At 42.3% G+C, this 144,179-nt stretch overlaps 1 protein-coding gene across 1 annotated transcript; it reads left to right on the top strand.

The window, feature by feature from the left end:
• Positions 1-16,479: 16,479 nt before the first annotated feature.
• Positions 16,480-114,398, top strand: LOC126198577 (sialin-like). Its single transcript, XM_049935014.1, has 9 exons — positions 16,480-16,576; positions 58,137-58,321; positions 61,523-61,756; positions 61,836-61,923; positions 67,704-67,948; positions 85,833-85,988; positions 86,077-86,206; positions 96,087-96,328; positions 113,603-114,398. The coding sequence occupies exons 1-9, from the start codon at positions 16,543-16,545 to the stop codon at positions 113,756-113,758; spliced, it is 1,470 nt and encodes a 489-aa protein (XP_049790971.1). The 5' UTR covers positions 16,480-16,542; the 3' UTR covers positions 113,759-114,398.
• The last annotated feature ends 29,781 nt before the right edge of the window (positions 114,399-144,179 follow it).

Below are 144,179 nucleotides of genomic sequence, written 5' to 3' on the forward strand. Positions count from 1 at the left end.
AGGGCCATCAATAGCTGGTGCAATGAGGAATGCCATGGGTTTGAAATCAACATAATTAACGACATTATATGTTCATTTTATATCGAAGGTGTGCTTTCTTTTAAGCTACTGACCTTACTTTTCCTCAGTTCCTTGCTTAACAAGGTTTATAAACCGCGGTTTCAGAATTCTCTCGTAATTGTTTCTACAAAAATGTTAGTGAGGTGGCATTTTCTAAACTCCACTGAGTTTTGGCAAAAGAAGTAAATTTTAACATAGCGGCAAGAGAAATCTGTCTGTTTTACTAAAAATTTGTCACTCATGAAGCTTCTCTGAAAGTTAAAAATGGTTAACAAAGCAGGTGAAAATAAATCGCTGCATTTTCAGCGGAATTCTTTTTCGATACTAACCAAAGCAGAGGTAACAGATTTTTTTTGAATTGTTACTATACACACCTGGGCGTGGAGGGGCTCCACTTAACATTTACAAACAATATGAACTCAGTTTAGAACGGCACTTCCCCTCCAGCACTCGACATTTCCCCTACTACGCCTGCCCTTAATCCCCACCACTGCCTCTCTCCCCATGCGTGCCCTGAAACTGCGCATCTACCGTCCGCGGTGTTTTACATAGACTCTAATTGCTGTTCTTGACAAAGATGGTTGCGTCACAGGCTTATTTTTAGATATTTCTAAGGGTTTTGATACTGTAGACCATAATATTCCACCAAATAAGCTAGAAGCATTAGGAACAAGAGTTGCAGCTAATGACTGGTTCCATTCATACCTAGCAGATAGGGTACAAAGCAGACATAACACATACCCCACATGAGTATAAACTTGTAATAAAATACTAATCAGAACCGAAGAACGTTACTATAGGAGTTCCTCAGGTTAGCGTATTATGTACCTTACTGTACCAGATATACATTGATGAATTTTCCAATACTGTTAGCCATAGGGAACCAATTCTCTTTGCTAATGACAGCAATATTATAGTCACTAAGGAAACAAGAATACTCTCGGCAGAAAAAACCATGAAACTCTCAAGGAATTTAGCAGCTGGTCAGTATGCAATAATCTGACATTGGACATAAAGAGAACAAATGGAATTACTTTCAGTTTGAGGAGGGAAAATGACACTGTTAAATTCAACGTAAATGGCACATCAATAGATTGCGTAAGAAAGACGAAATTTCTAGAATTGAATATTAATTCTGAGTCGAAGTCATGTGACCACACAAAGATACTTGCAAACAGAATATCATCAACATCTTCTGTCCTTAATGTCCTGTCATCAGTTTGTAACAGCAATGTCTTTTCATAACATAGTATATACAGGGTGAGTCACCTAACGTTACCGCTGGATACATTTCATAAACCACATCAAATACTGACGAACCGATTCCACAGACCGAACGTGACGAGAAGGGCTCGTGTAATTGTTTAATACAAACCACAAAAAGATGCACGGAAGTATGTTTTTAACACAAACCTACGTTTTTTTAGATGGAACCACGTTAGTTTTGTTAGCACATTTGAACATATAAACAAATACGTAATCAGTGCCGTTTGTTGCATTGTAAAATGTTAATTACATCCGGAGATATTGTAAGCTAAAGTTGACGCTTGAGTACCACTCCTCCGCTGTTCGATCGTGTGTATCGGAGAGCATCGAATTACGTAGGGATCGGAAGGGAACGGTGATGGACCTTAGGTACAGAAGAGACTGGAACAGCACAATACGTCCACATGCTAACACCTTTTTATTGGTCTTTTTCACTGACGCACTTGTACATTACCATGACGTGGATCTTACACCTCTGGACTTCTTTCTGTGGGGTACGTTAAAGGAGAATGTGTACCGTGATGTGCCTACAACCCCAGAGGATATGAAACAACGTATTGTGGCAGCCTGCGGCGACATTACACCAGATGTACTGCGGCGTGTACGACATTAATTACGCCAGAGATTGCAATTGTGTGCAGCAAATGATGGCCACCACATTGAACATCTATTGGCCTAACATGTCGGGACACACTCTATTCCACTCCGTAATTGAAAACGGAAACCACGTGTGTCCGTGTACCTCACCCCTCATGGTAATGTACATGTGCGTCAGTGAAAAAGACCAATAAAAAGGTGTTAGCATGTGGACGTAATGTGCTGTTCCAGTCTCTTCTGTACCTAAGGTCCATCACCGTTCCCTTTCGATCGCTACGTAATTCGGTGCTCTCCGATACACACGATCGAACAGCGGAGGAGTGGTACTCAAGCGTCAACTTTAGCTTACAATACCTTCGGATATAATTAACATTTTACAATGCAACAAACGGCACTGATTACGTATTTGTTTATATGTTCAGATGTGCTAACAAAACTAACGGGTATCCATTTAAAAAAACGTAGGTTTGTGTTAAAAACATACTTCCGTGCATTTTTTTATGGTTTGTATTAACCAATTACACTAGCCCCTCTCCTCACGTTCGGTCTGTGGAATCGATTCGTCAGTATTTGATGTGGTTTACGAAATATATCCAGCGGTAATGTTAGGTGACTCTAGATATGGCATCATTTTCTGGGGAACAAATGCAGAAAATAAGGACAAGGATATCAAACTATAGAAAGGGGCCATAAGAATAATAACCAGAAATAATAGTCAAGCTTATTGTAAAAATCCGTTCAAAACTCTGGGAATTTTTGTTACATTGTGTAAGTACATTTACCACTCAGTTGCACAAATCAAAAGTAACACTGATAATCACTACACAAATAGTTCTATCCATGACCGTGGCATAAGGGCTGCACTGAACTTACATTTAATAAGGCAGAATAAGCACAACACTCAAAACAGCACTTTCTACCAAGGAATAAAACTGTGCAATGAAGTGCCTGAGGACATTAAAGAGATTACTAAAACAAACATATTTAAAATTGCTGTTTGAAGTACCTGGTAACCAATACGTTCTATACACTGAAGGATTACTTAGATAATACAGAGTAGGTGTTTGGTTAGAAAATATAACACATATAAAAAATAAAGATGACAAAACATATTATATCATTTCACACAACACTTTCATACTGTTGTTCCTCCTCCTTTTAATTTCTGGAAAAATTTACTCCCAAACCTATGCAGTGCTTAGTACAAACGCATTTTCGTCTTTCTGAGCTCAACATATCACTCGTTATAGAGGGATGCTGACTCAGTTTTCAGACGAGAAATAAGACATCGTCGCTATGGTTCTGACGTCAGTCGATATTGTATTTTGTGTTACATTATGAAGCAATGTGTGTATAATGTGCTTAATGTATTCTGTGACTGAGAGAAATCGATGAACAGTGTAGTACTAGCCTTTATGTTATTAAATAACTTATCTGTAAAACAGTATAGTACACTAGCGATAAACCGAATGAGGAAGCACTGTTTTAAATAGACTGGCCTTTTTTTCGGGAGGGTGGAGGCTCCAACCTTCAGCTGGTCATCTTGATATAGGTTTTCTGAGGTTTCCCTAAATTATTTGAGGCTAATGCCGGGATGGTTCTTGCTACAAATTGCAACAGTAAGAATGTAAATACATACACAGGAATTACTTTTTTTTCGTTCTCAAATTGTAATACCAAGACATGTACAAATCTTTGTAAAAGTGATCTACAGCTGAATAAAACTGCTGCTACTATGCTACATAGTGGAGGAAGGGCTGATCTGCAGAGGAATGGAACATAAATGAAATTTCTCTGGATACCACCACATCAAGGCATCCAACAAAATAAGTGCCTGGAACATTTGAACACCTCGCAAAGGCCGCCACGCACAATGGACAGTAACTCATCAAGAATTTGTAACATTCTATGAGTCGGAGCGTGGAATATCAGAAGTTTGAACTTCTGAAGGGAAGCTAGAAAATCTGAAAAGGAACATGGAAAGGCTTAATCTAGATATAGTGAAATGGAAATAAGACAAGTATTTCTCTGCAGATGGGTGCAGGATAATATCAACAGCAGCCCAAAATGATGTAACGGAAGTAGGATTCGTTATGAACAGGAAAGTTGGGAAGAGAGTGTGTTACTGTGAACAGTTCAGTGGTAGGGTTGTTCTCATCAGAATCGATAGCAAACTAAGACCGACAACGATAGTTCAGGTATACATACCAACATCGCAAGCTGAAGACGAAGAGATATAGAAAGTATACGAGAATACTGAACGGATAATCCAGTACGTAATGGGATATGAAAATCTAATAGCCATGGGGGACTGGAATGCAGTTGTAGGGGAAGGAGTAGAAGAAGGTTTAGAGGAGAGTAATAGCGATTACTCTGTTCAAGAATCACAAGAGGAGAAGGTATACTTGGGAACGGCCAGGTGATACTGGAAGATTTCAGTTAGATTACATCATGGTCAGACAGAGATTCCGAAATCATATACCGGCTTGTAGAGCACACACAGGAGCAGATATATACTTGGATCACAATGTAGTAGTGATGAAGAGTACGCTGAAGTTGAAGAGACTAGCCAGGAAGAATCATTCTGCAAAGAAGTGGGATACGGAAGTTCTCTGAGGCTATAGATACTGCGATAAGGAATAGCTCAGTAGACAGCTCAGTTGAAGAGGTACGGACGTCTCTAAAAAGGGCAGTCACATAAGTTGGACAGAAAAACATGGGTACAAAGAAAGTAACTGCGAAGAAACCATGGGTAACAGAATGAATACTTCAGCTGCCCAATGAAAGAAGGAAGTACCAAAATACACAGGGAAATTCAGGAATAAAGAAATACAAGTCGCCTATGAATGAAATACACTCCTGGAAATTGAAATAAGAACACCGTGAATTCATTGTCCCAGGAAGGGGAAACTTTATTGACACATTCCTGGGGTCAGATACATCACATGATCACACTGACAGAACCACAGGCACATAGACACAGGCAACAGAGCATGCACAATGTCGGCACTAGTACAGTGTATATCCACCTTTCGCAGCAATGCAGGCTGCTATTCTCCCATGGAGACGATCGTAGAGATGCTGGATGTAGTCCTGTGGAACGGCTTGCCATGCCATTTCCACCTGGCGCCTCAGTTGGACCAGCGTTCGTGCTGGACGTGCAGACCGCGTGAGACGACGCTTCATCCAGTCCCAAACATGCTCAATGGGGGACAGATCCGGAGATCTTGCTGGCCAGGGTAGTTGACTTACACCTTCTAGAGCACGTTGGGTGGCACGGGATACATGCGGACGTGCATTGTCCTGTTGGAACAGCAAGTTCCCTTGCCGGTCTAGGAATGGTAGAACGATGGGTTCGATGACGGTTTGGATGTACCGTGCACTATTCAGTGTCCCCTCGACGATCACCAGTGGTGTACGGCCAGTGTAGGAGATCGCTCCCCACACCATGATGCCGGGTGTTGGCCCTGTGTGCCTCGGTCGTATGCAGTCCTGATTGTGGCGCTCACCTGCACGGCGCCAAACAACACGCATACGACCATCATTGGCACCAAGGCAGAAGCGACTCTCATCGCTGAAGACGACACGTCTCCATTCGTCCCTCCATTCACGCCTGTCGCGACACCACTGGAGGCGGGCTGCACGATGTTGGGGCGTGAGCGGAAGACGGCCTAACGGTGTGCGGGACCGTAGCCCAGCTTCATGGAGACGGTTGCGAATGGTCCTCGCCGATACCCCAGGAGCAACAGTGTCCCTAATTTGCTGGGAAGTGGCGGTGCGGTCCCCTACGGCACTGCGTAGGATCCTACGGTCTTGGCGTGCATCCGTGCGTCGCTGCAGTCCGGTCGCAGGTCGACGGGCACGTGCACCTTCCACCGACCACTGGCGACAACATCGATGTACTGTGGAGACCTCACGCCCCACGTGTTGAGCAATTCGGCGGTACGTCCACCCGGCCTCCCGCATGCCCACTATACGCCCTCGCTCAAAGTCCGTCAACTGCACATACGGTTCACGTCCACGCTGTCGCGGCATGCTACCAGTGTTAAAGGCTGCGATGGAGCTCCGTATGCCACGGCAAACTGGCTGACACTGACGGTGGCGGTGCACAAATGCTGCGCAGCTAGCGCCATTCGACGGCCGACACCGCGGTTCCTGGTGTGTCCGCTGTGCCGTGCGTGTGATCATTGCTTGTACAGCCCTCTCGCAGTGTCCGGAGCAAGTATGGTGGGTCTGACACACCGGTGTCAATGTGTTTTTTCCATTTCCAGGAGTGTAAATAGGAAGTTCAGGAAAGCTAAGATGAAATGGCTGCATGAAAAATGCGAAGAAATCGAAAAAGAAGTGACTGTCGGAAGGACTGACTCTGCATACAGAAAAATCGAAACGACCTTTGGTGAAATTAAAAGCAAGGGTGATAGCATTAAGAGAGCAATGGGGATTCCACTGTTAAATATAGAGGAGAGTGCGGATGGATGGAAAAAGTACGGTAAAGGCCTCTATGAGGGGCAGATTTGTCTGACGTGAAAAAAGAAGAAACAGGAATCAATGTAGGAGAGAAAAGGGACCCAGTATTAGAATTAGAATTTAAAAATGGTTTAGAGGACTTAAGACACAATAAGGGGGAAGGGATAGATGACATTACATCCGAATTCCTAAATTAATCATTGCGGAAAGTGGCAACAAAACGATTATTCACGTTGGTGTGTGAAATATATGAGACTGGCGATATAGCATCTGACTTTTTGAAAAATATGATCCACACAATTCCGAAGACTGCAAGAGCCGACGAGTGCGAGAATTAACGCACAATTAGCTTAACAGTTCATGCATCCACGTAGGTGACAATAATAATACATGGAAGAATGCAAAAGAAAATTGTGGATGTGTTAAATTATAATCGGTTTGGTTTTAGGAAAGATAAAAGCACCAGAGAGGCTGTTCTGACATTGCGGTTAATAATGGAAGCAAGACCAAATAAAAATCAAGACACGTTCATTCGATCTATCGACCTGTAAAAAACGTTTGACCATGTCAAATATGGCAAGATGTTCGAAATTCTGAGGAAAATTGCGGTAAGCTATAAGGAGAGTCGGCTAATATACAACATGTACAAGAGCGAAGAAGGAATAATAAGAGTGGAAGACCAAGAACGAAGTGCTCGGATTAAAAAGGGTGTAAGACAGGGATGCGGTCTTTCGCTCCTACTTTTTAACCTATACATCGAAGAAGCAATGATTGAATAAAATAAAGATTTAAGAAATGAATTAAAATTCAAGGTGAAAGGACATCTACGGTAAGGTTCGCTGATGACATTGCCATCCTCAGTGACAGCGGAAAAGAATTTCAGGATCTGCTGAAGGGAATGACCAGTGTAATGAGTACAGAATATGGGTTGAGAGTAAATCGATGAAAGACGAAAGTAATGAGAAGTATCAGAAGTGAGAACAGCATCTGCTGAAGGGAATGACCAGTGTAATGAGTACAGAATATGGATTGAGAGTAAATCGATGAAAGACGAAAGTAATGAGAAGTAGCAGAAGTGAGAACAGCAAGAAACTTAATATCAGCACTGATGGTTCACGAAGTTGATGAAGTTAAGGAATTCTGCTACCAAGGCAGCAAAATAACCGACGATGCACGGAGCAGGCAGGACATCAAAAGCAGACTAACACTGGAAAAGAGGGCTTTTCTGGCCAAGAAAAGTCTACTAGTATGAAACATAGGCCTTAATTTGAGGAAGAAACTTCTCAGAATGTGCGTTTGGAGCACAACATTGTACGGTAGTGAAACATGGACTGTGACGAAGTCAGAAAAGAATCGAAGCATATGAGATGTGGTGCTACAGACGACAGTTGAAAGTTAGATGGACTGATATGAGGGGGTTAAAGCCAAAGTGGTGTAAGTCATATTTCATGCATTTTGAGAAACAGAAGGTTTCGTGAGAAGCATTATAATAAATTCCACAAGAAATCAATACCACTTTTTTGTGTTTTACAACACAGGAAGGTGTCATTGTTTCAACGTGTTCATAATTGAAAACCGTTTAACACAAAATTATGTGCCTTTGAAGGAGCCAAATGACTTACACAATTTTGCCTTTAACCAATCTTGTATTTGCAGTAAATTTAAATAAAACCAAAAGGTATTTTTAATGACAAATGATATATTTCAGAAATAACTAAGAGCAGTACAAAGAAATATCCTTTATTAGCTATGACAATGTTCAGTCACGTTCAGTATCAACAACATCCAGCGGGCCTGCTTCATCTACTGTTGCTTCAGCTGTTGTAAGTCCCTGGAACTAAGCATGGTTGATGGGTGGAATGTATGGTAGAAGATCTAGCATGTCCCTTTTCTTTTCCTTGGTTACAGGTCTTGGTCCATGGTATAGGTTTTCCATAGCAATACGTCCAAGTGAAACTGGCCTTCCTGGTTTGGCTGGCTTTAGACATAGAGCGTGTAACATTATGTGATTGCCTTATCATTTTAAATCATTCACTAATCGAGCAGTCGCTCGGCAACAGCTACAGTTAGCAAATAATGTTGCGAGAATGTAAAAGGTGAACGACCTGTGACGTAACTTGTTTATTGTCGAAGCGCCGTCAGAGATGCAGTGAGTTATTGACTTTGAAAACCGCGGCGCGAAAAGCGGACAGAAGAAGAACACTTTTACACATTTTTTTGGATGCACGAAATATTCTCGATGAACAGTTACTCATTTTTCTCTTGTCTCTTGTAACTTGTGTCGGACGCGCATGTCTTGCCGCTGTATTATTATCGTTAAAAATAATATTATTTTAGTGTAAAGTAAAAGTGCAATACTAAAAGTGCAATACTGCATAGCAGTAGATTTATTGTGCGACGTGTATGTGAAAACGTGAAAGGAATTATTTTTATTACGAGAAGAGAAGTGCCAGTCAAAACGGCATCCATGTTAAATCTTTCATTGCAGTGTAAGTTCATCTATTAATTGCCATAAATTCAGATTTAAATGGAATTGGTGTATGGACTATTTATTTAATATAGAATCTATGTCTCACTCCTTCATGAAGTTATTTAATTTTCTTTATTTTCTGCCAAATAGAGAGTTCACAGTCACGAATTCTTTCGTCGAAATCGGACGGAAGTTGTATGCGGCGAAATATTTTCTCCGCGCCATATTCTACTGGTAAATGCATGATAAACTACTGTCCCTTAGGAAATTCATGTTGAGCTGTCCAAAAATAATTATATTTTGAATAGGCATTTACTCTTCTCTGCAATGCAACTTCCGACTGATCAGACGATCCAACAAGAAACAGCCGCACACGGCCGGCGTTCGCAAATATATTTCCACCGCTGATTATAGGTATATGTTATAGCACAAAAGTAAACATATTGTTATAATTAGCGACTACGAACGGGGACATTTATAACTGTATGTTTATGTATACACATTACGTAAACATATCATTATAAGCGGAGAATGGAAAATCCTCATTAAGAGTCTCCTTGTAATAGAGCATAAAAGGTTCGTTCTTCAGTAAACGAATCCACTGCATATTAAGCCACGACAATGGTTTTTTAGCGACATTTTGTTTTCTCCTTGTAATAGCTTGGTCAAGATTCTTCGTAGATTTGAAGTCTTCACGTGACATTTGCGTAGCAATAAAAGCTTTCTTTCTTCTTGATTTTGCGATTATGGGGCACCAATCAGTAGGAACATAAACTGTTTTACCTCTTGCATAGTGTTCTATAGATCCAAAATCTGAATCATTAGGGATATAGGAGTGGCCACTAACCATAAATTTATGGTCCATAATGTCGATGTCAACACTGGTGTGAAGCAATTTCATGAGACACAATGCAAATTTGAAGTTCCTATTTTGTCCCGTGCAAGTGTCACTATACATGACAACATGTTTTGAAGCTGAAGCTCTTGTAGTAATATGTTTTGTAACACAAGAACCTATTTCTTGTGACCCACGTGAGGCTATTGTCTCATCCCATGTGTACATAAAGCCAATATCAGTTGACAGCTCATGACAGCCAAGATTGTATAAGTACATGTTTCTTTTATAATAGGCCACAGAAGTGGTCAGTTTGCGAAATGGTAGAGCTTTCTGCAAGTCAAAAGTGAAGGCATAATACAATTTATCTTTCTGTGACTTTTCTTTAACTACGTAATTTCATGGATGTTTTAGCAGCCTCCGCCTTCCGAAGATGAAGTTCGTGTTGTACTTCCACGTTCTTTCTTTCTATTGCATCTTCTAAAGTGGACATCTGTATTTTGTACTTGTCACACTTCACACAGGTATCTTCACGTGGAGCATGAAAGCGCAAGTTGAAGTCATGACTGAAACACCTGTGATAAATGGGCTCTTTAACAGGTAAGATTTTTTTCTCTTTGCAGTACTCTCTGTATAAGTTATACATAAGACGTACATTAAGGTCAGGGGATAAATATTTTCTGTTTGGATTTTGAGCTCTTTTATAATGAGACTGGTCTGAGGGGAATGATGAAATATGCTTCCGGACAGTATCCATTCTTTCATCAGAGATTTTGTTCACGGGTATCCCACTTCCTCGTTTGTCTGCTCTCCCATTTTCAACTTTTGTACAGCTCTTGTCATCCGCCCATCTGATATTTGGAATGTTTGAAGGAAATATTTTTTGCATACTTTAACACTAGTTCCATCACCTTGAATATAAAACTGATTGCTGGTTGACTTTGGCAATCTTGACACATCTCTAGGACGCATGTGTTGAGGACTTATTTGCTTAATTAACCCATGCAGAAAAGCATTCTGACAGGAAAAAGAACCTAAATTCCAAAATGTTTCGAATGCACTTCTGCGTGCCACTTCTGATATCTTATCTACACATTTTAATCTGCAGTTACAATTTATGTTTGAGAACGTCTTTTCAGGAACCTTTCTCCCTTCCTTAGTTTCATATACCTGACCCAAATTTCTTTTTTTTCTTTCTTTCCTGCTTCGTACTCCCCCTTTTTTTCCTCTTTCTACTTCGATTTGGTAATTCATGTTGTGTTATTTCCACTTCTTCCTCTGCAACCAAACAAACACGCATAATTATTTTCCTAATGTTATGCTACGACGTTTTGAGGTTGTGTATCAAGACTGTTATTATTTTTACGAATTGTTTTGCAGAAATTATGCTACATCGTTTAGCTCGCGCACCACGTTTGCTATTATTTTCAGTGAAATTACGTTTATAGGCTAGTCATTGTTAAACTTCAAAGACATGGTAATGTGTTGCTAACGTAATTGCATTTTGCAATATACTGGGTTCACTACTTGTATCTTCATCAAATTGAGGATCCATCTTCACCAAAACACGTAAACTACACAGTACGAAAGCACACCTTAGAAGCACTTAGAGGAATAATGGCGTAAGTCAGAATTGCACCGCAATGCCTGTAAACAAAGCGGCCGTTTTATTCACAAGTGAAACTGCTAACGCCGTCTATGGGGGTAAGAACAAAACTGTGAGTTACACCATTCTCCCATTTAACAGATCTATATTTCAAAATTGTATTGCAGCACTTAAGTCAATAATTTTAAAAACGTGACTTACATCACTTCAGCCTTAACCCCGTCATATGGTAAGAAATAAGGTTCTGCGCAGAATCGAAGAGTGTTCCGGCGTAACGACAAGCGCCGGGGCGAAGATCAAGAACGGAAGAGCAGAGAGAGCTGTGAGGCGACGTCAGCCAATTGGTACGCTGACGAATATCTCTCTAGGACGACACCAAGACAGGACCGATGTCTACACGGAGAGAATATAATCGGCGCGCCGCCTAGCCGCGACGGGGTGGAAGACGAGCCGCCATACAAACGCTACAGCAGCGACTTACGAACTGTATTGTTTTGCTTGCGTTGAAATTGCATATACCGAAGGACATTGATTATTTGCATGTCGCCATCGAATACGCAAAATTAAATATTGTAAATTTTACTTACTGTAATAAACGTCATTAACACGGTTTGCTTGAATTGTTGTCTAGCGCTCCAAGAAATCAGCTTCCTAGGCACCCTATACTAGACGAGACGGATGAACATAAAAAAGGGGAAAAGTAATGGAAAACATTGATAAGAAGACAGGACATGATGATAGAACGTCTGTCAAGACATCGGGGAATAAGTCCCATGGTATTAGAGGAAGCTGTTGAAGGCAAAAACTGTACAGGGAGACAGAGATTGGAAAATATCCAGCAATGAATTGCCGACGTAGGTTGCAAGTGCATATATTCCATGAAAGAACGGTGGGGACCAACAGAAGAAGAACCTCATGTGCTACATACGCAACCGGCTCCCATCAGAATATCGTGATTTACGGATTGGACACACATCATGCGATCCCTACTTTCATTATAGGACGTGTGCTTCCCCAGTCACCGCCATAGGATACGCATAAGAGATAACTCAGTGCAAGATGGCGAATTGAAACACACATTTGTTACTTCGATCGCCGGCCACTGTGGCCAAGCGGTTCTAGGCGCTTCAGTCCGGAACCGCGCTCCTGCTACGGTCGCAGGTCCAATCCTGCCTCGGGCATGGATGTGTGTGATGTCCTTAGGTTAGTTAGGTTTAAGTAGTTCTAAGTCTAGGAGACTGATGACCTCATATGTTAAGTCCCACAGTGCTTAGAGCCATTTGAACCATTTTTGTTCCTCCAATCAGCAAATTACTGTTTGCAAGAGACTGAGCAAGGTGAATTACCAATTTTGCACATGTATTAACACTATACTCCCATCACCAAAATCTAACAACTTACACAATTGTGGACTTTTTAGGAGATTGTTATTTGCGCATATAATTTTGTCTATTCTCTTGGAGACTCCTGTACCCCCTAAGTGACTGTCAGTACATATACTTGACTTTTATCTCATGGAAAATATCGAGTATCTGGAAGATGTTGCAGTATGACTTCAGAAAAAAGTTTGTGTGTTTATACTATTCATTAACTTTTTTCCTTGTTTATCCATAAGACTGCTTTGTATTGAGAACTATAATTATATATGATCTATTACCATCTACTAGGCGATATGTATGTCATTATCGTTCCTTTTAGTTATCGTATATGCTGCCTATGGAAGAGGAAATTGACGTTTGGTGTGTATACGATGCAACTGTGGGAATGTGTGTGAGCACTCACATCAACATCTAATAAGAGTTTCCGTTGTTCTCGTTCTTTTCTAGGTCTCACCAGTGTGTGCTTAATGGTTTATACTCGAATACAGTTCTAAAGACAGACAGTGAAACCATCCGATCACCTCTCGTGAGTCGGGGCCCAGTGCTGCCAATTACTTGTGTATCGCATCCGATTAAGAGATTTCTTATCAATAATAAGAAAAAAATATGGGAAGAAAAGATATATCTGTAATCAATGAACACGTGGCAATGAAAACAAACCTGCACTGCACCGATAAGTTTCGGTCTTACGACTTGCATATTTCCCCAATATTTTTCAAAAAAGTTCGTTTCAGATTTTCATATCATTGTCATCAATATACACTTAGTATCAAAGCTATAAAATAATATTACAAAGTGCACCCCGCTATGGTGTTGAGAAGATATGTGATGTTAATTCAGTGACCTCTATGTTGAGTCAAATTTCCGAAGAACTTTTTATTGTAGCACTTATGAGTGTGACGTGGCAACGCCGCTGGCATATCCTGATTCGGTTGGAAAAATTGTCGAAAACCGATTTTATCTTCTCCTGAGGCAAGTGTCCCATAATTGTTGTAATAGGACCTTAATATCATCTATACTGGCTCTAGGACGGAGTTGACGTCTGAGATAGTCACACGCATGTTCCATCGGGGACAGATCTGGATATCTTACTGATCTTGGGAGTGCCTCAACATCACTCACACAGTTCACATACGTGTCATGTGTGAACGAGTACTGTCCTTTTCAAAAATGACACCACGATACTGTCCCAGGAGAGGTAACACACCGTGGCCGTGCGGTAGCGTTCTCGCTTCCCACGCCCGGGTTCCCGGGTTCGATTCCCGGCGGGGTCAGGGATTTTCTCTGCCTCGTGATGGCTGGGTGTTGTGTGCTGTCCTTAGGTTAGTTAGGTTTAAGTAGTTCTAAGTTCTAGGGGACTTATGACCACAGCAGTTGAGTCCCATAGTGCTCAGAGCCATTTGAACCATTTGAGGTAACACACGAGGACGCAGGATGTCCTTGAAAGACCATTGTGCCAACAGAGTTCCCTCAGTCGCTACCAACCTGTGAGCTGAAGTTGTACCTGATGGATCCCCGTCCCATGACTCCAGAAGGAACACGGCTATGTCTCTCGAAAACAATGGAAGACTGGAACCTCTCTAGGTCGCTTCCCTACTCGTCAACGATGGTCATCTGGACTAGTGCAGAACCGCGATTCCTCGCTGAATCCAGTATGACGTCATTCAGCAACAGTCCGTGCTTCCCAGTCATGGCGGAACTCAAAACGCAGACGTTCTGTGTGGTGTTCAGCGGCAGTCTACCCATGGCACAGTGTCCAGTCTGCGAATACATAGAAAGAAGGCTCCTTTATTGTATGATTATATGATAGCGGAACAAATACTGGTAGCAGTTACTTCTGTAAAATATCTGGGAGTATGCGTGCGGAACGATTTGAAGTGGAATGATCATATAAAATTAATTGTTGGTAAGGCGGGTGCCAGGTTGAGATTCATTGGGAGAGTCCTTAGAAAATGTAGTCCATCAGCGAAGCAGGTGGCTTACAAAACACTCGTTCGACCTATACTTGAGTATTGCTCATCAGTGTGGGATCCGTATCAGGTCGGGTTGACAGAGGAGATAGGGAAGATCCAAAGAAGAGCGGCGCGTTTCGTCACAGGGTTATTTGGTAAGCGTGATAGCGTTACGGAGATGTTTAGCAAACTCCAAGTGGCAGACTCTGCAAGAGAGGCGCTCTGAATCGTGGTGTAGCTTGCTGTCCAGGTTTCGAGAGGGTGCGTTTCTGGATGAGGTATCGAATATATTGCTTCCCCCTACTTATACCTCCCGAGGAGATCACGAATGTAAAATTAGAGAGATTCGAGCGCGCACGTAGGCTTTCCGGCAGTCGTTCTTCCCGCGAACCATACGCGACTGGAACAGGAAAGGGAGGTAATGACAGTGGCACCAGTGCTGATGACCTCGATGTTGAGCACCCATAAGCCCCAACACACACACACACACACACACACACACACACACACACACACACACACGACAGTGGCACGTGAAGTGCCCTCCGCCACACACCGTTGGGTGACTTGCGGAGTATAAATGTAGATGTAGATGTAGGTTGGTGATAGTCCCCGATAGTGCGGAATGCCAAAGGATGTTGTAGGGAGTCCATTACTTGTTCTACGTCACAGTCGCAGGTGTGAAGGGACTTGGACGTGGTTGGTACACAATACAACGATCGTGCGTCGTGGTCGTCACACGTGGTCGACTGAAATTTTGACAACGAGTATACCTGCCCTCACGATTCCTTAGAGTCCAATATCGGCCTTTGCCACGTACGAATGCCGCTCAAATCTGGATATTGCGTGATGCGACCAGCTGGCTGAATGAAGACCCACAGCGAGGTGCCTTTCAAACTCTGTTAGGTGCTGATAACGCTTTCTCACATGAGTATGCGGTGTCTCCATGTCCTTAACAGTGGCCAATCAACATCTGATACTGTTCATGCCTCTGATATAGTCTACCAGGCCGGGTAAAACTAAAAGCTGACAACACTAATGCACTCTGGGGTCCGTTCTGCCAGCAACTCTAAGCATTTACGTACCCACCGAAGATAAAAATATGAACGATACACCAAAATATTTACTGCTTTGCGGACGTCCACTTGATCAACAGCATGTGTCGGCATCTTGATCAGTTTACAGTGAAGAAGTCACTAGTGAGATGGTCATAGGCGGATACGGCATGAAGCCTTGTCCAGGTATGAAAAGAAAGACTAGGTTTTAACAACACGCCGAGAACTAGGTCATTAGAGGCAGTCTTGCCCAGAATAAACGCTGTCGTGGAGCAAAGTCGATACCATTCTCGAGATAGTTTTGAATATTTCACACATCTCACTAAAACGGAACATCCCTGCCATCATGCAGTTACTGAAAGTTGCTACGGTGATTTCATGGCATTACAACGCTTTTTCACGTTGCCTTTTTTCACGAAACCAAAGCATTGAGAGAATGGTAGTAGTATTATGGGTCTGAATCTGGGGCGCTGTTCCAAGAAGTTCAAGCCAGGACGTTCACGTCAAAATCGTTAAATAAGATGAGAATCCCCACTGAAAGTGATATACTATCGGAATTTTACAAATTCAAGTGGATTAGTGATCGCATTAATACATAATACAGATAACACCTGAAGAGGCTGACTGTGAGCCGTTCACTGTAAGGAATGGGAATTCTGAACAACCAAGAAGTGGCTTGCAGATGAGACGATAAGCTACCGGCATTGTCAGCAAGAGATCTGATGCGAAGATTAGTTTCGATAGTCGTGCTTCCATATGGTGCATCTTAACTGGTTACTCGTGGCAGATAGTGCTGTACATTAAAGAACGGCTGCTGCCAGAGGTTTCAGGCAGTTTCTCTACGTGTGCGCCAACATGTCATCACCTTCTGTTTGCCACTGGACATTTAGTGAGTACTTTCAAGCAGCAGTTTCGCTATTTAGTTACTTGTCTCTAGGTATTGTGAAGGAGATCAAATGTACTAAAAGAGCATCCCTATATAAACGAGCGGTGAGAACTTCTAGTTTCCATCTAAATATAAATAAATGATTAACATAATATATCCTTCGTAATATAGACACACAGGGTACAAGTCTATTATTAACTGACAAAAATATTCCGTTACCTTTGACTTCCTAACGAGTCGCAGGATTAAATGGAAATATCTAATCACTTTCAAATTATAATTCCTTTACAAATTGAAACCTTTGTAGTCATTTAGCTTGGATAAATGTAAGCCGGCCGCGGTGGTCTCGCGGTTCTAGGCGCGCAGTTCGGAACCGTGCGACTGCTACGGTCGCAGGTTCGAATCCTGCCTCGGGCATGGATGTTTGTGATGTTCTTAGGTTGGTTAGGTTTAAGTAGTTCTAAGTTCTAGGGGACTTATGACCACAGCAGTTGAGTCCCATAGTGCTCAGAGCCATTTGAACCATTTTTGATAAATGTAAAGCTTTGTGACTCAAGCAGTGGAAAATACCGAAAACGTAAAAATGCAAGTGAAACTGGTTCTTTGTAAGTATTGGTTTTGGCGCGGTAAACATATACGAAAAAATTATTGTTGGTAGAAACGTTTTTTTCTCAGTGAGTAGTTAACTAGTACTTCCTAGCACGTTGATGATGCGGTATTCAGTACGAAGACTGGTTTTATGCAGCACTCCACTCTGTCAACCGATCCCTTCTTCTAGTCAGGTTGTGCCACAAATTTCTTTCATTCCCGATTCGATCAGTACTTTCTCATAGTTACGCGATGTAACCATCTAATTTTCAGCACTCTCCTGTAGCACTACATTTCAGAAGGTTGTAGTCTCGTATCGTCTTAACTGCTTATCGTCCATGTTTCACTTACGTACAAAGCTACAATCTAAACAAATACCTTCTATAAAACCTTCCTGACAAATTTGTATTAGAAATTAATAAATTTCTCTTTTTCAGAAATGCTTTCCTTGCTATAGCCTGTCTGCATTTTATATCCTCTATACTTCGGCCATCACCAGTTATTTTGTCGTCCCAATAGAACAACTCATCTGCTATTATTAAATTCTGATTTCCTAATCTACTTCCCCAATCATCGCCTGATTTATATCGACTATATTCATTACACTTTTGTTTTTGTTGATGCTCATTCTATAATCTCATTTCAAGACACCACCTAGTCTGTTCAACTGTCCTTCCAAGGCCTTTGCTGTCTCTGACAGAATTATAATGTGAATAACACTCGACACTCAATATCCATTCAGATTATCATAAAAATTACAACAATTAGAAAGTCAAGAACGATGCAGTGTTTCCAAAAGCTGCAAAGCTGTATAAAGGGGCTTTATTCGGAACTACCAGTTTCGCGTCAATTTAGACGCATCTTCGGGTTTATAAAAGTTGTCTTTCTATAATGCAGATGAACAATTACGGAGTTCCACCGTTCGGGAAGGTATCCATGTTACGACTCAAACCACACCAGTGGGCTGTCATAATAAAATTGAGTATACCCAAAAGGGGCTTGTTAAAATGTACGAAGCATGTCTCTTGGCTGAGTGGATGAGCCAGGTCGGATAACACCCCGTCGGATATACTATAAGATCGGGTAGATACCAGTTTTATAAACCCAATGATGTAAAATTTAAGATCCTGTGTAATGTGCGTACTTCCACCGTATTGCTAATAGGCACATGTAGTGGAAGCAGCCCATGGAGGCTATCAATACAATAGGAAGCGGACGCTCACGGTGCCAAAGTGGAAAACAAAGTAAATACACGAACAGTTGGGAAGAGGAAATCAAAACTAGGACTGTATACCCTCTTGTCTGCTTCATTTTCTGCATGTCTATATTTTCTCCTTTCATTAGTTTGATTCAGTATCTCCTGTAATATGCAATGCTTTCTACTAGGCCTTGTCCTTTTACTTCTTTGGTCCTCTACTGCCTTCAATACTTTGTTTCAAGATATAACAGCAATGAGGTAATAGAGTTAATGTAAGCAAAGTAGACAAGCCTTCGCGTTTGCGTCAAAGACAGTGTAGATTGTTCTTGTGGTGAAATATCGTCAGTAGCACTCAGTCTACATTAGATCTTGAATGTCATACTTCCGAGAAAGCTTTCCGACTACCCTCAGTCCTAAGAATTTAAAATGGTTGACATTACTAACTGTTGATCCACTTGGGACAGTAAAATTTCACTTTTACGAGAGTTCCGTGTCAGAAACTATATGCATGGCAATTCCATTCTCGCTGCTACCTCTTAGTTTTCCATATGCCAGTCTGCAAGCGGATGGCATGTGCTTAGAAATACATACAGTTGGAAGCAGGATCTTTAACAGGAAATTTAGTTGCATCAGCTGCATTTTTTGTTATAGTTTATTTGCAGTCAGTTTCGGAGAAAAGACATCTTCAACTTCGCCGGCTTTAAAATAAAAGAAATGAAATGGTGTGTTGTGATGGTGTGTTGGCCTTTAATTACGTATCCTCCGATTCAGAGTTGAAATAGTGAAGGTTTTGGCTGACTTCATTGCCTAGGGGCTGGGATACGTAGTTGCCGCATTACAAGCCAAATACTGTTGACTCTACAGTATACAATATGAATATACACAAGAGTCGAATGGTCGAAGCTTCCTATCACTCGGCAATTGAGAATTTTGAACGTAACATAAACATTTATATATGAAAGATTGCAATTAAATAAATTCTGTAGGTACTATTTTAACGACTTCAGATGATGAGTATGATAGCAGAAGTACCTTTAAGAATGCCCTTTTTTACTGTAAAACACTTATTGATGTCGATGGTCCAGCAATTAAATAAAATATAAGTTGAATAACTGGGAAACAATAGATTCTTACTTCACGTAAATAGTTATGAGCAATATCATAGACGCGAGATATTCACTTCTAAACGCAAACTACAGAAGCCACGGAAATCTCACAAGGGCACAAGTCGGCACTGCGAAATATTTCTATCTCTCGGGACCACGTGCAAACTGCTCCACTCTCCAAGTCTTTCCCGCTACTGTGCGTCCGTCGCGCCGTCCTGTCCAGGACTGTCCCGTGTTCCCTCACGTATTGTCGCTCGCGCCACCCTGTCCAGAACTAACTGTCCTCTCTCGAAACGATCCTCCTCCCCCACTTCCATACCATCTCTCCACGTGTCCTTTTCGGAACGATCGCTGTGATTGGCTAGGGAACTCTCGTCCTGTCTCCAAGCCAACGCACACTTACGAACATAATGAAACACATTCGAAATAATGGATTTACATTTAAATCACTTGAAATTAAATAAATATCCCTATGGATGTACCATAAACACGCTCTAACATACATTATTAAATATATAAACAAATTAAATAATCATATATCAAAGGAATAGAACAAAAGGTAGATCAGTAGCCTAATGTCCCTGTGCTTTCTAAAATACAGTAAATATTTAACCAATTTCTTCATGAACAGTATATATCGGATATAAACAAAGATATTGATGAATAAATATATTTATAACCATGCTGTTACCGTTTTTTCGTGTCACTGTGGAGTACATATGACCTGACGCGATCGAAAGTATTGGCCACTTTGACCTCCAATAACTCATGTGCTATTGAAGTTATATGCCTGTAATTTATAACAATTTTAGTTTACACTAATAGCTTTCTAAAGACACGTCAATCGACAAACTAACCGTTTAGATTTTTCAAATTCGTTGCTGAGTGTTACTTGCATAATTTATCGTCAGAAACTAACTTTAAACTAATAAAGATATTGAAAATCTGTTTACACCATCAGAATCGTCGTGCTCGTAATGTTAATGTACATGTTTCTTTTTGAGGTATCATGATTCATCTGGCTGCTATTAATTTCTATATGAACTGTGAAATGTCTGCCATTAAGGTTTCACAAAGTCCGCCATCTTTGGTACTCCCGGCATGTCTCCTTCATCGACACAGTGTCACCATGGAATTCTCAGCCACACGGTAGGCCCACTGCGCGCCCCGTGCGGTGCCCACCAACTCCGAACTTTGAATATTTTCAGGGCGCCACAACTCGCCCGTTACCTCACAACTTCATGCAGTTTAGGAAAAGAACAAGAACTGTTTGATGAATTTTCTGATACAGTCATCTCAGCTAAAACAACACAAAATACCGAATGAAGTTTAGGATACTGCACTTTGAATGTAATCGCTAAGAGCATTGAAATGCAGAGAGTTTGTGTACAACATAAATACTGTTTGTTACTAATCTGTATTAAGCATGGCGTCCACTGTTCTCTACTCGTTTTTATTTTATTATTTTATGAATGTGGAGGTAAAGCGTGGGACATCGAAGTCTCACAATTACCATCAGAGCGGTTTTCTGGGACCCAACTTCATTTTTGTCGTTATTTTTGTTCGATTCTTGTTTAATAATGTTCAACATCGTTTTTGCTCTGTTCTTGGCAGTTTTACTTTTTTACGCTGGTGCATAAGGTGAAACGTGAGTATAACTGCTTATATGATTTTCTACGAGTGTTTTATGTGATACAGTCTGTGAGGAATCTATGTTTTCAGTAGATACTAAGTGACTGTATGTGAAAGATTTAATTTAGGTTATTCAGCATTTTCGTTAGGTTAGGTTAGGGTAGTGTTTAACGTCCCGTCGACAACGAGGTCATTAGAGACGGAGCGCAAGCTCGGGTTAGGGAAGGATTGGGAAGGAAATCGGCCGTGCCCTTTCAAAGGAACCATCCCGGCATTTGCCTGGAACGATTTAGGGAAATCACGGAAAACCTAAATCAGGATGGCTGGAGACGAGCATTTTCGTTAGTCTATTCAAACAAACTTGCTGCGTGTTTCTCAGTATACACGCAGGTGTGCTCAGACAAACCTAACGGTGAAGGCGACTGCTCGTGATAAACCGGAAATACAGCTTCATAATTTCAAGTGTCACCATACACTGAGGTGACAAAAGTCTTAGGATACCTCCTAATATTGTATCGGACCTCCTTTTGCTCGGCGTAGTGCAGTAATTCGACGTGGCATGGATTCAACAAGTCGTTGGAAGCCTGCCACGGAAGAGCCATGCTGCATCTATAGCCGTCCATGATTGCAAATGTGTTACCAGTGCAGGAGTTTGTGCACGAACTAAACCCTCGATGATGTCCCACCAACATTCAGCGGGATACACGCAGGTCGATCTGGTTGAGCATATTATTCGCTTGAACTGTCAAGAATGTTCTTCAAACCAGTCACGAACAACCGTGGCTTGGTGACATGACGCATTGTTATCCATAAAAGTGCCGTCTCTATTTGGGAACATGAAATTCACGAATGGCTGCAAATGGTCGCCAAGTAGCGGAACATAGCCATTTCCAGTCAATGATCGGTTCAGTTGGACCAGAGGACCCAGTTCACCTTCACGTAAACACGGCCCACACCATTATGGAGCCAGCACCAGATTGCACAGAGCCTTGCTAACAAACTGGGTCAATGGCTTCGCGGGGTCTGCGCCAGACTCGAAGCCTACCATCAGCTCTTAGCAAATGAAATCGGGATGCATCTGACCAGGCCACAGTTTTCCAGTCGTCTAGGATCCAACCAATATGTTCACGAGCCAATGAGAAGCGCTGCGGGCACTGTCGTGCTGTTAGCAAAGACACTCGGACGTTTGTGTGCTGCCACAGCCCATTAACTACTGACCTAATGGAACGTTCGTCGTACGTCACACATTGATTTCTGCTGTTATTACACGCTGTTTAACGCTGTCGTGCCAACCATCCGACAAATGTTCGTCACTGCGGCGCAGAACAGTCGGTCGGAACTTACGGAGGCTCCACAAGAGATTGTTAGGTCGGTCGGATGACTTCGTTGCACCTCCTGTAGGTCAGTTTCTCTGCAGCAGGTGGTGATTTTTGGGCAAGAAGTTTCCTCTCCGTGGTTGCACTTCAACGTCTGTATTCGCGCCGCTTCTCCCTTCTCTTAAAAACCTTCAACATCTTTTTTAAGAGAGTTCGCATTTGAAAAGTAAATATATAAACATCTGTTCAAATTAACACAACATAATCACTTACCATTTGTCTGTAACCGAGGCCGTGCGACAGTTTTTCTAGTGACAACGCTCTACTTTGGACCGTCACAATTGCTCTTATAGACGAATAAACAACGATGAACTGTGTGCTCAAGTGCTGCTATATTATCATGATGTGAGTTTTAATTGCTGTAATTTAAACTGATTTACAACGAAATATGCGATATGGTGGACAAGACATTCACTTTTTCCTGCAAAGATAACGCATTACGTGGTGTAATCGTGATTGCTCAGTCTGAATGACTGAGTTCTGGAGTAATACGTTAGAAAGAGCTGCAGCTCCTTCACTATGTTTTCTGATAAATTTAACAGTTTCCTATATAAAACCAGGGTTCACAGATATTCCATAGGGTGTAAACCTTGTTGTAAACATGTTTCCATTAATGTTAGAATATTCATAGGTAATTGCTTATCTCGGTGAGAGGTACACTTAGACATGCCCTTCGCTGTTCAAAAATGTTCAAATGTGTGTGAAATCTTAGGGGACTTAACTGCTAAGGTCATCAGCCCCTAAGCTTACACACAACTTAACCTAAATTATCCTAAGGACAAACACAAACACCCATGCCCGAGGGAGGACTCGAACCTCCGCCGGGATCAGCCGCACGGTCCCTGACTGCAGCGCCTAGACCGCTCGGCTAATCCCGCGCGGCCCTTAGCTGTTCTCACGGCCAACATATTGAGGATGAATATTACAAACAACCGACCAGTTGCAAAGGATAAAGTAATCTTTACCTAGGTTTCAATAGATATAAATCTATCTTCTTCAGAAGACGGCCTGGGGACAATGAACATCATAATTTATATCCAAGGTAAGATACATGAGTCAAGTTTTTTTTTTTTTTCTTTATTGTGATTTCATTCCCCGGCCCCATACGGGCAGGGGAGGGCTGTCAGCAGCACAATCCGCCGCTCTTCAGCCGAGTGATATGACAATTAAAACAAGAATAAAATAATACATACATAAGGAGGTAAAAAGGGGGAACATAAAACAGAGTAAGGGGAGAAAATGGAGGTAAAAATACACTGATATGTAGACGTTCATTGGGGACAGTTAAAAAAGTCACCAGAAAGTTAAAAAAACACAATTGGTGATTCTTAAAACACATGGAAGTCACTAGATGCACAGGCACAGGTTAAAAGTCGGCCACAGTATTAAAAACACTCCGAAACAACACACTTAAAACCCACTCGGAGCACACACGACGAAGAATAAAACTACCAGGTGGGACCTGCCGAGGGAAAGGGCAGAGAGGATGGAAAAGGAGGGGAGAGCATGGGGCAGCTGGGGAAGCGGCGGGAGGAAGGGAGGAGGGGAACCGTGGGTTCACGAAGAGGCAGGAGACACATGGGGCGGGAGAGGAAAAGGGAAGACAGGGCAGGAGGGAGCGCAGAGACACTGAAAGAAGGCACAAGAGATGGAGGGGGAGGGGAAATCCGCTCAGAAGGAGGGAGGGGGAGGAGAGGGAGCCCTGAGGAGGAGGCAGGAAGAGGGGGTTAGAGTTGGTAGGAAGGGTAGATGAGTCAAGAATAAAGTATAACATATATTAGGAAAATCTTGTATTACAACATGTGAGAAGGATTGCTGATACTTACAATATTACAGTAACATGGAGTGAAGTATCTTAGTCATTTTTGCAAACATTTAAACTCCAAATAAAACATAGCCCTGAGAACAGGGTTTGTCAGGCATATAGAAATTAAGAACATAGTAGTTGAAGAGCGCATGGGCGACTGAGTAAAATCGGCCAGCGTAGTAGCACTGCGGCCAGGGCAGGTGGCGCTCAGGTCGCAAACTATTTGCCGATTGGCGTACTGAAGTAACATGTGAGGTATCAATATTAAATGCATCCTTAGATAGAGTTACAAAAATAAATAAAATCATTTACCACTCCCGTTGTGACAAACTGGGAGTTATAGGCGCAATCACGTAGAACATTCATCAAAAACAGGGCAGGTGGCGCTTTCGCCGTGAGTAATATGTAGTGGCATATACAGCCAGAATATAACGGTTATATTGCCATAATAGTGAAACACATAGGATGTATATAAGTAACAAATTTTAGAAAATCGTAATGGCTCTTAAGTCATAATTATGAAACCTGGGCTATAATCCAGTTAATACATATGTTAGAATGAAAAAATTATTACATGAAGGCCCGTATATTGGCAGCCATACATCGTGAGAAAAATATATTACATAACAGGCAGTGAGCTAAGAGATAAGAAAGTGCATTATAGCTTCCTGAGGAAATGGAGTACTGAGGTTACTAGCATTTATGTTATATATTAAACAGTACGGGTTTGAAGCCTTCGAAAAATTGTCTACAGGCAAGGTTCAGCTGATCATTAAGTATATTGCCGTCTTTGAGCTCAAGATGTTTGAAAATAAATAGCTCTTCCCACAGATCTAGTCTCCGTCCTTTGACTTGTCTGTGTAGGATAACCGTGTCTTCTAACTGTTTAGGCGTATGGCCGGCTATCAAGAGGTGTTCAGCAAAAGTAGAGTTGCGAAAATTTATTCCTTTTTTACCTAATAGATGCTCTTTATATCGTGTTTTCACGGCTCTGCCTGTTTGACCAATGTAATATGAGGGGCAGTTATTACAGGTTAGTTTGTAAATACCTGAATTAGAAAACCAATCCCTGGCAATCTCTACTGACTGTACAAGATTTCTTTTTAAACTGTTGTTTGTAGAGAAAGAGACGTTAAAGTTATATTTTTTATTTAGAAGACGTTTGATCCTATACGATATGTTACCCAAGAAGGGGATGGAAATAAATTTTTTAGTTTCTATGGTATCTGTGGGGAGGTTATTTCTCAAAGTCGAGCAATTTTGGGAAATTTTCTTATTAAGCAGGTAATCGATCATATTCTGGTTGTACCCATTATTGACCGCAATAGCTTTAATGACATTCAATTCCTTTTTTTGGGCCGCTGGTGATAAAGGAGTGGTTACCATTCGATGAATGGCGGAATGAAAAAATGCCAGTTTATGAACTTTTGGATGAGTTGAGTCAGCAGGAATAATGCTATCTGAATATGTTTCTTTGCGAAAGATATTGAAATGGAAGGTATTATCTTGTATAGAAATTGTTAAATCTAGAAAATTAAGTTCGCGTTTATCATTTTGAAGTTCTTTAGTGAAGGAAATTTTTTCATGTAAACCGTTGAAAGTGTTAAAGAGAAGCTCTAAATCATAATCTGTGCCGTCAAAAGCAATGAAAAGACGGCAGTATACTTAATGATCAGCTGAACCTTGCCTGTAGACAATTTTTCGAAGGCTTCAAACCCGTACTGTTTAATATATAACATAAATGCTAGTAATCTCAGTACTCCATTTCCTCAGGAAGCTATAATGCACTTTCTTATCTCTTAGCTCACTGCCTGTTATGTAATATATTTTTCTCACGATGTATGGCTGCCAATATACGGGCCTTCATGTAATAATTTTTTCATTCTAACATATGTATTAACTGGATTATAGCCCAGGTTTCATAATTATGACTTAAGAGCCATTACGATTTTCTAAAATTTGTTACTTATATACATCCTATGTGTTTCACTATTATGGTAATATAACCGTTATATTCTGGCTGTATATGCCACTACATATTACTCACGGCGAAAGCGCCACCTGCCCTGTTTTTGATGAATGTTCTACGTGATTGCGCCTATAACTCCCAGTTTGTCACAACGGGAGTGGTAAATGATTTTATTTATTTTTGTAACTCTATCTAAGGATGCATTTAATATTGATACCTCACATGTTACTTCAGTACGCCAATCGGCAAATAGTTTGCGACCTGAGCGCCACCTGCCCTGGCCGCAGTGCTACTACGCTGGCCGATTTTACTCAGTCGCCCATGCGCTCTTCAACTACTATGTTCTTAATTTCTATATGTCTGACAAACCCTGTTCTCAGGGCTATGTTTTATTTGGAGTTTAAATGTTTGCAAAAATGACTAAGATACTTCACTCCATGTTACTGTAATATTGTAAGTATCAGCAATCCTTCTCACATGTTGTAATACAAGATTTTCCTAATATATGTTATACTTTATTCTTGACTCATCCTACCGTCACCTCAAGGAATCCCCTCCATCCTTCCTGTCTGTCCTTGCTACCCTGTACAATGTCCTCCTCTCCACTGGATTTTACCCTGACCTGTGGAAGACTTCCCGTGTCCTGCTGTTCCCTAAGCCTAACAAACCCCCCTCTGCTACCTCTTCCTATCGTCCCATCTGCCTCACCTCCGTGTTCAGTAAGGTCTTTGAGGCCATCCTCTCTCGCCGTATCCACTGCCACCTTAACCAGCACCGCCTCCTTCCTCTTACCCAATGTGGCTTCCGGCCTTCCTTCTCTGCTGACGACCAGCTCCTTAACCTTACCCATCTTCTTTCCCTCCAACTTAACTCCCGTCGCTCTGCTATCTTTGTTTCCCTTGACCTCCAGAACGCCTATGACCGTGTCTGGCATCCCGGGCTCCTTTTCAAACTCCAGACCTATGCTCTCCCCATCAACTTCGTCCGTCTCGTTGCTTCCTTCCTCTCCCATCGTCCCTCCTATGTGACTATCCACAATTCCAACTCCCGTACTTTCTACCCCTCTGCCGGCGTGCCCCAAGGTTCTGTCCTTTCCCCTCTCCTCTATCTCCTGTACACTGCTGATATGCCCAAACCTCCCCCTCCTGTTCATCTTCTCCAGTTCGCTGATGACACCGCCTTCCTAGCCCTTTATCCTACCCTTCAATGGTCCCAACGTACTCTCCAAACCCACCTTGACCAATTCACCGCTTGGTGCAACCAGTGGTTCCTCCGTGTTAATCCCTCCAAGACCCAGGCGATCATCATAGGCCGCACCACCCGTTCCTTCCGCCTCCATGATTTCTACCTCACCATTTATGGCCGTCCTATCCACCTCACTCCTACCCTCAAATACCTTGGCCTCACCCTCGACCGCCACCTCACCTGGACTCCCCATCTCCTTACCATCCAAAACAAAGCTCACAACCGCCTCCGCCTCCTGAAACTCCTGTCCGGCCGGACATGGGGTCTGCATCCTTCTACCATCCTCCACACCTACAAATCCATGATCCGCCCCATCCTTTGTTATGCCAGCATCGCTTGGATTTCCGCCCCTCCCCGGTTCTATAACGCCCTCCAAATCCTCGAACGCCATGCGCTCCGCCTCGCCTTCCGCATCCGCCTTCCGTCCCCCACGCGCATCCTCTATGACCTCATCCCCTTCCCCCACCTTCTCCTTTTCCTTGAACACATCCGCACACTCTATGTTGTCCGTCGCCTTGATCCCCCTCACCCCCTGGTGTCTCCCATCCTCTCCACTCCCGACCAGTTGCCGCGCCTTTACCGTTGTGTCCCTCCCTCTCTCCATCTCCACACCCTCCATCTCCTTTCCCAACACAACTTCCACCGTCTCCCGCTCCCGGATGATGAGCTTCGCCCTGACATCTACCCTTCCTACCAACTCTAACCCCCTCTTCCTGCCTCCTCCTCAGGGCTCCCTCTCCTCCCCCTCCCTCCTTCTGAGCGGATTTCCCCTCCCCCTCCATCTCTTGTGCCTTCTTTCAGTGTCTCTGCGCTCCCTCCTGCCCTGTCTTCCCTTTTCCTCTCCCGCCCCATGTGTCTCCTGCCTCTTCGTGAACCCACGGTTACCCCTCCTCCCTTCCTCCCGCCGCTTCCCCAGCTGCCCCATGCTCTCCCCTCCTTTTCCATCCTCTCTGCCCTTTCCCTCGGCAGGTCCCACCTGGTAGTTTTATTCTTCGTCGTGTGTGCTCCGAGTGGGTTTTAAATGTGTTGTTTCGGAGTGTTTTTAATACTGTGGCCGACTTTTAACCTGTGCCTGTGCATCTAGTGACTTCCATGTGTTTTAAGAATCACCAATTGTGTTTTTTAACTTTCTGGTGACTTTTTTAACTGTCCCCAATGAACGTCTACATATCAGTGTATTTTTACCTCCATTTTCTCCCCTTACTCTGTTTTATGTTCCCCCTTTTTACCTCCTTATGTATGTATTATTTTATTCTTGTTTTAATTGTCATATCACTCGGCTGAAGAGCGGCGGATTGTGCTGCTGACAGCCCTCCCCTGCCCATATGGGGCAGGGGAATGAAATCACAATAAAGAAAAAAAAAAAAAAAAAAAAAAAAAAAACTTGACTCATGTATCTTACCTTGGATATAAATTATGATGTTCATTGTCCCCAGGCCGTCTTCTGAAGAAGATAGATTTATATCTATTGAAACCTAGGTAAAGAATACTTTATCCTTTGCAACTGGTCGGCTGTTTTTTAATATTTTGACGTGGAACCGTTGCTGTATCGCAGCTATGTTTAAAATACTGAAATTCCTGCCCGCCGAGGTATCAAAAGCTGCATCCAGGTATATGGACATCAAATTAAAAATTGTGAAAGCAGGTATGGCTATTGACTTTAATCACCAGTGCCTAGAGAAAGACATTATTCCTGATTATGTGAAAGCGTACGTAAACCTTAAACAGTGTAACAGAGTTCCTTCTATTAAAAAGAAGCTAGTGCATTTAACTATTTCGGAGAGCACAGTAAATTTGTATAAGAAAAAAGATGTTCTTAATAGTGAAGCCTACTGTATACATCTGTTTTTAACTAAAGCCTTTAAAGATCTTTGTAATTTTCAAATTGACCACCTGTGGAATAGTATTAACGAATGGCTCTTTAATCGTAAAGAAGTAATCAAAGCTAGACATGAAAAAAAGCTTTTGAAGTTTAGTAATAGGACCACAAGTAAAAGTGTTAAGACAGCAGATAATAGTGTCAAGCGCCTATTTTACGACAGAGTACTAAATAAAACCAATATTACTTTTACGCAGGCTGAAAATGACTTGTTGTGCAAAGGCCTTAAATATAACTTGCCTACTAAACTCAATAAATATCCTGCTGTTTGTAATCTCATTGTAGACCTAAAAATCGGTTTAGAATCTCTGAAATTAGAGAAAACTGAGCAAGTCAAATGTGCCTATGAATGTAACAACATAATAGAAAAAGAAATTAAATTATCTCCTAATATGCAGTCGGACGAATTTAGTATTGTAAAAAGCATTAATCATAAACTTAGAGAGCACGATGCCTTAGTCACTAAGAGTGAGAAAGGGAACACCACCGTCGTGGCATATAAAAATGAATATATAGAAAAGACTGTAAAGTTTTTTGAGGAAAACGATATCACTGAGGTTACTGTAGATCCTACTGCTGAACTGCAAAATGAAATCCGGCGTACTTTAACTAATTCCGTCAGCCTATTCAATAAGTTTCAAAAGAAAGAGCTTATAAACATGAACCCAAAACCACCCGTGCTCAGAAGCCAGTTTAAACTGCATAAACGAAATCACCCTATCCGCCCTATAGTGAATGGTATAGGTAGTCCACATCATACGCTCGATAGGCGCCTTCATTTTAAAATTAAAGATGTTTTCACATTTGAAAATAATTTTTCCATAAAAAACAGTAAGGAATTAATTAATAACATTCAGTCTATACTTTGTACACCTGACACTAGACTGGTGTCCTTTGATATCGTCAGCCTTTACACAAATATCCCGGTCAATGATACCATAGACCTTGTAAAAGAGAATCTTCTCAAGCATAAAAAATTAAGTGAAACACAGATTGCGGAACTCATTAATTTGCTTAAGGTCGTTTTAAAATACAATTATTTCACATTTAATAGGAAAATGTATGTACAGCCAGATGGTCTAGCAATGGGTAGCCCACTTGCCGGTATTCTAGCAGAGATTTTCATCAACGCCCTGGAAACAAAATTCTTCAATTCTAGTTCAGAATTACGCCAAAAAATTCGCTATTATGCACGTTATGTTGATGATATTTTCATTGCTTTTGACGGCACAGATTATGATTTAGAGCTTCTCTTTAACACTTTCAACGGTTTACATGAAAAAATTTCCTTCACTAAAGAACTTCAAAATGATAAACGCGAACTTAATTTTCTAGATTTAACAATTTCTATACAAGATAATACCTTCCATTTCAATATCTTTCGCAAAGAAACATATTCAGATAATATTATTCCTGCTGACTCAACTCATCCAAAAGCTCATAAACTGGCATTTTTTCATTCCGCCATTCATCGAATGGTAACCACTCCTTTATCACCAGCGGCCCAAAAAAAGGAATTGAATGTCATTAAAGCTATTGCGGTCAATAATGGGTACAACCAGAATATGATCGATTACCTGCTTAATAAGAAAATTTCCCAAAATTGCTCGACTTTGAGAAATAACCTCCCCACAGATACCATAGAAACTAAAAAATTTATTTCCATCCCCTTCTTGGGTAACATATCGTATAGGATCAAACGTCTTCTAAATAAAAAATATAACTTTAACGTCTCTTTCTCTACAAACAACAGTTTAAAAAGAAATCTTGTACAGTCAGTAGAGATTGCCAGGGATTGGTTTTCTAATTCAGGTATTTACAAACTAACCTGTAATAACTGCCCCTCATATTACATTGGTCAAACAGGCAGAGCCGTGAAAACACGATATAAAGAGCATCTATTAGGTAAAAAAGGAATAAATTTTCGCAACTCTACTTTTGCTGAACACCTCTTGATAGCCGGCCATACGCCTAAACAGTTAGAAGACACGGTTATCCTACACAGACAAGTCAAAGGACGGAGACTAGATCTGTGGGAAGAGCTATTTATTTTCAAACATCTTGAGCTCAAAGACGGCAATATACTTAATGATCAGCTGAACCTTGCCTGTAGACAATTTTTCGAAGGCTTCAAACCCGTACTGTTTAATATATAACATAAATGCTAGTAACCTCAGTACTCCATTTCCTCAGGAAGCTATAATGCACTTTCTTATCTCTTAGCTCACTGCCTGTTATGTAATATATTTTTCTCACGATGTATGGCTGCCAATATACGGGCCTTCATGTAATAATTTTTTCATTCTAACATATGTATTAACTGGATTATAGCCCAGGTTTCATAATTATGACTTAAGAGCCATTACGATTTTCTAAAATTTGTTACTTATATACATCCTATGTGTTTCACTATTATGGTAATATAACCGTTATATTCTGGCTGTATATGCCACTACATATTACTCACGGCGAAAGCGCCACCTGCCCTGTTTTTGATGAATGTTCTACGTGATTGCGCCTATAACTCCCAGTTTGTCACAACGGGAGTGGTAAATGATTTTATTTATTTTTGTAACTCTATCTAAGGATGCATTTAATATTGATACCTCACATGTTACTTCAGTACGCCAATCGGCAAATAGTTTGCGACCTGAGCGCCACCTGCCCTGGCAGCAGTGCTACTACGCTGGCCGATTTTACTCAGTCGCCCATGCGCTCTTCAACTACTATGTTCTTAATTTCTATATGTCTGACAAACCCTGTTCTCAGGGCTATGTTTTATTTGGAGTTTAAATGTTTGCAAAAATGACTAAGATACTTCACTCCATGTTAATGTAATATTGTAAGTATCAGCAATCCTTCTCACATGTTGTAATACAAGATTTTCCTAATATATGTTATACTTTATTCTTGACTCATGCATCTAGAGGGTTGGATCCCCTCCTTCGAAAGCGTCAGATTGCAAAGCCTGGGCTACTCTCAGGGTGGAATCTCCGTCTTCGAAGATTGTGTGTGTTTGTCTGTGTGCCCGCCGCTTGTTGCTGTCGCTGTTCGTTCGTTCGTTCGTTCGTTCGTTCGTCCGTCCGTCCGCCTGCCTGCCTGCCTGCTCGCTGTCCATCGCCGTCGTCGTAACCGCTGCCGCCGCTGCCGCCGCCGCCACCGCCGCCTGCTGTTCGCCGCCGACCATCGCCGACGCCGACGCCGACGCCGACGCCGACGCCGACGCCGACGCCGACGCCGACGCCGACGCTGACGCTGACGCCGCCGCTGCCTGCTGCACGTCCGTTTGTCCGTCGCCGTTCGTCTGCAATGAGTACTCCCACCTCCACCGTCATCTACACCTCCCCCTCCCCTTCTCCCACAGTCACTTCCTGGCGTGCCGCCCCTGGCCTCCCTCCTTCCGCCTCCCCTTCCCTTCCCCCGCTCACACATCCCCCTATATCCTCCCCTGCTGTATACCCACACCTCTACACCCTTCCTCCAGCTTCCACGCCCTCAACAGCTCCCACTCCTACCCCCGCCCTCACGTACGCCTCTGTTGCCGCCTCTGCTGCCGCCCCTCAGGTCGTTGGCTTCCCCTCTCTCACCGACCCCGTCGCTTCGTCTTCTGCATCTCCCGCACGCATCACGTCGCGCCGAGCCACCATCGCCACCACTGAACCAGCTGCTTCTCCCGGTGCCTCCGCTACGCCACAGGGATCTGCCACCCGCCACCTCCCTCTCCTCCCCGTCCCTCTCCCCTCCTCCCAGCCTCCAGTCTCCAAAAAACCCCAAAAGCGCGTCCTTACCGACTCTGCTCCCGAGACTTCCCACAAAAAATCAACACCACCTCCCCCTCCCCCTCCCCCTGCCGTCACCATGGACACCACCCCTCCTCCTGCCACCCATACCTTGGCCCCCACCCTCCACACCTTCGTCCTGTCAACTCCCGATCCTAAGTTCCTCGACGCTCGTACCCTCACCAAGGAAATACGAAAGTACTTACCTGGTGCTCCCATTTCCCAACTCATTCCCCGCAGGGACTCAGTCCTTATCAAGTCCCCGTCCCCATCCTTTCACACAGACCTCCTGCGAAAACTCCCACGAGTTATGTTTGGCCCCCACACCTCTCTGACACCCTTCCTTTCCACTTCCACTCCTCGTCAGCCCCAGCCTCCCCGTCGCCCCCCCCACCTACACCGCTGTGATCACCAAGCTCAGCCCGGTGATCACAGAGGATGAAGTGTTGGTAGAACTGAACTCCCACCCGGACTTGGAAATCCGCTCTGCCCGCCATATCCACAATGCCTCTGGTCCCACCTACCTCATGCGGGTATTCTCTGAATCCGCCCCATCCATAGACCATCTCCTCACCCAGGGTGCCTGATATACCACCGTCGCCACCCTGTTGAATCCTCCAAATCCCCTCCCCAATCCTACCGTTGCCAGCGGTGCCTGATGTACAATGACCACCTGACTCCCAACTGCAAAAACCCCCCCACCTGTCCCCATTGCAAGGCCTCCCACTTTCTTAAAAACTGCCCCAACCTCGCTGCTCCTCCTTCCTGTAATACCTGCAATGGCCCCCATCCCACATACTCCCACAAATGTAAAGCTAAACCCCCTCCAGCCACCCCTGAACTTAAGGTCCCAGTTCGTCCCGTCGATCCCCCTGTCCATCCCAACAATTCCCTCCGTCCACCCCCCACGGCCGAGGACATCATCCGGTTCATTACCGTTGTCTTCCAAAACATTCACCCTTTTCAGCGCCCCCACACCTTCCAACAAATATCCCTTGCTGCTCGCTCTGTTTTCCACCTGAACGCCTTCGCCACTTACTCCCACAACCAAGTCCACTTCACCTTCACCCGCCTCGACACCCTAGTTTAAGTCTCTTCCCTTCCCTCTCTTCCCCCCCTCCTTCCCGTCATGGCGCGGCACGAGTCTCGCATCCTCTTCCAGAACATTCGCTCCTTCCGCTCCAACAAATACCTCCTCATGCACACCCTCTCCCACCACCAGGTCGACACCTTCCTCTTGAACGAAACCTTTCTCCAGCCCCACCATTCTATCCGCACCTCCCCCTATATCCTCCACCGCACTGACGCTCCTGGTCCTCGTGCGCAGGGTGGAGTCGCGATTGGCCACCTTAAGCATATCCCTGTCTGGCCACAACCTCTCCTCAATGACCCCACTGAACACCTTATCCTTAGCGTCTTCTTCCCCTCCCTCACCATTACCTGTGCCACCATCTATGTCCGCCCCACTGCTCCTCTTCCTTATGACTTCATCTCACACATTGACCACACCTTCTCCACCTATGTGATTGCCGCCGACCTCACCATCCATAGCCGCACTCCTGCTGCCCTTCGGCGGTGGCATCAGTTCTTCTCCACACTTCAAGGTGACCTTGTTCCTCTTCCCCAGCACACCCGACCTGAAAGTAACACCACCCCCGATGTTGTCATTGCCTCCGCCAACCTCCTTGGGCGTAATACTGTCGCGTCCTTGACCCCACAGGTAGCGATCACCTCCCTGTCCTCCTCACCATCACATCTGCAAACCGCCCCCCTCCGGCTCCGCACCCTGCACCCCCTCCCAAAGTCGTCCATGACTATCGCCGTGCCAACTGGGATGCCTACCGGGACTCCATCTCCGCCCAGGTCGAAAGCCACCCTCTTACCTATCACCATCCTGACGACATCAACCACGCCTCGTCCTTCCTTCAGCAGGTAATTACTGACGCCGTGGAGGCCCATGTTCCTACTAAAACCATCCACCCACACCGTCCCACTCTCCCTCCGCGGGCTGTCCTCCTCCTCCGTGAATCCCACCGCCTCTATCGCTCCTTCCTGCGCACTCGTGACAGGGATACACTCCAACGCCACCGGCAAATACAGCGACACGTACGGAACCTTATTACAGCAACGAAACGCCGAGACTGGCGCCAGACCTGCACACGACTCAACGCCACCCTCCCTATCAACTCCTCCAAGTACTGGTCCGCCTTCCATCGTCTTACTGGTTCCCTTTCCGCTCCCCACTACCCCCTTCTCCATAACGATCGCCCACTTCCTGACAACCTCAGTAAGGCCAACCACTTCGCTTCCCACCTTTCCGAGGTCTTCTCCATCCCCGATGATCCCCACTTTGATTATTCTCTTTTCCCCACGGTCATGGAACGTGCCGATACCTCGGTCGCTCCTCTTGCTCCTAGTCTCCAGTACTTGGGGCAGTTGCCCCCCTCCGACATAAACACTCCCATCACAGCACAAGACATTAAACTTATCCTCCGGTCCAAACGCAACACGGCCCCTGGTCACGACTGTGTCACCTACCGTCACCTTCGCGAAAGCCCCTATTCCTTCCTGACTGTCCTCGCCCATCTCTATAATGTCGTCCCCTCTACTGGCTTCTACCCTGACCTGTGGAAGACCTCCCGCGTCCTCTTATTCCTCAAACCCAACAAACCCCCTTCTGCCGCCTCTTCCTATCGTCCCATCTGCCTCACCTCCGTCTTCAGTAAGGTCTTTGAATCCGTCCTCTCCCGCCGTATCCATCAGGACCTTGCTCAACACCACCTCCTCCCCCTTACCCAGTGTGGCTTCCGACCCTCCTTCTCTGCTGACGACCAACTCCTCAACCTTGTTCACCTTCTGTCCCTCCAGCTCAACTCCCGTCGCTCCGCCATTTTTGTTTCCCTTGACCTCCAAAATGCCTATGACCGTGTATGGCATCCCAGTCTCCTCTTTAAACTCCAAACCTACGCCCTGCCTATCAATTTTGTCCGTCTGATCGCTTCCTGCCTCTCGCACCGTCCTTCCTATGTCACCCTCCACAACACCAACTCCCGTATCTTTTATCCCACGGCTGGCGTCCCCCAGGGTTCTGTCCTCTCCCCTCTCCTCTATCTCTTGTATACAGCTGATATGCCCAAGCCACCCCCACCAGTCCACCTTCTCCAGTATGCTGATGACACCGCCTTCCTGGCTCTCTATCCTACCCTTCAACGGTCTCAACGTACCCACCTTAACCAGTTCACCACTTGGTGTAACCAGTGGTTCCTCCGTCTCAACCCCTCCAAAACCCAGGCAATCATCATAGGCCGCACCACTCGCTCCTTCCGCCTCCATGATTTCTACCTCACCCTTTATGGTCGTCCTATCCAACTCACCCCCACCCTGAAATACCTTGGCCTCACCCTTGACCGCCACCTCACCTGGACCCCTAATCTCCTGACCATCCAGCAGAAAGCCCATTCCCGCCTCCGCCTTCTGAAACTCCTGTCTGGCCGGACATGGGGCTTGCATCCTTCTACCATCCTCCACACCTACAAATCCCTCATCCGTCCTATCCTCTGTTATGCCAGCGTTGCCTGGATCTCCGCCCCCACCCGCTTTTACAAGGCCCTCCAAATCCTTGAACGCCATGCGCTCCGCCTTGCCTTCCGTATCCGCCTTCCTTCCCCCACACGGCTCCTGTATGAACTGATCCCCTTCCCCCACCTCCTCCTGTTCCTCCAACATCTCCGCATCCTTTACATTGTTCGCAGGCTTGATCCCCCCCACCCTCTGGTTTCCTCCTTCCTCTCCACCCCCCGCCCGTTGCCGCGCCTCTATCGCTGTATCCCTCCCTCTCTCCACCTCCACACCCTCCATCTCCTTCGTCAGGGCAATTTCCAACGCCTCCCCCTCCCGGATGACGAACTTCGCCGTGACATCTACCCTTCCTTCCAACTATAACCTGGCCTTGTTCCCCCCCCCCCACTCCCCAGGGCCCCTTTCCCTCTTTCCTCCTTCTCCCAGAGCGGATTTTCCTCAGTCCCCCCCTCCCCTGAGACCCTGCACCCCATACTTGCCTCTCTCCTTCCCACATCCCTCCCTCCCTGGCCCTCCTCCACGCGCCCCCCAGTCACCTCCCCCATCTCTTCCCCTCCCTCCCTTCTTCAGGTCTCCCTCATCTCCTAGCGCCTGGCAGATCCTCTGTGTTGCTCTTCATCAGTGTGCCACATCAGTGTTGTTTAGTGCTGTTTCTCGTGTGCGTCAAGAGGTGTGATTTTAATTGTGTCCTGCCTTGAGGTTCGCCGTCAGTGTTACATTATGTGCTATGCCATACGTCGCTACCTTTATGCTCCAGTCATACTGTGCCTCGTGTTCTTTTGACCGTCACAGTGTGTGGCTTTTTGTGTGTGCTACTTTTAAACAGTTTTTTATCTCCATTTTACAGTCACCCCGTTTTTTGTCTATTGCCTTCCATGATGTTCCCCTTTTTTATATCTATGTTCACCTTATTCTCTCCTTTGCTGTTTTTAAATGTCTTCTATTGTTTTGTTCTATGTCTTTCGGCTGAAGAGCAGCGCCTATGCTGCTGCCAGCCCGCCCCGATGGGGAATTGAAATACAATAAAGGAAAAAAAAAAAAACTTGACTCATGTATCTTACCTTGGATATAAATTATGATGTTCATTGTCCCCAGGCCGTCTTCTGAAGAAGATAGATTTATATCTATTGAAACCTAGGTAAAGATTACTTTATCCTTTGCAACTGGTCGGCTGTTTTTTATTATTTTGACGTGGAACCGTTGCTGTATCGCAGCTATGTTTAAAATACTGATATTCAGGATGACTTTCTAGTGACTTGCGATGGACAAGTGCAAGCGGTCCGCGTATTTGGTATAAACAGCGAAAATTTCTTAACCCGTTTAACAGATAATGTCCTTTAATGGTGTCCTCCGAAATGCTGTATATTAAAGTCTTGGTTACAAATCACGCGAGGCAAATTATGCGACGTATCACATAACTGATTAACAAGGAAAGATTTGTCGGAGCATTTTGGTCAGTTCTCTCAACAGCTGCACTTTTAAAATCTTCTTAAAGGTCACTAGGCATGTTTTTACTACTGCTGATCGCGGAATGAGTCCAATAACGCAGACTGGACCGGACGCCATTCCAATACTTTCCACACATGCTAACCTGGAAAAAGTTCGTGACGCTGCTGACGAGAATTTTGGTGAAAACCTTGGGTAATGCAAGAAGAGTGTACACGGACATTGACTCTATGGAGCAGCAGTACCTTCTCACATTGCAACAGAATGGACTGGATGATATATTGGAGTGCGTTGTTCAATACTCCCTCAACAACATAACGGACAATATCTCGCCACTCCAGCGACATGGAGACTCGAAAAGAGGCTGCGATATTAATTGTACGGCGGTAAGTCCCGCCTTTGGCAGACAGTATCACCACCAAAAAGTGACTTGGGGATGGACGTTGGCCGCCTAGAGGAAATAAATACGCTACGGACGGGTCGCACTTCGTATTTCTATACGCCGATTCTAGAATACTGCTGATATTTTGTTTTTCTAGAAATGGACTTTTGATGTGTGACTCCGGCGTAACTTTTTTAAATCTGTACTAAATGTGAAACGTCAGTATTTAAAGTACCTACGTGCATTATTACGTACATTATAAGCAATCCTCATGAATACAAAGCACTTGACCTACCGCAGGTATATATTATACAGTCGTATAAACTTTGCACGTAATCTCAGTACTTGAATTTCCATTGCAAAACCCACAACCACTGAACTAAATACTATCAGAATGTATGTCTATCCAATGATTGTTTTACTGAATGTAATCTGAAAAGATTACCCCATGAACCATGGACCTTGCCGTTGGTGGGGAGGCTTGCGTGCCTCATCGATACAGATAGCCGTACCGTAGGTACAACCACAACGGAGGGGTATCTGTTGAGAGGCCAGACAAACGTGTGGTTCCTGAAGAGGGGCAGCAGCCTTTTCAGTAGTTGCAAGGGCAACAGTCTGGATTATTGACTGATCTGGCCTTGTAACAATAACCAAAACGGCCTTGCTGTGCTGGTACTGCGAACGGCTGAAAGCAAGGGGAAACTACGGCCGTAATTTTTCCCGAGGGCATGCAGCTTTACTGTATGATTAAATGATGATGGCGTCCTCTTGGGTAAAATATTCCGGAGGTAAAATAGTCCCCCATTCGGATCTCCGGGCGGGGACTACTCAGGAGGATGTCGTTATCAGGAGAAAGAAAACTGGCGTTCTACGGATCGGAGCGTGGAATGTCAGGTCCCTTAATCGGGCAGGTAGGTTAGAAAATTTGAAAAGGGAAATGGATAGGTTAAAGTTAGATATAGTGGGAATTAGTGAAGTTCGGTGGCAGGAGGAACAAGACTTCTGGTCAGGTGACTACAGGGTTATAAACACAAAGTCAAATAGGGGTAATGCAGGAGTAGGTTTAATAATGAATAGGAAAATAGGAACGCGGGTAAGCTACTACAAACAGCTTAGTGAACGCATTATTGTGGCCAAGATAGATACGAAGCCCACACCTACTACAGTAGTACAAGTTTATATGCCAACTAGCTCTGCAGATGACGAAGAAATTGAAGAAATGTATGATGAAATAAAAGAAATTATTCAGATAGTGAAGGGAGACGAAAATTTAATAGTTATGGGTGACTGGAATTCGAGTGTAGGAAAAGGGAGAGAAGGAAACGTAGTAGGTGAATATGGATTGGGGCTAAGAAATGAAAGAGGAAGCCGCCTGGTAGAATTTTGCACAGAGCACAATTTAATCATAGCTAACACTTGGTTTAAGAATCATGATAGAAGGTTGTATACATGGAAGAACCCTGGAGATACTAAAAGGTATCAGATTGATTATATAATGGTAAGACAGAGATTTAGGAACCAGGTTTTAAATTGTAAGACATTTCCAGGGGCAGATGTGGACTCTGACCACAATCTATTGGTTATGACCTGTAGATTAAAACTGAAGAAACTGCAAAAAGGTGGGAATTTAAGGAGATGGGACCTGGATAAACTGAAAGAACCAGAGGTTGTAGAGAGTTTCAGGGAGAGCATAAGGGAACAATTGACAGGAATGGGGGAAAGAAATACAGTAGAAGAAGAATGGGTAGCTTTGAGGGATGAAGTAGTGAAGGCAGCAGAGGATCAAGTAGGTAAGAAGACGAGGGCTAGTAGAAATCCTTGGGTAACAGAAGAAATATTGAATTTAATTGATGAAAGGAGAAAATATAAAAATGCAGTAAATGAAGCAGGCAAAAAGGAATACAAACGTCTCAAAAATGAGATCGACAGGAAGTGCAAAATGGCTAAGCAGGGATGGCTAGAGGACAAATGTAAGGATGTAGAGGCTTATCTTACTAGGGGTAAGATAGATACTGCCTACAGGAAAATTAAAGAGACCTTTGGAGATAAGAGAACCACTTGTATGAACATCAAGAGCTCAGATGGAAACCCAGTTCTAAGCAAAGAAGGGAAAGCAGAAAGGTGGAAGGAGTATATAGAGGGTCTATACAAGGGCGATGTACTTGAGGACAATATTATGGAAATGGAAGAGGATGTAGATGAAGATGAAATGGGAGATACGATACTGCGTGAAGAGTTTGACAGAGCACTGAAAGACCTGAGTCGAAACAAGGCCCCCGGAGTAGACAACATTCCATTGGAACTACTGACGGCATTGGGAGAGCCAGTCCTGACAAAACTCCACCATCTGGTGAGCAAGATGTATGAAACAGGCGAAATACCCTCAGACTTCAAGAAGAATATAATAATTCCAATCCCAAAGAAAGCAGGTGTTGACAGATGTGAGAATTACCGAACAATCAGTTTAATAAGCCACAGCTGCAAAATACTAACACGAATTCTTTACAGACGACTGGAAAAACTAGTAGAAGCCGACCTCGGGGAAGATCAGTTTGGATTCCGTAGAAATACTGGGACACGTGAGGCAATACTGACCTTACGACTTATCTTGGAAGAAAGATTAAGGAAAGGCAAACCTACGTTTCTAGCATTTGTAGACTTAGAGAAAGTTTTTGACAATGTTGACTGGAATACTCTCTTTCAAATTCTAAAGGTGGCAGGGATAAAATACAGGGAGCGAAAGGCTATTTACAATTTGTACAGAAACCAGATGGCAGTTATAAGAGTCGAGGGGCATGAAAGGGAAGCAGTGGTTGGGAAGGGAGTAAGACAGGGTTGTAGCCTCTCCCCGATGTTATTCAATCTGTATATTGAGCAAGCAGTAAAGGAAACAAAAGAAAAATTCGGAGTAGGTATTAAAATCCATGGAGAAGAAATAAAAACTTTGAGGTTCGCCGATGACATTGTAATTCTGTCAGAGACAGCAAAGGACTTGGAAGAGCAGTTGAATGGAATGGATGGTGTCTTGAAGGGAGGATATAAGATGAACATCAACAAAAGCAAAACGAGGATAATGGAATGTAGTCGAATTAAGTCGGGTGATGTTGAGGGTATTAGATTAGGAAATGAGACACTTAAAGTAGTAAAGGAGTTTTGCTATTTAGGGAGTAAAATAACTGATGATGGTCGAAGTAGAGAGGATATAAAATGTAGACTAGCAATGGCAAGGAAAGCGTTTCTCAAGAAGAGAAATTTGTTAACATCGAGTATAGATTTAAGTGTCAGGAAGTCGTTCCTGAAAGTATTTGTATGGAGTGTAGCCATGTATGGAAGTGAAACATGGACGATAACTAGTTTGGACAAGAAGAGAATAGAAGCTTTCGAAATGTGGTGCTACAGAAGAATGCTGAAGATTAGATGGGTAGATCACATAACTAATGAGGAGGTACTGAACAGGATTGGGGAGAAGAGGAGTTTGTGGCACAACTTGACCAGAAGAAGGGATCGGTTGGTAGGACATGTTCTGAGGCATCAAGGGATCACCAATTTAGTATTGGAGGGCAGCGTGGAGGGTAAAAATCGTAGGGGGAGACCAAGAGATGCATACACTAAGCAGATTCAGAAGGATGTAGGTTGCAGTAGGTACTGGGAGATGAAGAAGCTTGCACAGGATAGAGTAGCATGGAGAGCTGCATCAAACCAGTCTCAGGACTGAAGACCACAACAACAACACAATCTGAAAAGACAATCACTATTCCCTAAGTTCATAAAACAATATTAAATTTCAGTATTTTAAACATAGCTGCGCAACAGCAACGGTTCCACGTAATAAGATTAAAAAACAGCCGACCAGTTGACCATAATAGTCACTTGGCTTACCTGTGCGACAGCGGATAGCTGAGCTATGCTTTGCAACCGCCCTGTACTGCTGTTTTACAGTTACTAAAATGTTGCCACGTGCATTGCAAGTGTGTTACGTTCCAGCATGATGCACAGTTGACAGTCGGATCTCGGAGCAGCGATGCGAGTCCGAAATAGCCGTTTTAAAACTTTTAAATAGCAAGTGGGATATTGGTGCTTAATATCGATTAATATAAAGTCATTAAATTTGCTTTCCTGTATTCTTAGATCAGATTAGAAAATGTAAACAGGTATACATTGCCAAACAATGGAAAATTCAGGATGGAATGTAACAGCATTATGAAAGGAATAGTTGGTACTAGCCATACAGCGGAGATGCTGAGACGCAAATAAGCACAACAAAATGACTGCCGGAAGGTGAGCTTTCGACCAACAAGGCCTTCGTCGAAAATCGGCACACACACACACACACACACACACACACACACACACACACACACACTCACACTCGTAAACGTATATATTGTTATAGACAAGTTCAATGCCTTTGAATACTGAACATGAATTTCGAAATATTATAATTAGAAATGTTGTTTCACGACGATTACCTTAAAAGAAAAAGCGCTTGCGAATGATATGGTTTTTTCCTGAGTCCACACACATTCTGTATTCTTAAACATTTTTAAACACTTTTAGATATTAGTTTTTATTCCTGTGAGATTTCTGTTTGACGAGAGCACTTTTGTTCAGAAGTTTTTAACCATGGTGTGATTACAGGTGTTCCATGTAATTTTTTATTCCGATGAAGATTGTCCTAGAGCAATCGAAACCATGGTAAATTGACAAAAAAATTGTGCAACCGATGTGACTGTATATGCATCTTATATTATGTATTACTTGAAACAATAGTACTGAATAGTTATACAATGCGAGTTACAAAATGTACAAAGCAAAACAAGAAATATTCCCTAAATATGACATCCAATTTTTTCCAAACTTAGTGCATGCTGTTGGGTATTAACCATTTTAATAGAAAAGACGTTGCGGCAACAGCATTCCGAAATCAGGCCCCCTCACCAGTACACTCATCCACCTCAGCCAATGCTCGACACCCGTGTAGCTTTCACGCCGACTGAATAGTTGAGAGGCATACAAACTTTGGAAACCAGAGTGTCTCCTTTACACCTTACTGGGGCCAATATCCCAAACAAAACTGCCACTTCTCATACTGTCACAACCTTTCACGTGTATTTTTGCGTTTTTTTAGACGATTCTTCCTTCTTCATCCTTACTGATTTGGGCTCACGTTGTTCCAGTCGAAAAGTGTGGGAAGCGCCTGTGAGCTGCCTAGTTACAGTCAGTCTACGACACAAATTTATTGTAAGCTAAGACTTCCTCAGCAGTATGCCTGGACTGTTGTTGTTCACTGATACTTTGATCAACTCAGTATTGGCAAATTACCGTCAGTGATGTCTAGGAGGCTGCAGTAACTGTGCAGAGGTGATGATGCGTGCACGGGATAGATTAGTGCGGAGAGCTGCATAAAAAACAGTCTTAGGAAAAGACCACAATATGAACGATCTACGTTTGATATAACTGATAGCGAAAAAAAAGACTCAGCTGAAAGTATACGATTACTGAAATCGTAGTTTCGCCTGCGAACTATTTGCGCAGCAATTGCCGACACTGACTTCAGCATAAAATGTTTTCCTGGTGGATACGGATGTATTTGAAATTTCAAGTTCCCGATTAAGTACCCATCTAACTGGCTCAAACTTCATCAGTAGTACATGTATGACGAACAACGGCTTATTTTTCTGCTACTTTAAGACAAACGCAATAACGTGCTCGAAGGTAGACAAGTCACCTCACCTCAGTTCTCAAGAATTTTTCTGTCTGGGTTATCTAAAGTGTACAGCACTCCAGTTGCTGCAGTTGAAGAATTGGAACAGCCAGTTGTACACTTTTTCCGAGTTTTACGAGGTGATCCAAGTATGTTTGTAAGAATTTGCAATTCACTCCAGAGACGGGAGCAGTACTCTAGCCAAATGCCACAACGGCACGTGGAACATCTGCTTTAACAATAAACTCCAACATAAAACGTGCTGAAGAGTACTGTATTTCTTGTTAAGGTACATCACGTGTAAAATTTGAGGTCAATTAGATGGTAACTTACTCTTAAAGATTATATTTCAAATTCATTTGTACTATTAGGAAATTTTTTTCATATTCAATTCAGTGGCGGCTCGTAACAATACGTTTGCAATTATCTCGTTGTCACTTGTATAATGGAACGTTTTTGCTCCTATTACAGTATTTTTTCGCACATGTCGGTTTTCGCTAATAGTTGTGAAAAAGAAAAAAAAAAAAACAGAACTGATCGCTTGGCAGTATTAGCCGGGAGACTCCCGTCTGGAGTTGCGCACTTGTGAGTCGATGAAGATGAGACGAAATGATTAGGACAACACAAACACCCAGTCCATGAGCGAAGAAAATCTCTGATCCGCCCGGTAATCGAACCTGGGGACTCGCAATCTGGATGCAGCGAAGCTTAGCACTAAGACCACGATTTGTGAGTGCTACAATAATAGACCTTGTGAACCGCCGCATCTTATTTCGGTACGCATAGCGCAGTTATAAAATGTTATTCAGTTGTCTGTTTGAGACGAAGGTTCAGGGGAATAGTTATCTAATTTGGATGTCATTACACGGATTTTACAGGGGGTAATCAGGAACTAAGATTACAAAGCCTGCAATGAAAAGTGTACATATACAACCAATATTTTTCGACATAGCCTCCATATCATTCAAGGTACTTGTCGCTTCGTGGGATGAATTTGAGTATACCTTCCTTGTAAAATTCCTGCCCTTGCGCATCCAGCCACGTTGTCGTTAAGTGTCTCACATTCTCGTCTGAAGCGAATCGTCGGCCTCCTAGGTGCTCCTTCAAGTGAGAAAAAAAGTGAAAGTCGCTTGGAGTGGAGGGATGGTGGTCCATGACGTTCCAACGAATCTGCTTCAACACCGTGGTGGACTTCGTGAAAGTATGAGGTCGCGCGTTGTCGTAAAGGAAGCTGACGCCCTCGGTAAGAAGTCCTGGAGGTTTCCTCATGACTGTTACGCGCAATCGTGTCAGGGCCTCGTGCAGTATCGGTTAGTGGTCATGGCCTCCCCCTTTCCAAAAACCCCATGAATATGACACCCACACTGTGCCATAACATTGAGGCCATCTCCCTCCCAGCGGATGGAGTCACCTTAAGCTTCTTTGTCTCTGGAGAGGATGGCTGTACCCACTCCATTGACAACTGCAGGCAGTGTAGTGGTGGATCAGTGTTTCGTCATCCGTGACAGGGCGGTGTAGAAAACCGTTCCCGTCCGCGGAGAACCGCTGCAAAATTTGTAGATTCCAGCCTATGCGCTTCTCTTAGTGTTGGTTTGTCAGTTTTCGTGGAACTTTCCGCTACGACAGGATATTGTGAACAATGTGACGAACTCTTCCGAACGACAATTCCAGTTCGGCCATAACGGGATCGACGTGCTGCCCTGAATAAGCTCGGCCAGCCGCAGTGGCCGAGCGGTTCTAGGCGCCTCAGTCTAGAACCGCGCCATTGCTGCGGTCGCAGGTTCGAATCCTGCCTCGTGCATGGATGTGTGTGATGTCCTTAGGTTAGTTAGGTTTAAGTAGTTCTAAGTTCTAGGGGACTGATGACCTCAGATTTTAAGTCCCATAGTGCTCAGAGCCATTTGAACAGTATCGTGGACTAGTCCTGGATATCACCAGAGCAGCAAGTCTATCAGGGACATTTCAACCCTTTTAAAGGTAGGCAGTTGCGACCTTCGGTGACGATTTCCTACTGGCCGCAAACGTCCGACACCATTCTGCCACATACTGATGAGACATGAAACCTCTATTCGCTGCCTGTGAATTTTAGCCACGGTTACAGGTTTCATCCACAGAAATAGAATACCGGAGCGGATTTTTCAGCGCGATAAGTTTACCAAACAACTCGCTATTTGTGTTTAGCTACAACTAGCGCAGTTGATGCTGGCTGGCTGAAACTCAGCACAGTTGCTATCCGAATGTATGACGATTACTGCACACTGCTAATTTCTCTGTAACAGACGGAACTCAAGGAATATTGGTCTTGTAACGTTAGTTTCTGATCAGTCCTCGTATTTTCTTTTGCGTCTGATCCAATAAACGGTCAGGTTGTTGGGTCGTATCTTGGCGCTTTCTAAAGAAAGACCTGGCATTTAGTATCTTTGGTTTCATCTGTCTACCTGGTGTCGATGCGTTGATTTTTTCCACATTTTCTAAAGCGAGGCACAAAATTTATGCTGAGGTTTCTGGACGCAGCCTAATATTTTGGCATAAGGTCTAGAGGATGACTGTCCCATGATGTTACGTTGTTTTCAATGTCTTTTAAGTTGTAAAGTTGAGAAGCAGCCCTTTGCAGAAGAGTGGTTAGCAGGAGAAAGGTAAGTCGAATGAGAATGCTTCCACTCTACTTTTGTTGCTGATTGTCTAAACGACTAGAAGTTTAAACAATTTAGGTAGTGTTGGATGAGTCGGATAGGACTTATCTCGGTCATGTAGACGGTACGGCGTGGACTCTTTGGGGCGAAGGTGCTTTTTGTTTGATACCGTTTCTAGTGATTCATATGTAACGAGAAAGGTACCCTGGCACCACAGAAAGCTTTTGTGATTTTGAAAGTACGCTCTGTGGGCGTTCTTGTAAATCTGACCATTTTTTCCTGGTGTTTGCAGGTGATTATTGTAGCTTATTTTATTATGTAAACGGAGATGAGAATCTAATATTCATGGGGGATAGGAATGTGGTTGTAAGGGAAGTAGGAGAAAGGATTGTGGGAAAATTTGGGCTTGGTTCTACGAATGAGAAAGGAGAAACCCTAATTGAGTTTAGCTAGTAATAAAAAACACTCTATTCAAGAAGCACAAGAGGAGGAGGTATACGTAGAAAAGGTAAGGAGATACAGGAGGATATCATTTAGATTACATCGTTGTCAATCAGAGATTCGGAAATCAGATACTGGATTGTAAGACGTACCAACAAGAAGATGCAGACCGAAATCAAAATTTAGTAGTGATGAAGAGTCGGGTGAAGTTTAAGAGACTAGCTAGGAAGAATCAGTATGCAAAAAGCTGGATACGGAAATACTAAGGAATGAAGAGATACGTTTGAAACTCTCTGAGGCTATGGATACTTCGGTAATGAGAGGTCAGTAGGCAGTTTAGTTGAAGAGGACTGGACATCTCTAAAAAGAGCAATGACAGAAGCTGGAAAGAAAAACATTGGTACAAAAAAGGTAACTGCGAAGAAACCAAGGGTAACAACAGAAATACTTCAGCTGATCGATGAAGAAAGAAGTACACAAATACTCAAGAAAATTTAGGAATAGAGAAATACAAGTGACTTAGAAATGAAATAAAAAGTAAGTGCAGAGAAGATAAGGCATAATGGCTCCCTGATAAATGCGAAGAAATCGAAAAAGAAAGCACTGACTCAATGCATGGAAAAGTCAAACAACCTTCGGATAAATTAAGAGCAAGGGTAGTAACATTAAAAGTGCAATGTAAATTCCGCTGGTAAATGCAGAGCAGATAGCAGATAGGTGGAAAGAGTACCTTGAAGGCCCCTATGAGGGGAAGACTTGTCTAATAACTTGATAGAAGAAATAACAGTAGCCGACAGGGAAGAAAAAGTATATGGAGATGGTATCCGTTCTTTCGGACATGTTCGAAAGAGCAGATACAATCTCAATATATAATTGAGGCTAACCGACAATTGACCTTCTTCTTTTGTGTGGATACACACGCATTGCTCGAACTCTTACGGGACTGGGTAAGATTGTCTGCCGCGAGTAATGAATGTAGTGGGCAGGGAATTACGAGTGTAGCGTGCGGGCATTAAGTTGGGAATGTGGGTCTCGCGGGGAGCGTGCAAGGGATAAATCCCTGCAGTTGTACTATCCTCTGTGCCCTCGGTGGCTCATTATCATTTCAGGAAAAAAAGGGTATCTAGTATTAGGATCAGAATTTAGCATAGCTTTGGAAGATTTAAAGCCAAATAAGGCAGAAGTGATAGTTAACATTCTATCAGAATTTCTAAAATCACTGGGGGAAGTGGCAACAAATGACTATTCACATTGGTGTGCAGAGTGTATGAATCTGGGGATATACCGTCAGACTTTTGGAGAAACATCATCCACACAATAATGAAGAAAGCAAGAGCCAACAAGTGCGGGAACTATCGCACAATCAGCATAACAGCCCATGATCCATGTTATTGACAACAATAATATACAAAACAATGAAAAAAAAATTTAGGATGTGTTGCATGACGATTACTTTGGCTTTAGGGAAGGCAAAGGCACCAGAGAGGCAATTCTGACGTTGATTATGGAAACAAGACTAAAGAAAAACCATGACTCGCTCATATGGTTTGCCGACCTGGACTAAGTGTTTGACAAGGTCAAATTCTGAGAAAAGTCGGGGTAAGCTACAAGGAAAGACAGGTAATATAAAATTTGTACAAGAGCCAAGAGGGAAGAGTAAGATGGAAGACCAAGAACGAAGTGCTTGGATTAAAAAGGCTGTAAAATAGGCTTGTAGTGCTTCGCCATTACTGTTCAATCTGTATATCGAAAAAGCAACGACGGACATGAAAGAAAGCTTCAAGAGAACAGTCAAAATTCAAGGTGAAGGGTGTTAATGATAAGATTCGCTATCTTCAGTAAAAGTGAAGAAGAATAACAAGATGTGTTGAACGGAATGAACAGTCAAATGGTTATGGGACACGGACTGACAGTATATCGAAAAAAGAGGAAAGTAATGAGAAGTAGCAGAAATGAGATCAGTGACTAACTTAGGGTTAATGGTCACGAAGTGTTTGATGAAGTTAAGGAATTCTGCTACCTAGGCAGCAAAATAACGCGATGAACTTAACAAAGAGGTAATAAAAAGCAGACTATCACTGGTAAAAAGGGCATTCCAGGCCAAGGCAAGTGTGCTAGTATCAAACATAGACCGTAATTTGAGGTAGAAATTTCTGATAACGTGCGTTTAGAGCACAACATTATATGTTAGTGAAACATGAGCTATGGGAAAACCAGTTAAGAAGAGAATGGAAGCATCTGAGGTGTGGTGCTGTAGAAGAATGTTGAAAGTTGGGTGGACTGATACGGTAAGGAATGAGGAGGGTCTCCGGAGAATCGTCGGGAAAGGACCATATTGAAAGCACTGACAAGAAGAAGAGACAGGATGATAGGACATCTGTTAAGACATCACGGGATGACTTCCATGGCAACAGAGGGAGCTGCATAGGGTAAAAACTGTAGAAGAAGACGGAGACTGGAATAAATCCAGCAAATAATTGAGGACGCAGGTTACAAGCGCTACTCTAATATAAACAGGTTGGCACAGGATAGGAATTCGTGGCGGGCCGCATCAAACCAGTCAGAAGACTGATGATTCGGAGGAAATTAAAGTTTGTAGCTTAATGAGTGCGTACGTGTTTTGTAGGCAAAATAATCTTATTAAATTGTAAAGGTTTAACATCCGAGCTTTGATGCACTGTTATTTTCGCAATCGCGCACGTAAGACAGAGCAATGAAAGAGGTTCACTCCCCCCCCCCCCCCCCACCTTCCCACCCCCCTCCATCATACTTAGTTAAATTCACGAAACGACGCAACACAGCAAAATACTTAGTATGAAGTTCAATTAAAAAGATTAATGAAGAAGGTAGCTGTATATGAAGAAAGACTACATAACATACTATCTGATCAAAAGTATGTTGATATACCTGTGTAGGAAAGGAGGCGAGCAGTATTGCGTTATCAGTAGAGATACAATTAACAGCATAATGGCTTGATCAGGAGAGCTCAGTGACTCCGAACATGGACTAGTCATTGGAAGTCACCTGACAAGGCAAACTCCTCGTCGCACATCCCCCTACCCCCCTTCCGCCCCCGCCCACCCTCAGATTTAGTGGCAAGGTGGCGCAGTGGATAGCCCATCAAAAAAACTGTACACAGATCAAGCATGAAAACAGGAAGTAGGTGTACTGAACCGTAAAACAAAGAAGCAAAATCGGCACGGTGGATAGTCCAAGTTAAAAAAAAAAAGTTCAAATGGCTCTGAGCACTATGGGGCTTAACATCTGAGGTCATCGGTCCCCTGGAACTTAGAACTACTTAAACCTAACTAACGTAAGGACATCAGACACATCCATGGCGGAGGCAGGATTCGAACCTGCGACCGCAGCGGTGGCGCGGTTCCGGACTGAAGCGCCTAGAACCACTCGGCCACAGCGGCCGGCCAAGATGTGCAAACTGTCGCGGTATTGGACTACGAAGAAGGAGAGCCTTGTTCAAAGCTCTCCCCTGCTTCTTATCTTTTCTTCCGCAAACTTATAAACTGTTCGTCTGGTCATTGACGTATTTAAATTTGCGTCTGTCTGGTAGTGTAAGGTCTGATTGCAACAGCAAGATGTAAGGAAGTGACCTCCAGACGTACGTACCTCCTATTTGTCCTACACAAGGACAACACGTTATGGTGTTGCGTTCAGTTTTGGTAGTTTTGACTCTTGAATTCCTTTGTCGTAAGTTCACACCCGTTTATTTGTTGTTATCATTTCTGTGAGAGTTCTGTGTGGCATCTCGCCTGCTCTCACTATTCATTACATTTACTTGCGACGGTAATATGGTAATATATGACTCATGTTCTATAGCCAATATATCGTGTGACAATTGCCCAGACTACACAAGGAGAACAGATACGTCAATGACAGCACGGAAAGTTCACAATTATGTGGAAAAAAATGGAGCACGAGGGAAACTTAAACACGGATCTTCCGCTCTGCCGTCGAACACCGTGATAACACAACCACGACCCCGTGCCTCTTGCAACTCCCTCGATGTTGCACATCTTGAGCTTGGTCGTTCACTGTTTTTGTTTTGCTTCTTTTCTCACAGTTCAGTACACCTTACTTCTATTTTCATGCTTGTCCTGTGTTCTGCTTTTGACGGGCTATCCACTGGGTCAGTTTACCACTAAATCTGAGGGGGGTGCGATGGGAAGTTCCCTTTGTGACTAACAGATCCATCGGGGACATTTCAACTCTTCTACAGCTGCCCGAATCGACTGATGGTCATTTGATGTTCCAATGTGGAAACACGAAGGAACTACCACAGCTATACCAGGGTCAGTCTGACCTCAGGCACTGACGGTCAGCGAACATCGAGAATAGGAGAGATTATTTGAAAAAAAGGTGCTTTAAACAAGCGGAAGGAGTCACTCGTGTGTTCCAAAGTGCTGCCAACAGGCTAGCAAGCGCAATGACTCGGCGTAGGGAGTTAACAAGAATGGGATACAACAGCCGAGCAGCCCCTCTTAACCCACACTTTTCTCTAGGTAATACTCAGCGACGCTGGAGGCGGTATGAAGAGTGGATCAGTGGAAACAAGTGATTTAGAGTGAAGAATCACGCTACACCCTGTGAAAATCCCATGGAAGCGTTTTGGTTTGGCGAATGCCTGAAGAACGTTACATCAGGTACTGTGCCAACAGTTAAGTGCAGAGTAGATGGTGTAAAGGTGTGGAAGTGTTTTTCGTGGTTGGGGTGTGGTACCCTTACTGCGCTTGGGAAAACACAAGATGCGGAAAGATATGAACACGTTTTACAGCGCAGCTGTTTGGAGCGTTGTCCATGAAAGACAAGGACATGCGTTACAGCGCTGATCACGTACTTGATTTGAACCTATCAGAACGTTCCACATACTGGGAAGTTTAGATTTTAGGTACTTAACGGTGAAGTGGTTTTAATTCTCGCATTATATGTAGTTGAAACAATATTTCTCGGTATTCAGGCGCTGATGAAGCAACTGCTTGTCAATAACTAGCTCTTCATATCAAGAGATATTGTACCTCAGTTCTAGCTCGTCAACAAAGAGATGGTTATAAATTAAAAATATTACACATGTAATGGACATATGTTTTTATTCTAACAACCTCTTTACATTTCCGTATGCCTGTATCACACTAAGACTGTGCATGAAATATTGCTGTAAATTAACTGTCACAAAGTAGAAACAGAGCCTGTAAGTTAGTCTCGATTCATCTAATAGTAACCGCCACCTATTTGTTCTACATCTCCGTGTCAAAGCAAACCTCTTAGGAAATTATTCCTAAGAGAGATGTTCTTCAAATTCGGAAGGCGATACTTTATGAGGAGTGATTGACAAACCAACGACATTAAAATGATAAATTGAATAAAGATTCTTCCAAGCTTTTTAGGCCCAGAATGACAATTGTCAATTCTTATAAGTAAGAAATGGTTGATTGAATTATAATTCCGTTTCTGAAGCTTATAGCTTAATCATAAGGTGCCACCAGCTGATTTATTAATTTGTGGCTGGGTGACAGATTGGCCAGTCAATCATAAAAGAAAAAGCACACGGCTGTACGACTCACTCGGTGCAGTGAACGGGGAGCCCTCGCTTTCCCAAGTCATATTGATTTCTACAGAGGAGATTTACGCTCTCCGGAAATGTGATAATACGTTAGCAGAAAACATGTTCCAAAATTCCGCAACAGAGAGACGTCAGAGATATAGGCAAACAGTTCTGTTCGTCTGTTCGACGACCATTCTTGAATACGGGACTTATCTGTGTTGTTTCCCATCCATTAGGAACGCTTCGCTGCTTCAGAGATAACATCACCTTGATAACATGGCTTTCGAACCGTAGCGGAGCTTTTCCATTCGTCACTACTTGGCTCGACACATACCTGTCTAAAATTATAATTTAAGGTCAGTTCCGAGCTGCTGGAGTAAAATTAAGTTGGAAAGAGGGGAACACACAAATGGGTGCTATACTAGTTATGGCACGCATGGATGAACTGAGATAAATCTCATAGTGTAATATACACTACAAAAATATAAAACGATGCACCATGAAGGAATTAGCTGAATGGGGCAAAAATCGGGAGATATGGAGTACATTTACAGGCAAACAACTCATTAATATTTCAGAAAATTTCGATGACTTGTTCAAGAGAAAGAGCTTCGCAAATTGAACAAGTGAATAATGTGTTGGTCCACCTCTGCTCCATATGCAAGTTATTATTCGGCTTGGAACTGATTGACAGTGTTATTGGATGTGCTCCTGGGGGATATCATGTCAAATTCTATCCACTTGGTGGGTTAGATCGTCAAAATACCGAAATGGCTGAAGGGCCCTGCCCATAATGCTCCAAACGTTCTTAATTGGGGAAAGATCCGGTAAGCACGATGACAAGCAGCAGAAACTCTCGCAGTGTGCCGGGCATTATCTTGCTGAAATGTAAGCTCAGGATGACTTGTCATGAAGGGCAACAAAACGGGGCGTAGAACAGCGTGTCATGGATCACATCCAAAGGGGTCCTGCTATAAAAAGAAAAGGCACCCTAGACCATCACTCCCGGCTGTCGGGTCGTATGGCAGGTGACATTCCGGTTGGTATCCCACCGCTGTCCAGGACATCTCCAGACACGTCTTCGGCCTGGAACCTCATTGACTTTAGCAGAACTGTCTTTAGAGATGAGTCCCGCTTCGAAATGAGTCCCGATGAGCAGTTACTTTTCGTTTTGTCTTAGAGTATACATACAGTTGAAAGTGCCGGTATTGCTAAAATCATTAGGTGATAAGTCAGCAGAATGTACTACCAAAGGAAACGAAACTATTGGTTCATATTAATTCCAGTTATATAATACTTCTCATGGGTATACAAATTAATTAAGTAATTTATGTAAAATTCACATGCGAATAAAACAAAACAAGATCACTCATCAATCTCATTAAGGGGACAGTAAGACAATACATTCTACTCTCGTGAATCGGGGCCACAGGAAGTCAAGCAAAAGATGCATCGTATGTAATAATATAATTTTTTTAAATCAATATGAATATGCAATACAGACTGCCTTTTATGTTTTTATTAAATATCGTTTGCAGATCGCTGATATTTCAAAGTATGATTGCAAAAATAAAGATAATTGAATGTAATTACAGAAATTGATCTGAATCAACAATGCCTAAACGAATCGAACATCTCATCTCACATTGCAGCGCTTACCAAAGCAGGCTCAGAGCCACATCTGAAATCAGTGCTATCACCCATAGAAGCCTATTTCCTCCTAGTACAGCACCAGAAGTCGGAAGGCTGCTAACGTCAGAAACTCGCATCTGCCTCCCTCGGGGCGTAGCACTAGAATCTTTCATCTCCTTCCGTCCGAAACTAACTCCAGAATGATCTTCATACTTCACAACTGAGCTCTCATCAAGCTTCGGGTAAGAAAACCGCTCCGGCTTGTTTCTGGCGAGTCATCTTCTTGCAAGAACTGAACGACCACTCACCACTCATATCCTCCTAAATGAATTTTTGAAACTGGCCAATGGAACAGTGGGAGGTTGACTTGTTAACATACCCTCCTAAGAAAATATAACATTAGTCGAGCGGGATTTTCCACGTAAGGGGATAGAGGGAGCCAAAGAGCAAGCGAGGCAGCAATTGTTTGTTCAACAAATTGTTCCAGTACCACCTCGTCGTAGGACTTGAGTCCTTTGAAAATTTTCTGTTGACTAACTTTGGGCTATACTACAAAAGGTTGCTCCTCGTTTCACTACTTAAAGGAAAGACGCATAATTACACAAGAGAAGAGGCGTGGCTGAAATCTGAAGAACGATTTTGTTTTCCAAATCACCTCACACCACCGAATTTGAAGAAGCAACGAGCGCCATACTGTAGAAGGACAATCTTCCATGGCATGGCCGCGGCCCAGAGTGGCTTGGCCAAGCGAGCATTCAGTTACTAGAAAAAAAATTATTATTTAATAGCGAGTATTAAGAATGGACCATACTCTGCCTACAACAAGAGATTAAACTATTACTGTCGGAAAATGGGATGAGGTACGGTTGACATATTGAACTTCTGCTGTTGTTTCTGCTAATTATTACTACTTTGCCCACTTCCTTCTTGTTCTAGAGGCAGAAATTAATCAAGGAACAGAGGTAGAGGCTGATCTCAATGAAAAAACCCAGCCAAGAAATGGTGGGATCGTTTTACAATGCTACCGAAGTTTGTCCACTGATACTCGACATTGTTTGTGCTGGAGATGAAGTTTTCATGCTGACCACGCAGGTGATCAGAAATGTGTTTCTAATCGCTCTTCCAAAGCAGAAAGATATTCCTAAGTTCCTTTGTATTCCTATTTACAGCCGTATTCGGTGATGTTGTAACGACCTTACGATCACTGATTCGCTGTTCTACACTGGGTCAAAAAGTTAGGATCTGTTTGTCACCAGCAGATCAAGGATGTTATCTACACTAGTCACTCCTCTGATTGAATGCGAAAGGTAATTTCCGGAAAAGGTATTTGGAACAATTTTACACGACTCCCTGTCCCCACTATCCGCTCTAATCACTTGAGTTTCCTAGCGTGCAGCTGGTACGTTGAAATCTCCACCTGATACTGAAACATGACCGGGAAATTTACGAAATATTCTCGAAGTTTCATCTAAAAGGTTCCGCCATTACTGGTCTTGAGGTGCTACACCTCTCTTTGTCGACAAGAAATTCAGAAATAAAAAAAAAATATTTTCACCTAAAATGAAATAAACACTGGACGGGTAGCTTATCCTTCTAAATCTATACTTTTGTTATGTAGTTCAATATGGTACAAACAGAGAAAACACCAGACGCCTCCTCCATGCAAGATTTTTCTTCTGGAATGTCTAGAGAGAGACCAGGCTCACAAGTTGAGATGGAGGCTGATCAGAAGAGATTTCTTAGTCTTGAACCAATGCTAACACACCATATTTCAAGACCAGCTCGTCCCCTGATTCAATGTCACAGTGCGATTATGATCCCCACTAATCTCTCCACGCAACAAAGCAGAAATTGCAATTCCCGCAATTATCGATATCTACAAATACACTCCTGGAAATTGAAATAAGAACACCGTGAATTCATTGTCCCAGGAAGGGGAAACTTTATTGACACATTCCTGGGGTCAGATACATCACATGATCACACTGACAGAACCACAGGCACATAGACACAGGCAACAGAGCATGCACAATGTCGGCACTAGTACAGTGTATATCCACCTTTCGCAGCAATGCAGGCTGCTATTCTCCCATGGAGACGATCGTAGAGATGCTGGATGTAGTCCTGTGGAACGGCTTGCCATGCCATTTCCACCTGGCGCCTCAGTTGGACCAGCGTTCGTGCTGGACGTGCAGACCGCGTGAGACGACGCTTCATCCAGTCCCAAACATGCTCAATGGGGGACAGATCCGGAGATCTTGCTGGCCAGGGTAGTTGACTTACACCTTCTAGAGCACGTTGGGTGGCACGGGATACATGCGGACGTGCATTGTCCTGTTGGAACAGCAAGTTCCCTTGCCGGTCTAGGAATGGTAGAACGATGGGTTCGATGACGGTTTGGATGTACCGTGCACTATTCAGTGTCCTCTCGACGATCACCAGTGGTGTACGGCCAGTGTAGGAGATCGCTCCCCACACCATGATGCCGGGTGTTGGCCCTGTGTGCCTCGGTCGTATGCAGTCCTGATTGTGGCGCTCACCTGCACGGCGCCAAACACGCATACGACCATCATTGGCACCAAGGCAGAAGCGACTCTCATCGCTGAAGACGACACGTCTCCATTCATCCCTCCATTCACGCCTGTCGCGACACCACTGGAGGCGGGCTGCACGATGTTGGGGCGTGAGCGGAAGACGGCGTAACGGTGTGCGGGACCGTAGCCCAGCTTCATGGAGACGGTTGCGAATGGTCCTCGCCGATACCCCAGGAGCAACAGTGTCCCTAATTTGCTGGGAAGTGGCGGTGCGGTCCCCTACGGCACTGCGTAGGATCCTACGGTCTTGGCGTGCATCCGTGCGTCGCTGCGGTCCGGACCCAGGTCGACGGGCACGTGCACCTTCCGCCGACCACTGGCGACAGCATCGATGTACTGTGGAGACCTCACGCCCCACGTGTTGAGCAATTCGGCGGTACGTCCACCCGGCCTCCCGCATGCCCACTATACGCCCTCGCTCAAAGTCCGTCAACTGCACATACGGTTCACGTCCACGCTGTCGCGGCATGCTACCAGTGTTAAAGACTGCGATGGAGCTCCGTATGCCACGGCAAACTGGCTGACACTGACGGCGGCGGTGCACAAATGCTGCGCAGCTAGCGCCATTCGACGGCCAACACCGCGGTTCCTGGTGTGTCCGCTGTGCCGTGCGTGTGATCATTGCTTGTACAGCCCTCTCGCAGTGTCCGGAGCAAGTATGGTGGGTCTGACACACCGGTGTCAATGTGTTCTTTTTTCCATTTCCACGAGTGTAGAATACAAAATTCTTCCGTATCCTCATACTGATCCGTTGCAAATATAATTAATAATTTCTTTTTATTATTATGTAGTCTTATAAAAATGTATTACTATAGTGAAAACCAATTCGAAAAATGAGAAAAAAGTTTGAAATTTTTTACGATGGTACAGAGTACTTATGTTATACATTTTGGAAATATTAAAAATAATGACGATGTTAGAATTCTGTTTTCAGAATAAACAATACAAAAGATGATTGCATCGTGAAATATTGCTGACAACTTTATCCTTAGACGTGCACATGTTATATTTTGCAGCTCTCTTTCCACTTCGGTATGCCATAGCAGCGATGGGTATACTGGCAATCCTCTCCCAGTATATATTGAAGGTGACTCTGTCGGTGGCTATTGGTGGAATGGTCAAGCAAGTAGCTCAGGAAACCTCGGCGGATGAAACTTGTCCCCTGCCAGACACTGCAAGTATTAACTCGACAGACAATGAGGTATGTGCAACTGCAGTAACCATAAAGTACCAAGAGTAGTGTCATCGATCATAATTTATCGAATATCACTGAGGTGACAAAAGTCATGTGATACATCGTAATATCGTGCCTTGCCTCCTTTTGCCGGCATAGTGCGGGAACTCTAAGTGACGTGGACTCACAAAATCGTTGGAAGTCCCCTACAGAAGTACTGAGCCATGCCACCTCTACAGCCGTCCATAATTGCTAAAGTGTTGCCGGTGAAAGATTTTTTGCACGAACTGACCTCTCGGTTATGTCCGATAAATGTTCGACCGGATTCATGTCGGGCGATCAGCGTGGCGATCTGCTGGCTCGAAAGATCCAGATCGTTCTTCAAACCAATCGCGAATAGTTGTGGCCCAGTCACTTTGGGAACATGAAGTCCATGAATGGCTGCAGATGTTCTCCAAGCAGCCGAAAAGACTATTTCCAGTCAATTATCGGTTCAGTTGGACCAGAGGATCAAGTCCATTCCATGAAATCACAGCCCACACCATTATGCAGCCACCACCATCTTGCACAGTGCCTTGTTGACAACTTGGGTCCATGGCTTCGTGGGACTGCGTCACACTCGAACAGTACCATCAGCTCTTACTAACTGAAATCGGGTCACACCAGACGTGGCCTCGGTTTTCCGGTCGTCTGGAGCCCAACCGATATGGTCACGTGTCCAGGAGAGGCGCTGCAGGCGATGTCGTGCTGTTAGCGAAACCCCTCGCGTCGGTCGCCTGCTGCCATAGCACGCTAATGCCCAATGTCGCCGCACTGCCTAACTGATACATTTATCAAACGTCCCACATTGATTTCTGCGGATATTTCAAGCAATTTTTCTTGTCTGTTAGCGCTGACTACGCTACGCAAACGCCGCTGCTCTCGGTCGTTAAGTGAAGGCTGCTGGCCACTACATTGACCGTGGTGAGAGGGAATGCTTGAAATTTGGTATTCTGGGCACATTGTGGGCACTGTGGATCTCGGAGTAGTAACCTCCCTAACAATTTCCGAGACGGAATGTCCCATGTGTCTAGCTCCAACAACCATTCCGCGTCAGTCTTGTTAATTCCCGTTGTACGCTATACTACCTTCATCTGTATATGTGTGATCGCTATCCCGCGGCTTGTGTCACCTCAGTGCATTAAATAGTACAAATAAAAGAATATTTGAAATGAAAACAAAACTGTCTTGATTAAAATGAGTGGACGCCAGATGTTATTTTTTTCCCACATGATAAGTACTTCTTTTCTCCGTTTTTACACGTATCTGATTGTTTATTCGATTAATACGAAATCAATCAGCCACATGTTCCTGATACACGAAGGTACCTTTGTTCGGCTTGAATTTCATATACTCACTGTACGTTTCAAAGAAATATAGTTTCAAAATTTGATGTTTTGTATGTCTCACAATAAAGGACGAAATGAGCGTAAGACTAAATTGGAGATATTGACTGCAGAGTTATATGTTATCTATCCCACAGGTTTAATCACGTTTACCACCCCTTTTGTGGATGGAATAGTTGCAGTGGTGGGTTAAGATAATAGATAGTTGCTTTATCCCTTATTCTGAAGTGTACAGCACATCTTTACAGCACAATATTTCTAGAAACAAAGGGAACAGTGAGCTTTACATAGCTCAGAATGGTGGTTCTACTGAGAGTCCACTAACAGTAAATAAAAACAAGGCAATACGGGGAAACATTGTGCTTCGTATTAATGAGAGCTTCGAAAAGAAAGAATTAATCCTGACAAAAACGATTTTAGTGTGACACACGATTTCTGGCACGACGATGTTAATGAAAAGATATTTGCTGATAACATTATCAGCAACCCGTGCCCTCTGTTTTTATTTTTTACGATGTTGCCGCTAGTCGTTTCCATAATGGCGTGTGGTGCATGTTACTGGTAATAGTTAACTAGTCACATATTACTGTGGGTCGATGAAAATGTAAGAAAACGACATGTAGGGGACCGCGTTGCATAACGTAGGGGTGTGTGGACTGAGTACTGGAGCTTGAGAAATGGATATTACGATAGTTTTGTCGTGTGAGTTAGTACCTGGCGCCTACAGAGCGGAAGCAAGATTCAGGAATGGACAAGGGAAAGGAAACGGGAAAGTAAACGCTATTACCGGTTGGGAAGAGTTCTACTGCATAAAGATCTGAGAAAGAACACATGCGGAACCTACTTTTTGGACGGGTACAAAGCATTGAGAGCTGAAGCACTGATATGACTTGCTACAAATGGAAAAATGATTAAGCGATGATGAGCAGCAAGGGGCGAGGGAAACTTTTAGACTATCTTCTGAGCGGAACAGAGGTTATACACATATTCAAAGACACAGTGAACTGACTTCGGTTAAGACAAGGGGTAGCAGGTGAATGAGATTATATAATTGCTCGTCGGTGGAATATTTGGAATGAGAACTACGTCGCTAGCAAGAATTCATCGGTAAGAAGAAGGAGCTGTTCAGTGTGTGTGTCGATGTAGAATGGATTCAGGGGCACTGGTGAATACAGATCAGGAGGATGTTGCACTAGGACATTTGGAATAAAAGAATGTATGATGTAGACAATTTCTATAGCCCTGGGTAGAAGCTAATGACTACAGTGGTGTTTTATATTTATATTAATCACATTAATATCCCATTGTAGCACAGACGCAAGTACTGACAGGCCTGACAGTGTATTACTTGGGAAATGGTTGGCGTTGTGTAGTCAAAAGCCAAAACTGAGCTCCTCAACACTTAATTACTTTTGTTTTGGTGCTGACGAGCAAGATATTCAGCACCCGAAATAAAATTGTCATCAAAAGTTGGAGGAGTGCGATTTCCATCCTCGCATGAACATCCTGATTCAGTTTAGTTAGGTTAAATCAAGTGAAGTAAATACTGAGAGAGTTCCTTCAACACTGTCGCTGACCATTTCTTATGATTTGAGTGGACACTACTTTACTAAGGAATGCTACATCGCCACGGACAGAATGTTGACGTATAAACCGTAAGTTTTCTTCTCTTTTTGTTTCATCGAATTTGCGTCATTTTAACTCATTATCAAGCTGTCATCGTTGGTGGTAAGACGACACTGGGATGGGACGTTATGTCACTACAAAAAGATATGTTAGAGCTGAGGCTCGTATCTTTCCCCTGTAGCTGCTGAAAGATTGTGTGTCATATTTTGTGTTTCAGGGAGGACAATTTGAATGGGATGAGGACATGCAAGGTTACATACTGTCCTCCTACTACTACGGGTACGCAGCTGTGAACATAATCGCTGGTTACCTGGCTGCCCGGTACAGCGCCCGTTGGGTTTTCATCACAGGGCTGCTCGCTGCCGGTGTTTTCACGGTCGTGGGTCCTATCTGTGCCGATGCTGGCCCCGTGGTCTTCATGATAACACGCTTACTCGTAGGCACATTCTCAGTAAGTATTGTCCGGATGCGACTCCTATTCTGGAAATCGTGATTTCTAAAGTGCTAAACCTATTACAATATCTTTTCAGGGTGTTATCATACCAGCAATGCACGTGCTACTTGGCAAATGGTTCCCTGAAAACGAGCGACAAAGACTGGGAGGACCCATTTTCTCAGGTAATGTCCGCTGTCAGTTAAGTCTGGGCAATATTCATAATTTTTTGTTAGGGCTGGGGAAGAAAATTTTTCTTTAAATTTTGATTTTGTAAACGCACAGGAGTTATTCTTCAATCAAGGCTTTCTTTCACGAGATAACAAGACACAACATTGAGGAGCTGTGCATAGGTAATTACATCACTTTGTCTCATTGTTGTCAGAGAAGTTAGAAAGAGCCCCGAACGAATTCCGTTTGAGCTAATGCATTTTATCTAAAGAAAATGCTGTCATTATATATATTGCTGTAGTTTAAAATGGTGACATACTTTTTTGCGGTCCCATATGACATCACTCACTCAGAGAACTGCCATAATGATGATGGACGCTGGCAATAGAAATAAATCACACGCAAACCTCAAAAAATGTTCAAAACGAGCAACCCAATATACACGTAGAAAAACGTGTAACAGAAGTTAAATTGTCTCCTCATTAGTATTCCTGTTAAATGTCATCCACTAGCACAGTTAATTTAATTAATTTGAACGAAGTATGTTGGAAAATAATTGTCACTACTAATCATCAATTGTTAAATAGCTTAAGGGTTGCCACCTCAAAATGTGAAAATATAATTTCGGTTTTAAATACTCACCTACTTACTACTTATGATTTTTGTCAGCATGCTAACACTGTTCGAGACAGTTACCACAGCTACAGGGCGACACACTCACAGTTTGGCCCTATGACCAAGAAAACTTACAGAATTTCTCGGCCAACTAAAGAGCATACATAACAACGTTATGTTCACTATGGAAGTGGAAGAAAACGGATGCCTGCCACTCATAGACATTCTGATAAAGAAGAACCTTGTTGATACCCAGGTACATTCCGTCTACATCAAGGAGACATACATCGTCGTGTACCTAAACGCCAATAACTACCAATATCCAGGACAATGCAAATCTGTGCTCATCATTCCAGTACACTGACCGCGAGCTGTATGCATCAGGGAAAGTCTGCTTACCGAGTCACAGCACCTGCTACAGCTGAGCAAGAGGAAGAAAGAAAACATCCAGAAGAAGAAACAAAGCCCTTGGCGTTCTTTCGGTACGCAGGGACATCAACAGCCAAGATTGCCAGGATAAAGGAGAAGCACAATATGACAGCATTTACCTCTCAACGATTAAAATCAGGAAGATGTTTGGAGTAGTCCAAGAACAGTTAGGGGTACGGGAACTTGACGTTACAGCTTCAGTTGCGAATGTGACATGCAGTACCCAGGCTAGACGCAGCGATGCGGCTCGCAGTGAAGTTCAGAACACATCGGGAGAGTTCGGCTCGGCCAAATCGGTGGCAGAGTACGGCATCACATGTTTGTTTTTGAACAGAATAACATACTGTGCCGTGCCAGAGGGTTCTCGGATTCGATTATCAAAGAGACAGTAGAAATAGGAGTACACTATGATCTTTTCAACTGGGACATAGATGTAGCGGGGCAACAGGCAGGAAGCACCAAGACTCGATGTCCAGAACCAGCACCACCCGCGAGGGGACAGGGGGACGGGGGGAAGGGGGGGGGGGTGAGTGGCACCACACCACTGGCAGCGACGTCTATTCCGGAGGCACATGATTGGCCCACCTGTTGGCCGCTCGGCAGAGGTGTCTGCAGCCCAGCTACTATACACGAAACCGACACTTCGCCTGATGATGACGAGTAGAAAACTCGTTGAGTCGCTGCGACAACACGATACCGCGACTCAGCTGGTAACCCGAGAAAATTTTTTTAACGGTCTGTCATATCAACATTGGTGACGCATCTTCAATAAAGAATACACAATCAACTGTGAGGTGTCTACTGTGGACTTTACCATTGTTTACATTTTAGGACGAGTTGTTGAAGGAGTACCGTTATTTGTTTCAGCAAATTACGAACATACTTATTATACTTACTTTATAATTGAGCAGGATGTAATGTGTGGAAAACCGAATGAGTATACAGAGAAGTGTTTGGCAACTAACGTCATCTTAATGGAAAGATATTCTATCACCACAGATACAAACACACGAGAGACTCAGTCGAGAAAACCACAGACAGCCTGCCAAGATTGCCGAATAAAAATTATTTGAATAATAGAATTCGAGGAAATAAAGTAGATTCTTTCTTTCTTGGGGGCTTTGTCGCGCTCCAACGCGGGGTCGGCTTTGTTATTATGGAGTTGGCAGTGTTAATTGCAGAGGGTGGCCGGCTGCCCTTCCAGACGCCACCCTGACCCCCCGGGACGGAAGCAGTGTACCCTAGCTGTTTGCATCTAGGGTAAGTCATGAAATAGTGCGAACGTTTTCAAATGTCTGTGAGTCGTGCAACTGAGGCGGAACTTGGGGACCAGCCTGGTATTCACGTAGCGGGATGTGGAAAACCGCCTAAAACCACATCCAGGCTGCCCGGCATGCCGGCCCTCGTCATTAATCCGCCAGGCGGATTCGATCCTGGGCCGGCGCACCTACCCGAGTCCACGAAGCAGCGCATTAGCGTTCTCATCTACCCTGGCGGTTAAGACATAAGGTAGATTATTTGGGAGAAAATTCTCTATGAAGCACCTGTCACCTTGTTGCCAATGAAATGTGTACCTCGAAGGATGCTACCATTGTTATATCTGTAACCATTCTGATCCACAGTTCAAGTTTTTGTTTCTGGTCAGCGGCACAATCGTCGCACTGCAGTCGCTGGTGGCGGCGTAAAATTCAAAAATGCAAGATGATGAAAAAAATAAAAATTTATAATTTAAAAAATCCATATTATTCTGAAATATCACGTACGCCAAGATAGCTTGTAAATCTTTTTACTGATTACCAGTTTCGACAGATCTGTGCTGTCATCATGAGATGTTTAACACATTAACAAAAGTGCATGATTTTTACAAAATTGAAAGTCGCATAGTGATGTTGCGTCATTTTGCAATAAAAGGAAGCAAGGAACGTCAACAAGCCAAACATAAAAACCCGACAAATACAAAACATACATCGTGTTGTGCTGATGTCCTAGCATACTTGTCCACTTAATGGCCACTATAGTGTTAACTGGATGAGTGTGCTAGAATATCAGTACAACACGATGTATGTTTTATATTTGTGGTCTTTTTATGTTACGATAGATAAGGAGGACTTGGCTTGTTATGTTACAGATAAGGGCGTTGATGCCGTCATCTGGGATGGTGACATCATGGGTAGGTCACTGACCTCATGAATGTAAAGAAATTAATACTTGTTGACATGTAAACGAAGCGAGTTAGAATGTTTGTAGATATACTTCTGCCGTGTGGAGTGAACTGGTGGAATAGAAGTTACCCCTCGCCCCCCTTCCTCCCCACTCTTTACAAAAAATGAGAAAAAGTGCCCAACGAATGGAGCGAAATTTTGAATCCAGAATTGATATGAATCAGTATATTATGCTATAACAGACCATACATGCACTGAGACTGAAGATCGCCACGTTTAACAGTTGCTATGATTTTAGGTTATTGCTAAGGAATGTAAGTTGTTTATGCAAATAAAGAACTGAATATTCATTTCGACGATTAGTCATTTGTCTCAAACTACTCCGTTTAACATCTTATACTATTTTTCAACAGTTCAGTGCGTGAAACAATTGAGGACACATTTCTATATACTTGCTACGAGCTTCGCGCTTACGAACAGTGATGAACACATCAGGTTACAATGTGTATGCGAATGCAGTGGTTTAAAGGACTCATGAGCAGAAGAGGAAGGATAGTAAGTAGGAATAAAATTTAACATCTTATCGAGACTTGGACCATGAAAAGGCAGAGCACTATTGGCAATGGAGAACAACGGCGAAAAGAACTGGCTGTCACTTCATAAAAGGATCGATCCCTGCACTTCCACTCCATCTTCAGACAGAGAGTTCGGGAAAACAGAGGAAGGTGGCTTCGGAGGAACTGTGAACCATTTCCTCTCAAATATGTGTTCATGGTCACCGATCATATGTGCATTAGTTTAGATGATTGTCTGAACTTCGGAGTTCTTTGCGAGAAAAGATGGAATACATAATTTTTATATGTGAATCCTAGATTACTACAAAGTGTGACTACTTAAAATAGCAACTGCTGTGTTTGGGGAATGTGAAACGTTTCGCTCTAGAATTTATAGTACAAGAGGAGGGGGTGGGATATTACTGTTATGAAAACTTTTCCCAATTGATTACTATGCAATTCCATGACGGGCGAGGGAAACCTTTAAAGATGGGAAACTTAGAAAAAAAATGGTAAACGAAATTAATGATTACTGTCAAAAGGTATAAATTACGTTTTCACGCAGTTATCAGGTTACTGCCTGTTAATATCAAGCCACTGAAGCGACCGCGGACGTCATTGTTCGAAGGTAATTGACCGACCAGCCTAACGTGATTCTTACGTAAAAAAATTACGTAAAGAATGAAAAGATATGATCGGCAACTCGATTTCAGGGGGTTCTGCTTTATGGTGTTGAATGAGTAACGAGAGAAAATGTAATGTGTTTTGTCGTTCTACCCACGAATAATTCGTTACCAGTCCTTTCTTTGTGGCTTCTAAAAAGAAAGATGGAAATGTTCATACAAAGTTATGCTTATTATCGTGGGATACGATACTGCAATTATTAAATTCCATTTACACATTTCCAAAATAATCTTCTATTTTATCTAAAGTGTACGGTTTCATTTATTTTACAGCAAAAATATACAGAGCTCGTTTCCGTTTGGCGTCTTCAGTGAAACACTCCGAGCAAACGCTTTTACTATGATTTTAGTTACGAAACTTGTTTTACATAGAGAAAGAAAAACAGGAATTTACTGTGTATACAGCATTAATATATTACTATTGGTATATTTTCATCTCACACTTAAGACGGTTATGAAGCTACGCAGCGGCGATGCATATGTGTGTTTCATTGTTAGCACATATAACGCTGTACGTGTTAGAGTGGAAGGCGATACTCCTCATTCGACATTCTCCTTAGCACATTTTTCAACATGATAACATCATTATTATCACTTACAGCCTTGAATGTATGGGCCACCTTCACAGTACAAAAAATAGTTCCTATCCCGTCTTGGCTGTTGATCAATGTCGCCTAACGTGATGGGTAGAGTCTCTTCACAATTAACACTCGCCTGAAGATGGCTGTAAGGTTGTCAGCCGAAATATCGTGGAAAGAAGTCGATGAGATCCGGCTGCAATCCCGAAATCTTATGGAAACTTTAACGTGGCTTGCAGAGCTCATTACTACTCGCTTACTGACCGAGGCAGAGGGGAGAGAAAAACAGAGAGAGAGAGAGAGAGAGAGAGAGAGAGACAGAGAGAGAGAGAGAGTGAGAAAGAGAGAGAGAGAGAGAGAGAGAGAGAGAGAGAGAGAGAAGTAGTTTAACAGTTCGGGAAATCATCAGAACCCTGTCTGATTTGATTCCCTGATGTACATATGCCTTTGTTGTGGTGTTGCATGGTGTCACAAGAAACGTTCTGAGGTTATTTTTGTGGTGTTCGGTCTCATGTGACATTTGTCCATAACAAGCAGATGATTATTTAAAGCACTTACTTCCTACCTGATGAAATACACTTAGACAATTATAATTTTGGGGAAAACGAAGGAACTTACATAAGGGAGTGATGGCGTTACTCACCTGTTTTTTAAAATTTAATCAGTTTTTCTTAATGGTCTTACACAAACAGTACTTTTTCTGTACAATAATGCGTTTTAATAGCATATATAAGATATAATGGATATCTAATTTCTTTCATTTCATTTTGCAGCGGCATACTTGGGCACCGTAATATCAATGGCTTTGTCAGGAACCATTGTGAAGAACCTGGGCTGGTACTCTGTGTTCTACATTTTCGGCGGCGTCGCAATAGCTCTAGTGATTCCATGTTTGTACTTTATCTACGATGAGCCTGAGTCGCACCCTAGGATCACAGAGAAAGAAAAGGACTTTCTTTTGACTCACACTGGTAGAGATCTGACAGAAAGCAAAAAGAAGAAGGAGCTTGAAAAGGAGGTAAGTAGCCTGACGCCGGAGATTTGAAACTGAGAGCTGCGGCATGCCGTCGCAGGTTGTAAATACACAACATTTGTTAACTGCAACCACATAAGCCGAAATTAACATAATAGACATGCCTGTAATTGCTACTAAACCTAAAAATGTTTACTTCAAGCATCCAAAACTGTTTGAAAGACGGGAGGTCTCGTGTAGTATTGTGGCTGGGAGACGTCGAGTGATGGGCTAATGATAAGTTCACATCACGGAAGACCGATGCGCATTTTCAAATCGCCCGTTTATACATCAAAACATTCAACAACCGATCACACGAGCGCGCCAATTTATACATACAGATGAACATGCGTTAATATACGGTTAGAATGGTAGATGTCGCCCGTGCGCTGCTCAGTTGACCGTGTGTCCCCGTCGTATCTTCTATCGTGTGTGTGTTCTTTTGTTTTCCTTTTTCTGTTAAATTTGTTAATGGATTTTGAACATCACCCATATAATCAGCCTCAGACCCTTAGAAAACAAAAATCATATCTTACCTCCATTGCAATTGAACTTAAGTCAATGATCTAAGCAAATTAACATATTCACCACCGGTATTTATAATGTAAAAAAATTCTACTTTCTTACATTGTTGTTTGACTTTCTATTATAAAATCGTATAGGAGCTTATACACTTTTTGTCTTCTTCTGTTGGTAAAAGAATCTTAATGTTTGTTGGTAAAGCATTTACACAGGTCAATCAGATACTTATTAGTTTTGTAGTTTCTTGATCCCTTCTGTAGTAGCCGAAGAAAGTGCGATCAACATCTGCCTCACAACCGCATTGGAATTAACAGGATGTGATCATGTTGAGGCGGTAGAGATGATGCCGGAATCTCCCATTATTGAGCACAAGTCACCCCATGGACACTAATTTATTTTTTGGACGTTGAGGAAAGTAAGTGAAACCGAAGGCAAGAATATTGACGTCGAGCTACTGATGAATGAATTGGAAGAAATATAGCGTCGTAAATGTCAAAAATATAATTTTGGGACGGCGAGCTTGAATTGATCTTCTATGAGGAAAAGATTAAAAAAAAAAGTAGGCAAGAAAAACTTAATGGTTAACAGCTGAGGCCTATACTTTTGTTCATATCATTCAGTCTGCATATTCAAGTCTACCTTAATAAATAGATGGTCAATTTAGCTTGAATCTCAACCACTGATGAAATGAGTCGTCCACTATGTGTAGCATTTATACCTTATGAGATATCCTTATAAGAGATCTTGATGTGTAATTCGTCTCTTATTCCAACATAGTTGTGAACTATTGTAATTACCTTTACAATGTGTTCGGCGTCGTCCACATTGACATCTCATGGTCTAAGTAGTATTCTCCACTCAGTACACGCTATACTGAAAATACACTCAGCATACCTATGTGCTAAAGCTAGCCGACAGTTATATAGTTTTTATTCATAGTTTAGCTGCTTTTCGCCATAGGGATTCATTGAATTTTCCATCAGCCCAAATTCTTCGTCAACTACTATCACATAACGAAGTGCCATGTAGTTTTCTGTTAGAGATCTTTGTTTTGGTACATCCTACCATTTTTCATCGAGTTTTTCATCTAGGGTGGAACCTCTGAAAATTCCTGAGTCGCTGTCTCTTCCATAAGAGCGAACGTCTACCAAGATAAAGCGACAGTCAGAGTCACACGGCGCCAACAGAAATACAGATAAAAAAAAAGAAGTAATTGTACCTGAAGCCTCCATCTAACGAATAGATCGCCATCAACGATGTCACATATCCTCACTCCATGAGACACTGCAGAGATGTTGAAATTTAATCTAGGAGATTGGCGCAAAGTCTAAACACGCTCTCTTTCCCTCTACCGGCCAGTACTGGCGGTGAAAATTTCTTCTACCTCGAGTCGGACGCTACCGCATCGTAATGCATTAGCGGCGTGGGCTACTGCAGTGAATTACTGCTTAATGGTCTACAGACGAGGGCCCGCGCTGCTGAAAATTATAACTACATGAGCAGCAGCTCGCAAGAAATTTTATCAGACCTGTGGTTTTCAACCGGAAATTTGCTAACGACAGAAGCCACACTCCTTGAAAAATATGGGAGGTTTTATACTAAATCCAACTAACAGAGAAGTTTTACAGATACCCAGATTCACAAGTTTTCCTCTTCATTACAGTCGCAGCACTGGTGTGTCCTGTATGCCTTCACGTAACCCTTATATAGGGACTGCCTACATCTTACATTTGGGTACGAAACCCTCTAACTGCACCAGTAAGCAATTTGTTTCACAATATTTAAATTAGTCAGGCATTAACTGAAAATGTAGATGCATCAATAAAACAGATGCGTCGATCAAAATCGTACCAAGTACACGATTCTCAATGGATGTAGTAAGTGTCTTGCTTACAATCCATCACTTTATACAATGAAAGAAATGAGTTTTCCTCATTTCTTCTCTTGGACAAATTCACCGCCTGGGCCATCACAAACCGTCTGGTGTATAACCCGCACTAGACCAGGTTATTCTTTTCGCCCAGCGGTCCACCTTAGTCACCCTACCACCGTGATACTCCAGTACTATGAACGAAGAAACTCGTCTAACTTGGTGAAGTCAAGTCGATGACGTTTGCTACTGGGCTATGGGACGCTTGCACCTGCTTTACCCGGTTCTCCTTCCATCGCTGATCCATCATTGCAACTAGACGTTGGTTTCACCTTTTACAAGATGCTCTTGCGGCCGCTCATCGATTATGCAGCTGTCGCCTGAGGTAACGCTGCGGAACAGCATGTCGCTCTGTTCCAGCGAGTTCAAAACTGGGCTCTTAAGAAGGAACTGTAGTTACCTCCAGACTCTCCGACAGAGCTGGTTCACCTGGTGGCACGTGTCACTTACTCACAGGAGCACTTCCACGAAATGTCGTGAGTCTTCTTCGACAGGTCAGAAGACTCTTAGGACAGATCCGGCCACTGGGACACAAAGATAATCGGCGCATCAGCACCAGCTAGTGAGATTTTCTGTGCAGTTGAAGTGTTGGCAAGTACCAGAAGGAAGGGAAGGAAACAGAAAGTCAAAATGACATCCATGCATGAGGTGGAATAGTCGACGACTCGAAGATAAAACGAACACCCAAGAGGTTTATTCTGCACCAAACTCTGGGAAGAAGTAAACCGGGCGAGATCTCTCAGCTGCTGTAGAAGAAGTCCTCGACCCGCTGTGCACCTAGAGCGTTAGTGCGCTACCTGTCCAGCAAGAAATGATGAGACCAATGACTAACAGTTAACGCCTGCTAAACGCGTTGTGCCACAGTTGTAGTTACAACTGGAGGTATAGCGCGACGTGCTTGGTATCCCACACCTGGGAGGTCAGCATTTCCGTTTATGTTAGCAGCAGGAACCAGTTCTGGATTAGTAAAATGCGTTATCGCCTGAAGAAGGCGACAAAATGGACCGCTGAAATACTGTGTAAAAATGATTTTATCATTCGGCTGCTGACACGACAAGAATATCGTAAGCTGTAGCTTGCCTTCTGCAAGCATGATATAGAGCTTTAAATGCAACAGTACATCAAGGAATTCGGGCAGTGATTGCGGTCTTCTTCCAGAATTCTATTCAAAGCGATGGGACACTTATGTCACATCAGTATGAGGCTGGGTGCCCGCCTTTTCAATGTAGGCAAATCTGGTCTTTGGCATATTGAGAGGTGTGTTGGTATTTTCCTCAGTAAGCCGTCAGAGACTGACCGCAACATTCGTGACACGGTAGTTTTTCTTGAATATATTCTTATTTCGAATATAATAAATTTCCTTGAGACCGAAAAGCTTCTGTCCACGAGTCAATACGGTTTTAGAGAGCATCGCTCGTACGAAACTCAGCTTACCAACTATGGATGAAGAGCGACAGGCAGATTCCATATTTCTAGATTTCCGGAAAGAATTTGACACGGTGACCCACTGCAGACTGTCAACGAATATACGACCAAATGGAATAGATTCCCAGATATGTGTTTGGCTCGAAGACTTCTTAAGTAACAGAACCCAGTACGTTGTCCTCGACGGCTAGTACTCACCAGAGACAAAGGTACTGTCATGAGTGTCCTAGGAAAGAGCAATAGGACTGTTGTTATTTTCTGTATACATAAATGATCTTGCGGACAGGGTGCTCAGCAGTTTACGGATATTTGCTAATGATGCTGTGGTGTACAGGAAGGTGTCGAAGTTGAGTGAATGTAGGAGGACATAAAGTATCTTAGACAAAATTTCTGCTGTGCTGCGAATCATAAACAGCATTTCAGGTGGGGTTTTCCAACACGTTAACTCTCGTCTTCGTACTGCTGTTGTGACCTAACATGCTCGACAGAGTGTCAACATGTTGCTTCGGCTGTTCGATCACCACATCTGTCTCCAATCGAGCACATATGGGACATCATTGGAAGACGACTCCAGCGTCATTAGCAATCAGTATTAACCGTCTCTGTATTGACCGACCAAGTGCAACAGCCATGGCTCTCCATCCCATAAACTGACATCCGGCACTTGTACAACACAACTCATACCATTTGCATGCTTAAATTTAACATTCTGACGGTTACGCTGGTTGTTAGTGTATCAGCATTTCACATTTGCAATGACTTATTTCGCGATTACGTTAACCTGTGATCTTGCAATGTTAATCCCTTAAACATGTTGCTCTCGAGACTTAATTACCGAGATTTCATTACTGATTCCCACTTCATGCAACTGTTTTTTATAGGCACTAACCACCCTCCTTCACCTCTGGTAACGCCAAGTGAACGTCAGGTTGCACCGTAGTTCGGAATCCACATTCACTACGGCTGGAGTAGAGACGGTTTAGATTGGGCCATGACACACAAAAGTCATGGCAAACAGAAACTCTGCCCCTAGCGAACTTCCTTACCGTAGAAATTTTATTTTATTTAATAAACCAGGTATCATACAAAATACAGGGCAACATTTTATTTGAAGTTGAGTGACTGAAAAATTTGGTGTCGGGCTGGGATTTGACCCTTCTGAGACGATTTAGTTCCATCACCGTTGTTTTCCACAAGATTCCTAACTCCTCAACGTCTCGACGAAACGTTCATACATGAGTTCGACTCCTGGTCCGGCACAAATGTGTACATCCAGTTATTTCAAGCTCTAATATGTGGACAGAAATAACTGAGAAGGTTGAGAGACGAATGTTCTGAAAGTTATTTGCTCTGACTTGATCGTTCGCTCATTCACGAGCATTCAGATGTTTACCTGCTTTTTGCTCAAAACTGAATGTGATGCCCTCTGTTATAAAAAGGTTGTACTGAAATTGCTACTGCGAACAGCGTGTCTCGGTACACATATTCAGGTAAAGACAAAACTGACTGGCGTTCACTGTACAGGAAATTAAATCGTTACCGTGCACGTCCAAAATTTGAAACACTGACATTACATAACTACACTATGAAACACACACTGTTCACTGACTCATTAAAAATCTAAACTCAATAGAAAAGTTTAAAATCCGCGCAGTGGAAATGTGAGATGAGAAAGGAAAGAACCAACAAAATATGAAAAGAACCTCACCTAAAGAATTACCGCGTAATCGCAGCAACAGCACAGCATGAAGAAATCACGCCAGATAAGATACGCTAAATTAAAACTAAACTACTGGGAGAAATAGTGAGATGATTTTTCCTACTAAAAAAAAAAAAAAAAAAAAGTTCTGACTTGAAATGTGAATATTAATTCGTTCGTTACAATGACTATGGCAGATTTTAAATTTTTATTTCACAAGAACATAAAAATCACAGAAAACCGAAAACTTTACTTACTTTCCAAAGTCTTTCAAGGTAGTGCCTTTAAGATTATGCAAATTGAAATGAATTAAACTGAAATGACCTAAGCTGAGGTGGGGAGGTACGCGCCAGCAATAATTAGTACCTTAAACACATATTCATAATGCAAATCCATTCGCTCTGTTTCGTAAATGGTGCGTCTATAAGTTCTTCCATCAGATTAATAATTCCTAACAATTTTATTCAGCGAAATCCTTCTCCAATATGCACTATACTAGATGTTCGGCCAACTTACCCCATGTCCAACATTTGACTACCCTCTGCGCTACACTTGTGCCATAGATTCTCAAGTTCAGAGATACTACTTTCACTGCCATAAGCGGACTATTCCCCAGATGTCACACGCAACTGCTTCGCTCTCGTAACATGAAATTTCCACTCATTCTGAAACTATTCGTAAATAAATGTCCAGTCCACCTATATATGTCCACCTTTCATAATCCACCCTCCCCCCATTTGATAAAATACGCTTTTATGTTGTCCTACAATGTGAAAACTACAAGATAGACAAATGCATAAAATTTTACAAAGCATATAAATTGAAAACATGTACATAAAGTAATTGAACATGTGGTTTTTCGTTAAAAGTCTGTACACAGGGTATTTTCAAATTCTGACTAAGCACACAACTGAAACACTTATTCATCACGCAAAAATGTCATTGCAGAATGGAAGTCATTGCAGTCCATATAAATTCCTACCACAAATAACATCTGAAAAGTCCATGATTTGCCTCAATCACTATGCAGCACTATATTTGTGTATGAGACTGACATTTCAGTCTCTTGATGTCCACTAGTGAAGTAACATCACCAATATCGCAGTAGACTGACTAGTGAGGGCTGGAGTTCAGCAAAACAACCAGCAAAAACTTATCTTCAAGTGCAACGTCAAACACTGTTTTCAGTCTGGCCTAGCGTCCAACAGAAACTCCTCTGGGAGTGGAACATTCAACAGTAGCTGAAGTCTGATCGAGCGACCAGCATAAAAAATTGTCTTCTGCCAACCATAACTCATGTTAGCAGTGGTGAAGACTCAAGATCAGGAAAGTTACTAGAACTCCTTCGCTGACCACCATAATACCTTCCATAACAAATTAACATCTTGTGCAATATAAATTCCCACACTCATTGAAAATTGTCTCTTGCAATACCGACTGAGTTTTTTGGCTGACAAGTAAACTGTCTCTTGCCTGCTAATGTCACATATTGGAGATAAAACTAAGTGATACACAGAAAATCACAGTGCACATAACGACACAGTCCTTCAGTCATTAATCAGAAAGAAAGTTATACCTAATCTCAGAGAAGTGTTTACTAATTGTTTTATCGCTCGCACTTGCAAAAATATTATGAAGTATGAAAATGATACAAAATCTCTTTACATGACACAGGATTATTTTCCACAAAAAAGAATTTCATAAACATATCTAAGAGATTACATAAAACATGAAATACGCACTTATACAATATGTAGATAATAATGAAAATTCAAATATTCACAATAAACTTTTCATGATAAAGCAAAAGGTATGATACATACATACACGCCCGAAATTTTATGGAACATATTATAAATTGTCATCTTTATATTTAAACAATGGAAAGCAAAAAATGTGTAGCCTATCACTTGTATGTATATTCTTCGGTACCAAAATTATTCTGCTTTAAAATTTCAGATATCTGCTTTGGATTCATGATCATATGTTTAGGGAAGGGAAAAGGGAGCTGTCATAGAGTCATGTGTCAACAAATCATGCTCACCCAAAATAGTCAAACATCGCCATGTGTGCATCAAATATATATTTCATTATCTATACTTTAAAAATTCCTCAAATTACTTCCACCCTTCAACATCTTAAATTGCACAGAAACCACTTCCAAAATCTGTTATTTATCACTCACATTCTCCTAAAATTTCATCTTTCAATCATGTAACTTCCATAGTATTCCCATTATACCTCAAACATCGCTCAAATTCATACCTAAACGTCAGGATATCCACATTATTAAAACCAGAAACTCAAAACCTTTTTTTCATTTTGCTGCACACTTTTCAGATCATCACCTCATTCAAAACCATATTTTTTAATCAATCCTTATATCTCGCATTCTCTTCAGATCATTTATTTAACTCTAATTTTTTCCACCATGGTTAACCATCATCTTAACATATACCCCTAGTAGCTTATTGTTAACTCATGAGTTTCTATCTTATATATGTATTGATTAAAGTATAGAAATCACACTAAAATTAGGTCGCCCAGAGTGGCCGCACACTTAGAGGGGCAATGTCGCGGACTGCATGGCCCCTCCCGCCAGAGGTTCGAGTCCTCCCTCAGGCATGGGTGTTTGTGTTGTTCTTAGCATAAGTTAGTTTAAGTAGTGTGCAAGCCTAGGGACTGATGACCTCAGCAGTTTGGTCCCTTAGGAATTCACACACATTTGAACATTTGAGCTAAAATTAGAGTAGCACATCACACTCATTCACACAGCACAGAAAAAAGCAAATCATCTAACTGCAAGCAAAAGGAGCGTTAAGCAAACTATACAACATGACATCTTAAAGAAATTTCATCACTAAAGAAACACCCAAAAACACAAAATCATAGAAAAGTAAGTTTTCATAGTATATTCAACAGTGTATCACATCTTAACAAAACTTGGTTTAACCAGTGAAAAATGTATTGCATATCAACATAAATCAATCTGCCAGGCAAGTGAAGAAAGATGACACTGAGACATAAAAGATGAAAAAATATATGATTATCTAAACTACTTTACTTAGACTGCTGTACCATGGTACTGCCTACACTAAATAAGTGTTTTATATTAAGTTAAAAGTGTTTGCTGGAAAAGACTGTTAGTAATTACTAACTTTCTCGTTTCTGTGACAGATTACTCTCTAATTTTTCATAGTTTTTGAGTAAGTCTCCCCCAATGACCTTTCAGAGTGTAAACATTTTTCTTCATGAACTTTCAAGAGGTTTGGTGAACAGAAAAGGATAAAAATTAGTTCAAAATCTAAAGTTTACAAAAGTAATTAAAAAATTTTGCAAGTAATACTGCTGCCATGCACAAAAAACATCACTCACAAGAAATGTAGTACTGATGGCCAGTGAAAGCAACTAAGTGGCGAACTGAATTCTATCTAATATTTTACTAACTCATACATCAACTCTTTCAGATGTTCAAGCAAAAACTTTCATAAAGAGTGTGTAAATCATTTCATATCATTCAAGCATTTCATATGACATCAACACTTATTCACTTCTTAGCTTGCAACCTATTAAATGTTACATTCTTCCAGCATTATGCGACAACAGAAAACAGAGTCCCTAACCCATCCCTATTCATCATTACCTCAAATATCATAATGTATATCATACTACTCATCATATACTTCATCATCCATCATCATCAAAATATAATACCAACAGCTTCAACACACAAGTAATCTCTTACCTCAAAAAACTTCATTACTCTCCAATATGATACTTATTCTCTGCTTAGTCTTCACAAATCGATAGATAAGAAAAACTACATAGTTAGCTGCTTACTAAGAAAATCACTTGTACTACTACCACCATTCGTCACTCAAAGCCAAGGAACTGGACTAATGTTTATTGTTGTTCCTTTACATACTTCATGGAATTGTATATGACACTCTCAATATACTTGTTTGTCACATACGAATGTAGTAGAAAACAAACTTTCATTGAATATCTAATGATCCACATAAAATTACACACATCTCACTGTCTACAATATCAGGTATTGCCAACATAATATTTAGTAACCAAATTTGTTTATGTGTGATACATGGTGCATTCATTTGGATTTCCTTGTTAATAGTGTTTCAACTTTTATTGGGTTCTCATGCCCTATTGTTTTAATTCTGTACGCTCCATTGTAGAAAAGGAAGAATTTTTGAGTAGGAGACTTACCTTTACTTGATAGTGGATGAGATTTGCACAACTTGTTAACCTCTTTCATTATACATTGTGATGGGGTTGAAAGTTGAGAATATAATGAAATAAATATTGGCTGGATCTGTATCTCTTTAACATATGCAGCCCAATTGCATCAAAACTGACGATTTTCATCTGATATGACCTTGTCAACATGTTGTATGGGGTGTAAAAAGTTCTTAATGAATGCTTTGGACGCTGTTTTAGCTGTAGCCTTACGCAAAAGGGTCAGTGATGTAAATTTAGATGTCTAGATGTCAACTCCACTGCAATGAAAACATAAGAAAAACAATTTCTGGATTAACTAGTGGTCCTAATATATCTACAGTTGCTAATTTTTTAGCTTTTAGCTGGGAAACAGTGGGGCACAATGTGAGATGGTGGAAGGTTTGGCTTTTTGACAGAGGTTACACTTCACAAGTACTTTTCGTATTCTTTTCTCCATGCTGTTAAAATAGCATATGGTTTGTAATTTGAGGAAACATTGCCACTGTTCGAAATGCACATAGCTTAAATGCCTGTACCATATCAACTTATTGAAAAACTCCTCTGGAACACACACCACCCAAATTATACCATTTACAGTGCTAAGTTTAAAGAAGATACCATTTCTGACAAAATTGTCTAACAGCTGTATTTCTCCTGGGGGATTTCTCCTAATGTGATCTTCATTTTGTTCTTATGCTATGTTGAGTACTGAATTTGAGATAAAGTTTTCGAAAGCTACTTTTTGTATATAAATCAAGGTTAAATTTATGTCCTGTAAAGTATCTGTGTTGTTATCAGATAAACCAGCTGGGGTACAAGGTAAAGCTTCAGCAATGATGCTGTCTTTTCCAAGAATGTAGCATATAGTGTAATTAGGTTCCTCCAAAGTTAGTGTCCTACGACATAATCTTTCACTGTTGAACTTGCAGGTGATTAAAAACTGTTAGGATTTGTGGTCTGAATAAAATTTTGTATGCTTGCTGAGTACACAGTATCTTAATTTCGTAAATGACCAGACAATGGCTAAGGCCTCTAATTCTGTGACTGCATAATTTCTTTCTGATTTACTTAACACCCTACTGGTAAGCACAATAGTCTTTTGGAAAATGATACCATTCTCAATGTGCCCTTGGAAAAGATGAGCTCTGAGTCCCATTTTGGAAGAATCTGTAGATAAGCAGAAATCTATTGAGATCAGGATGAGCTAAAATAGGTGCAGTGAGCAATGCCTCTTTTAGTGTACCATACTCTGATTGTGCTTGATCATTCCAATGTCAAATGGTGCTTTTGCCTGCCAAAGACCTTAATGTTGGTGTAGTCAATATTTTGAATTTAAAAAATCAATGGTAAAAATTTACTTCTCCTAAAAAGCTTCCGACTTGTCATTTACTAGTAGGTGGTGGGATTGCTCTGATATGTTCTGGTGAAATGATATGGCCTAAAAATTTTATACTAATCTTACCGAAATTTGATTTTTCTAAGTTTACTGTCAAACCTGAATCTTCAAAAATTTCCAAATTTTTTTTAAGATTTTGTTGTGTGTTGACCAATTTTGGTCTACTATCAAAATATCAACATTGGTGTTGATATATCTCTTTAGATCAGGGCTTAACAACTGGCCGGTTTTGAGCACGAGTACTCGCGTCTGCTCAGGCACCTGCTCGCGAGCAGCTGCAAGGTCGTGGAGTGGGAAGGGAGGGGAGGGAGGGGAAATGCGCGCGCACGTTTGAATAGGGCCGCAGCGTGCCTATTGAATTCGCGCCGACTGTGCAACGTCTAAAGTACTACGATCAGCTCGTAACAGTCACTTCGCTGGTTAAGAATCATGTGAAGGCGCCGTTGTGTAACCCCAACCATGCTTTCGCAGTTCAACCCCCATTGGGAGGAATCGTATCTGTTTACTGAAAAAGATGGTGTTGCAAAATGATTAGTATGTCACAAAACGCTGAATTCTTTTACGAAATTTAATTTGCAGCGACATTATATGTCGTACCACGCGAAAGACTACGGACGTGGAAAATGTGATTGACCAGATCGTGCACAGGAAGTTATTAAACTTAAAAGGAAGCTATCCGACGAAGATCTGGACGATCAAGAAAAATCAACTGAGGCAGCTCTCAGAGTGGGTTACAAAATTGCTTTGCTTTTAGCAAAATCCCTGCGCCCCTTAACTGATGGCGATTTAATAAAAGAATGTTTGGTAGCTGAAGCCGAACATTTGTGTCCATCTCAAGTTGAATAGTTTCTGATTGTGCCATTATCTAACATGACCATTATGCGTCGCATACAGGACGTGGCAGACGACGTCCAGAGCCAGTTTGCAAATATCTATAAAGATTTTATGGCGTATTCTCTAGCTCTGGACGAAAGTGTTGATATCACTGGAACAGCGCAGCTTGCCATATTTATTAGAGGTGTTAATAGAGATCTTCAGGTGAGGGAGGAGCTCCTCGATGTAGTAGCCATGAAGAACACTACAACCGGAGGTGATATTTTAAGTAGTGTTGAAGAAAGTGTTGAAAATATAGGATTGTCGTGGAATTCTTTAGTTTCAGTGTCTACAGATGGTAGAGACATACACTAAGCTAATAAAATTATGAGGCACGTGTACATTCTCCTTTATTTGTTTCATTTGTTGCAGTAATAATTCGTGAGTGATATCCCTGCAGGTGGCCGCGGATTTACATCGACTGGCGGCAGCTGTTGTGTACCCCACGTGACTCTCCCCACTCTCCGCTCTGGTCCGGTAGTGGGGGTATCATGCTCGCGCTGCTCCGTGCTCGCGCCTTGCTGCTCACAGCTTGCTCCGCGAGCACGTATGTTGTGAAGCCCTGCTTTAGATGGTGTGGGAGAGTAATATTTATAATATTTATTCCATCAATAATTGCTGCTGATGAGACTTTAAACTAAAGGGCAGTTTACAGAACTCGGGACACATTCCAAAGCACAAAAATGCTGTGTACTTCTTGCAGTTAGGATGTAACTCTATTTGCCAAAAACCTGAGTGTAAATCTACAGCTGACAGTACATGTATGCCATAGAAATTTTGTAACAATTTTTCAAGCATCTGAGGTCGGTCTGTTTCTGGAAGAATGACGATCGATCTGATGAGAGTGCAAGACCAACGTAATTGAACCATCTCTCTTTCATTGACATGCAATGGACTGTTGTAGGAGGTGACAGCTGGCTCAATAACACCGTTTTCTAACACTGACTGTATCTCAGCCTTCACCTTTTCTCGGTAAAGAACCAGTATTACATAAGGTCTTATACAGAATTTTTTGTGCTCTCTAACTGGAAACTGGTACTGAAATCCCTTGATAGTGCCAGGTCTCTTAGTAAACACTACCACATGTTCTTGTAAATTTTTGCTTAGTTCTTTTCTATCATGTTCAGCAAAATTCTCTGCCTCTTCGATCTTTCGCTGGATTAGTTTACTTAAATTGATTACCTGCCATAGATGTCGTAGTTTGTTCAATAATAAGCCGTATTACTGTCAACAGAATGGAGTGAGCATCGAAAAGAGTCATTATGTAGGAAACATAGGCAGTTGATCTTTTCTTCTTGTGAGCTTAACCAGTCTTCAAATTTTAAAACGATATGATGGTTCAAAATTGTTTGATTAATTTTTGCATCATTAAAGTTCATTGCTGCTTTGTATTAATTGAAAAAATCGACACCTAAAATTATTTGAGTAGAGACCAATGGCACAATGAGAAATTCATAGCAAAACTTTGTCCCTGACAAGTAAATTACAAAAAGGTCACTGTCTAACATCAACGGTTTGTCAAGCAAAGTACTTTTTTTGAACAGTTATTATATGTTGACTTGCTGATAACTGAATTACCCCATCTGAGTCCAAAACTGCGTTAAAATTAGTATAAGCAATGCAAATGTTGATTACAGGGCGCACAGTTTGTTTTGGTCCAACTTTGTTCTCCTTCAGCAGAATGTCCCTAATTTCTTCGAATAGCATGAAGTTAATAGTTATGGCAGTAGAGTGTTGTGTATGTTGCCTTTTTCTTTCAGCTGCTTAGACCTGAAGTTACTGTTTATTCTTTTTATCCTGTCGCTGACCGTCGTTGTGTGTCAGTGATCTAACTTCGACTATCTCTACATGCCATTGTGGTGACAGTCTACCAGAGTTCTGCCATATAGACTTGTTTTGCTGACTGTTATTCTGATATTATTGTGCTTGTTATTATATTTATGACTGTTTCCAAAACGATGTTTATTTTCAAAATAAGAATTCGAATCGAGGCTTCTGAAATTGTACCTTTCTTTATAGTTGTTTTGGTGCCATACTTGTGTTTCGTAAGGATAGTGTCTACGATCGCGTCTGTGATTGTTTATGAAATCTATTATATTATCTACGTTGTCCCTATTGTCATGTCGTGAGTATGAGCATTCGTATTATCAAACTTATGATAAACAGAAAATTTTCAGTTGGAGCATAATCACTGTCTAGTTTCAGTTCTTTCAAAAGGGTCAAAAATTCTTCTAAATCGTCCTTACACCTGCTTGCCAACATTATTTGACACCGAGCGAGGTGGCGCAATGGTTAGACACTGGACTCGCATTCGGGAGGACGACGGTTCAATCCCGCGTCGGGTCATCCTGATTTAGGTTTTCCGTGATTTCCCTAAATCGCTCCAGGCAAATGCCGGGATGGTTCCTTTCAAAGGGCACGGCCGACTTCCTTTCCCGTCCTTCCCTAATCCGATGAGACCGATGACCTCGCTGTCTGGTCTCCTTCCCCAAAACAACCCATTATTTGACGTAAATGGGTAGGTTATTTCGTGAGATAAACTCTAAATAACTAAGGTGGGTTGAGCGGATGGTATTGATATTAGTTCCGCCGTAACAATTCTCGAAATACTGTGCTGGACTAAAGAATTCCGATTGTTCAAAGTTACGAAACATGATTGTACTGTGCTTGATTCTATCCTCCTTTGATGTAGAGTAATATGCAGTTAAAATGTTTGGTAAAAGTCCCTTATAATCGATCGCATTCAGGTTGCTGGTTCATTTTCTAGGTCTCCACACTTGAATTCTAGCTTGTGTTTAAGGGTCAATTTGGTGGTAACGCATGGATAATTTTATCAAACCACTCCATAGGATGAATTTCGCTAGTGAAATTTCAGACAACTTCGAATGTGCGTACAGTGAGGACGAGTTTATAATCAAATGTGTCTTAGCGCCTTGGCGCAACGTTTTCTCCGGTGCACCAAGCGTTTTGTTCACTGTCATGCCTTGACGTGTGAAACCGTTCACGTTGGTAATCTCACAAACGCCGTAAGTTACTATTGTCTTCTAGGTTTTCACTGTGTTGACTTGTTTTACTACGTTTAAACTCTTTTCAGCTCAATTTTTCTTCAGTATGCAAAAGTTGTGACTGTACGGTTGAGATGTCATCCTTTTGTTGTTTATTAATTTTTATCTGATTTTCCTTGAAATGTTTCAAACATTATTATTCGGCTGTGTCCGCGAAGCGCACAGGCACAGTATCTTCGGAACCTCGTTCGTTGTTGGCAAACAAATTTCTCATTTTTGTGTGTAGTTCATCTATTTGTTTGGAGATGTTACTTATCTTTTATTTCTGTACTTCTGATCGTAAGTGTAATGTTTCGAAGTTTTTGGTAAATTCTTTGACGTTATCTTGTAATAATGCGGTCTGCTCTTTTATCTCGGTAACTATTTCGTTGGGGACGACCTCACTAATTTTCGCCATTGTATCTGCGCGATCGGTTTTTCGCGTGTCTTTAATTTTCTCAATTCAGTTACTAAAACTTGTAATCGGTTATCAATACCGCCAAACACTGGTTGAAAATCTTTCCTTATTTCTTCTCTTGAATCTTTTCTTGTGTCTGTTTAAAGTGCCCATCAGTTTGTTCTTGTGACTGTTTACGGTCTTCCCTCAACTTTTCAAACTGTGAATTATTTTGTCTTACATCTCTCTGACCTGCTCGCCTGTTCGTTCTTGTAGCAGTTGCGACAGTTTAAGCTGTTCAAGTAGTTTTTGAAACATCGATGTTCCGTTTTAATCTGAATTCATTATTGTTCGACATAGTGACAGAGTCCGATCTACCGGAAACAAACGATGCAAAACCTGAATCTGTGTTATTCGACTGCATATCCGTATCTGTGTTATTTTGCGGTCCGATTTGCTTATTATGAATTGGCGACTTATCACTTACCGATTCTTGTTCAGTATTACTCGTTTCGGAATTTGGTTCTATTTCTGATGTAGGCACGTTTCCCTGCGCTTGCGTAATTACATTACGTTATGTGTCGCTTACTGTATTGCTGCTAAACGGTAACTGGTCATTATTTTATGAGTTAAATGAAATGCTTTTGTTGTGCTGCGTCAGATTCTATTGCTGTTCGTCACCGCGCTACATGCGTCTGGTATTCATTGCTGTAACAAAGTTAAATTGACAACCTTTACCAAAAATGCTAAAGCTGTAATATCGTTTATCGCTCAGAATAAATTTTTGAAAAATCCAGTAACTGAAAATTTGACGTAACCGTTGCCTATCAGCAAAATCCACATGTAGTGAATATTTATTATACGTAATGAATATTGGTAACAAGTCAAGTACATGAAAACTAATAAATTTCGCATGTAAGAATTACACAAAAACTAACTGTAAGGAAAGGAACATGAAATTATTAGTATATAAAACATGCGCTGTGCTGTGTGCTGTAGTAAACAAAACAAAACAAAAAAAAATCTTTTCAAACGTGCCAGCGGACAGTCCGAAGCAGCTGTAGACAAGTGAAACTTATTTCCTGCGACTTGATCGTTCATTCGTTCATGAGCATTAAAATGTTTGCCTGCTTTTTACTCAATACTGAATGTACTTTCTGTCCTCTGTTATAAAATAACTATTGCTAACAGCGTGTCTCAGTACACACATTATATAAGACAAAACTAACTGGCGGTTACTGTGCAGGAAATTAATTCAAAACTGTTACTCAATAACCACTACCAAAATCAAACTGTGCATTGTCCAAAAAAATCGAAACACTGAAATTATTTAGCAACACTGTGAAATGTACACTGGTGTCTGGTACTTTAAAAATCTGAATTAAAAAGAAAATGCTTAGAATTTGTGCAGTGGAAACGTGAGACGAGGAAGAACTAACGAGATATGAAAAGAATCTAACCTGAAAAGGTACCAAATAATCAGCAGTAACAGCACAGCTTGAAAGAATCGCGTCAGCTAAATTACGCTACTAGGAGAAAGATCTGGATGATTTTCTCATATTAAAAAAAACTAAAGGGAAATGGATAGGTTAAAGTTAGATATAGTGGGAATTAGTGACACTAAGCAGATTCAGAAGGATGTAGGTTGCAGTAGGTACTGGGAGATGAAGAAGCTTGCACAGGATAGAGTAGCATGGAGAGCTGCATCAAACCAGTCTCAGGACTGAAGACCACAACAACAACAACAAAAAAAACTTCTTGCTTGAAATGAAAATGCTAATCCGTTCATTATAACGACAATGCAGGATTGTAAACTCTGATTTCACAAGAAAATAAACCTCACAGAAAACCGTAAACTTTACTTTCTTTACAAAAGTTTTTATGGGTATTCAAACTGAAATGAATTAAGCTGAAATGACTTACACTGACCTTAAAAACATATCCATAATGGAAATCCATTCTCTGTGTTCCATAAATGCTGCGTCTGTATGTCATTCCATTAGATTAATAATTCGAAACAATTTATTTCAGCAAAATCGTCCTCGTATATTACGCTAATAGTTCTGCCAGCTTACTCCGTGTCCAACACTCGACGACCCTCCGCTCTACAACTGAGCCAAAGATACACGATTTCAGAGAAAATACTGTCGCTGACGTAAATCGACCATCCACAGATGTCACACGCGACTGATTAGCTCTCGTAATATGAAATTTCCACTCATTCGGAAACTATCCGCAAACAAATGTCGAGTCCACTATCAGTTCTTTCTACAAGAAAAGTTTTAGGAGTTTAGGAGTTCGTAGTCTAGCGAACGAACACTGTAATCTTTGGGGATAAAAACTGTAAGTGTTCTTAATTCAACAGGATGAACTCATTCGGAACCCGTGGCCTCTCATCCTGACTTGTCCTGCTATGTGGGCGCACAATATAATTTCAATTGGAGGGGCGTGGGTCAACTACACACTGCTGTCTGAGTTGCCAACCTACATGGAAAATATACTTCACTACGACATCGACGAGGTGAGTATCTCTATACCTCAGCTGGGAAACAGACACACTGTCAATGTCGGGGACGAGTATACATCACATTTGTCCACCTTTGTTTCAGGCTGGCCTCATCTCAGCTCTGCCTTATCTATTTGGTTGGATGAGCTGCAGTATTTACAGCTTCCTGACAGAGAAATTAACACAGAGAGGCGTACATATTATGACTATCTTCAGAATATGGGACGCAGTATGTAAGTAGACCTCCTAGCGAAACAAGGTGTTTCGGAAATTGTATCACAGACTTCTGGGAACTGTAGAGGGGGCTTAGTAGATAAATTTTTAACAAGGAACGGATGTCCGCCCAATAGCGCCTTACTAATAGCTCTAAAATAGTAGATCATCAATACTGAGTAAAAATTTCTCGGTTTACTTGCCATGTCAAATTCGGATAAAATCCCGAGACTCCGATCATTGCCTCCTTATGACGGTCAACCGCGGACTTGTTCAGGGTGAGGACAGGAAGGCATGTACGCTCTGGATGCCTGCAGCGACGCCTCGTCCAAATACCACGTGCAGACACGATGCCACCATTGCTATCTATTACATATGTTGAGGCAGTGAGGAACGTATCGGACGCCGACCCCCGCGGGCCCGGTTTCCGCGCCCACGACGACCCAGCCTCCGTCGGAACCGTCGCCGTGCTCGACAGCAGTGACCATGTCTGCACCTTAGCCGTGTGAGGAATGAGAGCATCAGCAAATCGATTCGACCTCGGACCCGGAGATGCGGGAGGTGTCTACTGTTTGTCGTGACCCACAGGACGCGGACACGCGTTCCCGCAAGCAGAAGTCGCCCAAGCGACGAAAGAAGAGGAGGATGTCTGCAGGAAATGGTTCGCGAGATGGTGACACGTTGCAGGAGGATGAGGAAAATCCATCTGCGCCTTGGGCTGTGGACCTCACACCAACGGCTCCTGGTTCGCTGCTGGCAACGTCTGCCCAAGGACAAAGCCAAGTCGACGATGCTTAGCTCACCGACGAGCCCCCTGGCGACTTTTCGGCTAAGACATCGGATGAACGTCGTGCGTCAGCTAACGTACCACACCTCCAGCTTGGTGACTGGGCGTCCGAGATGGAGATGGAAAGAGTGATACCAGACTCGAGCGACAACCAGATGCCCGCGGCCGGCGGATCGTCGGACGGACATCTTGTCTCAACCGATCAATAATATATACGGTGCGGGTGACAGGGACAGTCGGACGGACGACGAGGCGCATGCAGGCTTAAAAGACTGCAGGATACGCCATCTTACTATCAAATGACCCAGGTGTATCGGATAGGTACGGTCAATGTCAGCGGCATTAGTTCCACGAACAAAATTCAGTTGTTAAAGGACGTGATTCGGGCGGCGGACATTGAGATCGTGTTTCTTCAAGACGTAAGGCCTGATCTGAGCCTGGATGTCTATGGATACGCGTCTTACGTCAACCCAACTTCCGACGGTGGTGGTGGTACTGCCATACTACTACTCGATGGCATCGAACCAACGGATATTCAGTTTTTGCCATCAGCGAGAGGCATTGCGCTCACCATCGGCGCAGGCCGGTTTTGTGAATCCGTATGCCCCGCCTGGTACTGCGAAGCGTCGAGAGCGAACAACCTATTACTCCACTGAGGTAGCTCCATTGTTTCAAGGCGCTAAAGAGCGCCTGATGGTGGGCAGGGACTTTAACTGCGTCTTACGTCCTGATGATCAGATCCCTCACCATGTCCCATGTCCAGCCCTTCATGCTACGCTCACAGATCTCGCTTAGCATGATACATGGACGCTAATCGACGGGGATCGACGCTGATATACACACTTCACTAGCCACTCAGCCAAGAGGTTGGACAGGATTTATGTCTCCCGAGGTCTTCGGGCAGCAACTGTCGGTGCTGAGCTGTGTGCATTCACCGACCATCAGGCCTTCATCTCCGCCGTGACTCTGCCACAACAACAGAAGAGCCGTAGTAGAGGACCTTGGACTCTTAACGTTAACATTCTCCGGGAATAGGCTTGCCGTGTAGCCGTCACTGATACCTGGCACAAATGTGAGTGACGGCACGATGGTGGACACACTGCGCCAAACCAGCTCTTCGCCGCACGCTCATGGCGTATGAACGAGACTGGGCGCTTTGGCTTCGATCCACCTCTGAGTTTTACTGCACGGTCTTGCGGGAACTAGCGTCGCAACAACCTTCGCCAGAGCGCCAAATGGCCGTCCACCGGGCACAGGCACGGCTTCTGCAGATCACGGCTGACAGACTGGACGGCACGCGGGTTCGATCGAGATTGCAAGATTCCATCTCAGAGGAACGTGCCTCTCTTTATCTCATCGTCAGAGAACGGAGACACCGTCAGAGATCACGGCAGTCATTTCGGCGGACGGGCAACGTGCAGAGACACACAACCCCTCTCTCCTGTCCTCACAGATTATTACCGCACTCTCTACCTAGCAGATCAACGGCGTGACAATGACACTGAGGACGTCCTCCACGACCTGCCGCCTTCGGATTGGGGGCGACGCTACATTCTTGGAGGCCGTCACGTGGGAAGGAACAAGCATGGCCCTCTCGCGGGGCGCAAGAAAAAAGTCACCTAGACCTGATGGTCTTCCGCTTGAATTTTATAAAAATGGTTCAAATGGCTCTGAGCACTATGGGACTTAACATCTGTGGTCATCAGTCCCCTAGAACTTAGAACTACTTAAACCTAACTAGCCTAAGGATATCACACACATCCATGCCCGAGGCAGGATTCGAACCTGCGACCGTAGCGGTCACGCGGTTCCAGACTGAAGCGCCTCGAACCGCACGGCCACACCGGGTTTATTTCTGATCTGATGGGAGAAGTTTGGCGGCAGATGTGCTGTAAACTCCTGGATCCGGACTTTCGCGTCCCCCCCCTCCCCCCCCCCCCGAATTTTTGGACGGTATGTTCATACCCGTGCCAAAACCAACCGGGGGTGCAGACCGCAAGACTTCCGGCCGATGACGTTATTGAATTCGGATTACAAGCTGTTCCCCCGCATTCTTCGTGCTCGTCTCCTCGCTATGTCTGGAAGGTGGCAGTAACATACACACGGCGTTAAGCTCTTATAGAGATGTGAGGGCGCAAATGTCGGCATGCCGCTTAGAAGGCGCCCTCGTGGCGGTTGACCTAGACCACGCATTTGACCGAGTTGAGCAGCGTTTCTTGCAGGCTGTCTTAGAGAAGATGGGAATGTCCCCAATATCGGCAGGTGTGGTTCTCCGTCTCATCCACGGCGCCCCTTCCACAGTTCTGGCCAATGGCTACCGCTACTGTTTACTATTGAGCGCTCAATGCGACAAGGATATCCCCGGTCAGCCTTTCTCTTCCCCGTCGCGCTCTAGCCTGCACTTCATGGTCTTGGACAGCTTTTGGAATGCCCGCATCTCGTGGTCGTGCGGTAGCGTTCTCGCTTCCCACGCCCGGGTTCCCGGGTTCGATTCCCGGCGGGGTCAGGGATTTTCTCTGCCTCGTGATGGCTGGGTGTTGTGTGCTGTCCTTAGGTTAGTTAGGTTTAAGTAGTTCTAAGTTCTAGGGGACTTATGACCACAGCAGTTGAGTCCCATAGTGCTCAGAGCCATTTGAACCATTTTTAGCCAGCTTTTGGAATACATGTGCATTTGAAATGTTGTGCCTATGCGGAAGATGTAGTATTCTTGGCGAGGACGGCAGAAGATATATGTACAGCGATCGCGTGGTTTCAACGATACGGCGAGGTTCCCGGGAGCCGAATCAATCTGCGAAAGTCGCACTGCATGGATATGGGCAGAGATGGGCAGAGGACTGCAAACGAGTACGCCAGTGCCCATTACCAAAGTCCCGGCAAGGAAGTGTTTGGGAGTGACCTTCCATGGGAACGTGCAGCGCACAGCAGCAGTTACGTATCGCAGACTACTTAATGTGATCCGCACGCAAGTTCGTCTCCATAACTTTCGAACACTTGACTTGATCATGCAGGTACGTTTTGTCAACGTCTACCTCGCTCAGAAATTTAATCATTACACACACGTTCTCCCGAAGGCCGTTACGGTAGCTGCCAAGTTCCAGGCGGCCTTCGATCATTTCGTCAGCGAGGGTAGGGTGTTCAAGAACCGTTACGAGACGCTAACGTTGCCTACATATGCAAGCGGCATTGGAATGATAAACGTGCACAACAGGGTGCGCGGTCTCTTTCTGCTTACGATGCATCGCCTACGTACTTCGGACAAGGACACCCTCCCTTGTACACTGATTCAGGAGCTGGTGCCTCAATCCCTCCGCCCACCGATTCCTGTTGGACATATCACGCCAGTACTGTGTCACATTCGAACCTATTTGATCGACATAAGTTACCTGTTGGATTTCTTGCCGACCACGCGGGATCCTAGCACCAAGAACTTCTACTGCTACTTTCAACGGACGCTGTCTGCTAATGTGGTTGAACGCCGACATCCGGCAGTTGGCTGGAGCCGGGGGGGGGGGGGGGGGGGGGTTAACATACACTCCCCATTCCTTCCCACCACAGCCAAGGTGCTGTAGTATGTGATAACGACTGAAAAATTCTCCACACGACAACGTTTACACATGATATAACTTGCCGAGGATCCTCTCTGCCACAGATGCGCCACTGTCGACGCCAACATGCACCGTTTCATTAGTGGTACGGCTACCGACAGCTGGCTCCTCACACGGACCATGTTGGCATTGTTGCTGCCTCAGTCTCTAGAGTCCATCGAACTGATCCATCCAGACATCACTTACTTCCCTGCTACTCGTCGTATTGCCACGGTGTGGGTTAAGGGTATGGCATTGTCATACTTTTTTTTAATGAGAGCGGCAGGGTTGTTAGATTACTGGCATTATTTAACGAGTAATTACAGGATTTTACGGCGCAAAGCGTCGTATGGTACGCTCTTTGCGCATTACTTGGGGCCGTTGTTTACGCGCCCTCCAGACCATTGGGGTGTACCGGGTGTGAGAAGAGACAAATATTGCACATGATGGACTGATGAGAGACATCAACGGTAATTATAGGGTGTTTCACCCTCGCTGAACGACAAGACAACCAGGACATCCCGCCGTCTGACTGCAGTGGACACCCCCGAGCGAAAAAAAATAGTACAAAAAAATAATTACAAATAAAAACCTAAGAACAAAATGAACAACAAATCAAATACACTCCTGGAAATGGAAAAAAGAACACATTGACACCGGTGTGTCAGACCCACCATACTTGCTCCGGACACTGCGAGAGGGCTGTACAAGCAATGATCACACGCACGGCACAGCGGACACACCAGGAACCGCGGTGTTGGCCGTCGAATGGCGCTAGCTGCGCAGCATTTGTGCACCGCCGCCGTCAGTGTCAGCCAGTTTGCCGTGGCATACGGAGCTCCATCGCAGTCTTTAACACTGGTAGCATGCCGCGACAGCGTGGACGTGAACCGTATGTGCAGTTGACGGACTTTGAGCGAGGGCGTATAGTGGGCATGCGGGAGGCCGGGTGGACGTACCGCCGAATTGCTCAACACGTGGGGCGTGAGGTCTCCACAGTACATCGATGCTGTCGCCAGTGGTCGGCGGAAGGTGCACGTGCCCGTCGACCTGGGTCCGGACCGCAGCGACGCACGGATGCACGCCAAGACCGTAGGATCCTACGCAGTGCCGTAGGGGACCGCACCGCCACTTCCCAGCAAATTAGGGACACTGTTGCTCCTGGGGTATCGGCGAGGACCATTCGCAACCGTCTCCATGAAGCTGGGCTACGGTCCCGCACACCTTTAGGCTGTCTTCCGCTCACGCCCCAACATCGTGCAGCCCGCCTCCAGTGGTGTCGCGACAGGCGTGAATGGAGGGACGAATGGAGACGTGTCGTCTTCAGCGATGAGAGTCGCTTCTGCCTTGGTGCCAATGATGGTCGTATGCGTGTTTGGCGCCGTGCAGGTGAGCGCCACAATCAGGACTGCATACGACCGAGGCACACAGGGCCAACACCCGGCATCATGGTGTGGGGAGCGATCTCCTACACTGGCCGTACACCACTGGTGATCGTCGAGGGGACACTGAATAGTGCACGGTACATCCACACCGTCATCGAACCCATCGTTCTACCATTCCTAGACCGGCAAGGGAACTTGCTGTTCCAACAGGACAATGCACGTCCGCATGTATCCCGTGCCACCCAACGTGCTCTAGAAGGTGTAAGTCAACTACCCTGGCCAGCAAGATCTCCGGATCTGTCCCCCATTGAGCATGTTTGGGACTGGATGAAGCGTCGTCTCACGCGGTCTGCACGTCCAGCACGAACGCTGGTCCAACTGAGGCGCCAGGTGGAAATGGCATGGCAAGCCGTTCCACAGGACTACATCCAGCATCTCTACGATCGTCTCCATGGGAGAATAGCAGCCTGCATTGCTGCGAAAGGTGGATATACACTGCACTAGTGCCGACATTGTGCATGCTCTGTTGCCTGTGTCTATGTGCCTGTGGTTCTGTCAGTGTGATCATGTGATGTATCTGACCCCAGGAATGTGTCAATAAAGTTTCCCCTTCCTGGGACAATGAATTCACGGTGTTCTTATTTCAATTTCCAGGAGTGTATAATAAAGTATTGTACCCCTTCCTTTATCTTTTTCTTTTTTTAATAAAATGTTTTAAAAAAGTTGGTAGAGCACTTGCCCGGAATGGCAAAGGTCCCGAGTGCGAGTCTCGGTCGAGAACACAGTTTTAATCTGACAAAAAGTTTCAGATGTGGTGTTAATGGCACAACAAGTGTTTTGGATTCGTCATTTTGATACTGACTATTTCAATTACGTAATGATCACTGATTGTAAACATTTGCATTTCGGCTCTGCGATATGAGAAAATACATAACCGTTCTAGTTTGACGTGAAGGCCAGACATGTTATAATATGAACAGTAGAGAGCTATATAGAAATATTACGTGGACATTTTTCCAACTTTTCTGTTTCATTTTTCCTCATCTCTTTTACCTAAGTTAAATCATAATGTTTGGAATATTTGTAATCGAATAGGTAATGTTAGGTTGTGATCTGGGGTGGTGCTTCTGGATTGGGACTTCGCTAATTTCATAACAGAAAAGAACTGTCTGCGCACATACATAGTATCCGAACAGCAAGTGCATACAACCTCGGAAATCTGGTTTGGGGACCAGCTTGCAGAAATCAGCCCCTTCCTCGTGATTATATTTGTCCTTCAACAAAAGTCTCACTGTAAATTTAGTAGTTGCATTTGGTACGAGGTACGAACGTTGTTGACAGCCACTGCATACGGGTTGTTAAGTGATGAAACGTAGTGGAAAGTGTTTCTACATCTTCAGACCTGGACTCAAACTCTTTAAGCAGATACTGTAGAATTTACACATATTCTTTGGATAGACTAGTATCTGGATACGCCAGTACAACTTCGGAAAACGCACAGTGTTCCAGCCGGCAGTTGATTCGTCCACAGGTCCAATGCCGTTTCGAATGGTTTGATTCTGTAGTAGGTATATGTTATGATGAGGCCCTTACGTTGGACTGAGGTATTTCAATCGTTGAAGTGAACTGTTAATTCACCAAGGAAAGCTAAGTCACAAATCCAATTTTTTTCTTACAACTGAGGAACATGCTGATTTTGATTAGTCATGAAAAATGTTATTTCGCCTCTTAACTGAAAGAATCGATCTAAAACCTCACTCCTGGTTAAGCAGCGCACATTACAATGGTAAGAGAGATCGCCATACTGTCTGCCACATTCTACAAGAAAAGTTATAAACTATCTACATACAGGATGAGTCACGTAAGAGGTAACATCCCTTTTATTTCGTAAACGGTTACACATATCGATACATGCTTTTCGTGAAATGTTAGAGCGACGATGGGACGTATTAATTGTAGGATGTAAGGTCCACCAGTTATGCAAAACACCGTTTTTCCAGGTTCTCAAGCATGTTTCAACACCACTTTGCCATCATTAGTGGGTTTCCGTTTTATTTAATCTACAATGTGAACATTTTTACTAAATTATTAAAAAATTATGTCGATATTTGGTTCAAACAATAATTCGTTTCTTTTTATTGATACCTTTACACTTGGCGAGCATGATTTTTGAGGACCACTTGTGTATTATTTATTACAGGTAGCTTGCCATCTGCAATCAAACGATGTTGATAAGAAATCTTGTTGGGAGTTAACCTATCATCTAAACGCCTTTTTGTTCTTGGAACTGATAGTGATGGGACCATTTTTACATAATGTTAAAGTACTTACACCATCCGGGTGTATTAAATGTAAACGAAAAAAAACAAAGATGCTACGCGTCATTTGCATCATTTAATTACAGATCTCAGACTCTGGATATGGTTTTTAAAGACCGGTTTTTGAGCTGTTGGTAATACTGACTAATCTCTCACGACCACTTATACAATACCTCAATGGAAGCTATTCTGGACCGTCATATTGGCCACAGTGGTATTGTTGTATCTGTAAAAGGTGACTAACCAGATTGTTGGACGTGGCGATGGTTCAAAACCACGGAGTCGGTTCAAAACCACGGAGTCCGGTTAAATGTGCAGACTATGGGAGATTCATTTGTTTGGGTTCTAATTACATTGTGCACGTTACTGAAGAAGCCACTAAGTCCAGATAGCAAGACAAGATTTGTCTGTAGCAGCAACAAAATACACTGAGGTGGCAAAAGTCATGGGTTAGCTATGTAGACACATACATATATGGGTAGTATCACGTACACAAGGTATGGAAGGGCAGTGCATTGGCTGAGCTGTCATTTGTACTCTGGTGATTCGGGTCAAAATGTTTCCGGCTAGAATATGACCGGACGACGGGTGTTATTAGACTTTGAACGCGGAATGGTAATTGGAGCTAGACGCATGGAATATTCTATTTCTGAAATGGGGATTATGAGATCCACAGTGTTAGAGGTGGGCTGAGAGCACCAAATTTCACTCATTAACTCCCACCATGAACAACGCAGTGGCCGACGGCCTTCACTTAACCATCCACAGCAGCGGCGTTTGCGTAGAGTTGTCAGTGCTAACAGACATGCAACGCTACATGAAACAACAGCAGAAATCAGTGTGGGACGTGCGAGGAACGTATCCGCTGGGATAGTGCGGCGAAAGTTGGCGTCAGTTGGCTACGGTAGCAGACGGAAGCGAGTGCCTTTCCTAATAGCATGACATCGCCTGCAGCGCCCCTCCTGGGTCCCTAGAGGACTGGAAAACCGTGGCCTGATCAGATGAGTCCCGATTTCAGTTGGTAAAGCTGGTGGTAGGGTTCAAGAGCGGCACAGACCCCCAAGAAGCCGCGGACCCAAGTTGTCAACAAGGCTCTGTGGAACCTGATGTTGGATCCATAATGGTGTGGGCTATGTTTGCCGATCACTGACTAGAAATGGTTATGTTCGGCTACTTGGAGACCATTTGAAACCATTCATGGACTCCAAGTTCTCAAACAACGATGGAATTTTTATGGATGATAATGTACCATATCACAGTTTTTCGCAATTGGTTTGAAGAACATTCTAGACAATTCCAGCGAATGGTTTGGCCATCCGGATCACCCAACATTAATCCCACTGAACAATTATGGGACGTAATCGAGAGGTCAGTTCGTGCAGAAAGTCCTGCACCGGTAACACTTTCGCACTCATGGACGACAACAGAGGCAGCATGGCTAAATATTTCTGCAGGGGACTTCCATCGACTTTATGAATCCATGCTACGTTGAGTTGCCGCACTATGCCGGGCAAAAGGAGATCCGAACGGTATTAGGAGGTATTCCATGTCTTTTGTCACCTCAGAGTACGTTATAAAGTTGTTAACTTCAGTTATAAATAAAATGTACCTGTAAAATAAAGCAAGTAAAAATATGTTAAGTTTAGTGTCACTAGTACCTTTCCCATCCCTAACAGTTTAAAATTCTTGTAATCCTGAATGGTCCGGGTCGTTACTCTGAAGTATGTTCGTTTTCGTCTGCCACATGTTGTACAAAACACGACAGGACGTCCTGCACAACTTGAAAGAGTAGAAGACTAATAACAATGCGCTTCAAATGTTGGCAGCTTGCATGGGGCCTGCGATCTGCTTCCTGGCGCTGACCCTCATCAACTGCGACATACCGGCCATCATCACGCTGTTCGTCTTCACCATGGTGTTCCGCTGCGCCATATACGGCGGCTCCTACCTCAACCACATCTACCTGTTCCCACGGGCCTACGGAAGTGCGGCTGGTCTCAACCTGACTCTGGGCAACTGCTCTGGGATCGTCACTCCGATAGTCACCAGCGCGTTTGTATCGGGCCGGGTAAGTACTTGAAAACTGGCTAATTGAAAGTACTACACGGATTTTTTAAAAGAAAAAAAACAACAACGGAAAACCTTGTACTTTTTCTTTGAACTGACCTGGGCACATGAAATACGGGAACTCCGTAAAATGTTCTGGAAATATTCCCCTTTTTGTACAGAACGCTGTCCCAAGAGTGATATTCGTAACATTATCTGATTACTCTTTAACTGAAATATTCAAGAGTAGAAGACGCTATCATTGCGCAAGGGGAAGAAAAGGGAGCATGCATGAATGTTTGAATGAAAAGAATGCGATCTCATTCGTAGGCAGACCACGTACTGTGAGGATGTATAATCTCACAGAGTGGGAAAAAAAAAAAAACGTCAACCTCACGTCTGTTCATAAGAACACGAAATACACTGTAAAATATATATGATGCACCATGAAAGAATCATTTGAAAAGGACGGGAATCGGTAGACGCACATGAACAGAGAAATAAATGATTACAGTTTGAGAAAAACTGGATGATTTATTCAAGAGAAACAGCTTCAAAAACTGAGCAAGTCAATAACACGTTGGTCCACCTCTGGCCCTTAAGCAACCAGTTATTCGTCATAGCATTCGCTGATGGAGTTGTTGGATGTCCTCTTGAGGGATATCATGCCAAAGTCTGTCAAATCGACGCCTTAGATCGTCAAAACAGCGAGATGGTTGGAGGGCCGTGTGCATAATTCTCTCCACGTTTCCAATTGGGGAGAGATCCGGTGACAACGCTGACAAAGAAAGGCTTTGGCAAGTACGAAGACAAGCAGTGGAAACTCTCGCTGTGCGTGGGCGGGTATTATTGTCCTGGAATGTAAGCTCAGTGTGGCTTGCAATGAAGGGCAACGTACCGTTGTGCTGTAAGGGTGCTACGGATGACAACCAAAGGGGTTCTGCTATGAGAAAATGGCACCCCAGACCATCACTCCTGATCGTCGGATAGTATTGCGGGTGGCAGTCAGGTTTGTATCCCAACGCTGTCCGGGACGTCCTCAGACACGTCTTCACTATGGAATCTTATTGACTGGAGTACAGTAGTCTTCAGTGATGTGTTCCACTTCCAGCTGAGCCTCAATGACCGTCGAAAACATGAGTTTTGTCTTAGAGTGTATAATGGTCACATCGATGTTGATCCAGAAAAGTATTTCTTGTAGTCTCGACAATGGTGACTTACCTTCCAGACTGTAAAATATTGCAAGGATTAAAAATACCCTATTTCTGCTGATGGTGGTTGCTTTCATGTTGCCCAAAAAGTCCGCTAAAAGGAGAATTCACTGAAAGTTCCTGCTCAGTCAAGTAGTCTCGTGACTGAATATCAGAGCACATGTGCAATCCAAATGCCGTACTGATTTCAGAAATGACTAGGGGGTGAGAATAAATTTTAACTGCTTCAGTAAAGTTACTGATTCCTCCTCTTCTGGACTTTCAGCTTTTGTATTTGCCGTGCTTGCACTAAAACTTATTGGAAATAAAGTCCACCTCTTATGCAGAACAATGTTTTTTCATAGTTTCAGCACCTCTGTGCCATGATCAGAGGGTTTTACTTATTCAAAACTGTAAAAAGTGAAAATGCGCTGCTGTAAAAAATAGTGCACCGTTTTAGATGTTTCCATTTCAGTCAACAATTATTGTTGCAACAGTGCATATGGTGTACATGAAATGATTACATTTATATATCAATAGAACATGCGGTTCTGAGATGCCAAATACCGACCCATGATGAAACACCCATATTAGTAGGCGAGGGTGGCACAATTGCAATCATTTCGGACAAATGTTATTGTAACTAGAAATATAATGAGAAAAGAAATAATTTTAACTATGGCACTTGTTTTCGAATGTTTAATGATATGTAATACAAATATTAGGCAATTACAAATGTTGGTATAAACACAAAAAAGGTTACAGAATTGAGAAAAATCGATCGAAAATGTACCACACTAGGTACAATTGTAATCACTTCCTGGTACAATTTTGATCACTGGCATCTTCCACATAAAAAGCACTTCTTCCTTCCGGCACCAACGCATACTTCGTGGTACAAGCATTGCATTTTTGGCAACGAATCCAGCCACCCTTAGCTACTGATTCTGCACTATAATAATTCAATAAACAAATTCCACAATTATTCTCGTTGTTTTCTGGCTATTTGAAGCTTGGTACACTTCTTTCATCATTACTCACAGACTTACATTTCTGTTTATTGTTTTTGTTGCATTTTCTCATTCCTTTCCTTGTGCCTTGTTGAAAAAGTTTTCTCTTGCTGCGGAGGTCTTCCAGGTTTTCATCTGAAGTGAGTCTAGGTGATGTCAGTGTTTTCCTCTTCCGTCCTCTTCTGTCCTTGACAGAATCGTGCTGAGAAATGGTAGTAGACCCTGGCGTTACGGATTTGCCGTGTTCTTTAGTTACATCTTTTGAAGATAAGGGTTCTTCTCCCATAATGCTGTTAGTAGCTTGACTGGTGGTGATTGAAGGACCGGGAGCCTCGAATAACGTTGAAGGTGCAAATTCTCCTCGGGAACAATGTCTTTGCAAAAGACATTGGAACCTTTTGACAGCGCATCCAACGGACGCAGTTTTGCTCCAGGCATCACAAAAAATAGTACAAAATCGTTCTTTTGTAATGCTTTCATTGGGATTGCGATGCATCCAGTCAGTTGCATTTCTGTGATACTGAGCCTTTAGGGTCTTCAAGAAAGTTCTATCTATTGGCTGCAGTACTTATTTACTGTGCGGAGGCAATCCCAAAACTTCTCTCCCATTTTCCCAACAATATTTTCCAGCATCTAAGCTGGTATGGCTGCCATGGTTGTCAATATTAAGAAGTGTAATAGGGCTACCCGTTGTTTTGTATATTCTTGAAGTGTCGAACCCAGACCATGAACAATTCTTCATTAATGTATCCCGATTCACTCATCTCCGTAATGGAACCAGGAGGTAAGCCATCTTGAAATTCAGGGCGTTACCTCAGTCCTTTAAAAATTACCATTGGTGGTAACTACGTAACACTTGCATTCATGCATGCAGCAACAGTCACATTTTGTCATCTTTCCACATTTGTTAGTGAAACAACTTCTCGTTTTCCTTTACGACTTACTATTTTTGTAGGTCTGTTGTTAAGAGGAAAGCCGGATTCATCCATTCCACGTTTGTTAGTGAAACAACTTCTCGTTTTCCTTTACGACTTACTATTTTTGTAGGTCTGTTGTTAAGAGGAAAGCCGGATTCATCCATATTATAATTACACTCTGTTTTATTTAAACAAATCATATTCCTTTAAGATTTCTTCTAAATTCTGAAAATATTTACTTATTTCTGCTTTATTTAAGCTTTCAGCTCTTGCTCACAAAAGACCCTCGGTTTTTCTCAGGCTAAGGTGAGGGTGTCGCTTAACAAATGCTCTAAACTAATCGATTCCAGCAACCTTGCTTTCTAAGTTCCATGGGTATTTCAAATTATTTTTCTCAGCTAACCGAAATGTAGCTTTTCTTAACTGGTGTGGCGACAGACCCAATCCTTGCAGTTCTAGAAATAAAGCTCTCTGGACCAAAGCATCTTCCATTTCAGAACTGAGTACCGTTGGATGACTAATTCTGTTTTCTATAGGACTAGTTGGAGTTGATCTAGCTTGCATTTTCATTTTAATTTGCACTTTACCAAGTAAGGTGCTGGAAGGAATGTCATATAATTCTGAAGCAGCTCGAAGGCTCAAATGTCCACTCATTACACTCTTTATTGCCTCATCTAATGCAGCTGGACTCCATTTATTGTAGATTTTCTTTTCTGCTCGTTTTTGTGGCATCTAGAAAATAAGAGGTGGCTTTAAAAATCGCATAGTAAAATGTTTGAATATACAGAATTTATTTGCAATAATTGAGTATAATATGTCTATGGTAACCAGTCGTGACGGACTAAACTAAAAAACTGCACTGATCGAAATTGTACTAGGGTAGCGAAATTGTACCATTTTTCTGGTCGAAAATGTACTATTGGCGTGAGTGAAACTACGAGTAAATAGTAGCGAATTGTGCCAAGGGATGGCAGCAGATGTCACAGGGGCTTTCTCTGTAGGTGCCTCAGAACTCGCCCGATCGGAAAACAAGTTTCTAACCTCACTAATATAGAATTTGCAAGAACCTGGAAACTAGGAAATTTATAAGAGCGCGTTAGACTAAGTAGCTTCACTTACCTCTTAACAGGAAAAAAATTTATATCTCCGTAGAACAAAGTTGTGTATTCTTGGAAAAAACAGGAGGAGCTGTAGAAACCTGCTACACTACAACGCCACACAAAGGCAAGTGCTACCAACACTACGAGACTGACAAATGGCGCGAAACCTTATGTTGATCGGCATTGTACCTATATCGAAATTGTACCACTTTACCCTATGTTGTGTAGCCTCCACGGGCGGGAATGCAGACGCTGACTGTGGCATCCAGTCTAACGTACAGATGGTGAATACTATCCTGTGATACGTTATGCCACACCTGTTGGACCTGTTCACGTAGTTCTGTAGGAGTTGTTGGCTGACGAGTCGCACGACTCACTTCTCGCCCCATCGTATCACACATGTACATGTACTCGATTGCAGACAAGTCCGCCTTACAGAGCTTGTGGATTTTCACGGGCCGTGTGCGGGTGAGCATTATCCAGTTGGAACAACATATCACCTTCCCGTTGCAAGTATTGCAAAAGGGTCTAACAACATTCTACACGTACCGAAAGCTGGTTAGTGTCCACTTCGTATCTTGCATATCCGATGGAATAGTGTGTCTACCGATGATGTCAACAAATGAACGTCGTCTACTCCAAATGACTTGTTACGACTTAAGTGATTCAATCTACCTCAGTTTATGCCAGAATCTCATGTGTTATCTAAGGACTTTGTTGATCTATTATTAAATCTGCTGTTACGATTAGGCCTTGCAGCAACAATTCTTAGCCAAAGGTATTTAGCCCCACAAAGAATTTAGATTCAGATAAAAGAACAACAAACAGTGTAAATAATTTATTTACAACCATGCGGGGGCGGCTGTGTAGTGTGTGTGATCATAGGTTGTCGATGCAATTAACGTACAGTGTTCATCTTTTTCCCTATTAGAAACTGAGTATGGGTTATGATGATGCAACAAACAGCTGCTGTTGAATTGTGTCCAGCAAAGGAGCTTTTCAGTTTGCGACGCCCATAAGACAGAAAAGAATAATAATGATTGCAACCACTACTGAAGAGTTGGGGCACCCAAATAATTTCTCCTGATCTTAATATATGACGTTCGGGCTGCCGTCAGTGAATCTGAGAACTATTCATAACTACGATTTAGCTCCGTCTCCTAGTTACAGAAATTCAAATAAAGCAGGAGACGCTTAGGATACAGCTAAGCTCTGGAAACATTGTTTCTGCCTTTAACTAGAGAACTGACAACATCCTAAGTGCGAACTTTGACTTAGTTCCTGTAGTGACAGAGAATTATCCTGCTATATTCATTTGATATTTTTCTGTCATTTTGATTAAATATTGTGAATGTTTCTCACTCAAGAGGTGAAACAGAGTTACAAAAGTTATGTCTCTGAGCTCAGGAAGCTAGTTCTAAACTGAAAATGCAATTCTCACCTTTTACATTGCGAACTATCCAACTTGACCGTCATTGAGGCGAAGAAAGAGGTGCATGGGACAGTTGTCCACTAGGACAGAGGTAGTGTTCACCCTTCAGAGGGAAGCCTATGGTAGCTGTCGGTTGAAATCTTTCTGGAAAGAAAACTTTTACTTCTTCTATGACAGCTTTACCCTAAGGCAGATCAACTATCAGTAAAGGAATCTTTAGAAAACTTCTCCCTCTCAATTTTTTTTCTATCTAGATTCAGTACACAGTAGATCTAAGAGCGAAAATCCTACAGATGTTCACACTTGCTATTGCTGCCTTTTCTGTTTCTGCAGAGATACTTCTTAGTTTTTTTTTTTTTAATGAAGAACCAACTGGAATAACTTAACTGGGGAAATGATTAATTTGTTAATTCGATTTCGTTACGTGTCTGCCCACACTGCTACATCTCCGTATTTTGACGGTAGTTCTGTAACGCTACTTCAGTATGACCATGGACTGCAAGCAATAACATACGGTTTTTATACCAAAACTGACTGGTTCAAATGGCTCTGAGCACTATGGGACTTAACATCTATGGTCATCAGTCCCCTAGAACCTAGAATGACTTAAACCTAACTAACCTAAGGACATCACACAACACCCAGTCATCACGAGGCAGAGAAAATCCCTGACCATGCCGGGAATCGAACCCGGGAACCCGGTCGCGGGAAGCGAGAGCGCTACCGCACGACCACGAGCTGCGGACACCAAAACTGATTAATATCTTGTCAATTCGTGACAATTTTGGGGCGTATGTGTTATGAGTAATTGTTATATTATAGAAGACGTCTGTTGTAAGGTCACCATGGTAAGTCGCAGTTCATTTGTGTTAGTAAAGTGTATACCTTATACTATTTTTTCGTTAGTTTATTGAACACAACAGATAAAAATAAGAAATAAGTTAATCATCAGCAATATAGTCTCCCATATTATCTGACATCATCGAACTTGCACTGCACTCCACTCATTCGCTTGTTACATTTCCTTCACAGCTTTTTGTGAACTGTTTGTTGGTCACTGAAAAGATTTCCTTGCATTCTTTGCGTTTCTGATTTGAAACTGTACGTTATTCGCAGTTTGTGAAAAATCTTTGTGAGTGTTCGTGTTTTCTAATCAGTGTTACACTGTCTTTTCATTCGTGTTATTGTATGTTACTCGGTGTCAATGAACGAATACTAAAGGAAATTGCTTTAAGTGAATAATATTAAAAAGAATGTTATTTTGTCATTATGCTAGCAGTTTCAGGTGATGCTAAAAACCGAAACACCTCTGGTGAATGAAATGCATATATGCAACACACACAAGACATAAAAAACAGAATTAGATACAACAGCTACTGAAGAGAAAGGCCATCCAAATAATTCCCCTGATCTTTATTTATGATGTTCAGATACAGTCAAATGGCTCTGAGCACTATGGGACTCAACTGCTGAGGTCATTAGTCCCCTAGAACTTAGAACTAGTTAAACCTAACTAACCTAAGGACATCACAAACATCCATGCCCGAGGCAGGATTCGAACCTGCGACCGTAGCGGTCTTGCGGTTCCAGACTGGCCTTTACCCGCACGGCCACTTCGGCCGGCTCAGATACAGTCGGTGAGTCTGGATATTATTCGTAACTATGCTTTAGATCAAAATCATCCTTACAGAAATGAGAATAAAGCTCTGGGCTATGCCTCAGACATTTCGATTGCCGGTCGATACCGTAACAGATAGCATACATGTCTCTTTGAAAGGCGAGACTCTCTAGTGGTAGTCAATCCGTCACATAAGTCGAGCCAATTTATTCTTCCTGTCACTAGTCTAATGGAGAATTGGCAACATTGTAGAATACGCTTGGCGGCTATGTGATCGGCAGTTTACTTCCTGGTCTGGTGCCGAATTGTACTGCTAAATTCACTTGACATTTCGTTGTCATTTCTGATAAATACCGTGACTTATTCTCTCTCAATGTGTAACATTCGGGTGTCAAATTAATTATTTGAGTCCAGAAAGATCAATCTGTGAAGAATCTATAACTAATCTCATATTTAAAATTAGTAATTGTCTCTATTAATGAAGAGTACTGCAGTGAGAGCACGCTGCCAGCACTGGCTCGTTAGCTAAATGGTAATATGACTGCGTTGCACATAGAACGCTGCATTAGCTCTAGGTACTTATCTCCCTAGAGACTAGACCTTTTTGCGCCCCTTCTACTTCATCTATTGCCGAGCTATAAGCTTCCAGATCGAAAGTCAATAAGGAAATCTTAACTTCACCATCTTAAGGATCACCCCCCCCCCCCCTTCCCCAGATCTGAAGGTGAAATATTTAAGAAACTGCGGTCTTGCACACCCTTGTTGAAACTTATATATTTCTGCTCATAGCGACACACATCTTGTTGTTGTTGTTGTTGTTGTTGTCTTCAGTCCAGAGACTGGTTTGATGCAGGTCTCCATGCTACTCTATCCTGTGAAAGCCTCATCATCTCTGGATAACTACTGCAGCTTACATCCTTCTGAATATGCACAGCGTATTCATCTCTTGGCCTCCCCCTACTATTTTTACTCTCCCTCTAGTACAAACTGATGACCCCTTGATCACTCAGAACGTTCCTACCAACCGATACCTTCTTATTGTCAAGTTGTGCCACAAACTCCTCTTCTCTCCAATTCTATTCAGCACCTCCTCATTACTTACGTGATCTACGCATCACGGCTACAATCAGTACAAATACTTTCAGAAAAGACTTCCTGACACTTAAATCTATACTATGTTAACAAATTTCTATTTATCAGAAACGCTTTTCTTCCCACAGCAAGTCTACTTTTTATATCAGATTAGATTAGATTAGTACTTGTTCCATAGATCATGAATACGACGCTTCGTAATGATGTGGAACGTGTCAGGTTATTACATGACACTTAATATTTTCTTGGGTTGGGGTGGGGAAATAACCCACTTACTATATCCAAAAATTCATGTAATGAGTAGAAGGAGTTGCCATTCAGAAATCCTTTTAATTTCCTTTTAAATGCTATATGGCAATCTGTCAGATTTTGATGCTACTAGGTAAGTGACCAAAGACTTTTGTGACAGCATAATTTACGTCCTTCTGAGCCAAAGTTAGATTTAACCTTGAGTAGTGAAGATCATCCTTTCTCCTAGTGTTGTAGCCATGTACAGAGCTATTATTTTTGAATTCGTTAGGATTGTTAATAACAAATTTCATAAGTGAATATATATATATAAATTTTGTGAGGCTACAGTGAAAATCCCTAGCTCTTTAAATAAGTTATCTGCAGGATGATCTTGGATGAACTCCAGCAGTTATTCTGATTACATGCTTTTGTGCAATGAACACTCTTTTACTCAATGATGTGTTACCCTAGAATATGATACCATACTATAGCCGAAAATGAAAATACGGGTGGTAAGCTAATTTACTGAGATATATATCGCCAAAATTTGCCATGACCCTAATAGCATGAGTAGCTGAACTCAGACGTTTCAGCAGATCTTCAGTGTGTTTTTTCCAGTTCAACCCTTCATCAATGCATACACCTAGAAATTTTGAATATTCTACCTTAGCTACCGATTTCTGATCGAAGTCTATATTTATTAATGGTGTCATTCCATTTACTATGTGGAACTGTATATACAGTATTTCGTCAAAGTTTAATGAGAACACATTTGCAGAGAACCACTTAAAGACTTTTCTGAAAAACATCGTTTACAATTTCATCAGTTAATTCTTGTCTGTTGAGTGTGATAGCTATACTTGTATCATCGGCAAAAAGTACCATCTTTGCATCTTCGTGAATATAGAATGGCAAATCATTAATATATATTAAGAACAGCAGAGGACCCAAGACCGAACCTTGCGGCACCCCATTCTTGATTGTTCCCCAGTTTGAGAAATCACCAGTTTTTTGCATATTATGTGAACTGCTTATTTCAACTTTCTTCACTCTTCCAGTTAGGTATGATTTAAACCATTTGAGCGCTGTCCCATTCATACCACCGTACTTAAGCTTATCTAGAAGTATCCCATGATTTACACAATTGAAAGGCTTTGAGAGATCACAGAAAATCCCAACGGGTAACTTTCGGTTACCCGGAGCATTTAATATTTCATTAGTGAAAGTATATATAGCATTTTCCGTTGAAAAACCTTTCTGGAAACCAAACTGACATATTGTTAAAACTTTATTTTTACAAAGGTGTGAAGCCACTGCACAATATATTAATTTTTCAAGAATTTTGGATAAGGCAGGCAGAAGAGAGATTTGGCGGTAGTTGTTGACATCCTCTCTACTCCGACCATCATCAGTTATTTTGCTCCCCAAATAACAAAACTGATTTACTACTGTAAGTATCTCATTTCCTAATCTAATACCCTGGCATCACCTGATTTAATTTGTCTACATTCCACTATCATCGTTTTGCTTTTGTTGATGTTCTTCTTATATCCTCCTTTCATGACACTGTCCATTCCGTTCAGCTACTCTTCCAGGTCCTTTGCTATCTCCGACAGAATTACAATGCCATCGCCAACCTCAAAGTTTTCATTTCTTCTCCATAGAATTTTATCCCTAATACAAATTTTTCTTTTGTTTCTTATACTGCTTGCCCAATATACAGATCAAATAACATCGGGGATAGGCTACAACCCTGGCTCACTCCCTTCCCAACTACTGCTTCCCTTTCATGCCCCTCGACTCTTATAACTACCATCTGGTTTCTGTAAAAATTGTAAGTAGCCTTTCGCTCCCCTTATTTTACCCAAGCCACCTTCAGAATGTGAAACACCGTATTGCAGTCAACATTGTCAAAAGCTTTCTCTAATTCTACAAATGCCAGAAACGTAGGTTTGCCTTTCCTTAACCTATCTTCTCAGATCAGTCGTAGGATCAGTAGTGCCTCGCGTGTTACAGCATTTCTACGGAATCCAAACTGATCCTCCCCAAGGTCGGCTTCTAACAGTTTTTCCATTCGTCTGTAAAGAATTCGTGTTAGTATTCTGCAACCGTGACTTATTAAGCTGATAGTTCGGTAGTTTTCATATCTGTTAAAACCTGCTTTCTTTGGGATTGGTGTTATTATATTCTTCTTGAAGTCTGAGGGTATTTCGCCTGTTTCATACATCTTGCTTACCAGATCGAAGAATTCTGTCATGACTGGTTCTCCCAAGGCTATCAGTAGTTCTAATGGAATGTTGTGCACTACCGGGGTCTTTTTTCGATTTAGCTGTTTCACTGCCCTGTAAAAATCTTCACGCAGTATCATATCTCCCATTTCGTCTTCATCTATGTTCTCTTCCATTTCCATAGTATTGCCCTCAAATACATCGCCCTTGTATAGACTCTTTATATACCCCTCCACCTTTCTGCTTTCTAATCTTTGCTTAGGATGGGTTTGCCATTTGAGCTCTTGATATTCATACAGGTGGTTCTCTTTTCTACAAAGGTCTCTTTAATTTTCCTGTAGGCAGTATCTATCTTACCCCTAGTGATACATGCTTCTACAGCCTTACGTTTGTCCTCTTGCCATCCCTGCTTAGTCATTTTGCGCTTCCTGTCCATCTCATTTTTAAGACGTTTGTATTCCTTTTTGCCTGCTTCATTTATTGCATTTTTATATTTTCTCCTTTCATCAGTTAAATTCAATATCTCATCTGTTACCCAAGGATTTTTACTAGCCCTCTTGTTTTTGCTTACTTGACCCTCTGCTGCCTTCACTATTTCATCTCTCATAAAAGGTTTGAAATGGCTCTGAGCACGATGGGACTTAACATCTGAGGTCATCAGTTCCCTAGAACTTAGAACTACTTAAACCTAACTAACCTAAAGACATCACACACGTCCATGCCCGAGGCAGGATTCGAATCTGAGACCGTAGCGGTCGCGCGATTCCAGACTGAAGCGCCTAGAACCGCTTGGCCACAGCGGCCGGCTTTCATCTCTCAAAGCTACCCATTCTTCTTCTACTGTATTTCTTTTCCCTGTATCTGTCAATCCTCCCCTGATGCTCTCTCTGAAACTCTTTATAACCCCTGGTTCTTTCAGTTTGTCCAGGTCCCATCTCCTTAAGTTCCTACTTTTTTTGCAGTTTCTTCAGTTTTACTCTACAATTCATAACCAATAGATTGTGGTCAGAGTCCACATCTGCCCCTGGACATGTCTTACAATTTAAAACCTGGTTCCTACATTTCTGTCTTACCATTATATAATGTATCTGATACCTTCTAGTATCTCCAGGCTTCTTCCACGTATACAACCTTCTTTTATGATTCTTGAACCAAGTGTTAGCTACGATTAAGTTGTGCTCTGTGCAAAATTGTACCAGGCGGCTTCCCCTTTCATTTCTTAGCCCCAATCCATATTCACCTACTACTTTTCCTTATCTTCCTTTTCCTACAGTCGCGTTCCAGTCCCCCAAGACTATTAAATTTTCATCTCCCTTAACTATCTGAATAATTTCTTTTATCTCATGATACATTTCTTCAATCTGTTTGTCATCTGCTGTCCTAGTTGGCATATAAACTTGTACTAATGTGGTCGGCGTGAGCTTCGTGTCTATCTTGGCTTCAATAATGCGGTCACTATGCTGTTCGTAGTAGCTTATCCGTGTTCCAATTTTTTATTCATTATTAAACCCACTCCTGCATTACCGTTATTTGATTTTGTATTTATAACCCTGTATTCACCTGACCAGAATTCTTGTTCCTCCTTCCACGTAAATTTTTCTAAATACACAATTCAACTGATCAGTTTGTGGCGTTGACTGATTTGGTAACTGCGTTATTTTTAGACTGACTCTCACTGCGCGGTGTACGTATTTTTGTGGTAATCCCGAAACGCTTCCTGGTTAGGACACCGGACTCCAAGTAAACACAGACATCTGGGGTCAAAAGCGCGTGATATATTCCTAAGCCCTGATGTCGGGTAGAGTCGTGTTACATATACTATTCGTTTTATTAAATTAGTGTTTAGTCGTAGGGGTATCTTGGTAAGTTGTAATTCATTTGTATTAGAACAGAGCATATTTTATGGTATTTCTCGTTGGTTTATAGAATATTAAAGTAAGACGTAGGAGAAAAATTAATCATCAACAGTCTATTCTCCTCCTACATTAACTAAATCAGCAGAATGTAGACGGGCTTTCTCGTATTGTAGCAACTCCGATTGCAGTTCTCTTGATTGCCTTTTCGTATCTTGTCACCACATGGCATCTCGGTTGTTAATAACAGATGCGAACTGTGACAGCCACAGCCCTTCGATGCAATGCTTAACACAAAACATCATCTTTGTGGCACTAGATGCATTTTGAGAACTCACACTGGTCTATGCTCTGCTTTTTGCTAGCGGCAACCATAATTTTAAGTTATGAGGTTAATACACAATAGTTTACCATTACTTCCTTAAATCGATTTTTTTAATTTGTAGGTCGGCTCTCTGTCCTATTTTTAAGGCCTATTTTTCTCAGGAATGTGTAACGGTGTGAAAATGGAATTTAAGTCAGATACTATTGTTTAAATTCTTTGTCGATATAAAAACTTTAAGACTCAAGTCAATACAATCAAAAGATACTGTCATATGTGTCACATATTTTGATAACCGCAAACTGTTATGAAATTCAATAGATGGAGGTCTCGGCGGATAGCTGTAAGGTGTGTGCTTGCAACACGATTAACCACGGGAACGAGTCTCGATCAGATCATGTATTTTTCAGTCTTCCTTTCAACTTTCTCTTAAGCTCTCAATAATATGAGATGTTTCCCGAAACAACAAGTGGTTCGGATACCACGTTAAACAACACTTCCCCTTTCTCCGGTGGTATCTTTAGGGAAGGCTAGGGACATGAAAGGAGCAGAAGTGGCGTCCAGTTGAAAGACATGCACCAGGCCGTTGTGACACACGGAACTATTATTGTTATTTATTAACAGAAATTATGTTTTGGCGAAATCTTCAAAGCGTGAGTCCGTTTTTTTAGGTAAACTTTACCTTGGTGGATTACATACATCAAAACTCTTCACATAAGATGCTGCATGAGAAAAGATCACTACGCCCTTACCTATGTAATTACATGAGATAAAATGCGGTATAAAAACGTAAAGATGGGAATTTGCTCGATATGTGGCCTCTGCTTTTATCCTGCGCCACAAATAACATAAATACACACATCAGCACAGAACAGCAGTGGAAAGCAACACTTCCTTCAGAAATTTCCGCATCCGACTGCGTTTCCAGTTAGTGCAGCAGGCTGTTATGTGATTTTGTTTCCGTAATTACAAAATGAATTGAAAAGCACGCATTTTGTAGTGATGTGATCAAGCAAGCAAGTTTTAAGGGATCATCTGCACGCTAAAGCGATACCATAACTTCTTGGCGCTGTCAAAGACATGATATAAAACGCTATCGATAAACAATACGTAGTTGCGGTGAAAAAACAGCAGATATTGTAATATTGTACTTCAGCTCTGACTCCTCTCGCGCTACTCAGAGTGGTGAGATAATCTCTTTCTATATGGACGCATTTCGTCATTGCTCGGTAACTCCAGACATTTCGTTACATACTGAACATAGGCAGATTTATAGAGGCGCAACGACGTACTCATTTATATTAACATACTGCCAAGCAACAATTATTATTTATATGTAAATATCTGTTCATAATTTATGTGCACATGTGATTTGTTGAATATACAGGGTGGTCCATTGATCGTGACCGGGCCAAATATCTCACGAAATAAGCATCAAACGAAAATCTACAAAGAACGAAACTTGTCTAGTTTGAAGGGGGAAACCAGATGGCGCTATGGTTGTCCCGCTAGATGCCGCTTCCATAGGTCAAACGGATATCAACTGCGTTTTTTTTAAAATAGGAACCCCCATTTTTTATTACTTGTTCGTGCAGTACGTAAAGAAATATGAATGTTTTAGTTAGAGCACTTTTATTGCTTTGTGATGGATGGCGCTGTAATAGTCACAAACGTATAAGTACGTGGTATCACGTAGCATTCTGCCAGTGCGGGCGGTATTTGCTTCGTGATACATTACTCGTGTTAAAATGGACCGTTTACCAATTGCGGAAAAGGTCGATATCGTGTTGATGTATGGCTATTGTGGTCAAAATGCCAAACAGGCGTGTGCTATGTATGCTGCTCGGTATCCTGGACGACATCATCCAAGTGTCCGGACCGTTCGCCAGATAGTTACGTTAGTTAAGGAAACAGGAAGTGTTCAGCAACAAGTGTAATCGTAAGAAGCTCGTGCAATTTTGTCTGATCTCTCAAAGACAGCTGTGACTCTTGCAGTGTTGTAATGTGTGGACACTATCGCTCGAGATGATCAGCGGATCGCAATCAAACACCTCGCTGTACAACTGGACGTCTTTATTGATAGTGCTGACAAACTCGTCCACCAGTTGGGGTGCTCAAACGTGTTTATCATCTGCGTCCGTCGTCGCCAGAGGACCAAAACAGGACTGAAGGAAAATCTGTTCATAGTTGCTTGCACGTTACGAGGCTGATCGCGATAATTTTTCGTCGAACATCGTCACAGCAGATGAAAAATGGGTTCATCACTTCGAACCGCAAATAAAACGGCCATCCATGGAGTGGCGCCACATCTTCCTTCCTCCGAAGAAAAAGAAGAAGTTGATAGCCGCACCCTCATCCAGTGAAGTCGTGGAGATGGTCTTCTGAGACTCCGAGAGGGCTATTCTGTTTTATGCTCTCCCTCATGGTGCAGCTATCAATCCTGAAGTGTATTGTGCTACCCTCAGGATACTGAAGTAAGGGTTGAGCGTGTTTGTCGCCACAAAAATACAAACGACATCTCCTTCCATGAAAATGCAAGACCTCTCACATGTCTGCACACCCGAGAAGAGTTCACAGAACTTTATTGGATTGTTGCTCCATATCCACCATACGACCCGCATCTCGCGCCTTCCGACTGTCATCCTTTTGTCTGTTTGGCCACAGGAAGCAGCACGTGGATGTGTGGAGGTTACTGCTGCAGTAAGATGTTGCCGCTGACGTCGTCCGGTAGAGTGGTACCATGTGGACATACAGGCCCTCTTAGTAGGGTGGAGATTATGTTGAAAAATAGGGTTTTGTAGCCAAAAGAGGGGGAAATAATATGGTGTATCGGAATATTGAATGGAACCAACCTGCTTTCAGAAAAAAAAAAAACGAGTCGCATTACTTACTGAACGCCCCTCGTTATACATAAGGTATCAATTGCTACTGCGTCTCATCGGGCTGTATTGCACGACAACACAAATTATGAGTAAAGCTTAACTGAAACAATGCGGGTTTAATTTTCTAGTCAGCCTGTCAACGTCCAGATCATATTTAAGTATTGAAATGATCCTTCTGAAGCGCCACCTTTTCTTGCTATAATATTTAAACAGTACATTTTGTTCTCCCTAAAGTTGGAACACCCTATATAACATGCTCACGTGAGTACGCACAGTGTATCATTTTGCATTGTAGTATCACTGCATGACCGCATGTTGTCGTTGGGAAGAAACTGAAGTATAATAATGTTTTGCCTGAACCCACACACAGTAGCAGCTCAACGTTGTGTTCAGGTTGAAAGCAATGGGTCTTTCATAGCTTGCGTTGGCGACGACCACAAAGCTGTTGATTCTGGTTGGTGTCAGTCGATTTCCATCGATTCAGTCAGACATCTAGCTGGGTCTTCTTAGAGCGCACGTTTATCGGTTGTAGCTGTTAACTGAAACTGCAGACCTACATCAACTTCTTTATAAACTACACATGATTATTTCTTTCTATTTTACAGTAATACAAAGACGAAATGAAACTGAAGAGCTTTCATCATGTTAAAGTAACCTTGTTTCCGTGTAGGAGTAGTTTACCACAGTCCTTACATAAATACATGACTGTGGTGTCAGTTCGGGCCTGGTGTGCTCTGAAGAGATCTCTGACTCCCTCGCCTCAGTTATACATATATGGGTGGTATCTTTTCCTTTGGACAAAAATTTGATCCAGCAGCCACTACAAATTAAGACACATAAGAATTACAGACGCTGGCTGCCAGTGGGCATTGATTTAAGTCGTGCTGTTGCGATGACTACTGTGTACGGAGGAAGCAGTGGTCAGCACTTCTCCCTAGTAAGCAGGAGACCTGAGTTCGAATCCCTGTCCGGCATAGATTTTCGATTTTGCCTATAGATTTAAATCAATGCTATCTCCCAGCCAGTCTCTGTATTTTATATTGTGTCTTATTACATAATAGATGAAGTGAAATATTACCTCTTTTCTGTAAGATGTTACCGAGTTTATATCCTCTATAGCACTGAATTTTCGTGTAGTTTTTTCCCTTGTTTGCATTTAACCTTTGCTTGTCATATTCCAGTTCAATTCTTGCAGTCCAGTTATATTTATTATCTATGCCACATATATATTTTTCTTCTTCTGTAACTGTTACTGTCTTGACGATTGCACATCGCCTTCTTTGAATACCTACTGCTTTTGATTGTACTTATGCTGTTCAGTTTCAGAAGTTATCTTATGCAACTGCGATTAGCATTTTACCTGAGATGCCTTATTTTATCAAGAAGCATTAATGAACATTTGTTTTGTAATTCTGTTACAGCAAACAATACAGCAGTGGAAATACGTCTTCTACGTGGCGATGACACTGTCAGTTATACCGTATTTCGTGTTCCTCATTTTTGGTTCTGTTGACGACCAGGAAATTAAATGGGAAGAGCGCAGAGAGAAGAAGAGGAAACAGAAACTGGGCCAATAAGTATGATTCTGAATTGTGCTGACGCTGTGTGGTACATACGAGGTAGCAAAACGCAGTCGAAACCAATAAGAAACTGGTCGTACTTCTGCCGAGATGCAATTAAATAACGTCACAAGGACGTAGTCAATGCTGGGTGACTGAATACGAATCAGTGCACATGGAAAGCAACTGTTTGTGTCAGTCTATGTCGTGTTTTCGTTCTACGAGTCAGTTAGCAGCGACGTGAACAGATCAAGAAGAATGCATTAAGAAGCGAGAGATGGGAATGTGTGCTATTGACACACCAATACTTCTGACATGTTTATTAATGGTAGAATAAATGTTCCCGAATTTCTGTTAAAAATCTAATATTATTTTCTTTTGATATATTTGTAAGAAAAGCTGTGAGAATCTCTTTTGCATTGCGAATATCGTAGCTGAATCCACCTTTTTAAAATTCGAGAAAGATTGTTTCTTTCTTGACTGGGACAGAGTAGTGTAACAACTGATCAATGAGGATAGAGCATAAAAATTCTATCATTTATAATCTGAATTTCAAGTCTTTCACTATCTATAATGAAACCGCCTATAGCGATATAATAATGTAAAAAGCTGGGTTACCCTTGTGTTTATTGTCATGAGTGTGCAATTACCTTAATGAGCATTAATTATTTAATTTTTATAATGAAGTCTACAATTTAGTCACTTCTCTCTTTTCTTTGATGTTCAGTATTGTAAGATATCTTTAAAAAAGCTTTGTGCTGCAGTACACAAGTTGCAGACTTGTGAAAACAGAATCTTGCAGGATTTGAGGTCTATGGCCTGCTTTTAACAAAAACAGTTGTCTAACTTAATCACATGTAATGAACCCACAGTACGAATATTTAACGGACTCTATAAATGTATAAATGCGTGTCATCTATCTGATAATTAAATGATTTCAGTGACTTTCAGTGCTTCAGTATATAAGTTTTTAGTTCAGAGTGATTGTCAACAGATTAACGAAAACCTCATTTTTGATTGTCTTGCTACTAGTACATATATCTGCATCCCTCCAAGATTTCTCCTTTTTGTTTTATTGAATGACACTGGAAACAATGGCAGCAGGTTTAAGGAGGCCATAGGATTGCCTATATGCACTAGCATAACTCATTTCTTCTGCAAACAATAATTTCGTTGTGATTTTCGAGACTAGACATTATTGCCATGATTAGTAAATAATTAAGAGTGTGTGTTATTTACAAAATATTTTTAAATGCCCAATAACACATAATTTCGTCACTTTGTTACCTGTTATGATAATCTTAAATGTAACAAATTGCCAAATTTAGTGTTGTGCAGTGTACTGCACTAATATTTAATTCAAATGTGAATATTAATTAACATTTTCTTAATGTGTTATTAATTTGAGATGTTGTCATTTCAAGAAATGTTATTAGTAAAAACTGTATTTGCTATCGCAGACAAACTGACTTACAAAGAATGATGTTTATTTTTTAGTTTTAAAAATAATGAACTGTTTATATGAATACAAATAATCGTAAGTTATCGATTTATTGTCTTTACCAAAACGGAGTTTTCTGTGCGTCATAGACTTGAAAAATTGATTATTCTACTCTCTATGAATAAATTATATATAATATTGATTATAATCGAACTGTTCAAAGTGTCAGTTTCATTGTAATAATAACATTGAATCTTGTAAACAGCAAAAAGTCTCAAAAGCATAAATACACCTGCCATAGTATGATATGTGAGTGTGTTTATGACAGTGATTTTTGGAGTTTGAATAACTATCCTAACAAATCTATGAAAATAGATTTTTAAGCCAGTATAATGCTTTCATCTATTGTTCTTTCCCAATACTTCGTAGAATTGAGTACTTCACAACACAAAATGTTACTGAGATCAAAAACATATACTTGCTCATATAAAGGAGGGAACTGTAGTGTTAAGAAGTACACAAAGCACAAATTCTTAACGAGCCATTCAACTATTATCTACAGACTTTTATTTGCTTCTTTGTGATATATTTCTTATCCCACTAACATTTAAAGGAAAATGCAACATTTCTTCTATTTTAACTGGTTCTGTTTACTGTATTATCATTTTATAGTTGTCAGTTAAAGAATCATCAATCTTCCTGTGTTCCACTAATCCGTCTGTACTCAGCAATGTCACCAACTTCATATTTCTTAGCTAATAGGACTTAAAAGTTGTAAGAAAAGTGTCCATTCCATTATGGTAGTGTGGTACAGCAACCATTTTGAATTTTTTCAGAATAAAAGCAGTCATGACTGGAAAGTTACTTAATATCAATAATGTGTTTCTCCATTTTGGGGCATCTTCAGGCTGTCTACAAAACAAGAAAACAATCTGTCAGGAACAAATAGAGGAAGGTCCATGGTCCTATCTTGTACGACTGTGCAGATAGAATAAACAAAATGTAACAGAAACTTGCGCAAAAGTAGTTGAAATGTAACTCATCCGTCATAAAGTGGGCGCAAAAGCAACTGGATAAGTTACCCATCCACCATAAAATCATGTAAAATGGAAAGGGGACCTAATTAAATGAAGCATTAAAATTAATAGAATTTTTAAAGATTTAGTGAATTAAATTACAAGAACTGAAATTAAAAGAGGGATTGTTTTATAGATGTCTGATGATGCCCCAAAAGAGCGAAACACGTTTCTGATATAAAATAAGTTTGCAACCAAGTCTCCTTTTATTCTGAAATACTTCAGTTAATTTTACTATTATTCAGCCAAGATTCTCTCATCGTTTCCACTTAGATCATTGAAGTCGTTATAGGTTGTGTGGAAATCGAAGTGATGGATAGTATGAATACTATCGATACTGTAACTGATTTAGATTAAAATGTTTACACATACAGCGTTTATGCATGACTCAGTTCGGGACGTCTACAAACGCTGTTGCAGCCACCAGTGTGTACGCGTTGTCTGACTCCAGACGGCCTCCTGCTGCTTGACATGTATGAGTTTTACGACTCCTCCTCCACTACACTCCCTCTCCCTCCCCCCAGATGATTTCAATAGTGGCGACGGCCTCCAGACTCGGACCTCCGCACAACTCAGTCCCTCAAGCAGTCATGGGCACGACTGACCAGTTAATCGTTTGGGCATCAAAACTAATACCACTCATAATTCTGTTAACAGTAACGACACGATGTACTCCATACTTCTCGAATTCACTGGAGAAGTATCAATGCTGAAAACCAATCTCCAGACTCGAAAAAGTCTATAACGACATACATGCATACGAACAGATTATAACGTAACTACAGAACTACAGACAAAGAGGGTGTTCACAAGCGTTTTCAAAATTGTAGCAATTGAAGTGCCTATTTTAGTTATTGAGATCTTTGAAGCAATAAAATGAGTTTCAGTTAGATGGAATTCTTTCACAGAAAATGGAATCCCTCAGATTTTAAACCTGTAGCGAGGTATTAGGTGAATAAACTGATGCACTAAGTATTAACTCACCGATCACTAGCCAGTTTATTCCTAATCGATGGACATTACTCATTTATGGTGATCTCTATGTTGTAGTAACCTCAATGACAGAGTCTACTGCATACCGTTTTCCCACAAACTCCTTACTTTTCGACGTTCATTTACTCTGTTTTTTGAAATGGCACTTTGGAATGAGTTTGAGATATTGACCAGCAGATCGAAAATGGAGCGAACAGTTTGCAGTCATTCAAAATGCATTCTATATCCAGTCGACACCTATACTATCTCAGTAGGACAGTCCACCATAGATACAAAAAACAATACCTATTGAAATAAACCATGAAGCTATCCATGCATAGTTTTCACCAAGTTCCTTTTTTTTATGATAGGCTCTACACTACTGCCACGACGAAGTTCACAGGATTTCGTAGCTAGTGAGTAAACACTGTTCCTACTGGAAATGTTCCGTATAACGTAGGAAACTCGGAATCAGTTTCTGAAAGTTCGCCAAATTACACCTCCACACTCATACTTAACTAACAACATGTACAATATCTTTCACGATGAACATCCTTGATCAGCTAAATTGTTGAAAGGTTTTGCTACGACGCCAACGTACTCAAGCTCCAAGCGAACATATCCGTTACAGCTCCACCACTTCTGGCATCCTTTTGGGCTCTGATCCAACTGTCTGCTACGACGAGAGGCTGCTACTGGCTGTTTCATTTACCATCACTGACAGACTTCCACACATCTTTTTTCAGTTGGCATTGTTCTAGTATATTGTAACCTTTCGTACATACATATGATATACTGTCTCTGCCTAATTCACTCTTTATATTATCTTGTTCCACTTTAATACCTACAATCTTTTATTTTAAGCATTCAAATTTGCCTCGCCGCCTTTTCTACCAATCATCTGGCTCTCGAAACATCTCTTTATTTGATCATTCTAAAAACGACACTGCGCTGTCACAACACTGCACAACACTCTGCAACCGAAAATTTTTCTTATTCGCTAAATGAAGCATAATCGTTACAATAAGACTTACTACATTTACTCTATAAACAAAATGAGGAAAATTGAACACTTGTTTTACATAAACTTTAATGGAAAAGAAACATGTATTTAAAAAAATCACGGAGGTTTCGATCTAAAGCTCAAACATTATATACGTTAGAATCCTTCAAGATATCGTAGGCATAAATAGAACAGAACACCTGTAAACGTTGTGTTATGCTGCAACCTGGTTAAATAAAGTAGTTATCAAGGAAAACTTTGATTTAATCAGCATACTGCTTTACCAAACATTGTTCTATTAGGTATGATTTTTCGTTGCTTTCCATCAATCAGAGAAATAATTATTCACACAAAATGATTGGAGGGGGGGGGGACGGGGAGAAGTAAGAGCAGTTTAGTGTGGAATCCCAACTACTGCGAAAAAAGCGCTAAATACAGAAAAATATTTTTCCACAAACCAGCCACCGACAGAATGACGTATCAAAAATTTTACAGTGTCATATATTTGCAAATTATGTTCATGTAACCTTACATATTACTAGTTTTATTCTTAAAGAAATGTGAGCCTGAGTAAACTATATCACAGTAATTACAACATGTTCCTTTGTTTGCAACTATACTGTCAATAAGTAGGTCTACATGTAGTCTAAACTATCAGTAAGTGAAAGTATTCGTGTAAATCTAGTCTCAGAATGGACGGTCTGATAAATTTGCCGGAGATCAGATAAAACGAAGAAAACGAGGGTAAAAAGATTACGATAACATCAAATTAAAGGGACTACAGGCAAATAATGCTGATGGTGAGTTTGATACGAAAGTATTTTCATCCATTTTACGGTAGCGTATTTGGCCCACCGTCAAGAAAACACATCATCTGTTCATCAATTTCAGATTCGTGACTACGATATTTTCACAGTCCTTTGCTAGATAGCCTTGTTGAGTCGTTGCAATTGTTGGACGTAAATTTCCGCCTTCACTCCTTCGTTCCGAGCTAGCAGTTCGAGGTAGATCACGCATTTCTTTCTTGAGGTCGAAATTGCTCTTTGAAATTGCTTAAACCACTTTTAGCAGTCCTAAGAGGCATCGCTTCTTTGGCATCTACTTCACAAAACTCTCGAGCAACTTATGGGGCTATGGCACATCGATTACACGCAAGAAGCAGAAGGTGTCACAGTTGCTTTTTCGTGTGGACTTGCCACTCCATGTTAATGACCTGAAAAGACCAGAAAGTATATCAACATAAAAAAACTAAACATGCTGTTTTGTAGAGAATATGATTCTCTTTCGAATGACATAAAACGCTTTGCCAAAACATTTTATTTCTCACTTCAAAAACACGCGAGGACTTTTGGGCAAACCCTATATACAAGAGAAAAAACCCGATAACATGCCCTACTACATCTCTTATTAATAATGGATTGTATTGGAAAATATTAACTGTAAACAATAACTGCGATAAGGTGCTAAACTTTATTAATTATACTGTTATGGTTTTTAACATGGCTGTCAATCAGCGACTGTTGTATAATACAAAATTTTGAAAAACACAGCCCTCAGTCGCGACCACAATTAATTTGTAACCTAGGTTTAGGTGTCACAAGGGACACATTCTTCGGCCAAAATTAAAACTAAATGTTACAGCATAACGTACCAAAAAATACGAAAGCTCCGGTCATACCTAACAGCGTCAGATAGTCAGAATTTAGTTTTAATTTTCTCCGAAGTAGGTGTCCCTTTAATACCGAAACCTAGGTTACAAATTAATTGTGTTCGCGACTGAGGGCTGTGTTTTTGAAAATTTTGTAATTATACTGTGATTTTTTGAAGATGTTTTGGAGGTTAAAAACTACTTATTCTTATTTGGTGCAGTCGTATTACTGACATAAAGTTTAGCTACGTGTCAATGAAGTCAATAAAGTATGTTGTTTACCACATTTTACGTTTTCTTTACGCTACAACTAAAGTAGTAGTGCTATTTTGTACACCAGAATAGCAAACTGCTGACTGACTCAGTTTAAATTTAAACATAAGTTATTAATGCGGAAAACATTGCCTTTTCAATCTGCCAGAGAAAAAGAGTCATTTACTAAAATATTCTGATTTTTGTCTGAGGGTCAGCTTTGAGAATCACCACAAGCAGTATTACGCCATTTATTCTATGCTGCAAGGGTTAGTACGAAAAATTTACAATTCATGGCATTATATGTGTTTATGTTACATTTACTATCTAATGTCGTGGCGATCGTTGTAATCCTTATTGTTTCTTAGTTGTACAATTCACACTGGTTCCGATTTCGCGAATGTCACCTTGCAATCTCCCGCATCCTGTCAGCCATGTAGCCCTTTGGGAGTGAACTTTCGCCTGTTGATGACATAGTTCCCAGCAGATCGTCGAGTCGGTGCTTGCCTGGCGAAATATTGTGGAAAAGTGCTGTGATATCTTCTTAATCTGGTGCTTGGGCTAACTGTAGTGGTTTATCATGATACCGATTGGAAATTCTACGTCTCCAGACGGTCAGGTTTGTATCAGCAGAGCAAAACGTACTACAAACAAGGGTAATGGGTCGAGTGTGTGGAGAGAACAGTTACGTCTGTTACTGTCGTACAAACGGCCAACAGCTTCGACACAAAGAGAAGGAGCTCTTTTTACGTGCTGTTTCGGGCGTACAACGTAATAATTACAGTCAGCTACAGATAACCAGGTAATTTAGTACTCACGGAGCATTTAAACACGTAACCCTCCGCTTTGGTTACAAAATCGAAATATTATACAATACCTATTCCAGTTCAGAACTTTTACAGAGGTGGTCGTAAAGAATTTTTTTTTATGTTTAGGTCAGGGACACGTAGTAAAACGAATGTTAAAATTTTGAAGAGAATGGGTAAGCTCTGGAAAGGAAATCGATAGCTTGACTGAAAAATTTCACAGAATATCGAACCTTTATGTGTTTCAGTTCTACAAATGCATGGGTCCAATTCTTAAAACTGCACCTACATCCCTATTTTCGAGAGAGAGTATTTACAGGAACCTCCCTGTCAATTTATGCTTGTGTGTGTAGAAGCTGCAGAGCGTACAGGAAGTAAAGATGATAAAACACCGGTTACGAGAAGTATTGTTCTGATGAATGAAGATTACATAAATGAATATCTGGACAAGCTGTGCAAGTGAGATGGGGCCATTTTTATCTGCCGAATGCTCATTGCATCATGAACAATACTGTAATGCAACAACAACGTTTGCCCAGTCTTAAGGTGACGATCTAGTGCGCAAGACAGTCGTATGGGGTCATAGAAACTTAAAGTTTCTATAATGAAAAGCAGATCGTGACAGCTTTTGTTACAATGCCCCAATATGTTATAGATTTCCTCAATTTGTTTTATGTAAAGTAAGATTCCAAAGTCTGTTCTTAAAACTTCTCAATACGGCACTCGAAGATGCATTTTCAAAGCAGCAAGCAGGTGTCTACGCGTATAGAATTGCATAGCGACGGTAGACAATGAAAACTTTGTAACTCCATCTGTCTGTGAAAACCTTGTGATTCTAATAACCAGTAACTCCATTGTTAAAGACAGATCTGGAAGAGCAAGAATTTCTCTTCACTGTCAATAACTATTCTTAAACTATATAGTTACACAAGTAGCAACATTATCTGTACCACTTTTGTGCTTCCTCTGTGAAATGTAACAACAGGAGTTACGAGTTTTTCATTGCCTACCACCAGTTGGTGTCAGATGGTCGTGTAGCTTAGAGCAGTTGCTGAGTGGAGCTGGACCATTTGCAGAAACTGCTAGTTCTCTTTACCGTACAACAAGGACTGCTCGCTGTGTAGGAGCCAAAGTATAATATTTTCTTACCAAGTAACGGACACAGGCCGTATGAAAAGGTCAAATTTATCGTAGAATCAAGTCAAGTAAAAGTGTTTATTTGTCGATAGAGATATTGGAAAGTGGCAAAATGAGTGTGAGATGTGAAAAGGGAACGGGACACCAGTCGACGTCCACCCCGGTCCAAAAGATTCACTAAGATCAAAAGATGATTTCAGGTGCCTACTCTTCGGATATCAATCATGATTCTGCATATCAGATCATCCATTATGAAGGGCTTCCATAAAGTTTGTGCACGATTCGTACCAATCCGGTATATAGAAAAACTCAAGGCCCGACGTGTTGACCCAATTTTCACTCGCCATATCACCAGGCAAGGCGGCTCGTTGTAGACCAGGATAGTCTGCGGTGATGAAACGTGGGTTCACCACTTTGAGTCAGAATCAAAACGCCAGAACATGTAGTGGAAAACCCAAGGAGACAAAAAAATGAAGACTCTGCCACGGTCAGGGAAAGGTTACAACCATTTTTTGGTACTCAAATGGACTTGTACTGGAAAGTACAGTACAGTGCAGTGTCAGAAAATAAGACAAAGCCAGTAGCTCACAGCACACGACATCTGTTGTCAAAGAAAGTGTAGCTATTGCATGACATTGCCCACATGCACATGACTTGCCACACCACTGAAACTATTAGTAAAGTAGGTTTTGAGCTGCTAAGGGACGTTCTCTATAGTCCAGATCTTGCTCCCTCCGACTTTCATTTGTTTGGAAGGCTCAAGGATGCTTTGCATTTTTCTTAGATGTGGAGATGCAGGAAACGTGCAAAAGTGGCTATGGAACTAGCCGAGAACTTTCTTCTTGGACAGACTACAGAAGCTGGACCCAGCGCATTAAAAATAAAGAGAATATCTTGAAAAATAGTGCAGGTAACGAACCACATTTTTCCGTAAATACGTTTCAGAATGAAAAGCGCAGATAATTCTTTACCCTCGCTCATAGGTTCTGAATGGTATCGTGATGACACCCTGGCTCAAATCATAACATGAAATATGTTCCATTTCAATTCTTGCACCTTTACACCTTTACACCTTTACAAGGTATCCAAGAAGCCCAAGTACCCGTCTTGACTTAATATAGTTTGGGAAATAAGAAGCTGCTTTATTGACATCCACTCCCAAATGAGCAGCTGAATTGCAGATATCGTGGTCGACAATGGATGACCACAATAAAAGAGATTTGAAAGGAAAAGTACATAGAACAATGTTTGTGAACTAATAATTTGACAAAAACATTAAGCAGCGAGTTGCAGTCTGACGTACTTCGTTGGTACAATTTTCAGATAACATGTGAAGTATCTAGGAGTCAAGTTTAAGTTTTTTATCGTTAGATTAACAGAATGAGTACCATTAAGTAAATGCCGGCGCTATCTGTTCTGACAAATTCCAGTTGATGTTTGTTTCTTGTGTGAAATTTACGTGAGATGCGAATGGCAGATCTGATACACAAGAGACATTTAGGTAACACCTGGCGAAATTAGTACGAGTAACGCTAGCATCTGCTAGGTGGCGTTATTTGCATACTTTTCTGTTGTGTGACAGCTAGCAAATACCAAAGATAAAATTTGCCTGAATGTAAATAACAGTTTAAGTATTTCTAATACTTGTAAGTGTTAACTGTCAATGTTATTGTAATGTTATATACACTATGATCCACTGCTGTAATCCAATTTGTTTAAAGAGAGGGAATAAGAAAAAATTCGAAGTATTGTTTTCTATTAATGGATTAAGAACATACAGACTGATGAGAGTGGCAACACTATCAAAAGAACAAAGACAGTGGGATTCTGGCGGGACAAACGACACATTAGTATGGCGCGAAGAATAATTAAGTACCAGTGGATATCTGTGGCTATGGTTGGAATAGTGATTATTTGTTGCATGCATTTTGGTTGGGAATAAATGTACAGGCATGCAACAAGAAGAACCCAATCAAGTAATTTGTTTAAAGCCATAGAAACCTGGAGATAACTGGTAGCAAAGTTAGCTGTTGGCGTGGGAAAGATTACGACATGTGTCGCATCGTATATTACGAGCGGGCGAGCTCCTCAGCAATGGACAGATTTTTCAGAAAAGACTTGCGCCAATTTATTCTTTTGTATAAATTATTTTTGATCTCTCTCTATGAAGTGGTGGAGCTCTCTTGGTGCAAAAGAGAGCATTATAAATTTTTATCTGGTAGTAACTGAAACTCTTTCCTTGTGACATACGCACATTTAAGTGTCGTTGTTATATGTTAACCACGGAAAGAGAATACCAAATGTAGGTCTAACAAAGAGGGAGAGTGAAATGTGCAACCGTCTAAGCTAAAGATATTGTGCCACTTACTATACATAAATGTTTTAACAGTTAGGAAACAATTGGACGTATGAACCACAGCTTTTGGTCTCACACTTATTTCTAAACGATATTTTGTGTTGCAAGTAAAAGAAAGCATCTTAATTGTTTATGTACAGCATTGATACTGATACCTCGAAATAAAAACTAAGTAGAAGCTTGAATTTTTTCTGGAAGTTGTTTAAAGCAGGCTTTTAAAAAGATGTTGCTGTCATGCATTATGGCTTAAAAATCTCTTTTAATGATGATTATTAAAAATTACAGCAATTAACTCGTAGTTTTTCTTTAAAAATGATCATTATTTTCAAATTTAAGTGATAAGAAGAGTTCACCTTTCAGTTAAGTATGTTTTAAGACAGTGTAGAAAATTTTTCCCTCTGTCTTAACAATTTCTAACCAAGAAACTTCCTGGCAGATTAAAACTGTGAGCCCGGCCGAGACTCGAACTCGGGACCTTTGCCTTTCGCGGGCAAGTGCTCTACCAACTGAGCTACCGAAGCACGACTCACGCCCGGTACTCACAGCTTTACTTCTGCCAGTACCTCGTCTCCTACCTTCCAAACTTTACAGAAGCTCTCCTGCGAACCATGCAGAACTAGCACTCCTGAAAGAAAGGATATTGCGGAGACATGACTTAGCCACAGCCTGGGGGTTGTTTCCAGAATGAGATTTTCACTCTGCAGCTGCAGAGTGAAAATCTCATTCTGGAAACAACCCCCAGGCTGTGGCTAAGCCATGTCTCCGCAATATCCTTTCTTTCAGGAGTGCTAGTTCTGCATGGTTCGCAGGAGAGCTTCTGTAAAGTTTGGAAGGTAGGAGACGAGGTACTGGCAGAAGTAAAGCTGTGAGTACCGGGCGTGAGTCGTGCTTCGGTAGCTCAGTTGGTAGAGCACTTGCCCGCGAAAGGCAAAGGTCCCGAGTTCGAGTCTCGGTCGGGCACACAGTTTTAATCTGCCAGGAAGTTTCATATCAGCGCACACTCCGCTGCAGAGTGAAAATCTCATTCTGAGTTTCTAACCAATGTGTACCAGAATATCAAAAAAGTGAACTTCTGGGAAATTCAAGTTAAAGTTAACTGCTGTAAACCTCTTATTTGGGTTCTGAGTCCTTCGACGTAATTTATTCTCTAATAATCAAGTGCCATTAAGACATTAGGGACTAAATCATAAAAACAAACAACTGAGAAGCGAATTCTGCTTTTAACGGAGCTGTCTGCGAGACTTGGGGGAGCCGTCATTTGTGTAGACACTTTTAAATTCCTCTAACTTTGGGCTTTCTTCGGTAAAATTTCCTCGAAGCAAATTTTTTCTTGTTCAGAAAATTACAGAATCTTTTTTAGAACAACGCTTGTTCACGTACTAGTACCCTTGACACAATTAAAGTGAGGAGGACGTCTGTCATTGATAATCGACGATCTTTAGAACTCAAATCTTTGTTAAGTGCCTTGGTAACGGGGCTGATGAATATAGAACATACTAATTTTACTGCAGTAAACGAGTAGTCGAACTTTTTCACTAATTGGCCAAGTTGCTTTGCTCTCGCACTGTAGTGGTACAAAGAACCTGTAAATTAGAAAGACTGAAACTAATATCCTTTAATGTAACTTTGATGTTGAGTAGTGATAAATGTTGCATGCTACTAATTGTTTTACGATTAGAGGTAGATAATTCTATTTTTGTTTTGGACACTGACTTATGAAAGGAACTTTTTAGGACCACTTATTACCCTAGAGTGCTTCAGTTTGGCGAATATTTTCTGTTGTTCTTGAATTGAAGTAGATGAATGTAATATTCATACCAGTCACAATACTGATACCTTACATCATATAATCAACAGGTCGTACTTGTATTTTTGATACCATCTATAATCTAAAAATATCTGTAGCATGAATTTGCTCACGTTTTGGTTTGAATAGGATAGAAATAGGACCATATGAATCTGGGTCGTTTTAATAGACGAATATTGATCTTTTGGAATCGTTGTTAAGACTGTGGCATAACAGTGTCTCATACAAGACTGTTAATTTCTCATGAATGTGCTGTGTATCGTAGTCTACACTCGAGGACGTTGTTTTCTCATTCAAAGAAAATACGCGTTATATGCAAGAAATAGAAAGGAATGTATTTCATGTTATGATATGTGCCAGGATGTCATCACGATACCATTCAGAACCTATGAGCGAGGGTAAAAAATTATCTGCGCTTTTCATTCCGAAACGTATTTACAGAAAAAGGTGGTTTGTTACGTGCACTGCTTTTCAAGACATTCTCTTTTTTCTTAATGCGCTGGGTGAAGTAGTCCACAGGCTTGAGTAGTCATGCCAAGAAGAAAGTTTTCGTCCAGTTCCATAGCCACTTTTGCACCGTTTTCTGCATCCCCACATCTGAGAAAAATCGACCACCATGCAAAGCATACTTGAGCCTTCCAAAGAAATGAAAGTCGGGGATAGCAAGATCTGGACTATAGAGAACGTTCCTCAGCAGCTCAAAACCTACTTTACTAATGGTTTCAGTGGTGTGGCGAGCCATGTGCATGTGGGCAATGTCAAGCAATAGCTACACTCTCTTTGACAACAGATGTCGTTTGCTGTGAACTACTGGCTCATAGCTTATTTTCTGACACTGCACTGTACTTTCCAGTACAAGTCCTTTTGCGTACCAGAAAATGGTTGTACCCTTTCCCTGACCAATGGTAGAGTCTAGAATTTTTTTGTCTCCTTGGTGTTTCCACTCTATGCTCTGCGTTTTGATTCTGACTCATAGTGGTGAACCCACATTTCATCACCGCTGACTATCCTGGTCAACAACGAGCCGCCTTTCAATCCCGCGTCCGGCCATCCTGATTTAGGTTTTCCGTGATTTCCCTAAAATCACTCCAGGCGAATGCCGGGATAGTTCCTTTGAAAGGACACGGCCGACTTCCTTCCTTAATCCGATGAGACCGATGACCTCTCTGTTTGGTCTCTTCCCCCAAACAACCCAACCAATGAGCCGCCTTGCCTGGTGAAATGATGAGTAAAGATTGGCAGATGTCAACACGTCGGGCCTTGAGTTTTTGTATATACCGTATTGGTACCAATCGTGCACAAACTTTATGGAAGTCCTTCATTACGGATGATCTGATGTGCAGAATCATGACTGATATCCGAAGAGTAGGCTAGAATAGCGATGGTAATGCACCTGAAATCATCTTTTGCTCTTAGTGAATCTTTGGACCATGGTGGACGTCGATGGGTGTCTTGTTCCCTTTTCACGTCTCTCACTTGTCTTCCCACTTGCCAGCATTTCTATCCACAAATAAACACTTTTACTTGACACACCACGTCCCCGTATTGTACAATTCTACGAAAAATTTCAGTCACGTTCACCGCTTCCTACCAAAGAAATCCAATCAACGCACGCTGCTCCTCCTTGCTGCAAACTACTAGCAGATTTGAGACGTTTGCGTTGCCACTGACAGGATGGAACTGAAGTAACAGGGATCCAATGGAGCAGAAATACACTATGTGATCAAAAGTATCCGGACACCTTGCTGAAAATGACTCACAAGTTCGTGGCTCCCTCCATCGGTAATGCTGGAATTCTGTATGGTGTTGGCCCACCCTTAGCCTTGATGACAGCTTCCACTGTGGCAGACAAGGTTCAATCAGGTGCTGGAAGGTTTCTTGGGGAATGGCAGCCCGGTCTTCACGAACTGCTGCACTGAGGAGAGGTATCGATGTCAGTTGATAAGGCCTGGCACGAAGTCGGCGTACCAAAACATCCCAGAGGTGTACTATAGGATTCATATCAGGAATCTGTGCAGGCCAACCCATTACAGGGATTTTGTTGTCGTGTAACCACTCTGCCACAGGCCGTGCATTGTGAGCAGGTGCTCGATCGTGTTGAAAGATGCAATCGCCATCCCCGAAATGCTATTCAACAGTGGGAAGCAAGAATGTGCTCAAAACATCATTGTAGGCCTGTGCTGTGATAGTGACACGCAAAACGACAAGGGGCGCAAGCCCACTCCGTGAAAAACAGGACCACATCATAACACCACCACCTCCGAATTTTACTGTTGGCACTACACTCGCTGGCAGATGACGTTCACCGGGTATTCGCCATACTCAAACCCTGCCATTGGATCGCCACATTGTGTACCGTGATTTGTCACTCAACACAACGTTTTTCCACTGTGCAATCGTCCAATGTTTACGCTCCTGACACCAACCGAGGCGTCGTTTGCCTTTTGCCGGCGTGATGTGTGGTTTATGAGCGCCCGCTGCACCATAAAATGCACGTTTTCTCACCTCCCGCCTAACTGTCATAGTACGTGCAGTGGATCGTGATGCAGTTTCGTATTCCTGTGTGATGGTCTGGATAGATATCTGCCTATTACGCATTACGATCCTCTTCAACTGTCGGCGGTCTCTGTCAGTCAACAGACGAGGTCAGCCTGTTCGCTTTTGTGCTGTAAGTGTGCGTTCACTTCTCCACTTCACTACCACATCGGAAACAATGGACGTAGCGATGTTTCGGAGTGTGGAAATCTCGCGTACAGATGTATGACACAAGCGACATCCAATCACCTGACCACATTCGAAGTCCGTGAGTTCCGCGGAGCGCCCCATTCCGCTCTCTCACGATGTCTAATGACTACTGATGTCGCTGATATGGAGTACCCAGCATTAGGTGGCAGCATAATGCACCTAATATGAAAAATGTATGTTTGTAGGTGTGTCCGGATACTTTTGATCACATAGCGTACAAGTTCATAAGCGTTCACCCTGGGCTTTGCCTGGGTGCACAAATGTCACACATACACTGACGAAAAAGTCGCAACACCAAAATATAATTAATGTATATGTAACATATGTAGGTGATTAAAATTGCAGAGCATAGGTTAATATAAGCTGTAGATCAGCCATTGCAAATGTGAAATGCTGGTACATTAACAACCGGTGTAACCGCCAGAATGTTGAGTCAAGCGCGCAAACGTACATGCAATGTATTATACAGGTGCCGGATGTCAGTTTGTGGGGTGCAGTTCCATATCTGTTGCACTTCGTCAGTTGATGCAAAGACTGTTAGTGCTGTTTTCGAATAAAGCTGGAGTTGGCTGATGATATCCCTTATGTGCTCGACTGGAGACAGATCTGGTGGATTGAGCAGGCCAAGGCTTGTCGACACTCTTTGAAGCATATTGGTTTACAACATTTGTGTGTGGGTGAGCGTCATCAGGTTGGAAAACGTTCCCTGGAATGGTGTTCATGAATGGCAGCACAACAGGTCGAGTCACCTGATCCACTTACATATTTGTAGTCAGGGTGCGTGGGGTAACCACAAGGGTGCTCCTACTGTCATGCAAAATCGAACCCCAGACCAAAACTCCTGGTGTAGGCCCAGCGCATCTAGCATACAGACAGGATGGTTGCAGGCCCTCAACTGGCCTCTTTCTAACCAACGCACGGCCATCAATGGCACCTAAACAGAACCATCTTTCATCTGAAAACACAACAGACCTCCGTCCTACCCTCCAGTGAGCTCTCGCTTGATACCACTGAAGTCGCAAATGGCGGTGGTTTAGGGTCAGTGGAATGCACGCTATAAGGCGTCTGGCTCGGAGCTGTCCTTGAAGTAACCGATTTGTAACGTTTCATTGTGTCACTGTGGCATCAACTGCTGCTCAAATTGCTCCTGCAGATGGAGTACGATGCGCCAGAACCATACGTCGAACATGATGGTCTTCCCTCTTGGTAGTGGCACTTGGCCATCCGGAGCCCCGTCGTCTTGTGATCGTACATTCTTGTGACCACTTCTACCAGCAATAACGGACAATGGCTACATTCTTGCCAAGTATTTCTGCAATATCGCAGAAGGAATATCCAGTTTCTCGTAGCCTTATTACACGACGCCGGCCGTGGTGGCCGTGCGGTTCTAGGCTCTGCAGTCCGGAACCGCGGGACTGCTACGGTCGCAGGTTCGAATCCTGCCTCGGGCATGGATGTGTGTGATGTCCTTAGGTTAGTTAGGTTTAAGTAGTTCTAAGTTCTAGGGGACTGATGACCTAAGATGTTAAGCCCCATAGTGCTCTGAGTCATTTGAACCATTTATTACACGACGTCGTTCAAAGTCGGTGAAATGTTGTTAACGGCGTATTTGTCGCCTTAAAGGCATTCTTGACTAACATCAACTTACCACGTCCAGTCTGAAAGGTAACTAATACTGATGATTGTTACTGCCTGTATTTAAAACCGTCCTGATTTACATCCTCCTAATGACGCCACTAGCACCACTGTTATGCGACTTTCACGAAATTTGAATGAACATAATCTTCCAGATGTAGAAACACGCCTACCAACTTTCTTTTATGTCGCGCAACAACTTCTTAGTGTTACGATTTTTTTTTCCGTCAGTGTATTTCACACAGATATACATGATGTCATAAGAAAATCACCGACAAACTTTAGGGACAGGTTTCTTGCACCGAAACAAGAAAAAAATGAATAGTAATCAAGGGCTCTAAAGCGTTTACCTGAAGAGATATGAGACTTGTTCATTTTCGATACTGTGAACACATCTCTTCTACTGGAAGCTCTTTGCTTTTCATATTTTGGAAGGAGGTAGTATGGACCAAAACATGAAAAAATTCGTAGTAAACGCAGCTCTAAAATGAATGGCTTACGATCTATGAGCACTTTTTCAGTAGTAGAGATTTGTTTCACACAAGCGAAGATGAAAAAGTGTTCATAACTCTTAAACCATGGATTTTAGATACCATGTTTAGTAGGCTTTTTTTGTCAAGAATTCAACCTGCCAAAATATGGAAAGCAAAGACCTTGCAGTAGAACACAAATTTCATAGTATTGAAGATGAATAAGTGCTCATACCTCTAAACTTACGCATTTTAGAGCCCATGTTTACTAGACATTGTTTATTTATTACTGTATAATGAACATTTCCTTAAAGTCTGTCTCTTTTTTTCGTGGATGCCTTGTATATGATGCGTTTAGAAGCCAAGCCAACTAACTCCAATCGTTGAAAAAGCGTAACAGCATAGTTGGGTTCCATCACTGAATACACTGGAGTCATTATGTTTACATGTGCTTCCAAAACCGGATTTCGCAAACCGATTTACCAACACCGCTTCTGTTTGGTCAAGTAAATACTCCAAAATCGAGTTTGGACATTCGCTTTTCCACTTCCACAATCGATTTTCTCTCCCACGTAAACGCAAAACTGTTTTTGAAACATACTTGGTCTGTCAAGTTACGTCTTGTTTCCAAAATATTCGACTAATACGGAAGTTGTGACTTAGTGTGCAATGAAGGTGAAACAGAAATATCAGACTGAGAATGAAGCTGTCTGCCGTTAATATTTAAGTGAAGGGATATTGCGACTGTGCCCTCTAAATCGGAATCTGGAACAGCAATTTTGCAGACGCCATATTTCACTGGGCTAGCAAATCCGCTTCAGAGCTTAACATGTAAACACAACAGCAAAATACGGTTTCCAAAACTCGGTGTTTGAGTTTCGAAAGATGTGACACATGCAATCGTAGTGAGTGACCACAACGACCAACTCCACAGTTCAATGTTGTGGCAACGGAACGTGTTACCAGTGGTTTCAGTGGCCATAGTGATTAACTTGCTTAGGTGGCTGATTTGAGGAGGGGGACCACTCAGTGAGGTCTTGGTCCTATCGGATTAAGGAAGGATGGGGAAGGAAGTCGGCTGTGCCCTTTCAAAGGAATCATCCCGGCGTTTGCCAGAAGCGATTTAGGGAAACCGCGGAAAACCCAAATGAGGATAGGGTTTGAACCGCCGTCCCCCATAAAGCGAGTCCAGTGTGCTAGCCACTGCACCACCTCGCTCGGTCAAAGTGATCAACTTCATGGCTCCACCACAGCTGATGTTGAACTGAATTTGGATTATAATTTTGGCACTGTTTTGTGTTTTCAAGCCTTACAGTATTTCTGTGCGTGGTATTTCTTATGTTTCTTTTTTATTCCGATCAAGAAATAGCCTACAATGAGTGAAAACAGCAGCTAAAGGGTATTTTTTAATGACGAAACGGACTCAGATCCAAACTAAGTACCAGGTTCAGATTTAGATGAAAATTCTGATAAGTCCTCATGGCAATGACGTCGAAAACTAAATATTTTAAATAATTTGAGCAAAACAGTGACTCTGCTTTTCCCGACACTGAGGTTGGGCCTATGCTGGTGCCTATTAGAGGCCATAAACGTAAAAGGTACCCTGATCCTAGGAAGTGGGCAGCTGCGAAGAAAAAGAGATTTTTTGGTGAAGAGCATATAACTAGATCAGGCAAAGCAGTCGCTGTGAACGCACTGACAAAACATCGACAGATGAGTGGTAAACACTTTTCAAATCATTTTACAGTTCGAGAGATCAGACTGAGAAAAACATATTTCTTGGCTGTATCAGATCAAGACGTAATCTGAGACATCCAAGAAGCCAAAGTTTTGCATTTCTTAACAGAAGCAAGAAAGAAGCTGTTCGAAAACGAACTTCGGGCATGCTTTCCAATTGTCTTACGGTCGAATTCATAACTGCAGCATTAAGGATGACTTGAGTTGTATTATGGATGGAAGAGGAAAGCCAATCCCATCAAATGAAGATGGCATTTGCGATGTTGTAAACCACATAAAATCATTTCCTGCTTACTTCAGCAACAAGACGAGGACTCACGGACCTAATAGATACATCTGAACTCACACCTTACTATAAAGAAAATGTACAATTTATATGCGTTGTGGTGTGGCGAAAAGCAGAAACCGTTTGTAAAAGGGAAACTATAAAACCAAATATTTTAGACTACCTTCAATATGCAAATTTAACGGCCGGGTGAAGAAACGTTCCAAGTGTGCGACAGGTTCCAAATTATACTTTTATTGGTAAACGAAGATGAAAGGAAGCCGCGCTGGATAGCCGCGCGGTCTAGGGCGCCTTGTCACCGTCCTCACGTCGGAGGTTAGAGTCCTCCCTGGGGCGTTGGTGTGTGTGTTGTCCATAGCGTAAGTTAGTTTAAGTTAGATTAAGTAGTGTTTAGGCTTAGGGACCGATGATCTCAGCAGTTTAGTCCCATAAAATCTTACAAAAAATTTCCAGAAGAAAGGAAAATAATGGGAACTGAGAAGGAGCTGCAAATAAGAATGGCACTAAAGGTCCGAGAACGTTTAAAAGAAGATCGGAGTGGATGCTCTGCTCAGTACTATGTGTTAACTTTCTATCTACAGAAAGCTTAGGGTTTCCCAAGTTGGCTTACAAATGGAACTTGTATGTCTGTGATTGAAATCTGGATTCGCAGTACAGGCAGATCAGATTGTGGAAACGGGGCCAAGGTCAATTACTGTTAGTTATACAAGAACATACACAGCTTTATTCCTCAAATCAATGCACAGTTTTCTCTGTAAAACAACAAAGATCAATTTACGGCTGAGGCCCCAAGTAACTTCTCCAGAATAAGCTTAAAAGATTGCTTTTAAAATACTGAAAGGGTCCTGTAGCCACCTTTCATTGCCAACTCTCGTAGTGGTCAAGTCGGCAAAGAGGTTTCCGCTACTTGTGAGAAATCCACCTGCATTAGGTTGGTGGCGGAAATGGCATCCTGGGGTTTTCCGGTCCACGCGGAGCGTGGAAGAGGCTGGAGAAGCGGGAGTCAGTCTGCCGCCGGTACGGGAAGCGTACACAGCTGTGCTCCAGTCGAAGAAGGGTGAGTTGGACTGACCGCGTGGCGCGTTGTCACATAGAGAGGGCAGCTTTTAGCTTTTGGTCTCGAATTTCGTCTTATAAAGATTTATTTGCTGGGTTGCAGCAGGGAATGCAAGGCTTTTGTAGACTTTCAGTTTGATTCCCAATGCAGTCTTGACTTTGATCCGTGAGAGGAACGCAGCACAAAGGAGTTGCATATGTTGAAGTGCCATCGGTTCAGTGTGAATGTTTATGTGCCTACAACTGTGTGTGTATGCTTCTAATCTTTTCCGGATCTTGGTAATTTTTGTGTATTTGTGAATTTTCTTTGTCTCATGTGATTAAAATTTGGCCACGGTCCATAGAAATTGTCTCCGCGGACCGAGTGGGCACGAGAGTCTGTTATGAAACGTGTAGTATTTCACAAGCAATTGTACATAGTTAGCATGCAACAGCAGTCTATAGATGCACTACATCAATGTTTTAAGGAATAAATAATTTTGCCTTCAATCTTATCTTGTGTACCGATGTTACGTCGCCGTTACCTTCGCCATTTACCTTGCAGTGTTCCTTGTTGGCCCACCTATAGCGTTTCCATGTGCCAGGATCATGTGTAAGTGGCGTGAATAAAAGGACGCTATGTGCAAGAAGCATGAAGCGCCCTTTGAATGTATCCTGATAGCTAAAAGAGCCACGTGTACTTTGAATAAGAAAATGCTATTTGACACTGAAATCAATATAAAAGATAGGGTCGCCACCAACTCTAGCCACACGACAAAGAAGAGGTAGCACTGAGTCGGAAAATTACTTAATTTATTAATAAGAAAAACTCACAAAAGAACATTCATTGTAAAGTCATTGATAAAGAATGGGATGTAGTTATTAATATGATCCAGGCATTCTTCCCGTGAATCAAATATTGAGTAAAGTAAAGAGGGCGTGAACACCATGCGTAAGTGCAGCCTGCAGCAAGATTCGTGAAAACACGATCTATTCCAGAGCATTTGTTTCAGATAAAAAAAGGGACACTAATCACTACACCTGTGCACATGGAAACGCTATAGGTGGGCCAACAAGGAACACTGCAAGGTAAATGGCGAAGGTAACGGCGACGTAACATCGGTACACAAGATAAGATTGAAGGCAAAATTATTTATTCCTTAAAACATTGATGTAGTGCATCTATAGACTGCTGTTGCATGCTAACTATGTACAATTGCTTGTGAAATACTACACGTTTCATAACAGACTCGCGTGCCCACTCGGTCCGCGGAGACAATTTCTATGGACCGTGGCCAAATTTTAATCACATGAGACAAAGAAAATTCACAAATACACAAAAATTACCAAGATCCGGAAAAGATTAGAAGCATACACACACAGTTGTAGGCACATAAACATTCACACTGAACCGATGGCACTTCAACATATGCAACTCCTTTGTGCTGCGTTCCTCTCACGGATCAAAGTCAAGACTGCATTGGGAATCAAACTGAAAGTCTACAAAAGCCTTGCATTCCCTGCTGCAACCCAGCAAATAAATCTTTATAAGACGAAATTCGAGACCAAAAGCTAAAAGCTGCCCTCTCTATGTGACAACGCGCCACGCGGTCAGTCCAACTCACCCTTCTTCGACTGGAGCACAGCTGTGTACGCTTCCCGTACCGGCGGCAGACTGACTCCCGCTTCTCCAGCCTCTTCCACGCTCCACGTGGACCGGAAAACCCCAGGATGCCATTTCCGCCACCAACCTAACGCAGGTGGATTTCTCACAAGTAGCGGAAACCTCTTTGCCGACTTGACCACTACGAGAGTTGGCAATGAAAGGTGGCTACAGGACCCTTTCAATACCAAGATTTAAAGTAACGGCTGAAGGCCTTACTTAAGCAAAATTACAATATCTTCTTGGCTAAAGGCCGAAATAATATTTCAGATCAGCTAAGGAAATTCTTTAAAAGCCACACATTTACAAATTCCGGCTACAGGCCATATTAAGGAAATTCAAGTTAATTCTTCGGCTGAAGGCCCAATAAAATTTTTTTATGTAATAAAAGAGAGGCTTTAAAGATAAGCTTTTACACAGTACAACAGAAAAACATCTTAAGAAAACTTGAAGTATCTTGTCGACTGAATAAGTAAAGACAACCTTAAGATAAGCATTTACAGAACACGGCTGAAGGCCATTTCAAGAATTCAAGATAATTAAAGATAAACCTTACAAACAAGCCATATTAAAGCCACAGATTCTGAAACAAACGTGGCTGAAGGCCTGAATACAGAGCAACAAGAATTTGAAATGAACCCCTGCTGAAGGCCCAATCTTAAGTTGTTATGAAGTTCGGCTGAAGGCCATAATTATACTAAACATAAAATAGAGAGGAGAAGATACCGCTGGTGCACTTCATTAATAAATTATAGTCATTCAAAGGTTAAACGCAATACAGGGAGACAGCTGAGAAATTTTTCTGACTGTAACAGAACATCACTTTGGTGATTGCGGGGACAGCCCAGGATGCAACAACCAGCAGTGAACGAAGAGATGTGACGACAGTTGAGCTTTCATGACAGGTTCACTGATTACTCAGTCCAGTATGCAGGTGCGGTGGGCGACAAACTTAGCAGTTCTCGTAGCTAGTGCCACACAACTCCGACCGACCGTGCACACCGCCAGCGGACCTGGCTTGATTACACGCCACAGAGACTTCCTCGCTGCTCCGCCGCAACCGACCAACTCCACACACACCATGACACAAAAATATAACTGCCACACCAAAGAAGTTAAAGCAGTACTAGTATCGATAAACGCTGCTGCTGCCACTGATGGAGGCAAGTGATCAACTCGTTCAGATAGTAACTGAGGGAAGAATAAGACGCCACTTGATGGTGACAAAATGCCCAAAAGGAAAAATGGCATTAGCGCGAGCCAGCCACGGCTCAATGAGTTTGGTGTTCATGTATGTAATAACGAAAAATCTTAAGTATACATATTGCCTGAAACTCGAAGTTCAAGAGGTTCGCAGGCAATAACATCTTCTCTAATAAAACACATGACTGTCCACGACAACATCGCCAAACATACTATCATGTACTCTGACTCATGCGACGATCAAAACCGTAACATCAAAGCTGTTCTCTGCCTTATGAAGTACCTGCAAAATCTGAGTGGTAACATTGAAACTATCGACTTGAAGTTCCTTGTGCCACGGTGCAGTTACCTTCCAAATGATTCAGATTTCTCTTTTATCGAAAAAAGAGCAAAAATTAGTAGCCACGTCTGTTCTCCAAGGGACTGTTATGATATTCTTATCTTCAGAAAAAACAAACAAGTATTTCCTCACAGAAAACAGATAGTTTCGGTGCGGGCAGTGGCGGGTTAGACCCAAGCTGTTTTGGTTTTCCCGGTTCTAGGCGCTTCAGTCTGGAACCGCGCGACCGCTACTGTCGCAGGTTCGAATCCTGCCTCGGGCATGGATGTGTGTGATGTCCTTAGGTTAGTTAGGTTTAAGTAGTTCTAAGTTACAGGGGACTGATGACCTCAGAAGTTAAGTCCCATAGTGCTCAGAGCCATTTGAACCATTTTTAGTTTCCCTGTTAAAATCAAATCAAATCACTACAGCCTGGCAACCAGGAGTGATGATCTGTGTGCCATTTCGTTTCAAAGCAGGACCCGTTTGGTGGTCACCCGCGGCACCCTTGGAACACAGCAGTAAGTCGACGATATTCTACGCCACCTTTTGTTGCCGTTCACGTCCGTCACCTCTAAAGTGTTCAATTAGGTCACGTCCAGAAATACCTTACTGTCCACAAACCATAGCCTCACAGTTGCTGCCTATGACAGGATGCATACTCATGCTGAAACAATCATTGCCTCCAAACTGTTCCTCTTATTATGCAGCACAAATGCGGTGAATTGTGCTTATTTCCTTCCGCATTTAACGTTTTCTTAAGGGGTAGAAGTAAACCACCCCCTAAGTATGAATAACAGTCGCATACCGCATCAACACCTCGTCAGGGCTTCACTGTTTACATATTACATGATTGCCGGTAGCGTTCTCCAGGCAGTAGCCACAGCTCAAACTTTTTGTTGGATTGCCAAAGGGTGTAGCGTGGTTCATTACTCCAAATCATTCGTTTCCAGTCACCCACAACCTGGTGGTGTCACTCTTTACAACACATCAAGGTTCACTTAGTGTTTGACAGCTGAAATGTGTGGCTTTTGAGGGGCCCCTCGACCACTGTACCGCATTCTTTTTACCCCTTGCACACATTGTGCTAGCTAGTACTACTTTCAGACTCAAGCACTATACCTTCCGCTGATTTGATGTTAATTCTCACAGTCACCAACCACAATGCTCGACAGTCCCTGTCCATCTATGCTTGGGGTTTGCCTGTTCTTCGTTCAACTGTGGTTGTTCCTTTGCGTTTCCAATTCATGATTACATCACCAACAACTGATTCGTGTACTTTTAAAAGGGTTGAAATGTCCCTGATAGACTTGCTGCTCTGATGATATCCAGGACTAGTCCACGATACTGTTCAAATGGCTCTGAACACTATGGGACTTAACTTCTGAGGTCATCAGTCCCCTAGTACTTAGAACTACTTAAACCTAACTAACCTAAGGATATCACACACATCCATGACCGAGGCAGGATTCGAACCTGCGACCGTAGCGGTCATGCTGTTCCAGACTGTAGCGCCTAGAAGCTCTCGGCCACTCTGGCCGGCCACGATACTGTCACATGAGATGTAACACATGAGGATACAGAACGTTCACGAAGCATGGTTATGTTTTTGCGCTGTACCCTCAATCAATCTATCATACTCAATGGCGATTCACACCATGACGCCAACAGTAACACCGCTGTGCCCCTCTAAAACAATGGAGGTATGGGATTTCTTCCAGGTCACCTCCTTAGCCAACTGCAACGGTTATTCACAGTAGTGTAGAACCACGATCCATCACATACACAATGCGACGCTATTCATTAGCAATTCATACTTTCCTGGTCACAGCAACAACTCAAATTCTGCCTTTTGTGTTGTGATGTTAACAGCATTCTACGAAAGGGATGGCAATTCCCACATCAGGCTGCTGCTAATCTCTGGCCACCGCTGCAGGATGACGCAGAATTTGCCACAGAGTTCATTACTTGTTCCCAGATGTCAGAGGGTTACAATGTGACTGGTGCGTAATACAGCGTTCCTCCCTTGTGGTGGTCAGATGTGGTCGACCGTAATTTGTGAACGAGTGTGCCTGAATTCACGTTCCCATGCAGTCCAACATCGGGCCACTGTCACATCTGGACACTGCACGATTCTACTTGCAGGCCGAATGGACACCCTTAATGAGGCCCTTTTGAAAGTCTGTGAAGTACTAATAACGCTGCATCACATGAACATGTGTCATCAGCGTGGTCTTCGCTCAACAACTGACGATGATCGCGATCCTTATGCACACTGTCAGGCCTGGTAACAACCCTTAATACGAACGACATTAATGTACTGTCGTGACCATTCTACGTGTTAGAGAGAATTGGAGCTATAATCATTTATCTACCCGCCTATGGTGAGTATGTGTACCGTACGAAGTTACAGCTACATTCGACCATGTCTTCTGTGTGTTTCGCTTCTTTTGTTAGGCAGTGTACAGTAATTCCTTATTAGCCAGAACGTTATGACTACCTACTTAATAGCCGACATGTCCACCTTTGCCACGGATAACAGCGGCGAAGCGCCGTGGCATGGAAGCACTGAGGCCTTAGTAAGTCGCTGGAGGCGGTTGGCAGCACATCTACATACAGAGGTGTAGATGAGGGAGAGGGGCGATAAGCTCTGATGCCACATTCAATCACATCCCAGATGTGTTGGATCACGTTCAGATATGGCGAGTAGGGGACCAGCACATCGATTGTAAATCGCCGCTCCATGACATTCCTGGCCTTGTGACATGGCGCATTATGTTGTTGAACAATACCACTGCTGTCAGGGAACTTGACCGTCATGAAGGGGTGCATGAGGTCTGCAACCACTTTACGATATTCCTTGGCGGTCATGGTGCCTTCCACGAGTTCCTCTGGATGCACTGATACCCACATCAGTGTTCCACAGAGTATAAAGAGATGCCATCGCCAGCTTGTCCCTATCCCACAGTAGAGGTGTCAAGGAGCTATGGAAGATGTCACATTCGCGCCCTTCCATCGGCATGATGAAGAAGGTATTGGGATTCATCAGATCATGCAACGCAAGCCAATGCATCAGTGTCCAATGCGGATGGCCCATTTCAGGCGTAGTTGCCAATGTTGTGTTGTAAACATTGGCACATGCGTGGGCTGTCGACTGCGGACGCCTATCGTTAGGACTGCATCTCCATGAGGGCAGGCAAATAGTGTCTTGTCCATTATGGCTTGCTGTCAGCCGCAAGACAGCCCCAGTTGACGCCGCCATCCGACTGCCTTTGTTTGCTGCCTCATTAGGTAGCAACGGGATACTTTCTGCACTGGTTCAAGTCGCCTCATGCTGCCCCCCTCCCTCCCCCTGTACAAGAATAACACATTCTTCCTGTGCGCACTCTAAGTTTGTGGGATTAAATCCTCATCAGAGAAATTAATTTTTTTACGCTAGCTTTCACCTCTCAAGGGTATGAAGCATGCCAGGAACGACAGGTGTTTCAGATCTACATTAAAGTATAGGTGCTATTTTACTGGTAGGATTACTGGGGTAGGTTAGGAACATGAAAGATGCCGAAGGGTGCCCAATAGAAGGAATTTGCAAACGAGCGGCTGAAAATCTCTTTTGGTGGACTCCGAGGTAATCAAACCGCATGAATTCACTATTACGAATGTACTATTATCGCAATACACTACGCTCGCAAAAACTACCTGAGTCACTGCCACGGGATATGCATCACAGACCTCCCAACTCAACCTAATAAGCTGATTTAAATCATGTATTCATTCTGTCTATATGACATCACGATCAACAATTCACTATTTGCAAGCGTGTAAGCAAGTTTATTCGCCAATTTCCCTTTAGTATTACCATCAAATACCAGCACAATATCTAAAAACTTACAGAATAATATACTTCTTAAGAAATAGACAGCTGCACTAATAACTCTGTTGCATTGGAGACCCGTTAGGCGATAGTAGTGATGCTATAACTATGCCGGATGTTAAGAAAGTGTTCCAAGTTTTGAGAGTCGTAGCGAGCGTGAACCAAAAGAAAACAAAAATGTGCAATAGCCATGAGCTCTAGAATGCATACCTTAAGAGCTATGAGCATTTGTCCATCTTTGCTACTAACTCTTTTCCTGAAAAGTGCTCGCATCTCTTAAGGTATACATTTCAGAGCAGATGTTTTCTGGATTCTTTTCTTGTTTTGCTTCATACTGTCATCGCTCAGAGTAAGAAAAGCAAAGAACTTGCAAATATTTTCAAAGTAGCGAAGATGAAAAAATGCTCACAGAAGTAACGATTTTAGAGGCCTGCTTACTAGACTTTCTTTTTTGTTTTGTCCCAACTACCGTTGCTGTAGAATACTTTTATTAACACAGGATGTCCATCCTAAGAGTCATCTGGCGCTTTTTCTCAAATGCAGTTTCGTTTTTACCTTGTGCAGCGGGAGTCAGCCCTAACAAAAGTACTGCTCGTTAAATTTTTCATACGACTCCTAATGTCAATGGAAAATAGTGGTTTGTTTCATGTTACAATCAAAATGATTTTTAAAGCGGAAATTTACGTGATCGTTCGATAGAGTGGTCCCAAATTGGTCTAGTGCGATATTCGTTTTATCGGTATGTATTAACAGGGACTGTAAAATACGAAGAACAGCCAGTACTCCAGCAGCCACAGCAGTGTCCTGGTAGGCGCTGGCTGCTACCGCCATAAAGCAGCGCTGCTCAGTTGCTGCTGGAGTACTGTTTATCCTTCGTGTTTTAAAGTCCGTTTTAATACATGTCCACGTCACACTACATTAATGTGTGCCCGCTCACATAGGAACGTAAAATTCCGTTTTAAAAATCATTTTCTTTCTAATGGGAAGCAAACCAATGCCCTCCGTTTACCCGGGGTATTTCATGGAAGGCTTAATGAGCAGTATTTGTCTGTGGTCACTCCAGCTACACATCGCAGAAACAAAATTGCTAATATCTGCCGTAACACTAGAGCAAATACCCTTGAACGTTTTTATAGGATGTACAGAGTGTCCCACCTAACTGTGCCACCACATATGTTTCCGAAAAGAAACAAAATGTGAATAATACAGATAACCAGGAATGCCTCTATGATAGAGGTTCACACATGGGCGGAAATGCACTAAAGGGTACATGTATGATTTTTCTACTGAAATGAAAACTAAGATACAATTAGTGACGGCAGACTTCTTTACACTGTTCTAAACCTCATACCTTCTGAAATATCTAGACTTTAAAGGATAGCAACTGCGCAACAGTACCTACCTTAATGCGCAGAGCAAGGGTTGCCTACAGTAGACTTCAGGACAAGTGTAGACAGCCCGCAGTACGGTATTACAGCATGACAGCAGAAACGGTGACACCGTTTCAGTTATTTAAAGTCGAAGTATTGCAGAAGATATTAGGTTTAGAGCAGTGAATCCAAGTCTGCCATCATTAGTTGTACCTCTGTTGAAAGTGATGTTTATTTACTTGTAGGAATTGTGAATTCCTGCCCATTGTATGAACTACTGACAAAGGTGCATCCCTGGCCAAATACATTTTTCACATTTTGTTTAATTTTGGAAATATGTGAAGTGGGAAAGTTTTTTGGGGCAACATATATATAATTGAAGATACGTGCGGAAAAACGGGATAGCCCTCAGATGTAAAAGCTTAGAGATAAGTGTTGCGATCTGATGCTGGGGACGGAAACTATCAAAATTGACATTGGTCTCATCCTTAAGTGATATTTACGGTGACACCAATGTCAATTTTGATAGTTTCAGTACCCAGCAACAGATGGCAACACTTATCTCTAAGCTTTTACATCTAAGGGCTACCCCGTTTTTCCGCGCATATCTTCACTTAGATATAATTTTTTTGTATGAGAATTAGCCAGTTTTTCTGCAGATATCTTCAATTGATTTTTACTTTTTAGCTGATGGAAAACATCGTCTAATTGGAACATTATGTCGCAGAATAATTACAGAACAAGTTAGTGTATTGCAATAATTATTATCTTTTGTTCTAAATAATCTAAAGGAATTGTTCTCGTTGCAGTTTTAATGATCTTATGATTACACGTTATTCTAACACGCCAAGTGTTGCACTACACTTCAGAGTGACACAGATACATGACACTATTTTCAACGTTATCAGGAAGTCTGTGTAATCAACAGTCGGAACATTCTAGCAGTGATCACTTCTTCGACAACAGAAATCCGCTCCTTGGTCAGGAAGCCATTCAAGAACGGCGATATGAATGCCTACACAGTTGAAAATTCTTTTTTACTCCAGACGTTCTTTCAGTGTGTTGAAAAGATGGTGCAAAATCTGGAATTCCCGATCGGCATCATCCACGTCTGTGCGGTCTTGCTCAAATTGTTGACACCATTTTACTCCGGCAGGAAGCGACATAGCATTTTGTCCACAAATCAATAAAATTTCACGGTGACTTTGTACAACTGTGTACAATTTAGTCGTTTTGTCTACAGGAATCGTACTGTACCGCGTACTTCATTTTTCGAGTACATTGCCAGTTGCTGCGCCATTTCACTCCTATACTATGATGTACCTCTTACCCGTAACGCAAGAGAGTTGTGTCTGCAGGAACGCAGAACATTAACTTTCTTCTGACAGTGTACGGCTACCGTTGCGCAGATGTCTTAACGTGGAGCAAGTGGAATTTATTTACAGAAACCCCTACATATTACCATCTACTGTCTGATCTATCTGGCATTATACTTTTTTAATCGACAGATGTACTGCTTATGTAATACGAAACTGGCGTTGATGCATACATTCAAGTGACAAAAGTCATGGGACAGTGACACGCACTTATACAGATGGCAGTAGTAT

Source organism: Schistocerca nitens, chromosome 8, assembly GCF_023898315.1.
Source record: "Schistocerca nitens isolate TAMUIC-IGC-003100 chromosome 8, iqSchNite1.1, whole genome shotgun sequence".
Lineage (NCBI taxonomy): Eukaryota > Metazoa > Arthropoda > Insecta > Orthoptera > Acrididae > Schistocerca > Schistocerca nitens.

Bases quoted from the DNA above. Each gene is read 5' to 3' on its own strand.
- LOC126198577 (XM_049935014.1), top strand. From the start codon at position 16,543: ATGTCATCACCTTCTGTTTGCCACTGGACATTTA. The intron at 58,322-61,522 runs GTATGTGCAACT...TTTGTGTTTCAG, and splicing joins TTAACTCGACAGACAATGAG to GGAGGACAATTTGAATGGGA. The intron at 67,949-85,832 runs GTAAGTAGCCTG...TTAATTCAACAG, and splicing joins AGAAGGAGCTTGAAAAGGAG to GATGAACTCATTCGGAACCC.